The sequence below is a fragment of the Panthera onca genome, chromosome E1 (assembly GCF_046562875.1).
Source record: "Panthera onca isolate mPanOnc1 chromosome E1, mPanOnc1 haplotype 2, whole genome shotgun sequence".
NCBI lineage: Eukaryota > Metazoa > Chordata > Mammalia > Carnivora > Felidae > Panthera > Panthera onca.
Genome location: NC_138352.1, coordinates 31,511,967 through 31,633,862, shown reverse-complemented (window position 1 = coordinate 31,633,862; position 121,896 = coordinate 31,511,967). Strand labels below are relative to the sequence as shown.

Genomic DNA, 121,896 nt, shown 5'->3' with positions numbered 1-121,896 from the left:
GTTTTTACTTTTTATTTTTTTATTTTTTATTTGAGAGAGAGAGAATCTTAAGTAGGCTCTACACTCAGCGCAGAGCCCAATGCAGGGCTCGATCCCATGACCCTGGGATCATGACCTGAGCTCAAATCAAGAGTCAGATGCTCAACCGACTGAGCCACCCAGGCGCTCCACCCCCCCAATTTCTTATTTCTATCATCAATCATTTCTCCATTCAAAGCAATGAAAATATTTCCCCCAATCGCAGGATTCAAACAAGATGGACAGATTTCAATTCTGAATACTGTTACATTAAAAATAAAACAAAGCTCCACTTTGTATGTCAAAAAAACAAAACACACTCAAACCATACATCAGTAAAACTACTACAAAACACTACTTTCAAACAGTTTGGAGGTAGGGTTATGGCTTCATTCTGTTGTATCTCAGTCACATCTGGGAGTTTTGCTTACCTAAGTATTTCTGAAATAAGCAGCATCAAAACAGCTATGAATCAGGAATGTGACGTTTCCAGGAGCCCTCCCAGGTCAGCCCTTCTTCTTGGCATCACTAAGATTTCTCCCCCACCACCTAACACTAGGCCAGTTCCTTCCTCAGGACTGATACAGGGGTCATCAAGCCTATGTACCCAGAGAAGTCTTGCAGGTGACTCCAGAAGTGGGCACAGGGCCTATCTGCCCGCTGTACTGCCTCTATTCAGAGAATGAGAAAGCCACCCCTCCTCAAGAAGCAACTATGGATGACAGAGACAGCATGATGCTCTGTAGTTCTGACCCAGACCAGACTCCAAAAACAATCCTTTTGGCCTCGGCTAAGCTAAGGTGATCAGCTTAAGTCAGGTTTAAATCCCTCCTGAATTTACTGATGGCTTTTTATTGATGCTGGTAACCACAATTTATCCTCATGAATTACCATACTAATGCCCAGTGACTTTAATAAGGGGGATTGGGCAGGGGTTAAAAATAGATTGTTTCTTTTCTTTCTTTCTTTTTTTTTTTTTTTTTTTTTTTTAAGAAAACTGCACATAATGACCAATGGGCCTATGGTGGAATACCTCTTGCCACCCCAAGGCAAGCTACTTTATAGAAACTTCCCAGCTGTGCAAGAATTTAACTAGCAACAAGCCTGAAAATTTGATTACGTATATAGGTACAAAGCTGGTTCATCAAATCCCTATTCTGGCCCTCAACCCAATGCATTTCAACTAAAGCATCATCTACCTCCTTCTTTACATTTATCAAACACTTGAATAGGTAATGTCCAGCCACTCCTTGGAGATGGCTTCCTTTTTCAGACACCGGGCTGCTGAACTGCTCAGATGCCTCTCGGTCCTGGGCCCCATTGCTAGAGCCTTTACAATTTTCTGAAGCCTCCATCCCTCCCTTTTCCTCACTCCTTTCATCCTCCACAGGTTCTGGGTTTTCATCCTGGGAAAGCAGATCCTGGTTTGAGGAATGGCCCTCAAGAGTGGCAGATTCGCCTTCCTGTGCAGCAGGCCCACACAGGGCGCCCTCCCGGGGGCCCTGGGCCAAATCCTGGCTACAGCCAGACTCTCTCGGGGTGGACTTCTTCTCTTCCAAAGCTTGGATGACGTCCTCAGGAGCTCGGGGAACTTCTCTCAACTGTCTCACTCGCTCCCGTTTCTTTCTCCTTAAATGAATCCAGGAGTTTTCTATTGCTGTTAGGAAAAGGCTAACCTCTTCCTTTCCACAGGGGACTCGTTTATGCTGAACCTATTCGGAGGAAAAACAGAATTTTACAGAAAATCACTTTTCTCAAAACTTCAAAAAAAAAGAAAAAAGATTATTGTTAAGGAAGTCATCAATGTGCTTAACAAAGTACCTTCAGATCGGTGAGGATTTTTTCAATCCACGTTGTCACAACTACTATGCCTTCCACTGTCTCAGAGCCCAAAGATGATGCTTTGAGGGATAATTCTTTCATCACAGACTCTAACACCACGAACGTGATGGGTTTCCTTGACTTCTCTAATTTTCTTCGCTTACTGGGTGGTGACTGAAAGAAAAAGAAGGCATGGGGGAAGAAGTTATCCAACTAATGAAATTTCATGTATTATAATGAACTCAGCTAGGGACATTTCCATGACTTCTACTACCAAATGTAGAGCACTAAAAAACGCAAAGACTTTTGCATGCCATACCATGCTGCCTATGGTCAGGCTATCAGCATGTAACAGCCTCCAATTACTGAATGTCCCTCATCTATGTGTTGTGCCCAGCACACACCTGTACGATTATTTATTTCATAGCAACTCAAGGACCCTGGGGACTCTGTGTTCTATTCTATCAAGAACTGCGTGGGGGTGTCTGGCTGGCTCAGTTGGTAGAGCATGTGACTCTTGGTCTCAGGGTTGTGAGTTCAAGCCCCAGGCTGGGCATGAAGCTTACTTAAAAAATTAAAATTAAAAAAATAAGAACTGCATGGTTTAAAATTGCCTACTTGTAATCCAACTTTATACTTGTTGAGGCTTGAAGATCACATGTGAGGAATGACCAGGATCAACTAGGATCACATGGGCAGAGAAGGAGGCCTGCTGCATCTTGGCTAATGTTGGGACCAAGCCAATGGCTAGCTGTGCACTGCTTCTCTGCTGGAAGAAGAGATACCAGTGGTGATGAGAAGAGTGGATTTGAAAGCTAGTTCCACACAATTCAAGACTCTCATCTTTCTATTTCAAGCTTAGAAAGTGAATTGTACTCTACCCACTAGAGGGACTCAAGTTCCATTTTAAAAACTAAATGACATATATTTAAAATTTGTTTCTTTAAACATTTACTAAATTTTTTAAATGATTCTTAGTTCAGGCTAGATATATTATGAACACTTTAAGAGGCAGACTTCCACCTGTTGACAAAATTTATCAAAACTTTAAAAAATTAAGATAATTCTAAGGGTCAGGGTCAAAGTGAGCAGGTGCAGATTATAAGGAGAAAGGCTCATAAAGAGAAAACACTTTAGTCAGGTTGAAAGACCCTTTCCTGCAAAAAGCAGTCGCCGATAGTGGTGCTGCCGTTAACTGCAATTCTGCCTGGCAATGGTGACAGAGCACATGCATATACACACTGTCAGGTCCGCTTCCTGGGTGAGGCCTTGTAAGGAATAATCAGCAATTCCACATCCCACATGCACACAACAAAACAGCCAGTTTATTCCATGCTAGAAAACTTCTAGATCGTATTTCTAAGAAACAATCTATATTTTCCCTTTATACCAAGACATTAAAAAAAAGGGGGGGGGGGGGAACGGAATTAGAGAACACTAGAAAACAAGTTTAGAAGAAAAGGACCAAAAACCAAGGGTACATATATGAGTAAGAACCTGCTCTTGAAAAACAAATCATGGACTCCAAGCTCTAAGTCTGAACTTGTTCAATTAATGTCTCAGACAAGATGAGACAAATTCATATAGATATTAACACAGTAGTATTGCTATTAATCAATCACCCAGCCTAAGAAACATATTTTCTATAGTCTACCGAGAGCCTAACACTTTCCATTAAGGAGTTTAAAACATGACTATTAAGCTGTGGAGGAAGAAAGATAATGGTGTGTAGGGGGGGAATGGGAGAGAAGAACCAGATTCCCCATTCCACTTCCCAGCATCCAAGGCTGTTACTATGGACAGTTCACTGTAACAGGAGCATCCCTGACAGCCCACCCCGCACACTAAAGGTCACCCAGAAATATGGCTAAAAGGACAGTGCCTGCTATCTCTTCTGACAGAGATGGTAATCATTTGTGCTTACAAATTCAAACCAGCAAAGTGAAGATTTTGCCGTTTCTCGATTGATCATGCTGGAGCTGGCCTACAATACTCTTTCTCCAAAAGAAAGAATGGACTCACCATCATTTCTAGAAATTAAAGGAGAGAAATGTGTCCTCACCGAACCTAACAAGACCTCTATCAAGGATCCACTTTCCAAGTTCCGAGGGAATCAGAAATAACAAAATACACAATTTATTACCCTATTACCCCAGGTTGAAAATGAAAACTTCTGCCTCTCAAATATGGTTCCTTTACCTTGCATTTTGGTCCCAGTTTTCCATATGTAATGGCCAACTGATAAATCTGGTATTTCTGAATATTCTTAGTGAATTACTTTAATACACACATACACAGTCCTCCCAAGACTGTTTTAGTTTTACTCCATTATAGAAACTAGGCACTCAAAAGACAGATAATTTATAGTCCAGAAATTCTTAGGGTTTTAAATGATTAAAGTCTAACATAGGCTTGGCTTACAGCAATCATTCCTTTCCCCCTCTTATTTGTACTGAAATTCCTTTTTATCCCACCCTACCTTTTTTTTTTATAAGTTTATTTTTGGGGCGCCTGGGTGGCTCGGTCAGCTAGGCATCCGACTTCGGCTCAGGTCATGATCTCACAGTCTGTGAGTTCGAGCCCCGCGTCAGGCTCTGTGCTGACAGCTCAGAGCCTGGAGCCTGTTTCAGATTCTGTGTCTCCCTCTCTCTCTGCCCCTCCCCTGTTCGTGCTCTGTCTCTCTCTGTCTCAAAAATAAATAAACGTTAAAAAAAAAATTTAAGTTTATTTTTGAGAGAATGAGTGTGAGTGGGGGAGGGGCAGAGGGAGGGGAGCAGAGAAGATCTGGAAACTGGCTTCACACTGACAGCAGAGAGCCCGATGTGGGGCTTGAACCCACAAACTGTGAAAACATTACCTGAGCCAAAGTCGGCTGCTCAACTGACTGAGGCACCCAGGTGCCCTTGAAATTTCTTTTTTTTTTTTTTTAAATGTTTTATTTTTGAGAGAGAGAGAGAGAGAGAGAGAGAGAGAGCGTGTGCAAGCAGAAGAGGGGACAGAGGATCCAAAGTGGGCTGTGAGCTGACAGCAACGAGCCCCATGTGAGGTTTGAACTCGTGAACTATGAGATCATGACCTAAGCCAAAGTCAGACGCTCAACTGAGTAAGCCACCCAGGTGCCCCTGTACTGAAATTTCTTAGCAGGCAGGGCTAAAATACAGGAGCAGGCCTTGAGAAATTAGTAACTAAACTCAACCCCATAGGTCCCCAATAGCAGGTAATCTTATACCCTGCCACAACACTAGAAGCTGTTTTCCCCCAACAGAGATAACTTACTGCAAATATGCTTATAATCTCAAATCACAAGTGTTTTCAACAAAGGGTGCCACACTCAAACTGTCATCATCTAGTTTAAGCGGCAAAGTAACATCAATAATTTAACATTTTAAAATGTAAAACAAAATCACTTATTTATCATGGTTTATTCAGTTTAATGTGAAGAACCAGAAGGTGAATTTACAACTGATTTTGCATTAGAAAATATACTACTATATTCCCCAGCTGAAAGGGCAATGTGAAAGAAGTTTGGTGAGGAACTGTAAACTCCATAGGGGATACTAGTTTTGTATTTTTTGAATTGCAAGGATTTAATGAATAACAATCAACAGGGGGTGGGACCTCGAATGTTATTTTGTTGCAGCATTTAAGAATACATTAGATTGAGGGGAGCCTGGGTGGCTCCGTGGGTTGGGTTGAGCCTCCGACTTCGGCTCAGGTCATGAGCTCACGGTTTGTGAGTTCGAGCTCTGACAGCCTCGAAGGGATTCTGTGTCTCCTTCTCTCTCTCTGCCCCTCCCCCACTTGTGCTCTGTCTCTGTCTCTCAAAAAAAAAAAATAATAAATGTAAAAGAAAAACAATTTTTTTTTTTTTTAAATTTTTTTTAACGTTTATTCATTTTTGAGACAGAGAGAGACAGAGCATGAATGGGGGAAGGTCAGAGAGAGAGGGAGACACAGAACCTGAAACAAGCTCCAGGCTCTGAGCTGTCAGCACAGAGCCCGACGCGGGGCTCGAACTCACGGACCGCGAGATCATGACCTGAGCTGAAGTCAGACGCCCAACCGACTGAGCCACCCAGGCGCCCCAAAAACAATTTTTTAAAAAAAGAATACATTAGATTGAAAATATAAATAGAAAAACAGTTCTTTTTTAATGTTTATTATTTATTTTTGAGAGACAGAGACAGAGCATGAGCGGGTGATGGGCAGAAGGAGAGGGAGACAGAATCTGAAGCAGGCTCCAGGCTCCTAGCTGTCAGCACAGAGCCCGACACAGGGCTCGAGCCCACGAACTGTGATCATGACCTGAGCCAAAGTCGGAACCTTAACTGACTGAGCCACCCAGGCGCCCCGGAACAAAAACAGTTTTAAAAAAAAAAAAATTTTTTAATGTTTATTTATTTTTGAGAGAGAGAGAGAGAGAGAGAGAGAGAGAATGAGTGGGAGAGGGGCAGAGAGAGAGAGAGAGAGGGAACACAGATTCTGAAACAGGCTCCAGCCTCCAAGCTGTCAGCACCGAGCCCGACACGGGGCTCAAACTCACAAACCGTGAGATCATGACCTGAGCCAAAGTCGGAACCTTAACTGACTGAGCCACCCAGGCGCCCCGGAACAAAAACAGTTTTTAAAAAAAAAAATTTTTTTAATGTTTATTTATTTTTGAGAGAGAGAGAGAGAGAGAGAGAGAGAGAGAGAGAATGAGTGGGAGAGGGGCAGAGAGAGAGAGAGAGGGAACACAGATTCTGAAACAGGCTCCAGCCTCCAAGCTGTCAGCACCGAGCCCGACACGGGGCTCAAACTCACAAACCGTGAGATCATGACCTGAGCCGAAGTCGGTGCCCAACCCACTGAGCCACCCAGGTGCCCCTAAAAACAGTTCTTAAATTTTAAAATATGCTTTACCTAACAGGGCTGCAGATAAATTTCTTAAATCCTCACTCTTACTTTCATTTCTACATCTCAGTGGTGCAATCAGTCAAGAGACTTTCAAATGAGGTGTAACGTGACACAAATCCATGTAGCATCTGCTATGCTGCCAAAGCTCTGTTGTTAACTATGGCTAAGGCAAAAACTGTGTCAAAGAAGCCACAGGCTACAGGAAACCATTAAGTTCTCCCCAGTATCTGCAAGAAAAGAAGGGAGTCATTCACTAGAGATCTGAGCAGGTAGCCACAGCCTCCTCGTTTTGACAGAACAAGCTCCAGACTGGTCCTGAGGGGAAAGGAGGGCTCTTCTTGCTCTCGGCCACTGCAGTGAAGGCTTTGCTGTTCTGCTGCGCTCTGAATGGCTGCTGCCCTAAGTCCTCCAGAAACAAGCAGAATGCCTGTGAGCTATTATTCTGCACAGACTATCATTATCTGGAGAAACAGAGCCAAGGGGCCAACACTGACGCCTGACTAGAATACAGACAGGAGGTGTGCTGGGAAGGACAGCCAGATTACCTCACCAACTATGCCTTATTTAAATGTGTATCAGCTCTGCTGCCATGAAGTGGACTGAATATTTTGTTGTCCAAGGGTGCAGCTTTCCTATTAACAGTTCAGTGGGCATTTCTATTGCTATCTTAATCTGACAGGTTACTGTTTAAAATGTCCTGAAATTGGGGTGCCTGGCTGGCTGAGTAGGTAGAACATGTGACTCTTTTTTTTAAAAAATGATTTTATTTTTAAGTAATTTCTACACCCACTGTGGGGCTCAAACTCACGAACCCAAGATCAAGAGTCGCATGCTCTACCAACTGAGCCAACCAGGTATCCCAAGAAGGGGTGGTTTTAATCCTACATCTGTATTTCCTTACTCTAAAAAAACAAACAATGGAAGGATAAATTATAAAACTGTGTAAATAGCGACCCATGCAGCAGTGAGGTTTCAAAGACACAAGACAAGCTAGATTACTAAGTGTGTGTGTGTGTGTGTGTGTGTGTGTGTGTGTGTGTGTGTATGTGTATGAGATTTGATTTTGAAATCATGTATTTTTCACAATTACAAAATTAAATAACACACAAAAAGGAATCCCTAAGAAATGAAATGAATGGGCTTGGTGGCATAAACCCGCAAAGAGGAAACATTCCAAATGACTTCAAAATCTATCATGAGACAGTCCCCAAGGACAAAAGAAATGAAAAAACGACAAAATAGTTATTTTCACAAGTCATTTTGTTGACGATGTTAATTCCGAGACTGTTGTGGTGAATTGTGGGTCAAAACAAATGAATAATTATGTTAGCATGGTTGAGGATTAGGCTGACTTTTTAGAGCCCCCAATTTCCTCATCTAGCAAGTGGGGACAATACTTCACTTGTTAAGTTTAAATAAAATGACATAACATGTGTGATGATTCACATAACAACTCCTCCATGAAGTCAGCTCTGACTAGCTAGCCGGAACTGCTTTCATTTTAGGAACTCCCTAACTCCTGACCATTCATTTCAGCACTTACTCAGACATAATTCTGTAGCAATGCTGTGTGTGCGTTTCCCTCCCATAAAACTAATCACCATAAGGATAGAAAATGGTGTCTTCTTTCTTTGGTGTTATCACAATGAAGATCATACTTAATAAGATAAGTAACTAAGCAAAGGGTCCTTAGCTCTGTTTTTGCTGAAAAGCTCAGTTCCTTAATCGAATCTGTTTTACAGCTTGCTGTATAGCCTGGTACAGTGCTGGTTTTCAAGCCATTTAATAGCAGAATCCCTTCAAGAAATAAAGTCAATAAGTAATATTGATGTAATCAGATCATCTCTGGTTAAAATGACAGCAAAGCCTGAAGTTCCAACCTGACATCTGCCCCAGCTGTCATCTCCCTGTGGCAACCTACACAGAATCCCTAACCTATCTAGAACCAGTCTGCAAACCTATGCAGTAGTAAAGAGAGCACTGTCAGGAGACCCCAGCTGTGACACTAACAAGGTTACCTGATTAATTTGACCCCTTCCCTCCATCTGCTTTCCAAAAGCCTTCTAGCTTTACTTCCTTAGACAGGAAAGAAATGTCTTGAATGCAGGGGGATAATTTTTTTTTTAACCAGAATTCCAGGGCAATGGTCATAACTAAGAGTGCACAACTTGCTGGGGCCACACTATTTGTCCTTCTTGTTTTGACAAGTGTTAAACTTCTGAAAGCAAAGCAAAGCTAAAATAACATCTTGAGCAATTAGAGGAGAAGCTGGGACAAAGAGGCATTCTAAGTGGCTTGTTAAATCCGTAAAGAACAGTCCTCACAATATGCTTCCTTATATACACCATCAGTCAGGAATGATTGTACAAAAATTCTATCAACACTAGGACTCATCCTTTTGTTGCTAAAATAAATCCAGCTAAGAGCAATAGACTTAGTGTAGGCACTTGAATCAGAATTTTTTTTAGCATTCAGCACCAACAGCAACGAGTTAGTGGGCCCGAGATAAGTGAAAATAGAAGTTGCCATAGTAACTTGCACATTTACCCTAAAAAGGCAGGAGTGGGGGTGGGGTGGGGAAGTAGGTCAATATTTCTACTTAACTAGCTCTAGTCCTTGGCTTCCTCTCCTCGTCGAAAGCAGCATCCTCCTACCTACCCACCCCTAACAGGAGCAAGAGGGAGAAAGCCAGGTGAGCATTTCAAAATGCAAGAGGTGGGAAGAGGTCCAGATAGATGAAAGGAGAACCAAGAGGACAGCTCACTGAAAACCTTGCCAGTGCCCTGGGACCACCCCTGGGAAAGCAGTTGCTGATCAAGGGCACCAGTGCTAAGAAACTGTTGCTGGGTTACTGCAAATCAGAAATTGCCATTTTCCCTGTAGTGGTTTAAGTGCACCTAATGGAACACTTGGGAACATGTTATTAACAGCTTTGGGTTGAGGAGAGCGGTGGGGTGGGAGGAGTATTCTGGTATGGGAGAACCTGAGGCCCTTTGCAAAAGGCATTCTTTGATGGTTGAAGCTATGAACAGAGCTCAAGGATGGCCTAAAAGACAGGGAGGGAGAAGGATCCTTTTCAAAATAAGCTGATTTTGCTAACACAGAAACATAGTGCCCTTTGATATTTTCATCTGAGACAGCTACTAATCCAAGAGGGCAAAGGGGACTCTGGGTTCTGAGATGGCATGGAATGTGCCCAGAGCCCATTATAAGCTCTTCCACCTGTAGTGCCAACAAATGTGGGAAGCAGGTTAAAGAGAAATCATCTGGAAACAGATACAGTTCCATCTTCCTGCAACTGTTAATATCTGCACAGGGATAACCCAGTGTCTGTGCAGGGACAATCTAGGGCATTACTAATGATTTTAACCATTTGGTGTGAAAGCCCCAATATTCTAGAAAATGACAGAAAGAATAATCTGTCAGGGAGGTAAAAAAAAAAAACAAAACAAAAACCCAGAGACATCTTTTTAAATAGTGAACATCTTGGGGCGCCTGGGTGGCTCAGTTGGTTAAGCATCTGATTTCAGCTCAGGTCATGATCTTACAGTTTGTGAGTTTGAGCCCCACGTCAAGCTCTGTGCTGACAGCTCAGAGCCTGGGGCCTGCTTCCAATTCTCTGTCTCCCTCTCTCTCTGCCCCTCCTCCATTCATGCGCACATGTGCTCTCTCTCTCAAACATAAACATTAGAAAATAAATAATAATAAACAGTGAACATTTCAGGGGCACCTAGGTGGCTCAGTTAAGCGTCTGACTCTTGATTTCTCTGAGCAGCTCAGAGCCTGCTTGGGATTCTTTCTCCCTCTCTCTCTGCCCCTCCCCAGCTTGTGTGCGCGTGCACACACACACACACACACACACTCTCTCTCTCTCTCTCAAAATAAATAAACTTAAACAAAAACAAAACAGTGAACATTTCAAACACTAACCTCTAGTCTCTCTATATTGCATTGTACAGAGGGAGGCATAGGCTTCCACAGGATAGGCCATTTAAACTTGACTGGGACACTTATTTCAACCCAGCAGCACACCTAGTAGCAGAGTACATGGAGGACAGACTCAGTTTTAAATCTGAGCCCATGTATACAGAAACATCTGCAAATTGTCCCCTGTACTCCTCTGTCCTAGGAGAGAAGGGGAAGAGGCTCACAGATACAGCAACATTTAAGACTTGAAAGACCAAGAGCAATCAAGACTTTGGGAAAGGAGCACCCATAATAAGCCTATTGTATGGATAGGGGATCGCAGACCTGAAAGACCAGGTACTAGGCCTCCATAATTACTATGGGAAGAAGGGGCACAGTGCCCAGCAATGTGTGCATAAACTTAAGACAGGAGACTCCAGGTAACAAGGCTGATCACTCTTGTGAAGGAAATGTGAGAACAGATGCTTTCCTATTACCACCTCTCAGTGCAGCCCAGAAAAATTACTCAGTCTAACCACTTTAGAAGTATTTTTGCTTTACATATAATAGCACAAAGGACAGAGAAATTTGTGGAACAAATCATTTGTTAAAACGTTCTATTCCAGAAAATGTTCAAGCTTAGGCATATGCAAAGTAGAGAGCCTAGGATAATAACCTATACCCAGCTTCAAAACTGATCAATATTCTAGTGGTACTCTTAAAGCTAAGACAGAACCCTTTACTGGAATAATCCCTAAGTGTTACACATCAAAAGCCTGCAACACAAAATGGCAATTTCTGTATTCACCCATAACCCCAAGAGACAGCTACCCTATGAAAGAAAGCGTATCAATAATAAAGAAAAATAAACAGACTTCAATTTCAATTCTAAAGGAATAGCCAACAGAATAATTATACCTGCAAGGTATTTCTACAGGTTATATGATCTAAATTTTTAATTCCCAAAAGACGCATTTCTAATTCATTTATATTTGCTAAACAAGACTCACGGTGCTGCCCAAACCCATAGAGAAAGGCTCCATGGTCACCAGTCAGCCTTATAGGACTGTGCCTTATTTTGTAACACTTCCCATTCTGACATAAGCATCTAGGGCAAACTTGAGGGAAACAAGACAGTACAGATTTATTTATGACCTACTGAAACCCACCATGTGCTGGCATTTGAAAAAGCTATAACAAAGTCTCTACTTACGGGCACTGTAACATCATCATAAAAACTCCAAGCTAAAGCCCATCTCATTGTCCGGCCTTGACAGAATTCAGTGTAGGTGACTTTAGGAACCTGAAACCAAGAAACATGTCATCTCATCAAACTGAAGTCATTCTACCAATATGTTTTTGGCTCCTGCCTCATGTTAATTATGTGTTGGTTTTTCTTTTTATCAGTTAACAAACACTACTATCCCCAGTTACGCACAGTTATCTAACAATCAATGAATAAATTATCTCTCAACAAAGTTGTGGATGTTTTCCTCTCCTAAAACATTATAGAGAATTTACAGTTCTGGCTTGAAGGTCCAAATATACAAAACACCCAAAATAACACAGCTCCTTCAGAAAACCACTGGTAAATGATTCAAATATTTTTGTTGTTGTTGTTGTTATCTTTTCTTTCTTTTTTAAGGAAAGAGAGCCACCAAAGCCTGGCTAGATACAGCTATGTAGTCTCCCTTTTATCTATCGGATTTTATGGGAAAAAAATGAAATTACTTTGCAGCTGTTACAATTTTAACAAAGAAAAGGTGTGATAGGGAAAACAGGATGAGTACAATGTCAGAGAGAAACCAGAAATCAGAACCTTGGTTTCTGCCACTGACCATACATCTGACCCCCTTCTCTGAAAACTCACCTGGCTCATGCTTACTTGTGCCAAAACTTCATAAACTGGGAGAGAAGTCAGGGGGCAGTATTAATTTGCCACCTGCTTTTCAAAACAGAAGCAAGGGTCTGAACTCATGTGGATTGTACCATAAAGGAAACCACACTCGATTGAAGACCATTCTAGTTATAGCTGATCTTTGATAACTAGGCATGTGACCCAGAACAAGCCCCTTAACTTATGTAGACTTCAGTTTCTGTAATTACAAAGGAATCCGATGTGGCGTCGGTGGCAGATGGCACCAGGTTTTTTTCATTTCTGGGAGCTCTCATCCTGTTTTCCCCATCTTTTCTCTGTTATAATTGTCAAAGAAGGCCTTATAAAAATAATTTATAAAAAGCCTCTTTTAGCCCCAGAATTACAAAATTCAAAAATAAACAAACAAAAAAACAAATTTAGAGTTTTAAAGTATAAAAGCAAATTCTACACTCTGCCATCACAAGTAGATACACCAGAACAGCAATGATAAAGCTTTACCCCTTGTATGCGAAGTTCTTCCTTTAGAGGAGCCAAGCTGCATTTTTTCCCCAGCATACAGCTGTACCACCTAGGGGGGAAAAAAAAAGCAGAAGTAAAACACTGTTTCATATGGTTACATTTTTTAATTAAGTATTTCTCAAGCGAACAAAATGAGAACAGTCGTAAAAAATTCTGAGTTAAGTTCTAAGTGACAATAACAAAAATTATACATCATGTATTTAGGAAAAAAACAAACCTAACAAATGAAAACAAGCCCAAAACAAAACAAAAAAAACAACAACAACAACAACAAAAAAACCCACTTAGCCTCTCCAAAACACCACCTATACCATTTTAACAGAAATTATAAAATCTGGCATGAACCTGTATTTTGAGATGGCTTAACCTGCAAATAATTAAAGGATATTATATTAGTGTTTCAAAAGAACATGAAGTCAATTTCTTCTATAGTAAATACAAATCTAGAAGGAGTGGGGAGAAGATGGAGTGAACTGGTTAAAAGGTAAAAGAATAGAATTTAGCCTATGAAGGATTAACTACTATGCCTTCCATCACAAGCAACTAGGAAACTTGACAAAATATATGCAACAATTGTTTTTCAGACATTGGACAACTACAGTGAAGACCTATGATCTCAGAGAGATGAGGTGAGCCCCATAATTGCCAGAGCTTACTGCCTGAAGGAAATTTTCCAAGCAGCAATGCAGGGAAAGGTCATGAAACAGATCCCAATAATCTTGCTGAATTAATGAGGGAGAGATGGATTTCAGAAGCCCACACAGTAAGAATCTGAAGGGCAAAATACAAGAAAGGAAGGAGGTGCATAGAGAATTATGGCCATCTGCAGAAGAGTTCCCTGGAATATTCTGCAGAATAATGATCTGCATGTGTGTGAGGTGGAACTCTGTGAGGCTAGGGAAAGAATTCCCAGAAAGCAGTTAGCTGAACAATTCCTAGAGTCCAGACAGAGCTGGACTAGTTTGTAGTTCTACTGGCCAAAGCAAAAAACCCTTGTTAATAAAAGGGCATCTGGTAGAGTCCTAGAAAGGATGCTGCTTTGTAATGGGGCTAGAGGCCATTCTATCTTTACTCTAATGAAGCTTAAAATTAAAAGCAAGACTCAAAAGGACCAAAGTGATTACAGATAACTTAAGTAAACATCAGAACAAAATCCAACACTCTTTAAAGGAACACAATGAAACGCAGCACCCCAAAACATAAGATTTGCAATATGTAGCATCCAACCAAAAATGACCAGACATTAAAACAGGCAGGAAAAAAAAGGGGGGGGGGGCAGGAAAATGACTTACAACCAGGATAAAAAAAAAATCAATTATTAGAAACAGATCAAGAAATGAGAGATGATGAAGTTAGCAGATGATGACATTAAAACAGCTCTTAGAAATATGCTCCACGACAAAACATGGACATAGTACAGAGTATAAAGGAAGATATCAAAACCAACCAAATAGAACTTCTAGACATGAAAATTATGATACCTAGAATTAAAATTTCACTGGACAGGATTAACAACATATGAGATTCTGCAAAAGAAAAGACCTGTGAACCTGAATACATAGCAATAGAAACTACCCAAAATAAAGCACATGGGGAAAAAAAATACACATAGCACCTATGACCTGTGGGACAGTATCAAGCAATACACATAAGTGGCATTTCAGAAAAGGGAAGAAGAGACAAAAAAATATTTGAAAAAAGGGCCAATTTTTTCCAAAATTGAAAAAAATTATAAGTCTACACACACAAAGTCCAATGAACCCCACAAAGAAGAAACATAAGGAAAATGCTATCAGGGTACCTCACAATTAAATCACTGAAAATCAGGGGAGCCTGGGTGGCTCGGTCTGTTAAGCGACGGACTTTGGCTCAGGTCATGATCTCACGGTTCATGAGTTCAAGCCCTGAGTTGGGCTCTTTGCAGACAGCTCAGAGCCTGGAGCCTGCTTTGGATTCTATGTCTCCCTCTCTCTCTCTGCCCTTTCCCTACTCACACACATACACGCTCTCTCTCCCTCTTTCTCTCAAAAGTAAATAAATATTAAAAAAATATTTAAATTACTGAAAATCAGAGATAAAGAGAAAATCTTAAAAGTACAGAGAGGCTGGAGACACTTTTGTAAAAAAAGATTTTATTTTTAAGTAATCTATCTCTTCATGCAACATGGGGTTCAAACTTACAACCCTGGGATCAAAAGCCACAGCCTTACTGACTGAGCCAGCCAGGACCCACAAGTCTTAGAACACTTTTAAAGGATTAGAATAATACAAAATATGGTCTCAGGCTGTAATAACTAATTAGACTAGAAAACAGTAAGAGAATCACAGTTTTCAGGTCGTGATCTCATGGTTCATGGGATTGAGCACTCCATCAGGCTCTGTGCTGACAGCAGAGCCTGCTTGGGATTCTCTACCCCTCCTCTCCGTCCCTCCCTGGTATATGCTCATGCACCCTCTCTCAAAGTAAATAAATGAAAAAGCTTTTAAAAAGTTTTTTCTTTAAAAAAAAGAGAAAAGAATTCAAATATCCAAAACAATTTTTTTTGGAAAAGAACAAAACTGGAGGGCTTACACCACTTGAATTCAAGACTTAGTATAAAGCTCCGATAATCAAGACAATATGGTAATGGCATAAATATAGACATACAGATCAAGACAATGGAATATAGTCCAGAAACAGACTCACTTATATGATCAGGTGATTTTTAAAAAACTTTTTTTTTTTTTTTTAACAGTTTATTTATTTTTGCGAGACAGAGAGAGAGCAGGGGAGGGGCAGAGAGAGAAGGAGACTCAGAATCCAAAGCAAGATCCAGGCTCCGAGCTGTCAGCACAGAGCCCGATGCAGGGCTCGAACTCACAAACTGCGAGATCATGACCCGAGCTAAAGTTAGATGCTTAACTGACTGAGCCACCCAGGAGTGCCCTATGATCAGGTGATTAAACAAAGGTACCCAAGGCTTGCTCTTCAAAAAACATGGTTATAAAAATAAAAAGGCAGACCACAGACTGGGAGGAAATACTTGCAAAATACATCCTATAAAAGACTTGTATTCAATATATATAAGGAACTCCTACAACTCAGTTAAGATTAATAAACAGATAAAAATACATAGGGAGACTTCTAGTTTCTAGTCCAACATGTTAAGAAGCTGGAAGTTGCCACACTGTTTAAGTAAAAGGCTGAACCAACTAAAAAATTAACTCTTCCTATATCCATCACAGAAGCAACTATTCACAGGGGAAACCACTGACTCTAAAATTAGAGAAACCAACAGGCAAATACAAAGAATCACAACTCACCAGAACAAAAATCCCGGAGCAAAACCTCCATGGGAATCAGTGCTGAGGTAGGGAAACTGAACTGCAGCTGACAAATTGCTGGAGACTCAGCAGGGACAGGTCTGAGAGAGAAAAAACCCAGGAGGACTCTGTCATCAGGACCCCAAAACTTTTATCAATTTTACGTCCAAGAGCTTGACTAGGTTCTCACAGTGAATATGGGAGAAAAATTCTCTGTGCTTCCAGCAGGGAAAAGGAGTAATCCTCTGGAGCATCCTGTTCTTAATGAGGCCTGCCCTCAAGAGAAACTAGTTAACCAGATCCTAACCTGTTAAGGTATTATCAGAGCCTAACTGACATAGAGGAATGGCATCATCCAACTCCAGCCTACTCTAGCCATCCTGTCCCACCAGAGTGGAGGGGAAGAGAGTAAGGAGGGACTGAGAAGCAAGTGTGAAGTTCACAATCCAGAGGGACAGGCTCACGAAAAGACTGATCTATTCACACCATAGAATATCTCCCCTCTCTCCACACCTCACCCACCACATTACTAAAGGTCTACTTACAGCAGTTCCTTTTACGCAGTATATTATGTGTTTCTATTAAGAAAACTAACAAAACATACTAAAAGGCAAAAAACAGTTTGAAGACACAGAGCAAGCATCAGAACCACATATGGCAAGAACGTGGGAGTTATGAGACCAGGAATTGAAAACAACCATGATTAAGATACTAAGGGCTCTAATGGATAAAACAGACAGCATGTAAGAACAGATGGGCAATGTAAGCAGAAATGGAAATTCTAAGAAAATGAAAAAGAAATGCTACAAGTCAAAACCTCTGTAATGGAAAGGAAGAATGCCTTTGATGGGCTCATCAGGAGACTGGACACAGATGAAGAAAGAATCTCTGAGTGTGAGGATAGCTCAGCAAAACTGCTAAAACTGAAAAGTAAAGAGAAAAAGTACTGGGCAGGGAAACAGAATACAATATCCAGGAACTGTGGGACAACTACAAAAGGTGTAAAATATGTATAATTGGAATTCCAAAAACAAAAGACAGAAAGGCACAGAAAAATCATTTGAAACACTAATGACCGGGAATTTCCCCCAAATTAATGCCAGACATCAAACCACAGATTTGGGAAGGTAAGAGATCACTGAACAGGAAACACACACACACACACACACACACACACACACACACACACACACACACACAATTTACAACTAAGGCATGAGATTTCCAAAATATGGAAAACCAAAGATAAAGAAAAAAATTCTAAAAGAAGCCAAAGGGAGGGGCGCCTGGGTGGCGCAGTCGGTTAAGCGTCCGACTTCAGCCAGGTCACGATCTCGCGGTCCGTGAGTTCGAGCCCCGCGTCGGGCTCTGGGCTGACAGCTCGGAGCCTGGAGCCTGTTTCCGATTCTGTGTCTCCCTCTCTCTCTGCCCCTCCCCCGTTCATGCTCTGTCTCTCTCTGTCCCAAAAATAAATAAAAAACGTTGAAAAAAAAAAAAAAAAAAAAAAATAAAAGAAGCCAAAGGGAAAAAGCCACATTATCTATAGAGGAACAAAGAAAGAATTACATCAAACTCATCTTAGGAAACAACGCAGGGGGGCACCTGGGTGGCTCAGTCAGTTAAGCATCTGACTCCTGGTTTCAGCTCAGGTCATGATCTCACAGTTTGTGAGATGGAGCCCAGTGTGGGGCTCTCAGGTTTGTGAGATGGAGCCCTACACTGGGCTCTGCACTGACAGCACGGAGTCTGCTTGGGATTCTATCTTTCCTCTCTCTCTCTGCTTCCCCACACCAGCTCTCTCTCAAAATAAAGAAAGAAACTTAAGAAAAGAAAAAAAAGAAAAAAAAAAAAAAAAAAGGAGCCATGCGAGAGTAGAGTGAAATGTTTAAAATGTTGAGAGGAAAAAACCCACCAACCTAGCTAGAATTCTGTACTCTGCAACATTATCCTTCAAAAGTGAAGGTGAAATAAGACTTTCTCAGACAAACAGAAATTGAGGGAATTTATTGTCAGTTCCTTCTCTAGAGAACTTCTCTTTAACATTTGCAAGGCCTTACAAGAAGGATAATTATATCAGTCAGAAACTCAGATCTATATAAAATGAAGAACAAGGGAGAAAATAAGTGGAAGTTGAAAAAAAAAATCAAAACTTTTAAAATTCTTTTTCTAAAAATTTTTAATGTTTGTTTATTTATTTATTTATTTATTTAGAGCAAGCACACACAAGCATGGGAGGGGCAGAGACAGGGAGGGAGAATCTCAAGCAGGGTCCACACTGTCTGCATAGAACCCGAAGTAGGGCTTGATTCCACAAACTGAGATCATGACTTGAGCCAAAATCAAGAGTTAGACGCTTAACCGACTGAGCCATCCAGATACCCTAAAACTTTTAAAATTCTTAATTAAGCCAACAGGTAACAGTTTGTTAAAAATAACAATACCATGGGCACCTGGGTGGCTTAGTCAATTAAGCATCCAACTCGATTTTGGCTCAGGTCATGATCTCGTGGTTAGTGGGATCCAGCCCCGCACTGGGCTCTGCACTGACAGTGTGGAGCCTGCTTGGGATTCTCTCTCTCCCTCTCTCTCAAAATAAAGAAATAAACATTTAAAAAAATCACCAACAACATATTTAATTATGTATGCTTTGATTATGTATGAATATACATAAGTATAAATGAATGACAACAAAAACAGAAGGGACACGAAGGGAATTTTTACATTTACATCAGCTTTATTGGGATTTAACTTGTATACAGTAAAATTTTCCTATTTTATTTTTTAAATGTTTTTATTTATTTTTGAGAGACAGAGAAGCAGACTGCAAGCAGGGGAGGGGCAGAGAGAGAGGGAGACACAGAATCGGAAGCAGGCTCCAGGCTTTGAGCTGTCAGTACAGAGCCCAGCGCGGGGCTCGAACCCATGGACCAGGAGATCATGACCTGAGCTGAAGTCAGCCACCTAACTGACTGAGCCACCTAGGTGCCCCTATTTTATTTTTTTCTTAAGTAGGTTTCACGCCCAGTGCAGAGCCCAATGTGGGGCTTCAACTCATGACCCTGAGAGCAAGACCTGAGCTGAGATCAAGAGTTGGGACACTTGACTGAGCCACCCAGGCACCCCCCCCCCCTTTTTTCTGTGTGTTAGATTATTTTTTTTATTATTTTTTTTAAATTTACATCCAAATTAGCATATAGTGCAACAATGATTTCAGGAGTAGATTCCTTAGTGCCCCTTACCCATTTAGCCCATCTCCCCTCCCACACCCCCTCCAGTAAGCCTCTGTTTGTTTTCCATATTTAAGAGTCTCTTCTGTTTCATCCCTCTCCCTGTTTTTATATTATTTTTGTTTCCCTTCACTTATGTTCATCTGTTTTTGTCTCTTAAAATCCTCATATGAGAGACGTCATATGATTTTTGTCTTTCTCTAATTTCACTTAGCATAATACCCTCCAATTCCATCCACGTAGTTGCAAATAGCAAGATTTCATTCTTTTTGATTGCCAATACTCCATTGTGTATGTGTATATCTATCTATATATATCTATATAGATATATACACACACACACACACACACCACATCTTTATCCATTCATCCATCGATGGGCATTTGGGCTCTTTCCATACTCTGGCTATTGTTGATAGTGCTGCTATAAACACTGGGGTGCATATGTCCCTTCAAAACAGCACACCTGTATCCCTTGGATAAATACCTAGTAGTGTAATTGCTGAGTCTAGGATAGTTCTATTATTAATTTTTTGAGGAACCTCCAAACTGTTTTCCAGAGTGGCTGCACCAGCTTGCATTCCCACAGGCACGCCTTTTTTTAAATCTAATTTTAAGTATGTAGTTCAGTGAATTTTGACAAATGCGTACAATACCACCATCACAATCAAGATATAGAACATTTAGGGGCACCTGGGTGGCTCAGTCAGTTGAGCGTCTGACTTCAGCTCAGGTCTCGATCTCGCGGTTTGTGAGTTCAAGCCCCGTGTCAGGCTCTGTGCTGACAGCTCAGAGCTTGGAGCCTGCTTCAAATTCTGTGTCTCCTTCTCTCTCCGCCCCACCCCTGCTTGTGCTCTGTCTCTGTCTTTCAAAAATGAATAAACATAAAATTTTTTTTAAAAAAAGATATAGAACATTTACAGCACCCTAAAAAGTTTCCTTGTGCCCCTTCGCAGTCTTTTCCCATCCTACCCCAGCCTCCAGTGACCCCTGGGCATTCTGTCTTAATAATTTTGCCTCTTTAGACTTTGATATAAATGCAGGCACAGAATGTTTTTGTATCCGGCTTTATATCGTAAATACAGTGGCCATTTCATATGGTTCCAACTTAATACATTAAATAATATAAATGAAAATCTTAATGTTTACAGAAGTATGAGAAATACCATTATACTGCTCTAGAAATAGTATGCACTACTATTTTGTTTTCATTGTTTGTGGGCTCAACAACAGGTGACTGCCCCTATTTTGTTTAGTCAATCATTTTCTCCTTTGAAAATACAAAGAAATAATTGTTTTACCTAAACCATTTTAAACAAACCTGGGTAAATTTACTTAGAGCACAATCAATTTCATTTGGTGGTTTTAAAATGTTTAGGACAAAAACAATATGCTCCCTTTAAGAAGACAGTATATAAATGGAGAAATCATTAACCAGGAATTAAAAGCCTTTGGTATTTTAGGAACAAGATACAAAAAAAGAAATCAAGAGCAATTAGTGCTCAAATAGTAACAGTATAAAATAGGTGAAGACCTTTCCTTTAAGATTACCATTCCTGAACAGATTAGATCAGAGTCACCAGAAACCAAGAAACAGTCCAGAACAGAGACAAATCAAAGATATTCTAAATTTCCTCAGGAGATGAAGGGAAGCAAATATTTAGATAAGTAAGGCTTGTTATGGTTAAATATGTCATCGGTAGTTAACATACACTTGGCAGAGTGCATATTTCTTTTAACCCTGCTGTAAACTGAATACTAGACTTGTGAATCTAAGATTTAATCTCATCAGTATACTTAACTGTTTCCTGAAACACTTCTATTTCTTATAGGACAAAGTTATAGCATGTATTAAAAAAAAATTCTGAGCTGACTTCACTTTAAGAAATGCCTACGCATTAGATCCTAGCTACTCTCACAAACATCTTGTGACAACTAATCAAAATGCAAGTAGAAAAAAGATGAACAAAAGGAAGATCTAGCTACCCAGGAGACTTTGAACCCATTATACTATTTTAATGATGCAAGTAACACTGTACTCATTACAACATTTAGTAATTCCTCTGAGATAGCAGCTTCAAGAAAAAGTATTCTGAAATAATTTCAAACATACAGAAGAGTTGCAAAATTAGTACAAATGATTCCAGTATACTCTTCACCCAGATTCATCAATCAACATTTTCTCCATTTGCTTGTTCGGTATGTGTGTTTTGTTTTGTTTTCAATATTTGAGTGTTAGCTACAGTCATCATCATGCCCCTTTAACTCTTAATATTTTGGCATGCACATTTTAAAAACAAGGACCTTCTCCTTCATAACTACAGAACAATTATCAAATTGAGAAAATTTAACACTCATACAATACTATTATCTGGAATACAGCCCATTTTCAAATTTCACCAATTATCCCAATAATGTCCTTCATGGCAATTTTCTCCCCTGATGCAAGATCTAAGATCCTGCATTTCATTTATGTGTCAAGTCTCTTTAGTCTCCTTCAATCTGCAACAGTTCCTCAGCCCTTTTTTTGTTTGTTTTTGTAACTTTCATGACCTTTCTATTTCTGAAGAAATGTTTTACAAAACCCCTCCAATCGGTTTGTCTGGAGTTTCCTCAGAGTTAGGTTCAAGTTATACACGCTGGGCATGAAGAGCACAGGGTGCTGTAGTGTCCTGGGTGCAGCACATCAGAAGGTGATTACCTGCTTAAGGCGGCGTCCCCCAGGCTTCTCTACTGTAATGTTACCGTTATTTCTTTGTGATTGTAAGTCATCTGTGGGGAGATACTCTGAAATTGTTAACATCCTGTCCCTCCTCGAATTTTCCATTGTTGATTTTCCATGAATCAATTATTACAATAATGATGACAAAATGGTGATTTTTCTCACTTTATTGCTCCTTCTGCATGTACTAGTTGGGATACTGTGACAAAGAACTTTTCCTCTATCCCCTTTATGTATTTCATCTGCTTATTTTATTTAATAGGTTAAAATCAATTATTATCATTATTTATTTTGAAATCGTATTGTCTGAGATTTGGCTTGGGCTAGCTCTTGTATGCTTCTGACAGGTCATTTTTTGAACACTTCCTTACTTTTTGATACCATAAAATATTCCAGGCTCTTCTTAAACTTATACTTACCTAGCAGTGGAATCACCCATTTCTCCAAGGCGCCTGGTTCTTTTTATTTATGTTTTTTGTTAAAAACATTTTTTTAATGTTTATTTACTTTTGAGAGAGGGAGAGAGAGAGAGCGAGAGAGCGAGAGCAAGCATGAATGGGGAGGGGCAGAGAGAGAGGGAGACACAGAATCTAAGGCAGGGGCTCCAGGCCCTGAACTGTCAACACACAGCCTGACGCAGGGCTTGAACTCACAAATCATGAGATCATGACCTGAGCTGAAGTCAGATGCTTAACCAACTGAACCACCCAGGTGCCCCTACTGGTTCTTTTTAGTGGGGACTGGTTATTTTAAAACTTTTTAAAACACCAAACCTTAAACTAAAGCGTAATACAGAAAAACAGACACAAGCAGAAGTTTGGCATGTAAAGTGGACATGAGCATAGTCTAAAAATTTCCCTAGTTGTGGAACCTAACATTTCGCTGCCTATATTGAATTACCAGAATAAATGCCCCTCGACATGCAGAACAGCCCTAATGTCCACCTGATCTCAAAATTTATCATTTAAACTACCGCACATTACAAATCTACATGACTAAGAATACTTTTATCTTCCGTTCTTCTTAAAAAGTAGCTTTAATGATTCACATACATTTTTACAAGTACAAGAAATACTGCAATAAGATTCTCCAAGGTAGTGGGACCAAGGCTTTTCATTCTTTGGTATTCCTTTTTATAACTGCCTGATGTACTAAAAATACATGCTTGTTGATTTTAACAACTCTCTACTTCGACTATTGAAAGTAGCACTAACCAGTGACTACCTACTATAGGTAGATATGCTATGAAAGCTGATACAGCTAGCTTGTCACGGCATGAACCACTGGATTCAACCTTTTCTCCCTAAGACCTTAGAGTAGTCACCAATCAATGAGGCTCTGCCCCCTTAAAACTTGAAAGAGAATGTAACAACGCATGTATGCATGATACCTAAACTAAGGTTATGAGAAGCACATAATCTAATTCATTAAAAAAAAGTAGCCCCTTATCTTTCAGGCTGCTTAATTCTCTACCTACCTTAGCAGGAAGTAAAAAATCAAAATACCAGTACCTACTTCCTGTGGAGCTCAAAACTAAGACATACATTTTAGGTTTTTAACTGAGAAAATCGTCTTCTACTGGAGAACAGGCTGGTATATTATCTGATCCCCAATACATCCCTACCTTCTGTATCTGTGTAGTGAGTTGGTACACTGGAGCAAGGGGTACATTTCTTTCTAATGACACCCAAGAAACCCTTTTACTCATCGGCAACCCTATGATGGGTCCCAATCAAAGATGAAATCAGAGGGGCGCCTGGGTGGCTCAGTCGGTTGAGCGTCCGACTTCGGCTCAGGTCATGATCTCGCTATCCGTGAGTTCAAGCCCCATGTCAGGCTCTGTGCTGACAGCTCGGAGCCTGGAACCTGCTTCGGATTCTGTGTCTCCCTCTCTCTCTGACCCTCCCCCATTCATGCTCTGTCTCTCTCTGTCTCAAAAATAAATAAACATTAAAAAAAAAAAAACAAAGATGAAATCAGAGGTCAAAGATAGCCACCCACGTTACAGATTCATTAGCTGTATCTGTGGAGGTTCAGTAACAAATGAGAAGTGGTATGTTCTTTGTAACACTGAAAAAAAGAATATAGTGCCCAATAATAAGGAATTAGTTAATTGTGGACTGTTTTCAAGCTATTTAAAATTACTGCTATGCACATACCATTAGCCACAAAGAAACACAGAATGAAAAAAAAATCAAGAGCAGAAAACAAAATTAGTGGTATTTATGATTATAACCACAGGAATAAAAAAAGGGGGAACTGGTAGGAAATGCACCCAAAATAAGCCAATAGCTGCGTCAAAGTGCTGAGATCAATGTTTTCTCCATTTGCTAATTTTCTGTGTGATTATATTGTTTAAGAGATAAAATCACAAATAATAGGAACATCTAACATTTAGATAGCACTTCAGTCTACATGTATATTCATATGTAATTTCTCTTCATTCTCTGAACAGCTACAGGAGGTATTATCTCCAAAGTTGGGAATCTTTCAGCTGAAGAATTAACTAAAGGCTCAGGGATAAAATCTACAATTGTACCCTGCAATTATTATTTATAGTACCCCATAACTATACTAGCATCTACTTTACCAAAAAAAAAAAAAGAAGAAGGGGGAGGGGCTTTTTTATTAAAATAACGTAACAAAGTTATTTGTAACATTTTCTTTCAACATAGTGGACCAGTATGTAAATCTACTGAACTCCTAGAACAGTCGGTCGAGTTAAAATGATCCTATTTAATATTCTTTATATCAAATATGTGTTCATTTAATTCTATGACCACCCTATGAGATCTAAAGTAGCTATTATTATCCCATTTACCAATAAAAAACCAAGTTTATGTTTGGTGATTAAGAATGTGATTAAAGGGGCACCTGGGTGGCGCAGTCGGTTAAGCGTCCGACTTCAGCCAGGTCACGATCTCGCGGTCTGTGAGTTCGAGCCCCACGTCAGGCTCTGGGCTGATGGCTCGGAGCCTGGAGCCTGTTTCAGATTCTGTGTCTCCCTCTCTCTCTGCCCGTCCCCCGTTCATGCTCTGTCTGTCTCTCTCTGTCCCAAAAATAAATAAAAAACGTTGAAAAAAAAAATAAAAAAAAGAATGTGATTAAAGAATCACATTCAAAAGGCACAGGGGTACCTGGGTGGCTCAAGTGGTTGGGCATCTGACTCTTGATTAGAGCTCAGGTCATGGTCTCACAGTTTCATGGGTTCGGGCACTGCGTCGGACTCTGTGCCGCAGCATGGAGGCTGCTTGAGATTCTCTCCCCCTCTCTCTGCCTGTCCCCACCTCACATTCTTTCTCTCTCAAAACAAATAAATAAACTTAAAAAAAAAAAAAGGCACAGATTATTCAATTTGTTGCCCATCACCAAATATACGGACTATATATACAAACCCAGGAAGTATCCACCATCTGGCAGGGAGTAGGGAACAGAAAGGAAAAAGCATGAAGAGGAAAAGTGGTGAAACCAGTATTAAGTTGGAACTTTGTGAGATACAGATCTCTGATTCCTGAAAAATCATAAAATAATTGCCATAAAAGGAATGAACTACAGACCTAATAAGCAATGAATTACAAGACTGAAATTCAGGTCATAAGGAGTCTGATCAAGTGAAACTGATTATAAATAGATCTGTAAATATATCTACTGATCTATTTAGAAGGTTGGGTGAGTCTCTAAAAAAGACAGTGTTCTTTTTTTAAATTTTCTTTTTAACGTTTCATTTATTTTTGAGAGACAGAACAAGTGGGAGAGGGGTAGAGAAAGAGGGAAACAGAATCCGAAGCAGGCTCCAGGCTCCGAGCTGTCAGCAGAGAGCCCAACGCGGGGCCTAAACTCACGAACCGAGACATCATGGCCTCAGCTGAAGTGGCCACTTAACCAACTGAGCCACCCAGGCACCCCCAAAAGACAACGGTATTAAGTAAGCTTAAGTCACAGGCACAAAAATGAAAGGTAAGGCTGAAAAGCATTTGCAACTTCTTCATCAACAACAAAAAGGCTGTCTACTTAGAAGTCCAACTGTACGCTGGGACTGTATGCTGTATGCTGCAGGCTACTAGACTAGAAATCAGGATATCTGGGTCCCAAGTTTCTAATCTGTAAAACTAAGATACTGGATACCTTTACCTCCCAAAGGCGTCCCAGCTGCAAAATCCTTTAAGATACAAAATAAAACTGCAGGTGCTGCTGTGCATGACTTAGGTGAGGCATGAATCGTAAGAGGGAGGTGAGGGATCTTGAGTGCCATCACGGAGATCAGTGCAACAAATTTAACTCCATAATGTTAAAAACCCTGCTGAGTTCCTACACTTTTTCAGGAATAAGAAAAAAATTCTAGATGGGTAAGAAGCAGATGGTAAGGTTAAAATACTTGTTTTTAATCCCTTATTTTTCAGAGCTTCAAAATACAGGTACACCTCATTTTAGCATGCCTCCCTTTACTGCACTTCATAGATAACTGTGTTTTTTTTACAAATTGAAGTTTGTGGCAATCCTGCATTGAGCAACTCTATTGGCATCATTTTCCCCACCACCATCGCTCATTTTGTGTCTGTCACTTTTTGCGAATTCTCCCAATATTTCAAACTTTTTCATTATTACAGTATTTGCTATGATGATCTGTGTTGGTACGATTGTAAATGTTCTGAGGTGCCACGAGTCGCACCCATGTAAGATGGTGAACTTAACCAGTAACTTGTGTGTGCTCTGACTGCTCCACCAACCACTGTTCCCCCGTCTCTTTCCCTCTCCTTCCTATTCCCTGAGACACTATGATATCGAAATTAGGCTAATTAATAACCCTAACAAGGGTCTCTAAGTGTTCAAGTGAAAGGAGGGTCCACATCTCTCACTGTAAATCAAAAGCTAGAGATGATTAAGCTTAGTGAAGAAAGCCTGTCGAAAGCCAAGACAGGCCAAAAGCTAGGCCTTCTGTGACTGTCAGCCAAGTTGTAAAAACAAGTTCTTGAAGGAAAGCAGAAGTGCTACTCAAGTGAACTCATGAATAATAAGAAAGCAAACAGGGTTACTGCTGACAGAGAGAGAGTTTTAGCGGTCGGGACAGAAGATCACACCAGCCGCAACATTCTCCTAAACCGAAGGCTAATCCAGAACTAATCCAGAATTTCTCTTCAATTCTATGAAGGTTGCGAAAGGTAATGAAGCTGCAGAAGCAAAGCCTGAAGCTAGCAGAGGCTCCTTCACGAGGCTTAAGGAAAGAAGCCATCCCCATAACACACAACTGTAAGGTGAAGCAGCCAAGTGTTGATGCAGAAGCGGCAGCAAGTTATCCTGAAGATCTAGCTAACATAATGAATGAAGGTGGCTACATTAGACAACAGATTTCCATGTAGATGAAACAGCCTTATATTGAAACAAGATATCATCTAGGACTTTCATAGCTAGAGAGCTTTAAAGGACAGGCTGATCCTCTTGTAAGGGGCTAATGCAGCTGGTGATTTAAGTTGAAGCCAATGCTCACTGAACATTCAGAAAATCCTACGGCCCTTAAGAATTATGCTAAATTTACCCTGCTTGAGCTCTATAAATGGAACAAAGCCTGGATGACAGCACAATGTTTATAACATAGTTTACTGACTATTTTAACCCCACTGTTGAGACCTACTGCTCAGAAAAAAAAAGATTCTTTTCAAAATCCTGCTGCTCACTGACAATGCACCTCATCATCCAAGAGCCCTGATGGAGACACACAATGAGATAAATGTTTTCATGCCTACTAACATAACATCCATTCTGGAGCCCATGGACCAAGAAGTATTAAGGACTTTCAAATCTTACATTTAAGAAAATACCTTTCATAAGGCTATAGCTGCCACAGACAGTGATTCCTCTCATGGAGCTGGGCAAAGTATATTGAAAACCTTTTGGGGGAGCCTGGGTGGCTCAGTTGGTTAAGGATCTGACTCTTGGTTTCGGCTCAGGTCATGATCTCGCATTTCATGAGTTCAAGCCCTGCATCAGGCTCTGTGCTGACAGTGCAGAGCCTGCTTGGGTTTCTCTCTCTGTTCCTCCCCCACTCATTTGCTTTGTCTCTCTCGAAATTAATAAACTTAATTTTTTTTTTTTTTTTTTTTTTTTTTTTAAAGAAAGAAAACCTTCTGGAAAGGATTCACCATTCCAGATGCCACTAAGAACATTTGGGATTCACGGGAAGAGGTCACAATATCAACATTAACAGAAGTTTGGAAAGAAGTTGATTCCATCCTGCATGAATGACTTTAAGGAGTTCCAGACTTCAGTGGAGAAAGTAGCCAAAGATGTGGTGGAAACAGCAAAAGAACCAGAATTAGAAGTAGAACTTGAAGATGGGACTCAGTTGCTGCAATCTCATAAGTGAACCTTGAATGGATGAGGAGATGCTTCTTGTGGATGAGTAAAGAAAGTAGTTTCTTGAGATGGAATCTACTTCTGGGGAAGATGCTGTGAAGATTGTTGAAATGACAACAAAGGATTTAGAATATTCCATAAACTTAGTATGTAAGCAGAGGTAGGGTTTGAGAGAATTGACTCCAATTTTAAAAGTCTGCTGTGAGTGGAATGCTTTCAGACAACATCACATGCTACAGAGAAACTGTTTGAAAGAGTCAGTTGATGCAGCAAACTTCATTGTTCTTATTTAAAGAAATTGACACAGCACCCCAGCTTCAGCCACCAACAGTCAGTGGCCATCAACACTGAGATCGCCCCCACCAGCGGAGACATTACAACTCACTGATGTTGAGGGAAAATGCCCACATAGTCAGCATTTTTTAGCAACCAAGTATTTTTTAATTAAGGTATATACATTTTTAAAATATATAATATAATGCTGCTGAACATTTACTGTAGTATAGCTGTACGTGCATGTAACTTTTATATGTACCAGGAAACCAAACAATTCATTTGACTTGCTTAATATCACGATATTCACTTCACTGCGGTGGTCTAGAACTGAACCCACAGTATCTCCAAGGTATATGTGCGTACAGTTTTCAGAGTTGCATAGTGGTTTAAACATTATGTCAACTATAAAAATATGTAGGAGGACATGAACTGGTACTATGTACAAATGAAAAGTCAACATGGAACAATGTGATATTATAAACAAGATTTATGAGCAATACTCTCAAAACACACTGCTTTATTCTCTTTTCAGTAAAAATGAGTTCTTCTCTTCCTAATTATCCCTCTCAATCTGCATGAATCCTAACAGAGTGGACAGGATTGCTGAACCCTATTTTCAAATCAATCATAAATGGGTAATGTTTCCCATCTGTGATACCAAGCTCAAAATGGTCAGCTCTCCAGAAGTATGATGAACTCTTGCAATTTATCCTTCTTAGCAAACGTGTACCTTTCATTCAATCTGGGGGCAGCCACAGAGCCAGGTATAGGCAGATCTGGAACATATTGATCAATTTCTCTTAGAATGGTGTTCCTATAAAACATATTTTTGTAGTTCACGTGGGACTTCAGTAACAGACCTACTGAAAACAACTTTCCTCATTTCCCTGGTTGGCTCCCATCCCCTCAAAAGCTGACAGATTCTGAAATGGCTACATGGCCCTGTGTACCTCTTTTCATGAGTTTCAGTGCTCTGTTACCTTAAGTTTACTTTACTCATTCAGACTCTTCCCAATGCTCAGTGTAACTTAAGTCACTTTCTTCTTTATACCCTAGTCTGTCTTTGAACAAATCAATTTAAAGCAGAAACTTATTAACCTTTGGCTTCAACAAGGTATAAATAAATCCTCTGAGAGGCAGACCACCCAAAAATCCAGTCGCTTTCCACAAATCTATAAACTCACATTTAAAAAATTAGGATATCCATTGGTTTTGGAATTGGCCTTTTACTAAGATAAGCAGCATTAAACACATATAAATCCAAAAGAAGGAGAAAAAAAGTCTTCCTTATTCAGCAATTTCACTCTGGGTTTATACCCAAAAGAATTAAAAGCAGGGTCTTACGAGATACTTGCACACCTGTGTTCATACCATCATTATTCACAATAGATAAAAGAGAGAAACAACCCAAGTGCCCATCACCAGATAAATGAATAAACAATGTGGTATATACTATACAATGGAATATCAATATTATTCAGCCTTAAAAAGGAAGGAAATTGTGACACATGCTATAACATGGATGAACATTGAGGACATTATGCTAAGTGAAAGAAGCCAGTCACAAAAGGACAAATACTATAAAAAGTCCCTACAATAGTCAAATTCATAGAGACAAAGAATGCTGTTTGCCAGAGGCTGGGGTGAAAGGCGGGGAAAGAGGGACTGTTGTTTAGTTTAATGGGTAGGGAGTTTCAGTTTTACAAAAAAGAGTTCTGGAGATTAGCTGCATTACAATATAAATGTACTTAACACTACTAAACTATACACTTTATTTTTTTTTAATGTTTATTTTTGAGAGAGAGAGACAGAGCACAAGTGATGGAGGGGCAGAGAGAGGGGGAAGACAAAAATCCAAAGCAGGTTCCAGAACAGAGCCTGATGTGGAGCTCAAACCCATGAGTTGAGATCATGACCTTAGCCAAGTCGGAGACTCAATCCACTGAGCCACCCAGGTGCCCCTAAACTATACACTTTAAAATGTATAGTTTTATGTTAAAATGTAAGTTTTGGGGGTGTCTGGATGGCTCAGTCAGTTGAGCATCTGAATCTTGATTTCAGCTCAGGTCATGATTGCAGGGTGGTGGGACTGAGCCCCACATTGGGCTCCACACTGAGCGTGGAACCTACTAAGATTCTTTTCCTCCCTCTGCACCTCCCCCACTTGCACAAGCTCTCTTTTGCTCTAAAAAAAAAAAAAAAGAACACAAAAAACAAAACCTATACCTATAAATTGTATGTCATACGTATTTTATCACAATTTAAAAAATCATCTCTACATCCCAAAGCTAAATGCTAGGGTTAAAAGACCTTTTACTTTTGAACTACCACATTATCCATCATTTCAACAACACTTGGCAGAGTGAGAAGTCAAGCGAGACAAATAGCACTTTTCGAGTACCTTATGTTGCTTAATGACAGGCGTGTTGTCCGAAATAATTAGCTTTTAAAAAGGAATAGCTTTAAGTCTCCTCTGGAACTGCTTAGTGATCTCAGTTTCCCTTCATTAAGTTCTTGACAGCTCAATGTCCTCACATCTGTCATTGTTTGGGAGACTGATTCCAAGAACATAAATTGCTTCAAGGACTAGGCAACAAATTTATTCTGGTTCATGGGACAGATCTGAACCCATCTGTTTTCTAATCAAAAGCCATATTTGAATCAGTTTTGTTCCACCACAGTATCGTACCAATGGGAGCAATACAATCATACGATATTTTCCTTTCTATCCATGTAGTGCAGATGATTACAAGAAACACAAATCAATTAAGGCCACGAGAGCATCCTCAGAAACAGGGTCTTTGCAGATTGTAGGATCTGCAACCATTTCCATTTTTATCTATTTATTCTTCAGGCTACTGTGATTACATTTCCTCTAAATGAGGTTGTTTCTTTCAGAATTACATAGGAAAAAAATAGTCCCATGTTGTAATAACTAACTTACCTTAATCTTTTTTTAAGTTGTAAACTGTCATGGATGATCCTTTTAACAAACTCTAATTCACCTCCTTCTGCCATGATTTCTGTGATACCTCCCGTATTTACAGAACTAGGTGGAGGTCTCCGAGGATTTCGAGAGTTTACTCCCTGCACAACAACAACAACAACAACTGGTGAAAAATTTTTACACCATAAGACTAACTCTTTGACTGTAATCTAGTTCTAAATAAGAATGCTTAGATGTAATTTTAGTTTCCAAATCATCACGGTAGATCTAGGATTTAAAAATCATATAGCAATTGTAATATTACATCTTAAACAACTGCATTCACACTAATATTCTTCCCTAAGGTCTTTTACCTTCCATCTTTGTGATTAAACGAACAAAAATTTTACCTTTCTTACATAGCCTAATCTGTCACTTTTTATGTTTTGTCTTGGTACCATGTATAGAAAATATTCCACCCAAAGATTATATAAATATTTACTATGTTTTCTTCTAGTACTCTTAGGGTTTCATTTTTTAAATTTAAATATTTAATCCACTCCTACCACAAACCAAATTGAAAAATTAACTCAAACATATCAAAGATCTAAATATAAAAGGTGTAATTATAAAACTCTTAGAAGAAAACATAGGAGTATATCTTCATGGCCTTGGCCTACACAATGGTTTCTTAGAGAAATTGGACTCCTCAAAATTAAACTTCCGAGCTGCAAAGGATTCCAACAAGAAAGTGAAAAGACATCCCACAAAATAGGAGAAAATGTCTGCAAACAATAAATCTAATAAGGGACTTGTGATTGGAATAAAGAATTCTTACAATAATAATTTTAAAAAATAATCCAATTTTTAAATGGGTAAAGGATCTGAATTGGCATTTCTCCCAAGAAGATATACAAGTTATCAATAAACATGTGAAAAGATGTTCAACATAATTAGCCACCGGGAAAATAAACATCAAAACCAAGATGGGATATCACTTTATAGCACTTCATACCCACTATGATGGCTATAATCAAGAGGACATATGACAAAAGTGTTGACAAGGACGTGGAGAAACTAGAAATTGGAAGCCTCACACACTGGAGCTGGTGGAATGTAAAATGGTGCAGCCACTTTGGAAAACAAGTCTGGCAGTTCCTCAAACAACTAAACACAGCGATCATATGACCCAGTAATTCCACTCCTACACAAACATTTGTACATGCATGCTCACAGTAGCATTATTCATAACAACCAAAAAGCAGAGACAACCCAAATGTCCATCAATAGATAAGGAAAATATGGTATTTCCATACAATGAAATATTATTTGGCAATAAAAAGAAATTAAGTACTGACACATGCCACAATATGGATGAAACTTGAAAATATATTCTGCTTCGTGAGAAGAATCAGTCACATATTATACGATTCCACTTACATGAAATGTCCAAAGCAGGCAAATCCATAAAAACAGGAAGTCCACTGGTGGTTACCTAGGACTGTAGGAGCTGTGGGAAACTGACAGTAACTAATGGAGAGGGGTTTTTCTTAGTGGCAGAGGGAGGAGTTGGGGAGTGAGGAAAATGTTCTAAAATTGACTGCAGTGATAGCTGCAAAACTCTGTGAATATACGAAGAATAATTAAATTCTACCCTTTAAGTGAGTGAATTGTATGGCATGTGAATTATATCAATAAAACTGTTATAAAAAAAAATTTAGTTGTAGTGCTAGTCGTACTCTACACTTGATCTTAGCCAAAAGGCCGAGAAGCGATAGTGCTAGTCGTACTCTATTTCTTCATCTGGATGCTGGTTCCACAGGAGTGTTCACTTTGGAAAATCCAATTTACACTTACGGCATGCATACTTATATATGTTATGTATATGTATAATACGTATATAAACATATATACGTTCATATATACATAAATATACTGATTTCTCAGATATGTAAGCCAATAAACTTCCTTTATTAAGCCAATCTGAATTGACTCTTCAGGTGCTTGATACCAGAAGCATCCTGATACAGCCTCCAAAATAAAAGTTGTTCTTTGCTCTTATCTTTGCAAACATCAACAACTTAGATAAATATTCAATTGTTTTAAAGCAGAAGATACTTTACCTTGGCTTCCAACTGATTTGCAAAAAAGGGTGGGTTGCACATGCAAAAATCGTAGATTATCTCAGATTCTTCTTTAAGAGCATCCATCAGGAGTGTCTTCTGTGGTACTTTTACCACTAGGAGAAAATATAGAACTGTTAACTACTCTTAATGCACTGGCAGTTTTCAAATATGACCACAGACTCTATGACACTAGTTCCTTTAAGAGGTGGAGTTTAATATCCCTCTCCTTGAGTATAGGCTGCACCCAGTGACTCACTTTTATTGAATAAAATGAATGTGATGAAGTGATAAGGTGTCACTCCTGAGGCTATGTCATGAAAGAAAAATGTCTTCCTCCTTGCCCTATTTCTTGAATTACCTGCACTAAGAGAATCCAGCTGATATGCCATAAGGATAGTCAACTGGCCTAGAGGAAAGATCCACATGAACGAACCAAGGCTTCCTATCAATAGCCATGTAAGCGAATGGCTTTTGGAAGCAAATCTCTACTCCCAGTGAATCCTTCAGATGACTACAACCTCATGAAAGACTGAAACAGAACCACCTAACTAGGCCATGCCCAAATTTTCGGCCCATACGAACCATGACATAAATATTTACTGTTTTAAAGTTGCTAGATTTTGGAGTAATGTGTACTACAGGAATGGGTAAATGAAGAACACATTATTAGTATCTCCACTTAGAATAATATGTTTAACACTAGTGAGAAAAGTCTAGTTCTTCCAGGAAGTGACATAAATTCTCTTTAATTAAAAAAAGAAAAAATGAACAGCTCTTTAAATATATAGTAAGCACAAATATTAAAAAGTAACTGGTCACTAAGGGGACTTGATTATTGGTAGCACAGTTCCATATTCTGAAATTTAAAAATGATATACTTTAATCAACAGCAGGGTTTCTCTTCTAAAATCCTGGTGATTAGGTTACTTCATATATAGTTGATACCCAACATTCATGGTAGTTATGGTCTATAAAGTCAACGTGAATACTGAATTGGAACAAATGGCTCCTGAGAGAAATATCTAGGGTTAGGTAACTGTGAACAAGCCTCTGGTCAAACAGTCTCATCAACCACTCAACATACAATGTTGTTTCGTGTTTCTGTTTAAAAACACCTTATTTAATATATACTGCTGATTTATTAACACTGAAATCACGCCCGCAACACTAGAACTCATGTCTGATGAGACTTAATCTAATACACGTATTTCCTGAAAGGTGCATCACAGTCTTCTTGTATTTAAATAACAACTAGATTGCATTTAGCACTATGTTTAAACAGCAAAGTCGCCAAGAAAAAAAACACAATAATGCCAAAAATGTGGCACTACATAGACTATGAAAAGGACACTTGTTTACAGCAGAGAGCTGAAACAAGAAGACAGATCAGCACCCTGTACAACTTCTGCTGGAAACATGTATGTTGGGTGACTCAAAATTTTTGCCACTTTGCACAGATCTGTGAATGACCATAAAAAGTACCAGAGGTATCGATCTGGGGGTTAAATATAACGCCAAGTGTGCAAATTTAGCAAACAGGCAAATTCACAAATATAAAATCCACAAAATTATGAGGATCAACTGTACCATATTTCCTTCTAATTAATACTGATAACAAAGCTGTAAACTCCATTACAATGTACTGTACCATATTTTTAAGAATTACCAGTCTGTATATTAAAAAATATTTTTTTTAACATTTATTAATATTCGAGAGAGAAAGAGAGCATGAGCAGGGGTAGGGGCAGAGAGAGAGAGACAGACAGCAAGACAGACACTGAAACAGGCTCCAGGATCCGAGCTGTCAGCACAGAGCCCGATGTAGGTCTCGAACTCACAAACTGAGCTGAAGTCGGACACTTAACTAACTGAGCCACCCAGGCACCCCAAAGTCTGTATGTTAAAGCAAAAAATTAGATGTATTAAGTTATAAAGACAGGTTAACACAAGTGCTTGAAAGAGGTATTTATTCTGTAGAGCTAACCTTTTATAAGATCAGATAAATTATTCTGTTCCACGTTTTTCTTTGCATAGTTGAAGCACATATCATCCACTTCCGTGGCAAGGAAATACCAGCCATTTAAGGTTGTTCCAAGTAAAGGGTAAATGCAGGATGCCCCTGTACCTAGTAAAATGAAAATTCAAAACACATTGCACACACCAGAGGCAGAGGTGAGAACAACAAGCCAAACACCATTCTTCCCCTTCTTAGAATTCTTATAACCTTAACAGTGTAAATCCTAAGCTGGTACCTGCCTGTACACAAATGGTAGCTGCTGGGGTCTTTAGTCATTTCAGGTGTCAGTCTTACCTCATAATTGGATTCAAATTTCCTAGAGGACAGAAACCTTGCTCTTTTGTGTGTTATATGTAATGAAGTGCACACAACTGGCTGGTGATCAAGGACTACAAAACTTATAAACTAAAAATGGTCAAAATAAGTTCATTTACTTTATACAATTTTTCATTTTAAATCTCACACAAAACTTGATTTTCTTAAAATCAATGCTTAAAAGAAATCAATGTACATCCCACTCCCCAAAAGCAGAAAAAAACACACAGGGTATTCTTATGATTATTTAAATGACCAATGCTCAAATACCTGTAAGCTGTTACTTGAAAGAAATCAGAAGTTAAAAACAAACAAACAACAACAACAAAAAACTAGATCTCTTAGATGCGATGACATGGAAAGACATTTGATCTAGATGTAAAACACCAATCATTGCCTTCCCCTACTACAGTTTCAAGGGAGATATTCAAAGGCAGATGTTCCAGGCAAAGACAACTAGGGTTTGGTCCTCAACTTGTATGTAGATCCCCTAACCATGAACTGAACTATGTATATACTAACCACAAATACTGTTTTATGACCACTGACTAATATGGCCAGTAAGATCCAAAAGCACACGTTCAAGAGAAGAAAAGCCAGTGTTTATCTTGAAGGCCTATAGCAGTCAGCCTCTACCAGGCCACTCCAGGCCTGCTTTCCTCGGACCACATCTAGGTGCCAGTCTAGTCTTCTAAGGATTTGGCCAGAAGAGATGGGGCTAGGGATATCTCTCACCCAGAGGCAACCCAGGGTCTCTTACTGCTTCCTCATTAAGTATTCTAACAGACTGATAAAAGACACGACCATAACTAACAGCCCTTTGACAGTCACCATGATTGCTATACTTTCTATCATGTTTACCTAATAGCATCCTGACCCTGGTGCTACTGGGCAAACACCCCCTTGGGAATGTATGAGGTAGCAAAGGAAGGGGTGGTGAAGGGAACTCATGCTCCTCTCAGAGGCCACAATTACTGAGTCCCTGCTAGCCATTCTGGTAAGTCAGAATCATTCACAGTAAGGAAATTTAAGAAGCTCCGTAGGAAAAAATATCTGGACCAGATACCAGGCCCTTGATTCTCACACAACAGCCTCTCTCTTCACACTTCAATTCATTCAAAAGCAAAGAGCAAAAAGAAGAAAGTACACTTTCCTTCAGCTACCTCCAGGATAATAAACACAGGTAAAGACCTGTTTTTTGCACCCCCCCCCCAAAAAAAATTAAGTTGCTCAATTCTTAAGACTAAAAAACTTGAATTCTAACATCCTAGTCTCCTCAGAAAGCTGAATGACATTTTTTAATGGATAATAACACTTGTAATTATAAATAAAAATGGAAAGTGTATAATCATAAAATTAGAGCAAACTGATGGAGTCTGGGGGAAGAATTTATATAAAACCCTAATTAGAATGAATGTGATTTCAGCTAGAGCGCCCCTTGTGAAGAGCTAAAATCCATTAACCTCCTATATCCCCAAGTGTTATTTTAGACAGTTTGGGGCATAATTAAAATAAATTAGTACCAAGTAGGCTCTTGAGTTTTCTATAACCCATCAACCAGTCTTCTGCCATGAACATAAAAGGGCAGAGCATTAGCTAAACCCCTCATTTTTACATACTGCTTAGCTCATATGGGATGTTCAGAATTTTGAATGTTGAAAGAATGATGTATTTATCTATGAACATTCAACGAATTATTATCAGACATCTACTAGAAAGCTAGAAACTTTGTTAGGCCTTGGGATAGTATAGTAAGCAAAAAAAGTTAACAGGTTCTGCACTTTGCAATCTAGTGGCCAAGAAAGACATTATTCAGACAAGTCAAAGTGTGTTAAAAATTACAACAAATACCCTGAAGGAAGAAACATGGTTTTCTAAAGCTTATAATCAAGGAACTTGTCTCATGCTAGAAGGTCAGAGAAGGCTTTCTTGAGAAAATAAGGCTTGAGCTGACAACTACAGTATAAATGAGATTCTAACAAGGTGACGATGGGGAAGTTCCAGGTAGAGGGAACAACATGTACATTCATGGTGCCTTATTAGAGGACTAAAGACCAAAACTGTAGAAAATAAGGAAGAAAACCACACTGGATGAGACTTAGAGAGGCCCAGAGAAGAGGGTAGGGAACAGACAATGGATGTTTTAACAGCCTAAGTCAGGATATTGGGTATTTATCACAGAAGCAATAAGAAGCCATTAAAGCCATAAAGATGTGACCAAGTATGTATGGATTTATACATACTTTCTGGAGAATGAAATGGAGAGGCAACAGAGTGGATGAGAAGAATAGTTAAAAAGTAATCTGTAGACCAGGGGAGAGAACAGTGACTTGGACTGAGATGGCTGCAGCGGAAATGGAGAAAGTAGATAATTGAAGAAATATTTAAGAAACAAAACCAACAGGAAATGATAGACATTCTCGGTGAGAATGGAGAGACCTATCAAAGAATATCAAGGATGAAAGTGGATTGTGATCAGGAGACTATAGATGCTGGAGAGGATGTGGAGAAACAGGAACCCTCTTGCACTGTTGGTGGGAATGCAAATTGGTGCAGCCACTCTGGAAAACAGTGTGGAGGTTCCTCAAAAAATTAAAAATAGACCTACCCTATGACCCAGCAATAGCACTGCTAGGAATTTACCCAAGGGATACAGGAGTACTGATGCATAGGGGCACTTGTACCCCAATGTTTATAGCAGCACTCTCAACAATAGCCAAATTATGAAAGAACCTAAATGTCCACCAACTGATGAATGGACAAAGAAATTGTGGTTTATATACACAATGGAGTACTACATGGCAATGAGAAAGAATGAAATATGGCCCTTTGTAGCAACGTGGATGGAACTGGAGAGTGTTATGTTAAGTGAAATAAGCCATACAGAGAAAGACAGATACCATGTTTTCACTCTTATGTGGATCCTGAGAAACTTAACAGAAACCCACGGGGGAGGGGAAGGAAAAAACAAAAAAAGAGGTTAGAGTGGGAGAGAGCCAAAGCATAAGAGACTCGTAAAAACTGAGAACAAACTGAGGGTTGATGGGGGGGTGGGAGGGAGGGGAGGGTGGGTGATGGGTATTGAGGAGGGCACCTTTTGGGGTGAGCACTGGGTGTTGTATGGAAACCAATTTGACAATAAATTAAAAAAAAAAAAACAAAAAAAGAAAGTGGATTGTGGTGGATCCACTAAAAATAAGGAATGAAGAAAAAGGACCAAGATGATCAAGAAAAGACAATGAGTCTGTTCTTGGACATGGCAAAGTCTGAGATGTTCTTGAGAAATCCGTATTGCCGACATAAGAGACTACAGCTCAAGATAATCCAAGTTGGCAGAATATATAAATATGTGGGTTATATGATTGGAGGTGGGAACCAGTCACAGATGTGGGTGAAATTGCCCAGAAGTAGGATGCTCAATAGGAAAAGGGCTAAAGATTGAGCTCTAAGGATTCTCAACATCTAATGGCCACACAGAGGAAAGCAAGCCTAAAAGGGGAGAAGAGTGACTAGAAGGGAAAGAGGAAAACCAGAGGAAGCCCATGGAGGAACATGCATAAAGGAGAATGGAGGAGTCAATAAATGACCTAAAAAGGTCATGTATGAGGAGGACTGAAAATGTTCGCTGAAAATGCATACAAAAGTCAAAGTTAAAAAAAAAAGTCAAAGTTAAACATCTACTACTATCTAGAAAGTATGTTTCCTATTAACTATAGTTTGAAATAGGGCCACAGAGCTTTGTTCCCATAAAGGACTAATAAAGGCCAAAGAATTAAAATTTATTCTTTATTTTTCTGGGGGGTGTCTGGGTGGCTCAGTCAGTTAAGTGTCTGACTTTGGCTCAGATCATGATCTCACTGCTCAAACCCCACATCAAGCTCTGTGATGACAGCTTGGAGCCTGTAGCCTGCTTCAGATTCCGTCTCCCTTTCCCTCTCTCAAATATAAAGTAAAACATTAAAAAAAAAATTTTTTTTTCCTTTACTTTTTATCTGGGGAGGGGAGGGGCAGAGGGAGGAGAGAGAGAGAATCTTAAGCAGGCTCCACTCCCAGCAGAGAGCAGAGAGCCTGATGCAGGGCTCGATCTCACAACAATGAGATCTTGACCTGAGCTAAAATCAAAAGGACGCTTAACCAACAGAGCCATCCAGGCACCATGAATTAAAAAATTTTCTTAACCCTATCAAATTAAAACATTGGCTATGATATGGCACCTGGGTACCTCAGCCATTAAGCATCTGACTTTGGCTCAGGTCATGATCTCACAGTTCCCCAGTTTGAGTTCCACAACAGGTGAGCACAAGCCCCACTTCGGGTAAACCACAAGCCCCTCCCTGTTTGTTTGTTTGTTTGTTTCTTTCTTTCTTTCTTTCTCTCTCTCTCTCTGCCCCTTGCTCACTGGTGCCCCCGCCCCCCCATAAAATAAAACATTGGCTATGATAAACATACAATACACTTATAATTGCAAAACATACCCTGGCTTTATTTCCTTCTGTATTTCCACTTAATCTCCCAAATGAACAGATAGTCCTTTCCACTGTTACAAGTTTACAACTAAGAGAACATCTTAATTTAAATCGATGACTTTTTCCCTCTCTTTGATTTTGGATTAAATGTCCTCTATTAATAAAGAGATTCCTGGGGCACCTGGGTGGCTCAGTTCGGTTAAGCCTCCGCCTTTGGCTCAGGTCATGATCTCACGGTTTGTGGGTTCCAGCCCCGCATCGGGCTCTGTGCTGACAGCTCAGAGCCTGAAGCCTGCTTCAGATTCTGTGTCTCCCTCTCTCTCTGCCCCTTCACCGCTCTTGCACTCTCTCTCTCTCTCTCTCAGAAATAAATAAAATATTTAAAAAAAGAGAGAGAGAGATTCCTTAAAGTATTCAGCCCACATGATCTTTTATTAAATGGCTATCACACAGTATCCCAATATGGGGACTACTGCATTAACACCAAATAATTCAGAGTAAAAATAATGCCCCAAAGACACAGACATCAATATGGTAATCTGAAAAGATAAGAAAACAAGAGCCTCACTTGCGTTCTGCACTGTTATACCCCTGCTCCCTGTTTGGTGCTGAAAATCCCTTCTCAAGAGAAATAAATGGCAGAAAAGCCCAAGTGTAGCAAAAAAGAACAGTAATATCTGTAGCCAGCTTCTTTCACACACAAATACCCAGAAGAGAAGTTTACAAAGAAACGGACATTGCAAAATTTATGAAACTTATGTTCAGCTAAAAAAGAATTTAAAACCATATATACATACCTATGTCAATTCCTCTTCGGAGAGTACTTTTGTCAGAGTCCTGATGACCAATCAGATCTTCTACCCAATGAATGTAGTTGAGTCTCAAGGGAACTGTAGGAATCAGTCTTTCCAATGGAATATCAATGGAAAGTCCAAAATCTTCCTTTAGAAGAGTACAAGTCAGAGCTCTGACTGCTTCGGGGTCTTTAAAATTAAGACTGAGGAGTGGAGAAAAAGAAACAAAACTGATCAGTAAGATTTACTATGCTATACAAGTTCTACATCAGCCACACAATACCAAACACCCATTTGAATTTTCTAGATCACACATAAATAACTATGCAGAACATTCACAGTGGCATACATATATGGGTGTTTAATACAATTACAGTTTATGAAAGGCAGTATAAATTTCCACCAAAAGTATTGCATTTTCATACAAGGAGCATAGAGGACAAGAGTGCCTCTGTTCCAATTCCTGCCTGATTATCTCCTTAACTTAGTTAAGTGACTTTGGACAAGTTATCTCACCTCCATGAGACTGTTTCCTCAGCTATGGGGATAACAGCATCTATATCATAGTTTTGCTGTGAGATAAACTGAGAAAAGTAGTTAGCATCATGCCCAGTACATAGTAACTATTTTACAAACCCTAGCCTGTTTTCACTATTATTATTAACATCATTTGACATTAACACTTTTTGAAAATCATGTTTAAAAGCAGAAAGTAATATAAAATGCTTGATAATGAAAACAGGATAAGAGGGGCACCTGGGTGCCTCCGTCAAATAAGCATCCAACTCTTGATTTCAGCTCAGGTCATAATACCAGGGTGGTGGGACTGAGCCCAGCGTCAGGCTTCTTGCTGAGCATGGAGACTGCTTGGGATTCTCCCTCCCTCCCTCCCTCTCTCTCTCTCTCTCTCTCCCCCCGCCTCCTCTCTCTAATAGAAAAATACAAAATCTAAGGGTCGTTCCAGGTAAAATTTTAAGGGTTTATGAAGCATACTATGAATTAAGTACAATAGTACTCAAATATTTGTAGAGCAAATTATAGAGACATGAACAGTCAAGACAATTATTGAAGACACAGAATAACCAAGCAAGAGTAAACATTTCCATTATCTTCCAGTCTGACACCTAACAAATTCTTTATTCTTCTGCTCTGTGATACTAAGCATACAGTAACACTATTGAACACATATTATTGAGGAATATACAATCAGCGGTTAAAGATGACATGATCTACTTTAAAAAAAACTGTTCAGGGGCGCCTGGGTGGCTCAGTCGGTTGAGCATCTGACTTTGGCTCAGGTCATGATCTCACAGTCTGTGAGTTCGAGCCCCGTGTCGGGCTCTGTGCCGACAGCTCAGAGCCTGGAGCCTGCTTCAGATTCTGTGTCTCCCTCTCTCTCTGACCCTCCCCCGTTCATGCTCTCTCTCTGTCTCAAAAAACTAAATAAACATTAAAAAAAAAATTAAAAAAAAAAACTGTTCAGAGAGGCACCTGGGTGGCTCTGTCCGTTAAGCGTCCAACTCTTGATTTCAGCTCAGGTCATGACCCCAGAGCTGTAGAATGGAATCCCAAGCAGGCTCCATGCTGCACAGAGCCCCACTTGGGATTCTGTCTCTCCCTGTCCCTCTGCCCTCCTCTGCTTGCTTGCTCTCACTCTCTCAAAATAAACAAACCAAAAACAAACAAACAACTGTTAAAAAAACACAACTTTAGTTTTTTTTAAAGTTTATTTATTTATTTTGAGAGAGAGAGTGAGCACACAGGGTAGGGGCAGAGAGGAGGAGACTTCCAAGCAGGTTCTGTGCTGACACTGCAGGGCCTGACACAGGACCTGAACTCAAGAACCACAAGATCATGACCTGAGCCGAAATCAAGAGTCAGATGCTTAACCAACTGAGCCACCAGACACCCCAAACACAATTTTAATAGTAAAAGAATTTACAAAGAGTGATGATGGGCAGAATTAGATTTTAGGAATACAGGTCTGTTTGTTATCTATACAAAAACTGCACAATATACTTGAATATAACTATTTCTTATACCTTTAAGAATGCTTTGGGGGGCAGGTGGGGGAAACACCTGGGTGGCTCAATCGGTTAAGTGTCTGACTTCAACTCAGGTCATGATCTCACAGTTCGTAAGTTCGAGCCCCAAGTTGGGCTCTGTGCTGACAGCTCAGAGCCTGGAGCCTGCTTTGGATTCTGTGTCTCCCTCTCTCTCTGTCCCTCCCCTGCTCAAGCTCTGTCTCTCTCTCTCTCTCTCAAAAATAAAGATTAATTTAAAAAAAAAATGTTTTAGCGTACTAGTTTGTAGGGAAAAAATGAGATTAAGAACAAAGCTTTCACTGAGAGTGTAAACTGGTGCAGCCACTATGGAAAACAGTAATGGTGGTGCCTCAAAAGATTAAAAATAGTGCTGAAAGGGAGACACAGAGAGATAAACCAAGAAACAGACTCTTAACTACAGAGAACAAACTGATGGTTACCAGAGGGGAGGGGTGAAATAGGTAACAGGGATTAAGGAATGCACTTGACATGATGTGCTCTGAATAGGTATAGAATTGTTGAATCACTATTATAGTACACCTGAAACTAATATAACATTGTATGTTAACTACACAGGAATTAAAAAAAAATACAACTACCATATGGTCTAGCAATTCTACTTGAGTATTTATTCAAAGAAAATGAAAACATTAACTCAAAGAGATATATGCATCCCTATGTTCACACAGCATTATTTATAATAGTTAAAACATGGAAACAATCTAAGGGTCCATGAATGGATAAATGGCTAAAAAAATGTGAAATCTCACACACACGCACCCAGAAGAATATTACTCAGCCATAAAAATGAAAAAAATCTGGGGCACCTGGGTGGATCAGTCAGTTAAGCATCTGACTTTGGCTCAGGTCATGATCTCACAGTTCACTGGGTTCCAGCCCTGCATCGGGCTATCTGCTGTGAGCACAGAGTCCGCTTCAAATCCTCGGTCTCCCTCTCTCTCTGCCCCTCCTGACTTACGTTGGCTCTTGCTATCTCTCAAAAATAAATAAACATGTTCAACATCACTTATCATCAGGGAAATACAAATCAAAACCACAATGAGATACCACCTTACACCTGTCAGAATGGCTCACATTAACAACTCAAGCAACAATAGACGTTGGCAAGGAAGTGGAGGAAGAGGATCTCTCTGGCACTGCTGGTGGGAATGCAAACTGGGGCAGCCACTTTGGAAAACAGTATGGAGGTTCCTCAAAAAATTAAAAACAGAATTACCCTACGACCCAGCAATTGCACTATTAGGCATTTATCCACAGGATACAGGTGTGCTGTTTTCGAAGGGGCACATGCACTCCAATGTTTATAGCAGCACCATCAACGATAGCCAAAGTATGGAAGGAGCCCAAATGTCCATTGACCGATGAACGGATAAAGAAGACGTGGTATACATATACGATGGAGTATTACTCGGCAATCAAAAATAATGAAATCTTGCCATTTGCAACTACATGGATGGAACTGGAGGTATTATGCTAAGTGAAATTAGTCAGAGAAAGACAAAAATCATATGACTTCACTCATATGAGGATTTTAAGAGATAAAACAGATGAACATAAGGGAAGGGAAACAAAAGTAATATAAAAACAGGGAGGGGGACAAAACAGAAGAGACTCATAAATATGGAGAACAAACTGAGGGTTACAGGAGGGGTTGTGGGAGGAGGGATGGGCTAAATGGGTAAGGGGCACTAAGGAATCTACTCCTGAAATAATTGTTGCACTATTCGCTCATTTGGATGTAAATTTAAAAAAATAAAAAATAAAACAAGTTATAAAAAAAAATTTTTTTAAACATGTTACATTGACTTTGGGACCCGATGGGAAAGAGCAGTACCTGTTTGTGAAAGCTGAAAGAATCAGGAAAGTGGTATCAGAGTCCGGAATAAAGGAAATATTGTTATGTAAAAAAGAATAAATAAATTAATTAATAATAAAAATATTCTTAGAAATAAAAAAAAATTAAAATAAACATTAAAAAAAAAAAAAGAAAATAAAAACCTGCCATTTGTAACAACTGGTGGTAGACCAGGTAGTAGACCCTGAAGGCATTACACTAAGTAGAAAAGATTAGACAGAAAAGGGCAAATACCTTATAATCTTACTTAAATGAATAATCTAAGAAAATAAAAAGCAAAAAACACCTCATAGGGGAACCTGGCTGGTTCAACTGATAGAGCATGCAACTCTTGATCTTGGGGTTGTGAGTCCAAACCCCACGCTGTGGGTAGAGTTTACTTAAAATAAATCAAAACCAAACAAAATCACCTCACAGACAGAGGACAGACTGGTAGCTGCCAGAGAGAGGCAGGGGGTGGGTGAAAATAGGTGAAGGGGGCCAAAATGTATACATTTTCAGTTATAAAATAAGGAAGTTATGGAGATGTAATGTACAGCATGGTAGCTATAGTAAATAATACCATATTGCAAATTTTAAAGTTGCTAAGAGAATCTTAAAAGTTCTTATCACAAGATGGGGGCACCTGGGTGGCTCAGTCAGATAAGCATCCAACTCTGTTTCGGCTCAGGTCATGATCTCATGGCTTGTGAGTTCAAGCCCCACATCGGACTCCGTGCTGACAATGTGGAGCCTGCTGGAGATTCTCTTTCTCCCCCTCTCTCTCTGCCCCTCCTCCTCTCACTCACTCTCTCTGCCTTTCTCTCAAAAATAAGTAAACTTAAAAAAAAATTCTCATCACAAGAAAACAAATGTGACTATATGATGACAGATATTAAGCAGACTTAATGTGTTCATTAAAAAAAATTTAAGTTTATTTATTTGTTTGAAAGAGGAAGGAGGGTAGGGGCAGAGTGTGGGGGGAGAGAGAGAATTCCAAGCAGGCTCCCCACTGTCAGTGCAGAGCCCCACGCGGGGCTCGAACTCATACGCCGTGAGATCATGACATGAGCTGCAACCAAGGGTACAACGTTTAACTGAGCCACCCAGGCACTCCAATGTGTTCATTTTTAACATATACAAATATTGAATCATTAGATTATATACCTAAAACGGGTATATGTCAATTATACCTCAATTTAAAAAAATGGAACTTTAATATAATCTAAAGAAGATGGCTATAGGGGAATCTCAAGAGATATAATCAGAACCTAGAAGCAATGAGCATAACTAGTGTTCCAGATCTTAGTTTCCAAATACCATTCCCACTAAAAGGAATCAGAGTTCCTTAGTAGAATGGCTATTCCAGGTCTGAAGTAGGAGAAAGTATAAGATAAACCTAGAACATTTCGTTGTATCAGAAAATAGGACATACTCAAAGATGAGGAAAGTCACAAGGACGTGGGCCAGTTAAGGGGGCACCCACTGACCAAATCTGGGACAATCTGAATGAAGAATGCCATCAAGGGATTATATCCCCAGAGTAAAAGAAAAATATACATGAGTCTATACTTACATAAATAGATAAATAAATGGGGGAGAAAGGACAGCTTTTATTTACAATAGAATGATAATTACCAAATGTGTAGAAGTAATGAAGGAGTAGAAAATTATACTTGGCAATCACAATGCTAATTTTTCAATTAAGAATCATCAGTGGTTCCCTCTCTCTGCCCCTCCCCCACTCACATTCTGTCTCTCTCAAAAGTAAACAAACATTAAAAAATTTTTTTTGAAGTGGGGAGAGGGGGGCTCAGAGCACTTGGGTGGCTCAGTCGGTTAGACGTCTGACTTCGGCTCAGGTCATGATCTCACCATTTGTGGGTTTGAGCCCTGCATCGGGCTCTGTGCTGACAGCTCAGAACCTGGAGCCTGCTTCAGATTCTGTGACTCCCTCTCTCTCTATGCTCCTCCCCCACCCATGCTCTCTCTCAAAAAAATAACGTTAAAAATTTTTTTAAAAAGCCAGGGGGAGCGCTCAGGTCATGGTCTCACCATTCGTGTGTTCGAGCCCCACATCAGACTCTGTGCTGACAGCTCAGAGCCTAGAGCCTGCTTCAGATTCTGTCTCCCCCTTTCTCTACCGCTCCCCCAGTCAACTCTGCCTCCCTCTCAAAAATAAACATTAAAAAAAATTTTTTTTAAATCATCAATGGATGATGCTAAAAATAGTACAAAGTTCAATGAGAAACAGAATATTTACATGGTCTCAAGGTACTTCCCCACAAATTATCAATTACAAAGGAGAAAACAGTAACTCTGTAATGAAGAAATCTGATGGATACCACCTTAAACAAGTGATCAAAGTTAACACCACTACGGGGCGCCTGGGTGGCGCAGTCGGTTAAGCGTCCGACTTCAGCCAGGTCGCGATCTCGCGGTCCGTGAGTTCGAGCCCCGCGTCGGGCTCTGGGCTGATCGCTCAGAGCCTGGAGCCTGCTTCTGATTCTGTGTCTCCCTCTCTCTCTGACCCTCCCCCGTTCATGCTCTGTCTCTCTCTGTCCCAAAAATAAATAAAAAACGTTGAAAAAAAAATTTAAAAAAAAAAAAAAAAAAAAAAAGTTAACACCACTAATCATGGATGGGACAAATTAACATCATAGGCTTCAGTGATGCATAAGAAGGACAAAACAGGACAAAGAAAACAAGACTTAAAAAAGCACGCAAAAATGAAATGGAATTGAGGAATGAGATTGTGGGGGTGATGACACAATACTGTCCACAACTAAAAACTAAAAACCACTGATTTATACAGTACAGAGGGGGAATTTTACAGTAGTTAACTATATCAGAATAAACAAATGAAATGAACAAGAAGTTAAAAAATTAGAAAAAAAAATACGGGAGAAGCAGATAACAGAGACCCCTCATACACTTAATTGGTCTTCCTGAATAAGAAAACCAGAGGAGGAAAACAAAGAAATTATTCAAAATAATCCCCTGCCCCCACAAGAAGATTCACTGAATCTTCAGTGAATTAGCAATTCAGAATTAGCAATACTGAAAAACCAATTCAGAATTAGCAATACTAACACATGTACCAAAAAAGTTACTAGACTTTAAGGATTAAAAGAAAAAAATCGTTTTTACACCTTGGTAAAAAAAGTTAAACCACCTACTGGGGGAAGAAGGGCAACAGGGTAAAAAGAAAAAAATGGCTTCAGGGAACACCTGGCTGGTACAGTTGGTGACACATGCGACTCTTGATCTCAGATTTCTTAAGTTTGAGCCCACAATGGACATAAAGATTACTAAAAAATAAAATCTTTAGGGGCACCTGGATGGCTCAGTTGGTTAAGAGTCCGACTCTTGGTTTTGGCTCAGGTCATGACCTCACGGTTTGTGAGTTTTGAGTCCTGTGTCAAGCTTTTGTGCTACAGGTGTGGAGCCTGCTTGGGATTCTCTCTCTCCCTCTTTCTATGTATGCCCCTCCCACACTTGCACACATGTGTTCTCTCCCTCTTTCTCTCAAAATAAATAAATGAACTTAAAAAATTAACAAGTAGGGGCACCTGGGTGGCTCAGTCAGTTAAGTGTCCAACTCTTGGTTTCAGGTTGAGTTATGATCTTGTAGTTCATTACATTAAGCCCTGAGTCTGGCTCTGCACTGACACCACAGAGCCTGCTTGGGATTCTCTCTCTCCCTCTCTCCCTCCCACCCCTCTCTCTCTCTCTCTCAAAAATAAATAGGGGCACCTGGGTGGCTCAGTCGCTTAAGCATCCAACTTCAGCTCAGGTCATGATCTCGCAGTTCACGAGTTTGAGCCCTACACTGGTCTCTCTGCTGTCAGTACAGAGCCTGCTTCAGATCCTTTATCTCCCTCTCTCTCTGCCCCTCCCTTGCTTGCACATTTTCTCTCTCTCAAAAATAATAAATATTTAAAAAATAAAATAAAATCTTTTTTAAAAGTTTATTTACTTTGGGAGAATGACGAGAGCACAGAAGGAGCAGAGAGAGAGGGAGACAGAGAATCCCAAGCAGACCCCGATAGGGTCTCGAACTCACAAACCGCAAGATCATGACCTGAGCCAAAACCAAGAGTCAGATGCTTAAGTGACTGAGCCACCCAGATGCCCCAAAATAAAATCTTAAAAAAAAAAAAAAAGACTGACTTCAGACTTCCACACAACAGCACTATTTAATAGCAGAAAACAAAAGGACACAGACTACAAAGCCCTTAGAGGAAAAAAATGTTACCTAACAATTTTATACTCAGCAAAATTGTATTTCAAGTATAATGACAACAGACAAATGTTTTTAAGCATATAAGAACTGAAGGAACATAGGTTTCCATGATCCCTTTGTGAAAAAACAAACAAACAAAAAAAATCCCTAATGGAAAAATTCAACAACCAAGAGACAAACTATAGCAATAGACTAGCAGTGAGCAGTGAAGCTATTTTAACTGGAGAACTAAGATTAAAACACCTGTGAACTGTGGCCACACAACAGGATATAAATGTTTGTAAACCATTAATAGTGTACACACAATTAAAATTAAGGAGGGGAAAAAGAAGAGGTAATTAAGTACATTATTTCCTCAACGTGGGTCAGAGATTTCATCCAAAACTGATAAAGTAGGTAGCAGAGATATAAGGTATACATTTAAGAATATAAACACTAGAAAAATTAAGAGAAACAATATAATTGAATAAAATCAAGTGGTAAAGAAAAGAGAGATGAAAGCCAAATCACACAGAGTAAAGGAAAAAAAAAAGAAGCAACCAAAACAAAGCACAATATAAAATAAATGTAAATGGTCAAATCTATTCTAAAACTCTCAGGTTAGATCACAAAGACAAAACCAAAAAACTATGCTGTAAACAAAGACTATGCCAAAACATAGTGATCCAGGGGCACATGGGTGTCTCAGTCGGTTAAGCCTCTGGCTTCGGCTCGGGTCATGATCTCACAGTTCGTGAGTTCAAGCCATGCATCGGGCTCTGTGCTGCCAGCTCAGAACCTGGAGCCTGTTTAAGATTCTGTGTCTCCCTCTCTCTCTCTGCTCCTCCCCCACTTGCACTGTCTCTCAAAAATAAACAAACATAAAAAAACAAAAACAAAAAAACATAGTGATCCAAAGATTGAAAGTAAAAGTTTAAGTGAAAGTAAAAGAGAAAACAGCAGGTATTACCTTACACTAGATCACCATCAATTTAGAAGAAGGATAAAAAGCACTGAATGAGAAACAGCAGTGACTGTGCAGGAACTGTCAAAAATACAAAATGCCACAGCAAAGTCAGGAGGATGGCTAATTTCTACCTCCTGTCCCCTGCCTTTTTAAAGCAAACTCTACTCCAACTTGGGGCTCAAACTGACAACCCCAAGATCAAAAGTCTGCATGCTTTGCTGACAGCCAGCCAAGCACCCCAAGCGGATAGTAATTTAAAAAATAATTACCCCTTCACATTTAGGTAGGGATTTTTGAGATTTTAGAGACCAGTTTCCACAAAACAGTGGAAGTAGAAGTTTATTGTACAAATATATGCCAGCATTGGGGCGCCTGGGTGGCTCAGTCGGTTAAGCTGCCGACTTCGGCTCAGGTCATGATCTCGTGGTCCGTGAGTTCAAGCCCCGCGTCAGGCTCTGTGCTGACAGCTCGGAGGCTGGAGCCTGTTTCAGATTCTGTGTCTCCCTCTCTCTGACCCTCCCCCGTTCATGCTCTGTCTCTGTCTCAAAAATAAATAAACGTTAAAAAAAAAAAAATTAAAAAAAAAAATAAAGACAAATATATGCGAGCGAAAAAAGTGTCATTAAAATATATTACGTGTATTTAAAGGGGAATTAAGTATTAAGTCTATTCCTAGACATCTAAATAGATATATATTAGTTTTGTAATTTGTGGGGCCGATAAAAGAGAATCTATAAGCAAGCGATGATGAACACATTTCTGCTTCACTCAATCACACAACATTAACACACACACACACACACACACACACACACACACACAATGGGGGTTCTGGGCTGGCTCAGATGGTAGACTCTTGATCTCAAGGTTGTGAGTTCAAGCCCTAAACTGGGTGCAGAGATACAGAGATTACTAAGAAAATAAATTAATTCGTTAAAAAAGAACTTTCATTACCTTTGTATTTCTTCAGATAAAAGCAGTACAATCTCAGGTTCAACAAGATAAATGATGTAGCATAAAAAAGGGGGTATTAAATCTATAAAAACTTTACTTTTAATTCTAAAAAGAATGTTGGATTTTACTCCTGTGAAACCCATCAAGTGTGTGAAAAGATGGGCCAACTCCATTTCCCTCAGTAACAGAGAATGGGAATCGAATTTTTACATGTGGGTGGGGTACCTGCGTGGCTCAGTCAATTAAGCATCTGACTTTGGCTTAGATCATGATCTCACAGTTTGCGGGTTCGAGCCCCATGTCGGGCTCTGTGCTGGCAGCTCAGAGCCTGGAGCTTGCTTTGGATTCTGTGTCTACCTCTCTCTGTCCCTTCCCTGCTCACGCTCTCTCTCTCTCTCTCTCTCAAAATACACATGGGAAGATGTTCACATCTGAGTACCAGACTAAGGCATTCAAATGAATTCATATTCTTTATTCTATAACAGTAGCCCAATCTATCAAGCTTCACTGCTAAACACACAAACAGAATTATATCCCAATATAATATCTATGTGCAAAGCCTAAAAATCTGAAATGTAAAATTTCCAATTTTTCTATCAGAGAAACTTAATAGCCTAGATACCTTATAAATAAACTTGGAACGGGGGCACCTGGGTGGCTCAGTCAGTTAAGTGTCCGACTTTGGCTCAGGTCATGATCTCGTGGTTTGTGAGTTTGAGTCCTGCATCGGGCTCTGTGCTGACAGCTCAAAGCATGGAGCCTGCTTCGGATTCTGTGCCTCCCTCTCTCTGCCCTGCACTCACTCACTCACTCACTCACTCACTCCCTCTCTCTCAAAAGTAAACATTAAAAAAAAACATTAAAAAAAAATAATAAACTTGGAACAGTATTACCTTGAACAGTGTTAACAGAAGTGAAGTACATCCTGACATAGTTACTACCCTACAACTTCTGAGTGTTACTTTGCACTGGCACTTTAAAGAAAATTATGAAAATCAGGGATTGCAAACTCAAATACTTACAAGGTGCTACTCAAAATGCCAGTCCCTAACAAGAAATGGAGTTGTGCATGCCTGTAAATCAGTATACTGAAGAAAGTCATTCAACCAAAGAAATGTCTGCTAAACAGACATGTAGCATAAGGTGCTTATCTCTGTTTGTAGCTTATCTCTGTTTGTGGCAAATAGTTTGTGGCTGAGCAGCTAGTTCAATAACCACACTTTTAGTAGCATTACACCAGATGACACAAAAGGCCAATTCAAAGGGTATGATTACCATGTAGTTCCAGGTAATTAATGTCAAGTTTGTCAGTCCAGTTTTGCCAGATCTCTAAAATTTTCAAAGGAAACCAACAACCCATAATTTTATATGAAATTTTCCTGATTCTTAAAATCTATGTGGGCAAGAAACAACTGCAAGCCTTACAAAATTCACAGGCTGACAGGTTGCACCCCATACTGTAAACGGTGGAATTATAAAAAAAAAAAAAATAGCCGAAATACTTGGTTACCTTATACTTTTAATGTTTTTTGTTTTTTCATTTTTTGTTTTGAGAGAGAGGAAGAGAGTACAGGCGGGAGAAGGACAGAGAATCTGCACTGACAGCAGCAAGCCTGATGTGGGGCATGACCCTATGAACCGCGAGATCATGACCCGAGTTGAAGTCGAATGCTCAACTGACTGAACCATCCAGGCACCCCCACCTTATACTTTTAAAGATGAAGTATAAAAATGTTTCACTCTCTGGGTGGCTAAGTTGGTTGAGTGTCCAGCTCTTGATTTCGGCTCAGGTCATGATCTCGCACTTCATGAGATCAAGCCCCACGCCAGGCTCTGCGCTGATGGTGCAGTGCGGAGCCTGCCTGGGATTCTCTCTGCCCCTCCCCTGCTCGCTCTCTCTCTCTCTCTGTCTCTCAAAATAAATAAACATTAAAAAAAAAGTTTCACTCTCAGGGTGCCTGACTACCCCAGTCAGTGAGGCGTGGGACTCTCAATCTCAGGGATGTGAATTTGACCCACACGTTGGGTTTAAAGATTACTTAAAATCTTCAAAAAAAAAGTTTCACTTTCTTTGAGCACTGCTTTGCTCAGCTAACTTATACGAAATAGGTTAGAATTTTTAAGAAGTTGTGACAGTGGGGATTCATTCCTTTATTCATTCAACAGATGTTTATCATGTATCAACTAGGTAGTAGGCATTGTACAAAATGCCAGAGACTTGCAAATACAGACATGATCTCTCCCTTCATGAAGGTGATAGTGTGGTAAAGGGTACGTATTCATCCAAGAAGCACCCAAACACATGTAAAATTGTCACTGTGACAAATGCTGTAAAAGATAGGTACAAGGGGCGCCTGGGTGGCGCAGTCGGTTAAGCGTCCGACTTCAGCCAGGTCACGATCTCGCGGTCCGTGAGTTCGAGCCCCGCGTCAGGCTCTGGGCTGATGGCTCGGAGCCTGGAGCCTGTTTCCGATTCTGTGTCTCCCTCTCTCTGCCCCTCCCCCGTTCATGCTCTGTCTCTCTCTGTCCCAAAAATAAATAAAAAACGTTGAAAAAAAAAAAAAAAAAAAAGAAAAGAAAAAAAAAAGATAGGTACAAGGTGCTGAGGAACCTGTGTAATTAGTGGAACCTTAGAAAGGTCAGAAAAGTCCACCAGAAAACTTCTAGAACTGATTCATGAATTCAGCAAAGTTGCAGGATATAAAATCAATGCACAGAAATTGGTTGCATTCCTACAAACCAACAATGAAGCAACAGAAAGAGAAGTCAAGGAATCGATCCCATTTACAATTGCACCAAAAACCATAAAATACCTAGGAATAAATCTAACCAAAGAGGTGAAAAATCTATACACTGAAAACCATAGAAAGCTTATGAAAGAAATTGAAGAAGACACAAAAAAATGGAAAAATATTCCAGGCTCCTGGATAGGAAGAACAAATACTGTTGAAATGTCAATACTACCCAAAGCAATCTACATATTCAATGCAATCCCTATCAAAATAACACCAGCATTCTTCACAGAGCTAGAACAAACAATCCTAAAATTTGTATGGAACCAGAAAAGCCCCCGAATAACCAAAGCAATCTTGAAAAAGAAAACCAATGCAGGAGGCATCACAATCCCGGACTTCAAGCTGTATTACAAAGCTGTAATCATCAAGCAGTATGGTACTGGCACAAGAACAGACACTCAGATCAATGGAACAGAACAGAGAACCCAGAAATGGACCCACAAACATATGGCCAACTAATCTTTGACAAAGCAGGAAAGAATATCCAATGGAATAAAGACAAGTCTCTTCAGCAAGCGGTGCTGGGAAAACTGGACAGCAACATGCAAAAGAATGAACCTGGACCACTTCTTACACCATACACAAAAAGAAACTCAAAATGGATGAAAGACCTAAATTTAAGACAGGAAGCCATCAAAATCCTTGAGGAGAAAGCAGGCAAAAACCACTTTGACCTTGGCCGCAGCAACTTCTTACTCAACATGTCTCCAGAGGCGAGGGAAACAAAAGCAAAAATGGACTACTGGGACCTCATCAAAATAAAAAGCTTCTTTCTGAATTCATGGGGCATTCCAGATACTGAGACAGCCACGGTGTCTAGAATGGGGAGGGCAAGGTAAGCATGTATAGTTTCAGATGAGGCTAAAGAGGAAGATAGGAACCAGATTATGCAGGGCCTTATAATTAGGGCAACAATATCATTTTATCATCTAATCTGGGACTCTACTGAAAGCAACACTAAAACCTATTCATCACACCAAGAAAATTATAATCTATGCTAAGGACTTACATCTGGTATGAAACACAAACAGACCAAAGTGGAAGCAGAGACACCAGTTAGAAAGTGATTCCTTTATCTGACTTAAGAGGCTGGATAAAGGTGGCAGTGGCAAAGCTTGGGGAAAGTGAAAAGAATGAAGATATTTTCAAAAGGGGAAACTTAACAAGATTTGGTGACGGACAAGTATTCATAGATGTCCTCTCAGGTTCTGGCTTGTTAACAGGACAGACAGTGCCGTTCTCTAAAACTGTGAACTCTGACAGAGAATGACTTTTAGGAGAAATATCATAAATCTGAGCTGAATCTGAGACATCTAAGCAGAGATAGTGAGTGGGCAGTGATCTCCAGGTACAGAGCCCAGAAAATTGGTCTGAGGAAACAAAAGAATAAGTGAAATGCACACAAACAAGTGCGAGATGAGTAATGAGAATTCTTAAGGGGAAAATACAAAATCAGAAGCAAAGAGAACCCTGCATTAAGCCTTGAAGTCCCCTTTAATTGCTGTAGATATAATCATTACAAAGGAAGCTATGCAAGGATACAGAAAGGGTAGAATAAAGTGTGGTGCCCAGGAAGCCAAGGAAAGAGGGTGTCCATGAAGGACAGCATGGGTGGAGTAACCTGCTTCTCAGAAGTCAACTGAAAACCAAAACTGCATTTAATGACAACAGATCAATGGAGACCTTTTCAAGAGCTGCTTTGGTAGTGGTGGAATCAGAAACCACCATAGAACAAGCTGAAGGTTAAGTACAGTGTGGAAAAAATGAAGACTGTAAAATTGTCAGACAATTGTCAGACAATTGTCACCTTCTTCAAGAAGGTGAGTTGTGCAAAAGACAAGTGAGTTGTGCAAGGGAGAAGTGAGATAGGGCAGTGGAAGTGAGAGGGTTGATGGAGAGATTTTATTAATAATTTTTAAATTAAAGATTTAAACATGTTTAAAAGTCAATGGAAAGTCACAAAGACCACATATTATGATTCCATTTATATGAAATGTCCAAAACATGCAAATATGTAGAGAAAGAAAGGAGATTAGTGGTTGCCAAGGGCTGAAGAGAGAGAGGAGTTGGGAGTGACTGCTGAATAGGTTTATTTCGGGGGTGACAAAAATGTTCTGGAATTAGTGGTGATGCTTGCACAACCCTGCGAATATACTAAGAACAACACAACCATACATTTTAAAATGATTTTATAGTATGTGAATGATATCTCAAATTTCCAAAAAGTTAAAGAGAAGAAGCTAGGTGACAGAGAGAGATTAAGTCATTAGGAAAAGGAAAACCAGACTAAGGTTCCTGGGATGAGAGGAGAGTATGGGATCCAAAGGACAGCTCTGATTAGAATATAGTAATAATAATAGTAATAGAATCATGAATAACAACATTTGTCCAACAAAACCAAAAGCAGACCCATGGTCTTTTGCTGTGTTTTCCACCAATTCACAGTTATCCACAACTGATTTAAATTTTTTATTTTAACATCTCATGGGTCAAATAAGCAATTAGACGGTAACATAAAAAAATAAAGATCCTGAAACGTGGAAATGACCATTACTGACAACCTTAGGCTAACCAAAGAACCCAAATCCTACTTACAAAATGTTAAGAAACTACCCTGATCAAATTGACCTCTCTTTTTTTTTTTTTTTATTAAATGTTTATTCATTTTTGAGAGAGAGCGTGAGTGGGGCAAGGGCAGAGAGCATGGGGGACAAAGGCTCTGAAGCAGGCTCTGTGTGACAGACAGCAGACAGCCTGATGTGGGGCTCAAACTCACAAACTGTGAGATCATGACCTGAGCTGAAGTCAGACACTCACGCTCAAACCACTGAGTCACCCAGGCGCCCCTCATATTGATCTCTTAAATGCAGATCTCTGTGCTAGCCAAGAAGCAGATGACAGGAAAGAAAAGTCCAGTCATCCAAACACCTCTCTGGACTTCCAAGTACCGTTAAAAGTATTGCAATTTTCTAAGCAAACCCCAGTGACTTACCCTAAATTCACTTAAAGAAAGAAAAAAGCTTTTAAAAAATTCAGTAGTAAGGGGCACCTGGGTGGCTCAGTTGGTTCAGCGTCCAACTCTTCGTACCAGCTCAGGTCATGATCTCACAGTTCGCGAGATGGAGCCCTGCATCACGCTCCGTGCTGACAGCATGAAGCCTGTTTGGGATTCTCTCCCTCTCTCTGCCCCTCCTCCACCCTTTCTCTCAAAATAAATAAACTTAAAAAAAGTCAGTAGTAAGAGACCTTTAAATAAATTTGTTTTGTATTACAGAATTTAGGAACAATCTATAAGTAATCATTAAGGAGTTGGATGAATAAACTATAATACCTCCACACAAGAGAATACTCTGTAGTCATTAAAAGAAGAAAGGGCTGTGCTTTTATGAAGAGGGTTCCTTGATATATTTTAAAAAAAAAAAAAGCACAGCTTTGAATAAAATCACATATGTACATTATGACCGCATTCTTGTATAAAAGACAAAAACCAAACAAAAAAGATCCCATATATGTATATGCATAGAAAACTCTGGAAGTGTAAAAGCCACTTCTGGATGTGGAAATGGTGGGTGGGGTGAATAGGGTAGACACACACCTTCATTCTCTTCATTATTTTTCTTTTATCTGAATATGTTTTACATAAAATAACTTTCACAGCAGTGTTTTCTAACTATATGCAAAATGCTTATAATGTCAAGTGGGGGTAAAAAAAAAAGTCCTATTATTGTATCTATCAAAATTACAATCACAAAAAATACCATGTATGTATAAGGACAAAGACTTAGAAAGACACATAAAGTACTTACATCTTCTGGGGGTGTAAAAACTGTGACTTTTTATTTTATGTTTGCAGCATTACCATCATAAATGTAGTTTTATGAAAGATATATTTCTATAATTTTCCATTAAGCGTTCTATAATGTCTGTATAATTAAAAACAAAAACAAAAACCAGGGGTGCCTGGGTAGCTGAGTAGGCTGAGCGTCTGACTTCAGCTCAGGTCTTGATTTCACAGCTCGTGAGTTCCAGCCCTGCATCAGGCTCTGTGCTGACAGCTCAGAGCCTGGAGACTGCTTTGGATTCTGTGTCTCTTGTCTCTCTCTGCCCCTCTGCTGCTCGCTTGCTCACTCTCTCTGTCACACACACAAACATTAAAAAAAATTTTTTTAATAAATAAAAAAATAAAAAACAAAATCCTCTTTTCAAAAAAGGAAAACAGGCCCATGGTTTCAGAATACTTTTCCATGGAAGAGGGACAATTCTGTTGGAAACCAAACTAGGATTATTTCCCACGGTGACAGCAATCACAAAAGACAGTACTACAGCTGAAGCATTAATTACATAGCTTTATAAAACACTCGGAGCAAGGGAAACAGCATTATAATTAATGTTTTCTTAGTGCCTTCAAACAGAGTTGTTATTTATATCAACAATTCTTGTTATTAAAAAATATATATATATTCACCTTGATGGACTAGAGTATATAATTTATTAATAAGAAATTACATCCTAATCACCAAAATGTACAAGATATCAAGCAGAGGTTATTCTAATTAAAGAAACGGAAAAAAACAACAAGGAGCTGATTCTTACACTTTGTTAGCAAGCCAAGTGTTCATTCTCTTACCTCTAAGAAAACACAGACACTACTCTGAGGGTTAGAAATCCTTTTGTAGGACAAAGTCTAGTCATTCAGCTTTACTGGTTAAATATCTAGGTCACTGTAGCACCCTGGGACATTAAAAATTCCTGAACACAGGCAAGATCTTTTTTCATTCTCCTTTCTGAGATCACAAGAACTAAAATTAGCTCTCACGTGGAAATTAGTAATTTATTCCATCAGTCTTTGTTGTTTAACACATCCAGCTTCACAAAATAGCCCATTGTCAACAAGTCCATGTCTGATTTCCCCAGAATAACTCCTGCTCTGCTACTAATGAATACAATATTACCATTATAGATGGAGTTTGGAAGGATACATTCTGTGACCAATGGTTGAAATAACAATCATTCTAACACTGTAGGACTGAACCTCATGTAACAACAACAAAGGCTAAAGCCTCCCAACCTAATTTTCTGACTTGGTTTCTATTCATTAGATCTTCACCAAGAGGTTAAATATGTACTGTTATAAAGTATGACAAAACCCTTCAATGCTGGCTCTTTGGCTTAAAAACAAATCAGTTAAGTGTCACACTCTAACCAAACTCAACTGACAGGGCTCAACTCAGTTGCATATCCCCAAGGGGCTGGTAATTGCAAAGGTCAGACATGATTACAACAAGGCAGTGATGGATGCAGAGAAGAAAAACAGAAAGGGAGATTACACTAGAAATCCTCATCACCTTATCAATTACACCAAGCGTAACAAAAATAAGGGTACCTATCATTTGCTAAGTGTTTATAATCTGTCACTTCACATGCATTATCACTAACCCTTATGACAAATACCAAAATATGTCTTTTTATCCCTGTGTTCTTTAGATGAGGAAATTCAGTCTCAGTGAAGTTAATTATCTAAAACCTCCAGAGCTGCTAAGTGGCACCTCAAGACCAGTCCTTAGAGTGTCTGATTCAGAAATACCCCCTCCTCTCCATACCACACACACCCTGCTTAAGAGGTGAGCAAATATGGGGTGCCTCACTGGCTCAGTCAGTAGTAGACCTTGCAAATTTTGATCTCAGGGTCATGAGTTTCAGCTCTTCGTGGGGTGTAGAGATTACTTGAATATATAAAACTTAAAAAAAAAAAAACATGCATTCATGTTTATAGGTTAAAAATTCAAAACATAAGGGCACTTGGGTGCCTCAGTTGGCTGAGTGTCCGACTTCGGCTCAGGTCATATCTCACAGTTCGTGGAGTTCGAGCCCCACATTGGGCTCACCGCTGTCAGTGCAGAGTCTGCTTTTCTGATCATCTGTCCCTCTCTCTCTACCCCTCCCCCGTTTGTGCTCTCTCAAAAATAAATAAAAATATTTTTTTAAAAGTTCAAAACAGGAGCGCCTGGGTGGCTCAGTCAGTTGAGTGTCCAACTTCAGCTCAGCTCATGATCTCTCAATTTGAGAGTTCAAGCCCCGTGTCGGGCTCTGTACTGACAGCTCAGAGCCTGGAGCCTGCTTCAGATTCTGTATCTCCCCCATTCTCTGCCCCTCCCCTGCTCATGCTCTGTCTCCCTCTGTCTCTCAATAATGAATAAGTGTTAAAAAAATTTTTTTATTAAAAATAATAAAATTATTATTAAATATAATAAATATATTTAAATAATATATATTATATATATTTTATATATATAATAAAATATATAAATAAATAAATATAATAAATATAATAATAAAAATAAAAGATTAAAAAAATTTTATTAAAAAATTTTTTTAAAGTTCGAAACATATAATTAAATCAAATTTATTGAATGTATTGTTTAGACTTCCTATCAGCAGTACTTAATGGTTTTTGGGTCAATGACCCTTTTTAAAAGTGAAGTTCTAAATTACAGGTCAAAGTTTTGAACCCTATCTCCTCAAGAAAAAAAATATACCATTTTTTTTGTTTGTTTTTTAAAGTAAGCTCTACGGCCAGCATGGGACTTCCACTCAAGACCCTAAGATCAATAGCCTAGAGACTGAGCCAGCCAGACGTGCCTCCAACTCAAGTATTTTTATCTAATTGTTTTCAAGGCATTTGTGAATCCTCTGAAAGTCCCTAAGGCTATTTCCCTGTTTACTTTTGTCTACTTGGTTAGAAATACAAGGAAAAGTGTCTCCAAATTATGTCAAACACTTTTTAATTTTTTTAGAGAGCGCTCTCACAGCTCACAAGTAGGGGGGGAGGGAGAGAGAGAAAGGGAGAGAGGGAGGGGGAGAGAGAGAGAATGAATCTCAAGCACAGCATGGAGCTCAATTTGGGGCTCAGTCCCACGACGCTGGGATCATGCCCTGAGCTGAAATGGAGTTGGATGCTCAACTGACAGTCACCCAGGTGCCCCATGTTAAACACTTATTAAAAGATATTTCTGTTATATTTTTCAAAATGCTGAAGCCTTCGTTTATTTTTGAGAAAGACAGACAGAGAGAGAGAGAGAGAGAGAGAGAGAGAGAGAGAGAATGAGTGGGGGAGGAGCAGAGAGAGAGGGAGACACAGAATTCAAAGCAGGCTCCAGGCTCTGAGCTGTCAGTACAGAGCCCAATGTGAAGCTCGAACCCACAAACCATGACATCATGATGTGAGCCAAAGTTGGATGCTTAACCAACTGAGCCACCCAGGTGACCTTCATTTTTTTTAACTTTCAATGAAAATTATTGTTTTTATTAACATAAACTAGTCCTTTTTTTCCAATTTGATGCTTTCTTATCTTTTATTTTACTTTTTCTAATTTGGGGGAACTCTCATTTGCCTAGAAAATTTTTGTTCATCCCTTTAATTTTCCATTAATCCATAATTTAAGTAGGTCACTTGTGAGGTGGACAGGGGGAGGAGGAGGGGGAGGAGGAGGGGTAGGCAATGGGTTAGACAGGTGATGAGTAGGCAGCTCTTTCTGCCCATAGGTCTGTCCCTGTGCTTTAATAAAATCATCTATTTGCACCAAAAACAATAACAAAAAACAGGTGATGGGTATTAAGGAAGGCACTTGTGATGAGCACCAGGTGTATGTAAATGATAACTCACTAAATTCTACAGCTGAAACTAATATTCCACTGTATGTTAACTAGCTGGAATTTAAATATAAACTTAGAGAAAAAGTAAGTTTGCCATTTGTAAATGGCACAGAGTTAGATTTTACAGAGGAATTAACTCTCGTGAATTCAATAAATTTTTTGCATGTCTATTACTTGCCAGGCACCTTTAATACATTCAGATATGCTGTAATAACAAATCTGTCTGGTCTTCTCTGAGCTATTATTTTAAAAAATATAAACCTTAAGCCATCTTAAAAATCCTCCTCTGGTTCCTCTGTGTCTGAGCAACCAAGTTAATTTGCATGTTATGACAGGCTCTTCATGACCTGTTCTTTTTTTCATCTTGTTACTCCCCAACCTGCTATCCTATGTCCACTTCAGCCCCACCTACGTGCAATTCTCCAAACTTTCCACAGCCTTCACAAAATTCTGTTCTCTGTACTTGGAATTCTTTCCTCCACCCCCTTTTTTTTTTTTAATGTTTGTTTATTTTTAAGACAGAGCGAGAATGGGGGAGGGACAAAGAGAGGGAGACACAGAATCCAAAGCAGGCTTTAGGCTCTGAGCTGTCAGCACAGAGCCTGATGCAGGGCTCAAACTCAGACAGCTAACCGAAGTCAAACACTCAACTGACTGAGCCACCCAGGTGCCCCTCCTTCCCCCTTCTATTCAGTCTTCCGGATTCAGTTCAAAGACCCAAGGCCTCTACTAACATCACCCCGTATCACTGCTTTGTCCTGCTCTTCTGACTTCCATTTTCAATTGCCTACTAAATAACCCTACTTGAATATCCCACAGCTTTCTCAGATTGCATATAACCCAAACCAAAAATCTCATCTCCCCCAAAACAAGCTCATTCCCCCTTGATCCCTAACTCAATAAACCAGGTACTACCACCTAGCCTCTTGCTAAATTAGAATCCCAAGCACCACTCCTTAATTTCTGGCTCACACTCCTTAATTTCTACCACGTTCTGCTCATTCTATTCACGAATTTTTCTCAAATTCATCAGTGATTTCTATCCCTCCTGCCTCTACCTAGTTAGGCCACCAATGTCTAATCTGGATTACTGAAACCATTTCCTACTTACCTCCCTATACCTCCAATCTTAATTTCCCCTGCAACCTATCCTCCGCAATGCTCCTAGACTACTTCTGTCTAAACACAATTCTGAACATGTTATTCCTCTACTTTTAAATGTTAGTGGATAAGGATGGGGGTGGGTAGCTCTGAAGATACAAGAACGCTTGATGCATGTCCTTAAAATAAATTCCAAACTCCTAAGTGGGCCTTGTAAAGTACTACAAGCATAATCATCTCCAGACTCATCTGTCCACTGTATCTCAGGCACACTCTGCTTTTCCAGTTCCCCTACTGCTCAGTGCTCTGCACATACTGTTCCCTCTACTTGTACCACTCTTCTATCCAGCTAACTCCTAGTCATTCTTCAGCACAACCATGACACCACTTTTGTTTCAAATCATTCTCTAAGTCCCAAAGTCACAGTTGGGTCTCCCTTCTATGTGATTCTACCATACATCCCACAGATTCTGCCACACCAAATGTGTTTATTTGTCCACTTCCCCTACTAGTGTGTAAACTCCAAATGCGAAGTCACTGTCTTTCTTCTTTATTATGGCTTTTCCAAGAATTTAGCACAAGATGGTTAATCAACATTTTGTTAAGTAATTAAGTACAATGATAGGAACACACAGGAAACCAAGAATAAAAAAACTATATCTGTCCTAAAGCTACATGGACAAATAAAACATCCACATATATAACTATGAAACGAAGATTTAAGCACGATGGTAGAGATGATCTACACAAAGAGAAATACTAACTCAATCTCTCTAGACCATCTCCACAGTAAGATGCCAAAAATAATTCTTTAGAGCATGTAAATACTGGAACTCTTATTTAAATGTTTTTTATTTCTATTTCATATTATGTTGTCTAATGTGCTTAACACAGTAACACAGTGAATTGTACAAGCATTCATATATGGGGTGGTCCTCATATATGGGGTGGTCCTCAACTTTTAACTGAGTGACAAAAAAAGCTTGGAAACCATAGTTCTAGGGTATTTGATCTCAACCTTTGTGTATTGTTGAAGGGGCCTTGATCACTTTCAGAATGATAGAAACTAAAAATTATCTCCCAGAAAAATGAGCATAAATATACATTATTTTTAAACTTTTATAAGATTTCTAGGGTATCTCAGCCTTCAGGTTAAGTCCTGCCCTAGGGCTTCCATTTTTAAAGCCATAAAGAGACTGCTAGTAGAAGAGGTCATCAAAATGTCTCAGGCCCTATTATCCTATTATTCCTTACCTTCCCTTTTCTCCACAATCCTGCTCCTCCTCCTCCCCAGTTGAATCACCACACCTGTCCCCAAGAAGGCTTGGAATTTCTAGTCTATAACTCCCATAGAGTTTAGGAATGCAGTGAAATATTTCCTTCTCAAAGGTATAACATACACATCAGTTATTCCTAAACCATCACCATAATTTTGCTATTTCCCTAAGTACTCATATTATTTCCTTAATTTTTAAAATCAACATTTTTACCAAATTTAACTTTAAATTTGACGACATCCTAAGTATCTGTGAAATCAGTTTTGATGCCTGATGATTTTCCTACTACATCAAAATAAACATACACTTAAAATAAGGACTCTAGACCCTCATCAGCACCAAGTTTTAGAGCACAATCTCAAGGTTTCTGCACTTACTGTGAAATCTCTGTTGGGTAAGCAATAATTCGGAGATCAAGTTTTCTTAAAGCCAGAAAGAAACTTAAAAGTATTTGGTCCAATCCTCTCATTTTACAGTTTAAAAAGATGCAACCCAGACAGGTTAAGTGATTTGTCCAAGATCAGATGAGAAATTTAAGGAAAAGTCTAGGATTAGCATTCAGGTATAGTATTGGCCCAGTATGCTTTCCACTACACTTGTGTCCTTTCAGATTACACTAGAATAATACAGTTATCAAGAATTCTTCATCTGTTACCTACCTCACTCTTCCATTCAGATTTATCTGAACATGCTGCTTAAAATCTGGATATTTGGATGCCAGGTACGCAAAGTCAGGAGGTTTGTCCTTGTATCTATTCCTTGCATGCATTGATTTACTCAGAGCCATCTTTAAAAAGAAAAAAAAAGGAAAAAAGTCAGCATATTTAGTTTAAAAAAAAATTAATGGGAAAAAGCTGTGGTTGCCAAGTCAACAGTTATAGCCAACATATTTCTGCTAATCAACTGAGAAAGTAGAAGTTACATTTTTTAAATGTACACAACAAATAAGCATATGAAAAGATGCTTAACATCACCATGAATCATTAGGGAAATGCAAATCAAAACCACAATATCACTTCATACCCACTAGGATGACTATTATTAAAAAGGGAAAAAAAGAGGGGTGCCTGGGTGGCTCAGTTAGTTAAGCGTTGGACTTCGGCTCAGGTCACGACCTCACGGTTCATGAGTTCAAGCCCCACGTCGGGCTCTGTGCTGACAGCTTGGAGCCTGCTTCAGATTCTCTGTCTCCCTCTCTCTGACCCTCCCCTGCTCGCACTCTCTCTCTAAAATAAATAAACATTTTAAAAAGTTAAAAAGAAAAAGAAAAAAAAAGATAAACGTTGATGAGGATGTTAGGAAACTGGAGCCTTCACGCACTGCAGAGAGGAATGTGTACAACTGCTGTGGAAAGTTTGGCGGTTCTTTAAAAAGTAGAATGGCCACATGATCCAGCAACTCCCCTCCTAAGCATATACCCAAGAAAAGTGAAAGCATGGATTCAAAGAGATATTTGCACATCAGTGTTCACAGCAGCATTATTCATAACAGCCGAAAGGTAGAAACAATCCCAAATGTCCATAAATGGATAAACCAAATGTGGTACATACATACAATGGAATATTATTCAGTCATAAAAAGGAATAAATTTCTGATACACCCTACAACATGGATGAACCTTAAAAACATTATGTAAGGGAAACAAGCCACGTACAAAAAAGACAAACATTGTATTTTCCCACTTATAGTAGCAAGAATAGGCAAATTCATATAGAGAGCAGAATAGAGGTTACCAGGGTTTGGGAGGGAGGTAGGAATGTTGAATTATTACTTAATGGGTACACGGTTTCTGTTTAGGATGAGGAAAAACTTCTAGAAACGGACAGTGGTGATGGTTACACAACACTGAATGCACTTAATGCCACTGAATAGTACTTAAAAATGGTTAAAATGGTTAACTTTTATGTTATGTATATTTTGTCACAGTTTGAAAAATGTATGCAACATATGATTTTTTTTTTTAAACCATGGGAAGAAAACCGGAAACTATTCTTTTGAAAGCATCAAAGGGGTAGAAGGCAGTATAATCTACAGCCAAGAAGTAATAGTCAGAGGTACTTTTTACAGTGTTCTTGTATGGACTGAATATTTGGTAGTACACCATAAAGTCACTAATGTTTCAAAATACACTTTCTATTTTATAAATTTCAGTCTTGTCATTCCTAGGTAGCTAAAAACCAAATGAAAACAAACAATTTTGTCTTCTTCCAGATTACAAAAAGGGAAAAAAAGTTAACGCATTTATATTGCAAGACAAACACTGGAAGAAAAGCCATTGTAGTGGTTTAGTAAATTGTGCAGTTGGTAATTTGAAAAAATAATTTTTTTATGCTTGTTTATTTTTGAAAGACAGAGACAGAGAATGAGTGGCGGAAGGACAGAGAGAGAGGGAGACACAGAATCCAAAGCAGGCTCCAGGCTCTGAGCTGTCAGCACGGAGCCCGACGTGGGGCTCAAACCCACGAACTGAGAGATCATGGCCTGAGCCGAAGTCGGACGCTTAACCAACTGAGCCACCCAGGCGTCCCTAAAAAAATATTTTAGTGTATATCTCAGTGGCAACTGATTTGTATTTTCTTTTTATCACTCTGTATTTTCCATTGTTTTTTATAAGGCGCATTCACCTAAACAAAGTTATGTAAGTCAGAATCTTAGGCATCACTTGCTAGTTCTATACTCCTCTCATATCCCCAAAAATCAACAGTCATGAGGATTTTTACCTGCTAAATACCTCTCAAATCCATCTATTCCTCCCTATCTTCACAGGTATCAGCCCAGTACAAATTAACTTGGATAGCTAGAACAGCCTCCTACTTGGCCACACGAAATCAACTCTTACAATTTCCCTTTTCCACCTTGCAGAGATCATCTCCTAAACACAAATCTCATTATGTCTTCCTTCTCCTATGCCCACCTGTTCAAATCTTTACTCAGAGGATTAAAAACAAAAACCACTAGGGTGCCTGGGTGGCTCAGTTGGTTAAAGTTAAGCCTCTGACTCTTGATATCTTGATTTCAGCTCCAGTCAGGAAGGCTGCTTAAGATTCTCTCTTCCTCTGCCCCTCCCCCATCCCCTCGCACAGGCTTGCTATCTCAAACAAACTCATTACTTTAGCATACATATTAGGCCCAGCACAGCATGGCCTTACCTAGTTTTTCACCGTCAGTTTATGTCACACCTATCCTTGCTCTTCTTTCTGTCCCTCCACTCTGGCAACAGGGTCTTTACACAGTTTATTCCCTTTGTAATGTTCTTTCCTCCTCTTCACCTACTGAATTCCTACTTATCCTTTAAGTTTTATTTATTTATTTTTGAGAGAGAGAGAGCACAGCCAGACTGCAGCCAGCAAGTGGGAGAGGGACAGAGAAAACAAGAATCCTAAGCAGGCTCCACACTGTCAGCACAGAGCCTGATGTGAGGCTGCAATTCTCTAACCCAACTGTGAGATCATGACCTGAACGGATATCAAGAGTCAGATGCTTAATAGATTGAGCCACCCAGGCGCCCCTCCTACTCATTTTTACTCTTAAAGTTCAAACATCTCTTCTTCAGGAAAGTGTTTCTTCCCTAATCTCACTAGTTAAATCATATTCCCTTATTATAGTGTCTCCTGGCAACAAGCACCTTTCCTTTGTAGGCTTATTAGAGATGTAACTTTACATAGTAATGGATCTAACTCTATTTCAGGTTTTTGACAGCTTTCTACACTAAAAAAAAATTTTTTTTAATTTTTTAATTCAAGTATAATTAGCATGTTATATTAGTTTCAGGTGTATGACATAATGGTTCAACAATTATAAATATTCCTCTGGGCTCATCAAAGTAAGTGTACTCTTTTTTTTTTTTTTTTTAATGTTTATTTATTTTTGAGACAGAGAGAGACAGAGCACGAATGGGGGAGGGTCAGACAGAGAGGGGGACACAGAATCTGAAACAGGCTCCAGGCTCTGAGCTGTCAGCACAGAGCCTGACACGGGGCTCGAACTCACGGACCGCGAGACCAGACCTGAGCCAAAGTCAGACGCTTAACCAACTGAGCCACCCAGGCGCCCCAAAGTAAGTGTACTCTTAATCCCCCCCCACCCACCTCCCCACCTCCCCTCTGGCAACCACCAGTTTGTTGTTTGCATTTAAGAGTCTGTTTTTTGGGAGGCACTTGGGTGGTTCAGTCTGTTAAGCGTCCAACTCCTGATTTCAGCTCAGGTCCTGATCTCATAGTCGTGGGATAGAGCCCTAAGCCAGGCTCTGAGCTGAGCTGAACGTGGAGCCTGCTTGGAATTGTCTCTCCCCATCCTCTCCTCTACAGACATGCACGCGCTCTCTCTTTCTCTCTCTCTCTCTCTCAAAAATAAACATCTAAAAGAAAAGAGTCTTTTTTTGCTCATCTACCTTTTTTTTGTTTCTTTAAATTCCACAGGAGTGAAATCATATGGTATTTGTCTTTCTTTGACTTATCTCACTTAGCACTATATCCTCTAGGTCCACCCATGTTGTTGCAAATGGCAAAATTTCATTCTTTTTTAAATTTTTTTAATGTTTTTATTTACTTTTGAGAGACAGAGACCAAGTGCCAGTGGGAGTGTGGGGGAGGGAGGGAGGGAGAGAGGAAGAGGGGGGGGGGGGGGGGAGACACAGAATCCGAAGCAAGCTCCAGGTTCTGAGCTGTCAGTACAAAGCCTGATGTAGGGCTTGAACACGTGAACCACCAAAAGACCATGACCTGAGTGGAAGTTGGATGCTTAACCAACTGAGCCACCCAGGCGCCCCAAGATTTCATTCTTTTTAATAGCTGAGTAATATTCCATCGTGTATATATACACCTTTTTAAAAATATATACCTTTTAAAAAATTTTTTAGTGTTTATTTATTTTTGAGAGAGACATGTGCAAGCCGGGGGAGGGGCAGAGAAAGAGGGAGACACAGAATCCAAAGCAGGATCCAGGCTCTGAGCTGTGAGCACAGAGCCCGACATGGGGCTCAAACCCACAAACCGTGAGATCATGACCTGAGCCGAAGTCAGACACTTAACCAACTGAGCTACCCAGGCACCCCAACTTTCAAAGCATTCTAGGCTTTTCCCTCAAAGTTCTTTAGTTTACATTTGTCTGTCCTATCCCCCACCCCACCTCCCAAGCTGCAACCATGTCCATCTTATTGTTTATTCCATCCAGCAGCAACTGGCATACAATAAATATTTGTTGAGTCAATGAATAATTCAGAATTTAGGGGAATTAATAGTCACCTGAAAGCTTTTCAGCATACTAAACTACCACCTTTTGCCCCTAACGTTATCACAGAAACTCACTACATACAAGTTTTAATTTCCTAACGTTAATATACCCTTACAGACTATCAAGAAAGAGGGGAGCATAAAACTAGGACAAGAACCAGTCCCCATGAAAAAGTTGTATAAGGGGCACCTGGCTGGCTCAGTCAGTACAACATGTGACTCTTGATCTTGGGGTTGTAAGTTCAAGCCCTATGTTGGGTGTAAAGATTACTTAAAAATAAAATTAAAAAAAGATTAAAAAAATTTAAATAAATAAATAATAAAATTAAGGGGCGCCTGGGTGGCTCAGTCGGTTGGGCAACCAACTCCACCCAGGTCATGATCTCACAGATCATGAGTTTGAGCCCCACATCCGGCTCTGTGCTGACAGCTCAGAGCCTGAAGCCTGCTTTGGATTCTGTGTCTCCCTCTCTCTCTGCCCCTCCCCCACTCATGTTCTATCTCTCTCCTTCAAGAGTAAATAAACATCAGGGGCGCCTAGGTGGCTCAGTCGGTTAAGCGTCTAACTTCAGCTCAGGTCATGATCTCGTGGTTCATGAGTTCAAGACCCACATCGGGCTCTGTGCTGACAGCTCAGAGCCTGGAGCTTGCTTCAGGTTCTGTCTCCGTCTCTCTCTGCCCCTTCCCCACTCATGCTCTGTCTCTTTCTCAAATATAAATAAAACATTAAAAAAATTTTTTTAAAAAGAGTAAATAAACATCAAAAAATATTTTTAATAAACAAATTAAATTTAATTTTAAAAAAAAGGAAAATGTTCTCCTTTCTTGTGATTCTGGCAAGCAACAAAAGTACCCTAACAGTAATTTCAAGAGACATTGGTATGTAAGGCTCTGCAACACATTTAAGATTCTAAAGACTGCATACATGACATCAGTGTACACACGACACTCTGAACATATGTGGAACAAATTACAGATACAGCAAATTCAATTCATGTCCTACATTAATCAACCCTTCTGATTAGACTACATACAGAAAAAAATCAATAAAGCCACCCTTTTGCTAACCAATCTCCTAATGCAGGCAATGGGGTCTTAGCTAAATCTTATTCTTCTGAGTATCAACACTTAGCTGGAATAAACATTGTCACTTCCCACTTCTCTCTAACTTAATCTTTCTCTTCCTGGCTCATTCTTATCCAGTCACACTGCTCTCCTTGTTTGTTTGTTTGTTTGTTTTTTAATCAAATCTGGCACACTCCTGACTCAGGGCTTTTGTACTTGGTCTGTATAGACTGCTCTTCCCCCAGAAATACATACATATAAGGTGCCTCACCTTTTTCAGGTCTTTGATAAAACCTCACCTTCTCACTGATGCCTTTCCCACTTTTTAAAAATTATTATTTTTTAAAGTATGCTCCATGCCCAACGTGGGGTCTGAACTAACCACCCCTCTATCAAAAGTAGCATGCTCTATCAACTGAGCCACCCAAGGCGCCCCTGATGCCTTTCCTTAGTGCAGTGAGTTAACACACTCCACTCCCTTAATAGTTTCGGTACTCTACATAGAACTTACCCATCCGATATTCCATACACAGCATTTACTTACTTTTCAAAACTGCCCTGCCAGTAAACTTCATGTGGGAAAATATTTTGTCTATCTTGTTCACTGTGATATCCCCGCGCCTAAATTAGGGCCTGGGAGAGTAGACACTCTTAAATATTTGTTGACTGAACACACGATGAAACTCTTCACTGTCCCAGAACACTAAAACACAGCACTCTCATTCTTTGTAGAACAGCCCTCAACTGGACACTCAAAAAGGATGTCTCTTGTGGGTTACCCAGGTCAGTCCAGAAAGCCAAAGGAGTACACCCTTGAAACTGAGGCTTCTCTTTTCTTTGATCTTTGCCATCTCCATGCTGTTTCCTTGGTTTCTCCTAACCCTCTTAATAACAGTCTTAAACTACCGTTTATCTTAACACAAAAGAATCTAAATTCCGCTTCGAATTCAAATTTCCGCTTCCAACTCGAAATTTCTTCTGCATAAATTTCTCCCAGTTCAACCCCAATCTCCGTTTTCTCACTTTGCCTTCCTTCATTCATAACTCTGACTTTTTCCTCTAGTTCCGCCATTGCCAGTTCTCCATCTCCTCCACTCCTCCCACACATTCATCTTATCCACCCAGTCTTCCCGCCTCAGTTTCGGATCTCTCTAAACCTCCTCAGCCCCTGGGACCTCTCTCACTTCAATCCTAGCCTCCATTCTATACGCCAACTCCTCCCAGCCGCCCCACCACCATTACCCCCCTCCACGTGCGCGCGCGCGCGCACCCACCCACCCAAACCGTTCACTCACCCATGTGGTCTGTCCCCCTAGACCCAAAGTCAGTACCTCACAGGTGCAGAATCCGCGCGCGCGCGCACGCAAACACACACACATACACCCATCGGGTCTGTCTCCCCAGGCCCGAAGTCAGCAACTCACCAGCCCAGGACCCGAGAATAAGGAACTCGGGCCGTACATAGGTTAAATGACCTCTCCTCCCGCCCAAGAAATATTAAATGACTCACATCTGAAGTCAACCTTTCTTCAAGAAGACCAGTCTGGAGTAGGCCTCTTTAACCCTAGAGTCTTAAACCACCCGCAGAGCGAAGCGCCTAGAAACGCAGATGTTACGCTCTAAGTGCGCCGCCATGTTGGGCAGCCATTTAGCCTCGTGATTGGACGAAGCACTCTCGCGCGACTTGTAGCAGAGTCTGAAGAAAGAAAGAACCGTCGCGATATCTGGAGTTTGAGGCTCCTGACACAAGGAAGGGGCGTGGTAACAAGGGGAGTGTTTTTGCGTGAGAGCACCTGGCGTAAAATCGGTTTGAGAACTTGTTTTTCGTTTGTCTGTTTTTTAATGTAGATTTTTAAAAATGTAGCTTTCTGGGTCCCACTTCAGACTTCCTAAATCACTCTCGGGGGTTGGGCAGGAATATGAGAACGGCGGGGGGAGGGGACTTTAGGATTTGATGGCGAGCAGTTAGCGTTTATTGTGCAACAGGTCTCTCTCTTCGTATGTTGCCTCATTTAATCATGACTGATGAACCTGTGATGTGGGAAGGCGTAATCGCATTTACAGCGTCAAAACTGGGGATCAGAAATATTAAGTCGTTTGTTCAAGATCTCACACCGGATGACACTAAGTCCATGTTCTTTGTCTCCTCACCTGCCACTTGAGCTGGAAGCTCCATTAAATGCTTTTCATTTTTCTTTTCAACTCGGTTATACTTTCACCCTCTGGTAAGTAGAGTGAGCATTAGTCTCATTTCATAATGGAGACAAAAAGATAAACCACTTTCAAAAGGTATACAACTTAAGCTAGGACTAAAGTCATCCTCTGGGCCCTCACGTAGTAACTTTTTCCATTAAAGCTTGCCCGAGTCCTAGTAATTAATATGAAAGCTTCTGGCAAAGTGCTGCTGTAAAATTGAGAGATAGAGGCTAAGAAATGGAGACTTCAGCTTTATGCAGAACAAAGTGTATAGGCAGTCACCCAAGGAAAGGTGAGGAGGTGCTCTCATCTATTGTGTAACACACACCACCCTAAAATATATAGCTTAAAACAACAATTTTATTTACTCACTGTTCTTCAGTCTAGGCTGGAATCAGTCCATCTGTTCTTGTTCTGTCCTTGCTGTTTATGGTAGCATCAGCTGGTGGCTGGTTCAGCTGGAGTGACTGGGCCCCCCTCTCCCTGTGACCTTTCCATATAATTTCTCCAGCAGAGTAGCCAGACTTCTTACATATTAGCTCAGAGATCCCAAAAAGGCAAAAGTGTAAGCTTCTGGGCCTTCTTAAGGCTTAGGCCCAGAACCGGTGCTTTCATTATTCACTAAATTCTATTTGTTAAAGCAGATCAAAGGGCCAGCCAGATTCAAGAGGAAGGTATCCTGGAGTTCCAGGTTATACTCTCAATACTGGAAGCTGTGGTTTGCTGATCTACCAATGAACAGAATACCACAGAAAGTTTTCTCTTTAGTTGTAGTGACTTTGGTACTGGTTATTTTTACAGTATTTAGTGCTGGCTTCTGGAAAGGTGAAAGAGAAAATGGTTTGGGAGGTATGACTGGTAGGGTTGTAAGATGCTGGTGAATTTCTCTGTTAGCTCCAAACAGAGATCCGACTCCCCTGTGGGTCAAACCAGAGAGATCCTAGCTTTATGGGGTTTAAATCATGCCCCCGACCACTTACTAACCCCATGATAATGGACAATTTACTTACAATATCCAAGCCTGAGTTTTCTCAATATTGCCAAACAGGATAGTAATCTCATATGGTTGTTGTGAGAATTAAATCAGGTAATGCACATAAAGCAGCATAGTTTCTAGCACATAGTAAGTTATCATTATTACTATTATTATTCCTTATAATTTCTTTGTCAGTTTACATTTTTAAAAAATTATTTCAGGGGCGCCTGGGTGGCTCAGTCGGTTAAGTGTTCAACTTCCGCTCAGGTCATGATCTCACAGTTTGTGGGTTCAAGCCCCGCATCAGGCTCTGTGCTGACAGCTCAGAGCCTGGAGCCTGCTTCGGATTCTGTGTCTCCCTCTCTCTCTGCCCCTCCCCCGCTCATGCTCTGTCTCTCTCTCTCTGTCAAAAATAAATAAAAACATTGAAAAAAATTTTTAAAAATTATTTCATAATGATAAAACATGTTCACTATAGAAAATTTGTAAAAATTTTAAATAATACAGGAAAGTATGAGAAAGAAAGCAAAAAGTATCTAAAAATCTCACCACCTAGAGCCAATTACCAGAAGTTGATAACCTTACTTCCAGACCTCTGTTTTCATGAGGATATATAACTAAACAATTTTTATATATTTTTTTCTCAGATATAAATCTTGGAGGTTCTCCTACCTCAATTAATATACTTCTATATTAATGCGATGGGTCCATAGTATTCCATTTTATGGATGTGCCACAATTTTTTGAAACTATTTTCCCTATAGGTGAACATAGATTGGCCTGCTGTTATGGTACAATGATGACTACATCTCCTTTAAAAAATTTTTTTACGTTAAAATTGTCTAGAGACTCCACAAAATAGATTAATAGATTAATAGATTGACTCCATACTCAACATCAGATTCCTATGGCTTATCTCTCTGACTTACCCTCATATTCCCAGGAATTTAATCTTGTAAGAGAAGTCTGTCCAACTTCAACACAGTATAGGAGTTCAATTAGTCTATTACATTCTTTGCTTTTTGCTGCCTCTTTGTAGTAGGAAATTGGTTCTGCACATTTAGTGGGTAATGCTGCTAATTCTGAAATTTTACATATTTGGTACCAGATCTGCTTTCAGCATCAGCCATCTCCTGGGCTGAAGTCAACCCTTGAGGGCATCATCCTGAATTCCCATTTTACTGAAGTTAATTATTTCCAAGACCTAGTTACTCTACCCTGCCACTCTCCTTTGGCCAGGACTAGACAGTCAACATCCACACATCTCTCTAACTTCATGTCTTAGGGAGTAATGATTGAATGTCAATTCCCAGAAGACCATGGCCTCCTTATGTCAATGTATTTAGCTCCTTCTTAGGGACCAAGTTAATATTTCAAAAATCTAATGGCCACCTTAATTAAGTCGTAAGAACTATGCCCTTATCCCAAAACAATGACTGTTTCTCAGCCTTACATTTACATAACTGAGAGAGCTGCTCAAGTGATGCTTTATATTTAGGACACCATATTTTTCATTTTTATAAATAATGTTGAATTCTTTGAAGACTCGAAAAGTAAATTTCAAAAATTAATAGCTGGAAGAAGAACTGGATCTAAATGTACATTTGACTACTTCCTGTTCCAAGTTGCATAAAACAGAATATATTAATTTAAAAACAATAAATTCCAAATAGGACTGAAAACCAGAAATAACGCCATTGACGGATCAGAAAATTGGGGGATATTCTGAAAAACCAGGACACGGATAGGAATAACAACTAAAATGCCAAGGGGTTTTTTATAGGGAAATGCAGATGATTTTGAAATATATCTGGAAAACAAAATGTGCAACAATAGCTAATAATAGTGTTTTCCACTTGGAAAAAAATATACCACATAAAATGAACCCCATATGGATAATAAAACAATCATAAAAACAAAATTAACTATAGAAGTGTTAGAAGAATGCAGAAAAATGTTTTTATAAAAAGAATAGGGAGGGTCTCCTAAAGACACAAAGCTCAAAAACCATAAAGGTTGCTAAATTTGGTTACATAAAAATTAAAAAATTCAGGGGCGCCTGGGTGGCTCAGTCAGTTGAGCGGCCAACTTCGGCTCAGGTCATGATCTCGCAGTCCGTGAGTTCAAGCCCCGCTTCGGGCTCTGTGCTGACAGCTCAGAGCCTGGAGCCTGTTTCGGATTCTGTGCCTTCCTCTCTCTGACCCTCCCCTGTTCATCCTCTGTCTCTCTCTGTCTCAAAAATAAATAAACATTAAAAAAATTTTTTTTTAATTAAAAAATTCAATATAACAAAAGATACTACAAATAATTGACAATAAACAGAAAATATTTGCGATATATATAACAGAGTTAATATCCAAGATACGTTCTCAAACAACATCAAATCAATAATCCAATGTTAAAATGATCTATACGAAAAAGAAATTCACAAAAGACCATATATAGTTGACCTATGAAAATATATTAAAAGTTCTCAAATGCATAAATAATCATACAAAGGTAGAGTTAAATAACTGTAAGTACCACTTTGAACACATCATATTAATAAAAATAAAAAATATTGATAATGTCCAACCATGGCAAAGGTTAGTGTGTTAGTTAGTTTTTGCTGTGTAACAAGCCATCCTAAAACTTAGTGGCTTAAAACAACAGGCATTAATTATTACTCACAATTCTGTATATCAGCTGAGTAGTTATTGGGGTTCACTGATATCTGCAGTTTTCTAGATGTTAAGCTGAGGCTTGGATGATCTGAGATGACCTTACATGTCTGGCAGTTAGGAGGCTGGTTGGTGTAGGGTCAGGGTCAGGAAACTACTGCCAGTGGGCCAAATCTGGCCACACCGATTTATTTACATACGGTTTACGGAAACAGCAGAGTTGAGTAGTTGCGAGAAAGGCCATATAGCCCACAAAGCTGAAAATATTTATCATGTGGCCCTATACAGAAAAAGGTTGCCAACCCCTGGTTAGGAGGCCTAAGCTGGGAGTGCTTGTCTCTGCTTCACATGGTTTCTCACCCTCCAGTAGCATAGACTGGGTTTACTCACATGGCAGCAACATTCCAAGAATGTTTATCTAATAAGAGATAAAAGAGATTTATTTCTTTTTTTTAAAGAATTTACTTTTTTATTTTTATTTTTTTAATGTTCTATTTATTTTTGAGAGATACAAAAAGAGTGCAAGCTGAGGAGGGTCAGAGAGAGAGGGAGAGAGAGAATCTGAAGCAGGCTCCAGGCTCTGAGCTGTTAGCACAGAGCCCAACATGGGGCTGGAACCCATGAACTCAAGATCATGACCTGAGCCAAAGTACAACACTTAACCAACTGAGCCACCCAGGTGCCCCTGAGATGAAAGAGATTTAGAAGAGGGGCCCCTGGGTGGCTTAGTCGGTTGAGCATCTGACTCTTGATTTCAGCTCAAGTCATGATCCCAGGGTCTTGGGATCTAGCCCCATGTTTGGCTCCACACTGAGGGTGGAGCCTGCTTAAGATTTTGAGATTCTCTCTCTCTCTCTTTCCCTCTGCCCCTCTCCCCTGTTCACATGCATGTGCTCTCTCTCTCTCCCTAAAATAAAAAATAAAGACATTTAGTAGACATATCCAGGGGTGCCTGGGTGGCTCTGTCGGGTAAGCTTTCAACTTCAACTCAGGTCATGATCTCACAGTCTGTGGGTTTGAGCCCTGCATCGGGCTCTGTGCTGACAGCTCAGAGCCTGGAGCCTGTTTCAGATCCTGTGTCTCTGCCCCTCTCCCACTTGTGCTCTGTCTCTCTCTCTCTCTCAAAAAAAAACATTAAAAAATTAAAAAAAAATTAATTAGAAGATATGTCCAGAAGCTCCAACTCTGTTTAGTAGGAGTTCTAGAAGGTGAGAACACAGAAAATGAAAGAATCATGGAAGGGCGGGGGGGGGGGGGGGGGGAGAATAACGGAAGAAAATTTCCTAAAGCTGAGAATGATAGAAGTCTTCAGATTGAAAGAGTTCACTGGTACTAAACTGAATGAATTTTAAATTTTTAAAAAATGTTTATTTATTTTTGAGACAAAGGGAGACAGAGTGTGAGTCGGGGAGGGGCAGAGAGCGAGGGAGACACAGAATTCGAAGCAGGCTCCAGGCTCTGAGCTGTCAGCACAGGGCCTGATGAGGGTCTCGAACTCACGAACTGTGAGATCATGACCTGAGCTGAAGTCGTACGCTCAACGTACTGAGCCACCCAGGTGCCCGTAAACTGAATGAATTTTAAAAGACCCACACCATGTCAAGTTGTTAGTATGGACTCTAGTCCAATGTGACTGATGTCCTTATAAGGAGAGGAGATTAGGTCACAGACAACACAGAGGAGCAACCATATAAGGACACAGCAAAAAGGCAGCCATTTATGAACCAAGGAGAGAGGCCTCAGAAGAAACAAAATCTGCCAACACTTTGATCTTGGACTTCTAGCCTCCAGAATTGTGAGAAAATAAATCTTTGTTGTTAATAGACCACTTAGTCTGTGTTAGTATTTTGTTAGAGCAATCCTAGCTAAGGAATACAGCCTACTTGGTTACATTTATTATTAAGTATTTTATCCTTTTTGTTGCTATTGTAAATGGAATTGTTTTCTTAATTTCCTTTTCAGATTGTTCGTTGTTAGTATACAAAAATGCAACTGATTTTTGTGTGATAAACAGGCATGCCTGTGTGTAAAAGCAGACACTTTTGTCTTGTTAATCTTAAAGGAAAGCATTTGGTCTTTAACCATTAAGTATGACATTAGTTGTGGGCTTTTCATACATAGCCTTTGTTATGTTGAGATAATTTCCTTCTATTTTTAGTTTGTTGAGGGTTTTTGTCAAGAATGGGTGTCAACATTTGTCAAGTGCTTTTCCTGTACCAGTTGAGATGATGTGGGTTTTTTCCCCTTCATTCTGTTGATGTGGTGTATTAATTGATTGACTTTCATGTTAAACCATCCCTGCTTTCCAGGAATAGACCCACTTGGTCATGGTGTATAATCCTTTTCATATGCTATTGAATTCAATTTGCTTGTATTTGGTTGAGGATGTTGGCATTGGTGTTTGTAAAAGACATTGATCTGGGGCACCTAGGTGGCTCAGTTGGTTAAGCATCCGACTTCAGCCCAGGTCATGATCTCACAGTTTGTGAGTTCGAGCTCCGTGTCGGGCTCTGTGCTGACAGCTCAGAGCCTGGAGCCTACTTCCGATTCTGTGTCTCCCCCTCTCTCTGCCCCTCCCCCACTTGTACTCTGTCTCTGTCTCTCTCTTTAAAAAAATTAAAAATTAAAATAAAAGACATTGATCTGTGGGGTTTTTGTTTGTTTTTGTTTTTGTTTTGTAGTATCTTTAATTTGGGTATCAGGTTATTGCTGGCCTCATAGAATGAATTTAGAAGTGTTTCCAAAATAATAAAGTAAGTAGAGTTAGGGAGACTTGGTGGCTCAGTCAGTTAAGTATCTGACTCGATTTTGGCTCAGGTCATGATCTCACACTTTGTGATATCTTGCCCCAAGTAGGGTTCTGTGCTGACAGTGCAGAGCCTGCGTGGGATTCTCTTCCTCCCTTTCTGTCTGCCCTTCCTGCCCCATGCATGGGGTCTCTCTCTCTCAAAATAAATAAATAAACTTTTTTTTTTTAAGTCAAATTTTCCTTAAAAAAATAAAAGTAGCATTAACCTTGACCATGGCTGTGAAACAGATCTGGAACTTTTTCAACTTGCAAAACTAAAACCCTATATCCATTAAACAACAACTCCCCTTTTCCTTCTCTTTCCAGGCCTTGGTAACCACCATTCTACTTTCTGTTTCTATGACTTTGACTATTTTACAAAGTTTATATAAGTGGAATCATATAGTATTTGTCTTTTTGTGACTGGCTTATCTCATCTGAATATCATTTTAATCCATTGATTTGTCCTTTTGGTAATTCATGTAGTCCCCACATATGCTTCAGTTTATTTCTAGACTTGTTTTCTTGGTCTGTCTGCCTATTTCTATACACGTACACATTTGTTTTAATTATTGTAGCTTTCTGTTTTCTAACTTTTCTCACGTTTATGCTTCCAGATAAACTCTAGAACCATTTTGTTAAATTTTCTACAAAAATCCTTTTTTTAATTTTTTTATTTTTTTGGTTTTTATTGTCATTACATTAAATATACAGATCAATTTTGAGAAGATTAGCATTTCCACAATATTGACTCTTCCATTTGTTTTTTTGTTTTGTTCTGTTTTAAGTAGACTGCATGCCCAGTGCGGAGCCCAATGCAGGGCTTGAACTCACGACCCTGAGATCAAGACCTGAGCTGAGATCAAGAGTCAGATGCTTAACTGACTGAGCCTCTCAGGTGCCCCTCTTGCACTTATATTTAAGACTTCATACTAGCATACAAGACCATTTGCAGCAGAGTCCCATCCTTCCTTTCTCAGCCACGTTTAGTCTCCTTCCAGTCAAACTCACTGTGATCGGGTCCCCAAACACATTTAATGCTTCATGTTCTTTTCTGCTTCTCTTTCTTTCTTTTCTGCCTCTCTGCCTGGTCTCTCATCCTGAAATGTCCTCCTCTTCTCCTCCTCATAATTTCTACTGGTCCACATCCTTTTTTTAAATAATTTTTTTAATGTTTATTATTGAGAGAGAGTTAGAGTGTGAGTGGGGGAGGGGCAGAGATCAAGGGAAACACAGAATTGGAAGCAGACTCCAGGCTCTGAGCTGACAGCACAGAGCCCAACTCGGGGCTTGAACTCATAAACTGTGAAATCATGACCTGAGCTGAAGTGGGACGCTTAACCGACTGAGCCACCCAGGCACCCCTGGTCCACATCCTACACATACTTTATGCCCCATCACAAATTGCCATATCACCCTAATACTTCCTGATTCCTTCATCCAGATGTGACTTGAAACTCCATAGGGGTAAAAAAAAAAAAAAAAAAAAAAAAAAAGTGTGTTACTTTATTAAGGTGCCCACCCCAACTTTCTCTCTCTTGTTATTTGTGTTGTTCTCTTATTGGTCCACAATCAACAGTTATGCATTAGAGCAACAGGTTTCAATGAAGAGAGCCCATTAGAATCCAGGGAAAGCTTTTTTAAAGACCACTTGCTTTGATCCCCTTTCAAGAAATTCTGACTCGATAGGCCTGAGGTGGGGCTCTGACATCAATATTTTGCATGTGTATACTTAAAATTCTCCACAGGTATGCTTTGAAACTCTGCAAACCACTGTTTTTAGCTAAACTTCATGAATTCCTGAATATCATATATATGTGGCTATGGTCCTACCAAGTTTTGGTTCCTTGAGACCTGTGTCTCATTTATCATTACATGCCTCCCCAAGTACATAGCCCAGTAAAGATTTGGTAAATATACCTACATTGATCAAACCAGGACTGGTATTAAATGGCAATGTTACTTTCCCTATTTTAATACTCTTACAACCATACAACCTACTATTGGCCATAGTCATCAGCCCAGGACCCTCCCTTTGCACTCTGCAGCCTGGATGCTTCAGTGGGCAAAGGAAAATCAGGAGAAATATCAGCCCTATGGGTATCCATAGCTACAAGCCTGGTACAGGAACTCCAGGAAGCGGGGCCCCAGAAAGCAGGCAAGACTGGATTTTGCATAACATATAGCTGGACTACTCCTCTGAATCTTGGTTTCCTCATCGGTAAAATGAAAATAATAGCATTAGCCACTTCTACTTTCCAAGGATAGTGTGAGGCTCAGGAAAAAAAAAGCAATGAGTGTGCTTTCACATTGTCCATCAACATACCCATACAGGGGATTACACTAGCTGTTAGTACCAGGGATCCTACCACAGCCCTCCACTTCTGCTACTAGAGTCCCATGAGTGAGATCTGTATCTCCAGAAAGGCAGTTTATTTTTTTATTTTATTTTATTTTTTTTTAATGTTTATTTATTTTTGAGACAGAGAGAGACAGAGCACGAACGGGGGAGGGTCAGAGAGAGAGGGAGACACAGAATCTGAAATAGGCTCCAGGCTCTGAGCTGTCAGCACAGAGCCCGACGTGGGGCTCCAACTCACAGACCGTGAGATCATGACCTGAGCCAAAGTCGGACGCTTAACCGACCAAGCCACCCAGGCGCCCCCAGAAAGGCAGTTTAATCACACAGCCATTTCATATGTATCCAACCACCATCTACTGAGAGCCTATCATGTGCCAGGCAGTGGGGATACACAGACAATAGACCAGCCCTGCCTTCAAGGACCCCACAGAGAGGGACACAGTTTGGATCCTTTGTCCACTGTTTCAAACGAAGAAAAAGCAACTTCGCACACAATTTCAGACTAGTGGAGAAGACAAGTGAGTAAACCTAGCACTGGGAACAGATGGGTTAGCGCGGAGCCGAGTGTTGCCCTCTAAACGAAGGGGGCAGGGCGCGGTCAGGGGCTGTTTCCCGGCCCCCTTTGGTTCCTGAGACGCCTACAGCATCCCGGGTTCCCCCAGGTACCCCCGCGCCCTCTGCACCCCCAGGTCTCAGCACCCTTTGGCCTCCACGCCCCCACAGCCCTCGAATCCCCAGATTCCCGCCTCATCCGGCCTCCGTGCCGCCGGCGCCCGGCTCCGGCCTCGGGTCTTGGATCCCGGTATCCCGACCCCTCGCCAGCACCCAAGTCCGTGTAGGTCTTCCCCGCGGGCCGCGCTGCGCAGGGCGAAGCAGGCTTGTGCGCCCCGGCCCCGAGCGCCGGCCCAGCTGAGGCTGCAGGACTAGGGCCGCAGAGCGCAGCAGGCCCTGTCGCCCGGGCGCCAGCTTGCCTCCTTCCCGTCGCTGGGGCGCGGTCGCGGCCGCCCGCAGCTCAGGCCCCGCGGGCACCGCTCCCTGGCAGGAGTCGGCGGGCCGGCCGGGTGCGCTAGGGAGGCGAGCTAATGCGCAGAAAGGCCTTGGAACAGGGTCTGCCGCCGAGTAGGCGCTCAATCCATATTAGATAGTATTGTTTTTTCCTGAAATCCTCTCCTGCCACCTGCTTAATGAAACTGCTCATCCTGGAAGCAGAACGTTCCCCCGAAATAGCTCATCTGAGGGTTTACTATGGGCCTGGCACTGTGCCGGGGCTTTAAAAACGTTATCTTTAATTTTCACAAGCGCCGGATAAGATAGGGACCGTTATCTGCCCATTTTAGTGTTGAGGAAACAAACACTTAGATTAAGAATTAATTCTGGGGGCTCCTGGGTGGCTCAGTCGGTTAGGTATCGGACTGCGGCTCGGGTCACGATCGCACGCTGTGAATTCGAGCCCCGTCTCCCCCCCTCCCCCGGACTGACATTGGGCTCTGAACTGACAGCTCAGAGCCTGGAGCTTGCTTAGGATTCTGTGTCTCCTCTCTCTGTGTCCCTCCACCACTCATGCTCTGTCTCTCTGTCTCTCTCCCTCTCTCAAAAATAAAGATTAAAGAAGAAGAAAAATTAATTTTGCTTAAGGTCTGGCAGCAAGTCAGTGGAGGAACCAGAACTCTAACCCCGACTGCCTGGCTCTCAGGCACCCATTTACCGCTACAATGTACTGTCCTCCCCAGCACCTCTGCAGGTCCTCTGTGCAGGGGTCTTGGGGCCAAGTGGATCTTAGGCCCTGGAAGAGTGAAGGGAAAATAGGTACACTGGGTGGTTGTTGTTGTTGTTGTTGTTGTTGTTGTTTAATATATGAAATTTATTGTCAAATTGGTTTCCATACAACACCCAGTGCTCATCCCAAAAGCTGCCCTCCTCAATACCCATCACCCACCCTCCCCTCCCTCCCACCCCCCATCAACCCTCAGTTTGTTCTCAGTTTTTAATGGGTGGTTGTTTAAACAAACAAAACAAAACAGTTTCAACTCAAAACAAATATTGTTTAAGGCAGCTTGAATTGGGTGTTCTGTTACAACCAAATGTATCTTTACTGAGACAAAATTTACATAAGATAAAATTCGCCATTTGATCATGTTAAAGTGTACAATTCAGCAGTTCTTCATCTATTCACAATGGTGGGCAACCATCAGCAGAACATTTCGTCTCCCCCGCAAAAGAAACTCCATACCCATTGAACAATCACTCCTCTTCTCCCCTCCCACTAGCTCCAGGGAACCACTAATCAATCTCGTTTCTGCTTCTATGGATTTGCCTTTTCTGAACATTTCATATAAATGGAATCATACAATATGTGACCTTTTGTAACTGGCTTCTTTCACTTAGGGTAATGCTTTCAAGGTTCATCTTTGTGGTAGCGTGTATCAGTACTTCCTTTTTTATGACTGAATCATATTCTATATAGATATGTCACATTCTTCTTAGCCATTCATTAGTTTGTGGACATTTACCACTGTTTTGGCTGTTGTGAATAATGCTGAACGAGTCCTGTACAAATTTTTGTTTGAAGGCCTGGTTGCAAATCTCTTGAGTATATTCTCAGGAGTGGAAATGTTAGGTCATGGGGTAACTCTGTGTTTAACTTTTTAAAGGTAATGGCTGCATCCTTTTACATTCAATCAGCAGTGTATGAGTGTTCCAAATGTTATTATGAAAATAATGAGTATGCCTACTTTAAAAAACTGTTGCTAGCAGGCTTATGGCAAAACACAACAGTGTTTACCCAATCCCCTGTCTCATTCCCAAGAGACCAACACTTCCAACTGTTTTAACTGTTCCTTTGCCTCGTTTTTCTCCATATTTTAAAATAATACGCACATGTTACAGTTTCACAGTTTATCAATTTTAAACATTATGGTGACTTACAGTACTCTGTTTTCTTCCTTCTACAACTCTTTGGTTTTCCTGAAATTATCGGTTTCCATGTTTTCATTTGCTTAGTTTTCTATGTGCCTGTCTCTATTTCACAGCTTCTCCCCCAAATGCCCCAAAAAGAGTCTGTCACATGACTGTAAATAATTTTGCTATATACTCAGACACAGTTTGAAGCCTTTGTTGATTTCATTTGCATTTTTGATTCTGGAGGCATCTATCCCTGAGCCCCCTGCTCCTTCCCCAGTTTGGACTACCTGTGCCCACCTAGGGCCTGAACGCACCTTGGCCCTGCTGGACCTACCCTCACCAGCGTCCTGGGTTGGCTCTCCAGCTTCCAGGGTCCATAGCTTTCTCTTTCATGTTGTATATCCTCATTTTGCTAAAATGCATCCTCCAGGAGTATTCTAAGATTGTTTGGGAAGTTAAATATTGGAACCCTCGTATGTCCCAGAAAGTCTTTATTCTACTAGTACACATGCTAAGCAGTTTAGAATAGATACAGAAATCATTTTTCTCCTGATTATTTTGGATTTTCTTTTCTTCTTTTGAAGTCATCTCTATGCCATTGTGGGGCTCTAACTCACAATGCCAAGAGTTGCATCCTCTACCGACTCTGCCAGGGACCACCATTGTTTCCAAAGCAAAGCTTCATGGTCTTCTAATATCCAACGCCTCTGAGGGAGCCCAATGCCACTCTGACTTCTTATCTTTCTTATCTTTGGCCTGTTTTTCCTTTTTTCTCTTTCGAAGCTTTTAGGATCTTCTCTTCATCTTCATTCTGGTGTTCTGAAATAAAAATTAATAATAAAATGATAAAAGTTAACAAAAATTTATCCGTGGTGAGGACAAATACCTGCATCATTAAACAAAGTCATTAAGCAACAGTTTGTTGTGCCTCTTGGTGAACTCTTTCAGTCTAGAATCCCAGGTTTGTCAGCTACGGAAATATTTCGTATAGTATCTCCTTTGATAATTTAAAGAGATTCTTGTTATCAGGGTTTGTGGGATAATCTAAACCAGCTCCTTCATAAATATCCAGCAAAAGAGGGACACCTGGGTGGCTCAGTCTGTTTGAGCATCCGACTTCGGCTCAGGTCAGGATCTCATGGTTTGTGAGATCGAGCCCCACGTCGGGCTCTGTGCTGACAACTCAGAGCCTGGAGCCTGCTTTGGATTCCGTGTCTCCCTCTTTCTGTGTCTCTCTGTCTCTCAAAAATAAATAAATGTTAAAAGAATTTTTTATAAATAATATCCAGCAAATGCTTCTGGATGTTTCTGTGTTTTGTGTTTTGTTGTGCTTTTCTGATTATAAAGATAAATGCACACTTATGTAGAAAACTCAAACAATACTGGAAGCTATAAAATTTAACATACTTTTTAAAGATTTGATGAAAGTGGAACTATAAAAACATAAAGTCACTTAAAAAAATTTTTTTAATGTTTATTGTATTGTGAGAGAGAAAGAGCATGAGTGGGAGAGGGACAGAGAGAGAGGGAGACACAGGATCAGAAGCAAGCTCCAGTCTCTGAAGTGTCACAGCGACTGACTCAGGGCTCGAACTCACAAACTGCGAGATCATGACCTGAGCTGAAGTTGGACACTTAGCTGACTGAGCCACCCAGGCCCCCCTAAAGTCACTTTTTTGTTTTAATTTTTAATGTTTACTTACTTTTTGAAAGAGAGAGAGAGACTGTGTGTGAATGGGGGAGGGGCAGAGGGAGAGGGAGACACAGAATCCGAAGCAGGCTCCAGGCTCTGAGCCGTCGGCCCAGAGCCCGACGTGGGGCTCGAACTCACGAGCTGTGAGATCATGACCTGAGCTGAAGTCAGACGCTCAACCCACTGAGCCACCCAGGCGCCCCTAAAGTCGCTTTTAATAGTTGCTTAGCGTTCCATCAAAAAGCTGTGCCATTATGAATTTGACCAGGCCTCTACCAGCAGGCAGTGATTTTTGGTTTCTCTTAACCGTAAATGATGCTGGGGTGCATGTCTTGTACACGCAGATGCTTCAATTAAAGTGGTCTCCTTACCTCCGCTGCCCTCAGGGACAGTGGAGGTAGGGGAAGGGTCTTGGGAAGATGAGATTCAACTTGGCCCTCAAGGAGAAGCTGTTTGGAGACTGTCTGAACCTGCCCGGAGATGACCTTGGCCTGACCTCCCTAATGGCAGTGCTTAGAGCAGCAGTTCACAAACCTCAGTGTGTACGTGGATCATCTGAGAAACTTGCTTCCCAAGCTACACCTCAGAGAGTCTGATTCAGTCTGAAGAGTTCTGAGAATTTTCATTTTAAACAAGCACCACAGCCGATTCTGATGCAGATGGCCACACTTGGAGAAATATTGACAGAGGGGAAAGTGCGGAGAGGTAAATAGTGTTCACGGAGGAACAGGAGGGGCTGTGGGGGCTGATAGGGAGGATAATTAATTAAGCATCTTTGGTCATCCCAGGAGACCAGGCTCCAGTGTGCTTTGGGTTAGGGCAGAACTAACTTCACCAGCTGGCCTTTGTTCTCCAAAAGGATCCAGTGACTCTGATAGTCATGTAGACAGACCTCAAGTTCCCTAGTCTACCCCTAAACTTTCCTCCCCTCCCTTGTGGTCAATGTTATTCAGTTAAGAATACAGGGATACATAGAAACATCTTAGCATGCCCCCCCTCCCTCCCGCAGCTCTGGCTGGGAAAGGTGGGGGCCACCCCAGGTCATCAGCAGATACCCAAGGTTAGGGATGCTGCTGGAAAGTGGGAGAACAACACCAAGTCTTTTTTTTTTTTTTTCACTTTTATTTTGTAACGTTTATTCATTTTTGAGAGGCAGAGAGAGACAGAGCATGAGCGGGGAAGGGGCAGAGAGAGGGAGACACAGAATCCGAAATAGGCTCCAGGCTCTGAGTTGTCAGCACAGAGCCCGACACGGGGCTCGAACTCACAAACTGCAAGATCCTGACCTGAGCCGAAGTAGGACGCTCAACCGACTGAGCCACCCAGGCGCCCCTTTTCTTTCTTTCTTTCTTTCTTTTTTTCTTTTTTTTTAACGTTTATTCATTTTTTTTTTTTAATTTTTTTTTCAACGTTTTTTATTTATTTTTGGGACAGAGAGAGACAGAGCATGAACGGGGGAGGGGCAGAGAGAGAGGGAGACACAGAATCGGAAACAGGCTCCAGGCTCCGAGCCATCAGCCCAGAGCCTGACGCGGGGCTCAAACTCACGGACCGCGAGATCGTGACCTGGCTGAAGTCGGACGCTTAACCGACTGCGCCACCCAGGCGCCCCACGTTTATTCATTTTTGAGAGACAAAAGAACAACACCAAGTCTTGGCGAGGATGTCGTGCAACAACAACACTCAGAAGTGGAACATAAATTGGTCCAACCACTCTGAAAAACAGTTTGACTCAGTGATTCCACTCCAGGGTATATACCCCAGAGAAACTCTTACACTTGGGCTGCAGGAAACATAAACATCCAGGAGTTTTTAGCAGCATTGTTGAAAACAGCAAAAAACTGGAAAGAATCCAAATGCCCTTGGATAAAAGAATAGCTAAATTCATTGTAGTGTATTCACACAATGGAATACTGTACATAGTACAAATGAACAAACTGTATACACATCAGCATGGATGAATCTCAGAACAATAATATGTGAAAAAGTAATTCATAGAATAAATACATTCCTGTTAAATTTAAAATAAAACTAGGGGCACCTGGGTGGCTCAGTCATTGAGTGACTGACTCTTGATTTCAGCTCAGGTCATGATCTCACAGTTCATGAGTTCAAGCCCCCCACCCGGCTCTGTGCTGACAGTGCGGAGCCTGCTTGGGATTCTCTCTCTTTCCTTCTCTCTCTATCCCTCCCCTGCTTGAGTGTGCATGCTCTCTGTCTCTCAAAATAAATAAGATAAGAGGGGCGCCTGGGTGGCTCAGTCAGTTAAGCGTCCGACTTCGGCTCAGGTCATGATCTCGCAGTCCGCGAGTTCGAGCCCCGCGTCAGGCTCTGTGCTGACAGCTCAGAGCCCGGAGCCTGTTTCAGATTCTGTGTCTCCCTCTCTCTCTGCTCCTCCCCTGTTCATGCTCTGTCTCTCTCTGTCTCAAAAATAAATAAACGTTAAAAAAAAATAAGATAAAATAAAATAAAACAAAAAATAAAAATAAACTTTATATTGCTTGGAGACTTGTGTGTGAAAAAAGAAAAGTAAAATATTGTGGGACAAATTCAGAAGAGTGGTCACCTCTGGGTCAGGCAGGGGATGAAACATTTGAGACTGGTAGTGTTCTAGTTCTTAAGTAGGGGGGTGGGCTCACAGGTGTTTGTTTTATTATTATGCACATGACTGTATATGTATAGAACATTCTTTTGGCTATATCAAATATTTTAAACTATAAAAAATAGAAAGAAATTTGAAATCCCCTGGCCACTACTGTGATCTCTCAAAGTGATTTATCCTTTGTACCCACCCCATTTCTCCTCCAACAGGCACTGTGGACCAGGAAGTAAGATATCAAGCCTGAAGAGGCCAATACAAGCTTGCAAAAATCTACCTCCATCTCACCATTCAGAGACCTATTCACCTCTTCTGCCCCATCTCAGTCTGTTTCTCATAGACTATACCTGTCACTAAGTAAAGGCCTCTTTTCCCAGCCAAATATGCAGCCAAATATGATTGCATATTTAGCTAGTATGGCATTTTTCTGTGACAATAGTACTGTGCTTGGGACATTGTTTTCTGAACAAGCAAGGCATCTTAGCACTTACTTTTTCTTATCTTAATGCATCACTAGCACCCACTCTTTTCCATTCACCAGTCTCACATCTGGCTGGGTCATCCAGCTTCCTTTTGAATCTCCAGTGACGGTCATCTTCCACTCCCTTCCTCATGGCCTCTGAGCTCAGCAGCAGGCCTTGGGGTCTCCTGGGCCTTGACGGTTCTCTCTCTGCCATGTTTCCTAATTCAAAGACCACTGAACCTTTGGAAGAGGGGCAGAGCTCCTGAGGTGAGGTTTTTCCTTGACTAATGCAGTTGACTGGATTAGGAATTCTAAACAGGCAAGTTCCAACCCCCCCCCCCCCCCCCACTTGCCTCCTGATTGTGTGACTTGGGGTGGGCGCCTCATTCCCAGGGAACCTATCGTTTGCCTAAGAGACGGAGAACATTGTCTTTTGGGATGTTGATAATGTGCCAGGACCACTAAGAAGTGGAAAAGAACTTGAAGTTCATCTAGTTTAACCCACTTGTCTTAAAGAAAAACTAAGGGTAGGTTGGGGAAGAGACCTGGATGGGCTAGGAATGATTTAATGGCAGATATTAGAGTAGAAGCCAGGCCTCCTGTCTTTCCATTATCTTCTCTCCCTGTGGCTTGCTGAGGCATAAAGGTGAGGGAGGAGGACATACAGCCACTTAACTTAGTCCTGTCCCAGCTCCATCCAAGGCCAAGACACTCAACTCTTAGAAGATGTTGCTTTTGAAACTGCTAATGAGGCTGACACGATCTGGGGGCGGAAGGAGCCTGCCTCACCTATCAGCTGGTCCATTGCATAATCTGGCAAGCTGAGACCTGAGGCTCTTCCCACGTGAGGCCCAGCTGTAGAGAGGAAAGGTCAGGGTGCAGAGAATAATAAAAAATCGGGCACTACCTGTACCTCTCTCTCAGACGCTACCCGCTCTCCCCACAGGGGCTGGGGTACATTGAGGGTAAGAGAGGCCCAAGGAGAAGCAGGGGTGGGGAAGCAAGCTCTCTGCAAGAGTTGAAGGGGAGCAGGGCTGGTCCTCCTCCTCACCGTCAAAGGGGTCTTCTATTTTGGGAAGAGAATTTATGGACAAGGTAGAAAGGAGGAGGAAGAAGCTTTTGGCTTGCTCCTTCCTTCAGCTCATGGGTTGAGAGTTCGTCTATGACATGGAGAAATGGGAGGTGAGACAGAGGAGCTGAGTTGGCACAGGAGGCTGCCAGTGTAGAATCTAATGGAGGCAGTGGAGACTGACTCAGTGCGAAGATGTCTGGGGTCCCAATTTGGTCCCCTGACCTGTGAGGCAGCAAACGGAGAGGCCGGGACTACACATGACCTCTCACAGCCCTGACACGCACACAGACTGCCACACTTCAGCCCCCATCTGAAACATAGCTGTTATTCAGGAATTCCATCAAAGGCCCCTGAGCAATTAGACTTAAAAAAATTATTTAATGGTCATACACATGACTGTAATACAAAAGGGAGTTTTTTTTTCACTTAATACTGCAGTATATACAGCAAGTCTGGGCTAGATCTTACAATCTGAACACAGGTATTTAAACTTTTCCACGTTGTTTCTGTCTCCAATGGACAGAAGTTCTGTAATTGAGGCCTTGCTTTTCAGTCACTAGAGGAGCCTTTGTAATTGCCACAAACTTCAGCCCTCAAACTCAGTTGTATAAGAAAGAGAGCTTAGTTAGGTGTTTTTTTTGGGGGGGGGGGGTCCCATGAATTATATACTGTTTGGGGAGGATTTTTTGTTGGGGCCTCCATTGGGCTTGCAAGCAGTGGTCCCCACAGGTCACAGCGGTTCTGTCACCTGTTTCCATTCCCAACAGGGCGACATGGGACTCTGTCTCCCGATGCAGGGAGCGGCCACGCCCTCCCAGAGGTATCACAGACTCTCAGCCCTCTGCTTTTTCTTTCTTTCCTTTCATTAGCCTGGGGGGAAACACGGATGTAGGATTATCAAAATATTTTAAAACCAGGCCTCTGACATAATAAGGTATGGATTTTTTTTTAAAGTACATTAAATACCAAGATCTAGTGATGGATATAATAACTTTATACTTTCGAAGCAGTGACAAACATAGACGATATTTGAACATATTGCAGCAACCATAAATAGGATATGAAAATTGTTGATTTCGGCTGATGACAAATGCGCAGGTAACGTTAGCACAACAGTGGTTTGTCGCCTGCATACATAATTGAAGGAAATACTACATTTCAGGTACACATTAGTGAAAATAAAGATGTAATTTTTTTCCCACCCAAGTTCAAGGGCCCCAGGTCATAAGAAACCCTTGTCAGAAGAAATCCATCCCTTCTCAATCCCTATTTCTTCAATAGAAGCCACGAACGATTCCTGAGACCAGTAGCGCAAGACCTATTATCTGCTTGAACGAAGGGGAAGAGTCAGTGCAAGGTTAATATCTCAGGGAAACTTTCCCATTTTACCTTCACTGGGGTTTATTTTCTCCCAGTTTACATACAATCCTATTATGTCTGATAATCTCTTTAATTACCTCACAAAAAAATAGAAGCAGTACATTAGAAAAAGGGATCATAGGGGCGCCTGGGTGGCTCAGTCGGTTGAGCGTCTGACTTCGGTTAAGGGTCACGATCTCAACAATTTGTCAGTTTTGAGCCCTGCATTGGGCTCTGTGCTGACAGCTCAGAGCCTGAAGCCTACTTTGGATTCTGTGTCTCCCTTTTTCTTTCCTTCTCCCATGATCATGCTCTTTCTTTCTCTCTCTCTCTCTCAAAAATAAATACACATTAAAGATATTTAAAAAAGAAAAAGATGGGGCGCCTGGGTGGCTCAGTCAGTTAAGCGGCCGACTTCGGCTCAGGTCATGATCTCGCGGTCCGTGAGTTCGAGCTCCGCGTCGGGCTCTTGTGCTGACAGCCTCGAGCCTGGAGCCTGTTTCGGATTCTGTGTCTCCCTCTCTCTGACCCTCCCCTGTTCATGCTCTGTCTCTCCCTCTCTCAAAAATAAATAAAACGTTAAAAAAAATTAAAAAAAAAAAGAAAAAGAAAAAGAGATTGTAGCTGCTAAGAAAACACACTTATGATACCTAAGTAGCCTGCGAACAGCCTGAAATATAGGGGGATTTTTTTAAGGGAGACAAGAATTCAAAAACTATGGAAAATTGGAAAGATTTAGTTGGTATAGAAGCAAATAACTATATGTACTTTTATTTCCTTAATTGCCTCTTTGAAATTACATAATAACTGATATTCATCTCTATGACCCTATATTCTGAAGAAAAAACTAAATAATGCATGCTTGTTAACCTATGCTTAGGAAGAAGGATGTAGAATATTTAGCATGATTTCCAACAAGATGATTAAAATAGGCAAGATAATTAAAATAAAAATTACTCCCCTGGGAGTAAAGGGCAGGGGAGTGGATTTGGGGACCACTGGAGGAGAACCCATCTCAGTTCAGATAGCAACATCAATAGCAAGTTGTAGAGCGTGGAGAACGGAGTCCAGTTGACTCCCACCCATCTAGTGGTGGTCAGGGAGTCCTAAACCTCAGAATTCTGAAATCTTTTCTCATCAAAGCCAAACATCCTCAACTTCCCTCTTGACCAGGGCCTGCCAGAGGGAGCATCAAGAGAGTGAGTAAGGACTCACACTGGAAGACACTTCTGAGGTTGGCTGGTTCAACACCTGCCTATTACGGACGAGGAAACTAAGGCCCAGGAGATGAAGTTAGTGTAAAATCAGCATTGTTTCTTCCTCAAAAGATGTTGGTAGAATTCAATGATAAAGCCATCTGGGCCTGGAGTGACTTATGGGAATGTTTTTTAAGTCATAAGTGTAGAATTAAAAATTTTCCATTTCTTCTTGTGTCCATTTTGTAAGTCTTATTTTTTTCTCATAATCTGCCCATTTCAACGAAATGTAGAAATTACTGGAATAAAGTTGTTTGTAATATCATTTAAAAAATATTTGTCAACTCTATAGTGATGTGCATTTTTTAAATTCCCGATAATCGTTATTTAAACAGTTTCTCTTCTTGGGGCACCTGGGTGGCTCAGTCGGTTAAGTGTCTGATTCTTGATTTCGGCTCAGGTCACGATCTCACAGTTTGTGGGATCGAGCCCTACGTTGGAGCTTGCTCAGGACTCTCTCTCTCCCTCTCTCTCTGCCCTTCCCTTGCTCACACACACTTTCTCTCTCAAAATAAGTAAGTAAAACTTCAAAACAATAAAATAAATAAACACTTTCTCTTCTCTTTCTTGATCAGTTGTACCAAGGGTTTACCAATTAGTCCTTTCAAAACACTAACATGTGTCTTTATTAATATTCTCTGTTGTATGTTTGCCTTCTGCATTAAGTTCTGCTCTTAATAATTGTTTCTTCTGTTTTCTGTGGGTTTAAATTTTTTTTTAATGTTTATTTATTTTTGAGACAGAGACAGAGTACAAACAGGGGAGGGGCAGAGAGAGAGAGAGGGCAACACAGAATCTGAGACAGGCTCCAGGCTCTGAGCTTTCAGCACAGAGCCGGACATGGGGCTCCAACCCATAAACTGTGAGATCATGACCTGAGTTGAAGTTGGATGCTTAACCAACTGAGCCACCCAGGCGCCCCCCCGTTTTCTGTGGGTTTAATCTGTCATTTAAAAATACTTCTTGGGGCACCTGGGTGGCTCAGTCAGTTGACTCTTGATTTCGGCTCAAGTCATGATCCCAGGGTTGGGGGATCGAGCCCTGTGTCCAGATCTGTGCTGAGCATGGAGCCTGCTTAAGATTCTCTCTCTCTCTGTCTCTCTCTGTCTCTCTCTCTCTCTCCCCCCACCCCTGCTCCTCTCCTTTGTTCACACACTCTCTCTGTAAAATTAAATAAACAAACATATGAATGAATGAATGAATGAATACATAAATAAATAAATAAATAGGAAAAAAGAAAAAAAAGAAAAATACTTTTTGACATGACTGCTTCAAACATTGATTCTTAGTCTTTCTTCCTTTCTAATATATGTACTCAGGCTATACACTTTCTGTTAGCACAGTTACATCCCACAAGCTTTGGTATGTCATATTTATATTATCATTTAATTGAAATTATTTCTCATTTCCATTGAGAGTTCTTCTTTGACCTATAGATTATTTAGAAGTGTATTTAAAAATATTTAAGCATACAGAGATTTCCTCGTTAAACTTCTGTTATTCATTTTGAGTTTAATTACACTGTGGTCAGTGAAAATGCTCTAAATGATTTAAATATTTTAAAATTTGTTGATACAAATATTGTCAATTTATTCAATTTGGTAAATGTTTCATCTGCCTAATATATACTAATTTGTATTCTCCAATTGTTGAGTATTCTACATGTGTTAAAGAAAGCAAGTTTTTAAATTGGTTTTTGAAATCTTTTATAACTTTTATATCTGATTTTCTCATTTGCTTCTTCTTTAGTTACTAAGAGAGGAGTATTAAGACTTCCAATTATGAGTGTAGATTTATCAATTTTCACTTTTTGGTGCATTAATTTTTGTTTGCTGTATTTTGAGACTATGTTATTAAGAGCATGGAAATTTAGAATTGTTACATTGTCCAGATAGTTGAATATTTCATTATTTGAAATGTCCTTATTTATCTCCAGTGATGCTTTTTGCCTTAAAGTCTCCTTTGTCTGATAGTAAGATAGCTACACCAGATTTTATGGTTCTTGTTGACATCTGCATGTTGTATCTTTTTTTTTATTTGAAGTGCACAATTTCACTTTCCTTTTTAAACATTTAAATTCATTATGTGATCCAATTAGCAAGTTAAAAATAGATAACAATTAAAGATATTTTCCATTTTTAATTTTTTTCTCTCTCTCTCTCTCTTTGTAAAATATTTATTTAGGGGCACCTGGGTGGCTCAGTCCCTTAAGCCCCTGACTTGACTCAGGTCACGTGAGTTTGAACCCCATGCCGGGCTCTGTGCTGACGGTGCAGAGCCTGGAGCCTGCTTTGGATTCTGTGTCTCCCTCTCTGTCTGCCCCTCCCCTGCTTGTGCTCTGTATCTCTCTCAAAATAATAAATAAACATTTAAAAAATTTAAAATAAAATAAAATGTTTATTTATTTATTTTGGGAGAGAGAGAGAGCATGAGAGCACAAACAGGGGAGGGACAGAGAGAGAATCCCAAGAGGCTCCTGGCTCATACTCAGCGCAGAGCCCGATGCGGGGCTTGTGTATGGCTTGAGCCTAAATCAAGAGTCTGATGCTTAACCTACTGAGTCACCCAGGCGCCCCTCCCATTTTTAATTTTGGTGGTCTATTTACCTCTTTTCTTTCTTTCTTTCTAAAGATTTTATTTTTAAGTAATTTCCATACTCAACGTGGGGCTCAAACTCAAGATCTCAATATCAAGAGTCACACACTCAGGGGTGCCTGGGTGGCTCATTCGGTTAAGCGTCCGACTTTGGCTCAGGTCATGATTTCGCGGTCTGTGAGTTCGAGCCCCGTGTTGGGCTCTGTGCTGACAGCTCAGAGCCTGGAGCCTGTTTCAGATTCTGTGTCTCCCTCTCTCTGACCCTCCCCCGTTCATGCTCTGTCTCTCTCTGTCTCAAAAATAAATAAACGTTAAAAAAAAATTTTTAAAAAAAAGAGTCACACACCCAGCAGCACATTATTTACTATTTGATTTGAATAAAAATAAATAAATACTATAAAGAAAAAAAGAGGCACACTCCACCAACTGAGCCAGCCAAGTGGTCCTGCTTTTCTTCTTTTAAAAATTTTCTGTTTTGGGGTTCCTGGGTGGGTCAGTCAGTTGAGTGACTCACCATTAATCTTAGGGTCATGGGTTTGATCCCAGCATTGGGCTCCACCCTGGGCATGTAGCCTACTTAAAAAAATAAAATAATTTTTTTTTATTTTTTATTGTAGTAAAATACACATAACACAGATTTTGCCATCTTAACCATTTTTTACCTTTGTTTCATCACCTGTATTTTTTAACTTATATATATATATATATTAATTTTTTTTTCATTTTTTATTTGAGAGAGAGAGAGGGAGAGAGAGAGAGAGAGAGAGAGAGAGAGAGAGTGCTTGAGCAGGGAAGAGGGGCAGAGGGAGAAAGAGAAAATCCCAAGCAGGGTCCATGCTCAGCATGGAGTCCAATGCGGAGCTGGATCCCACAGCCCTGGGATCATGACCTGAGCTGAAATTAAGAGTCAGACACTCAACCAACTGAGCCACCCAGGCGCCTAAGATATATATATATATCTAGTATACATATAAGTTATAGGCTTATATACTATAAGGTATAATATATATTATATTATATTATATTATATTATATTATATCATATCATATATAGTTTATATATATAATATAGTTTATATATATAGCTTATATATAGTATATATATAAGTTATAGGCTTATATACTATAAGGTATAATATATATTATATTAATATAATTAATATAATATATATAATTAATATATATTAATATATAAAATATATTAATATATAGTAATTTATAGTCTTAATATATATATTGTAACTTACAGTCATCTTTTTAAATTTTTTTAAAGTTTCTTTATTTTGAGAAAGAGAGAGAGAGAGAGAGAGAGCATGTGCACAAGTGGGGGAGGGGCAGAGAAAAGGAGGGACAGAATCCCAAGCAGGCTCCATGCCATCAGCACACAGCCTGATGTGCTGGAACTCACGAACCCCAAAATCGTGACCCAAGCCGAGATCAAGAGTCCGACGTTTAACTAACTGCACCACCCGGGTACCCCTATATATATTTTTTAAACTCAAGTATAATTAGCGTACAGTGTTATTTTCATTTCAGGTGTACAATATAATGGTTCAACAATTCTATACATTTCTCAGCGCTCATCAAAATAAGTGTACTCTTAAATCCCATTTACCTATTTCACTCATTCCCACCCCCCCCCCACCTCCCCTCTGGCAACTTGTTTGAAACCAATATGTTTCTCTGTATTTAAGAGTCTGTTTTCTGTCTGTCTCTTTTTTCATTTGTTCATTTGTTTTGTTTCTGAACTTCCACATGTGAGTGAAACCAAACAGTATTTGTCTCTCTCTGATTTGTTTCACTTAGCATTATAGCTAATAATATGTAGCATTATAGCTAAGTGAAATAATTATAAATAATTATATAATTATAGCTCCATCCATGTCATTGCAAATGACAAGATTTCATTCTTTTCTATGGATGAGTAACATTCTGTTGTGTATACATACACACATATTCCTTATTTATCTATCAATGGACACTTGGGTTGCTTTCATATACTGCAATAAACATAGAGTTGCACACATCTTTTTGAATTAGTGTTTCTGTTTTCTTCGAGTAAATACACAGTAGTGGAATTACTGGGTCAGATGGTAATTCTATTTTTAATTTTTTGAGGAACCTCTATACTGTTTTCCACAGTGTCTGCACCAATTTATATTCCCACCAATAGTGCAGGAGAGTTACTTTTTCTCCACATCCTTGCCAACATTTGTTATTTCTAGTGTTTTTTGTTTGTTTGTTTTTATTTTTGTTTTTGTTTTAGCCATTCTGACAGGTGTGAAGTGATAGCTCATTGTGGTTTTGATTTGCATTTCCCTGATGATCAGTGATGCTAAGCATCTTTTCATGTGTCTGTTGACTATCTCTATGTCTTCTTTGGTCTGTTCATGTCTTCTGCCCATTTTTAAAATTGGATTATTTGTTTTTGGTGTTGAGTTGTATAAATTTTTTATGTATTTTGGATATTAACTCCTATTGGATATATCATTTACAAATACCTTCTCTCATTCAGTTGGTTGCCTTTTTGTTTTATTGATGGTTTCCTTTGCTGTGCAAAAGCTTTCTATTTTGGTGTAGTTCCAATAGTTTAATTTTGCTTTTGTTATCCTTACCTTAGGAGACATATTTAGAAAAATGTTTCTGGGTTGCCTGGGTGGTTCAGTTAGTTAAGCATCTGACTCTTGATCTCAACTCAGATCTTGATCTCAGGGTCATGAGCTCAAGCCCCACATTGGGCTCCACGTTGGGCATGGAGCCCACTTAAAAAAAGTTTCTAGGGGTCCTGGGGGGCTCAGTTCATTAAGTGTCTGACTCTTGATTTAGGCTCAGGTCTTGATCTCATGGTTCATGGAATCGAGCCCTGCACTGGGCTCTGCACTGACAGCATGGAACCTACTTGGGATTCTCTCTCACCTCTCTGTCTGCCCCGCCCCCCACTCATGCTCCCTTTCTCTCACTCTCTCAAAATAAATAAATAAACATTTTTTAAAAAGTTTCTATTGCTAACGCCAAAGAAATCACTGCTTATGTTTTTTTCTAGGAATTTTATGGTTTCATGTCTCATATTTAAGTCTTCAAGTCATTTTTAGTTTATCTTTATGTTTGGTGTAGGAAAGTGGTCCAGTTTTATTCTTTTGCATGTAGCTGTCCAGTTTTCCCAACACCATTTGTTGAAGAGATTCTTTTTTCCATTGTACATTCTTGCCTCTTCGTCATTAATTAATTGACCATAAATGCATGGATTCATTTCTGGACTCTCTATTCTGTTCCATTGATCTATGTGTCTATTTTGTGCCAGTACCATACTGTTTTGATTACTACACCTTTTAGTGTATCTTAGAATTTGGGATTGTGATACCTTCAGCATTGTTCTTTTTCAAGATTGCTTTGACTTTTTCGGGTCTTTTATGGTTCTATACAAATTTTGGGTTTGGTGAAAAATGTTGTTGATTTGGTGAAAAATGTTGTTAAATCTGTAGATTGTTTTGGGATGTATCAGTGCTTTAACAGTATTTGTTCTTCCATTCCATGAGGATGGAATATCTTTCCATTTGTTTATGTCTTCTTCAATGTCTTTCTCAATGTTTTATAGTTTTCATCTTAACCGATTTTATTTTTAACAGAGGAAGATTTTTTAATTTTTTTTCTTAAAAAAGCTTCATTTTTAAATTTAGTTTTCAGACTCTGTGCTTATGCTTTCAACACTTTCACAATGATTTTCCGTTTCTCAGTAAGGAAAGCACATTTAATCCTGTCACAAACACACTTAGCACACATGGAACCACCATAGGCCCTGCTGATGTGTGCTTCATTTTAGACAGCCTCATAAGCTCATGTCAGAGCATGAACCCCCCTAAGTCGTGAACTCCACACACCACATGTGGATTTGGTGCTGTCCCACACTTCTTGATATAAAGGTACACGATTCTATTACCAGGGATTCAGGACAGCCTAGCTTTGCTAGAGGCTCTATCGTAGGACAGACTACAATGGTCTATCATATGCTGGACCATATCAATGCCTATGAACACCATTCCCAGAAGAGTCATCTTAACCATTTTTAAGTGTACATTTCAATGACATTAAGTACATTCACATTATTGTGAAACCAATCTTGAGAACTCTTTTTACCCTATAAACTGAAACTCTTTACCCAGTACTGCCCCTTCTTCCTCCCCCCAGCCCCTGACAGCAACCATTCTACTTCTAGCTCTATGAATTTGACTATTCTAGGTATCTCATATAAGAGGAATCATACACCATTTGTATTTTTGTGACTGATTCATTTCACCCAGCATAGTGTCCTCCAGTTTCATTCATGTAGTAGAATATGTCAGAATTTCCTCCCTTTTTAAAAAATGTTATGTTTATTTATTTTGAAAGAGGGAGAAGGGGAGAGGGGCAGAGAGAGAAGGAGACACAGAATCCAAAGCAGACTCCAGGCTCTGAGCTGTCAGCACAGAGCCTAATGCGGGGCTCAAACTCATGAATTGCAAGATCATGACCTGAGCCGACTGAGACACCCAGGCAGCCCAGAATTTCATCCCTTTTTAAGGCTCAGTAATATTCCTGTGTGTGTGTGTGTGTGTGTGTGTGTGTGTGTGTGTGTGTACATACCACATTTTTACCACATTTTGCTTTTCCATTCATCTGTTGATGAACACTTGGGTTGCTTCCACCTTCCAGCTATTTTGAATAACGCTGCTGTGAATATGGGTGTACAAATATCCCTTTGAGGCCCTGCTTTTAATTCTTCAGGATATATATACTCAGAAGTGGAATTGCTGGATCACATGGTAATTCTATTCTTAATATTTTGAGGAACCACCATACTGCTCTCCACCATTTTCTATTCCTACCAATGATACACAAGAATTCCAATTTCTCTACATCCTTGCCAACCCTTGTTTTCTGTTTTGAGTTTTTTTAAGAGTAGCCATTCTAATGGGTGTGAGGTGTTATACCATTGTGGTTTTGATTTGCCTTTCCCTAGTGATTATGACGTTGCATATATTTTTGTTTGCTTTTTGGCCATTTGTATATTTTATCTGGGCAAATGTCTATTCGAGCCTTTGCTTATTTTTAAATTGGATTGTTTGTTTTGTTATTGTTGCTGAGTGCATGGTTTTTGCATTCTTTTATTTCCATCCTTTCTGTACCTTTATATTTAAGGTGTGCCTTTTGTAAGAAGCATAAGCTTTTTAAAAAATCTAGTTTGAGGGGCGCCTGGCTGGCTGAGTTGAAAGAGCAAGTGACTCTTGACCTTGAGATCACGAGTTCAAGCCCCACACTGAGTATAGATATTACTTAAAAATAAATAAAACTTTTTTAGGGGCACCTGGGTGGCTCAGTCGGTTGAGCATCCGACTTTGGCTCAGGTCATGATTTCGAGGTTCATGAGTTTGAGCCACATTGGGTTCGCTGCTGTCAGCCTATCAGCACAGAGCCTGCTTCAGATCCTCTGTCCCCCCTCTCTGCCCCTCATTCACTTGCACTCTCCCCCCCTCAAAAAAAATTGAATAAATAAATAAATAATAAAACTTTTTTAAAAATCTAGTTGGAGAATCTTTTTCTTTTAATTGGAGTATTTAGCCTAATTATAATTACTAATTATTATCTATTGCTGCATTACAAATTACCCCCAAATTTAACGACTTAGACCGCAATAAACATTTCTTGTCCCACACAGTTTCTGTGTGTCAAGAATTCTCATGAGGTTTCAGTCAAGATATCGGTGAAGGCTACAATCACCTGAAGACTTGACTAGAACTGAAGGATCCACTTCTGTGATATCTCAGTCACATGGCTGTTGGCAGGAGGCCTCAGTTCCTTTCCAGGGGACTGTTTGAGTGTCCTCACAACATGGCACTCTGGCACTCTGGCACTCTCCCAGAGTGAATAACCCAAGAGAGAAAGCAAGGAAACATGTGTGTGGGCTTTCATGATCTGCTCTCAGGAGTCACAGACTATCACCTCCAATTATATATGTTAATTAGAAGCAAGTCACTAAGTCACTTAAGACAAAGGAAATTAGGCTCCACCTTTTGAAAGGAGAAGCAGTCAAAAAGAGTGTGGATATATCTGAAAACCACTGCCATCCCTCTGGCCATCAATTATTTATATTTTTCATACATGCAAAATGCATTTACTCTTCTATGGTCCCCCAAAGTCTCAACCTGTTACAGCATCAATTCCAGGTCAAGACTGTCATCATTTAAATTAGATCCAGTGCACATAAAGCTCCTTGGGTCTGGCTTCTCAAGTATAGCTCCTCTCCATTGGAAAGCCTGTGGAGTAAAGAGATAGGTCTCCAAAGATTCAACATACGGCATCAGAGGGTAATTGCTACAGACTCTCCCATTCAAAAAGGGGGAGAAACAGGAGGCACCCAGGAGTCGATGGACCATAGAAATTCTGAAATTCAGCTGGGCACAAGCTGGTAGCTCCTTGATTAGGACTTAAGGTCTCAGAATAATCCTGCATGATTCCTGGCTCCACTAAACTCTTGTTTCTGCCATCTAAGTCATCCTTTTTCATCCACGAAAGATAGATTGTATTTTTTTTTTTTAAATAGTTTTTTTTTTTTTTCAACGTTTTTTATTTATTTTTGGGACAGAGAGAGACAGAGCATGAACGGGGGAGGGGCAGAGAGAGAGGGAGACACAGAATCGGAAACAGGCTCCAGGCTCCGAGCCATCAGCCCAGAGCCTGACGCGGGGCTCGAACTCACGGACCGCGAGATCGTGACCTGGCTGAAGTCGGACGCTTAACCGACTGCGCCACCCAGGCGCCCCGATAGATTGTATTTTTAACGGAATCGTTTTTTCCCCTTTCTTACTGCTAGTAGATTTGGGTGGGGAGGGGTTGCCCACAGGCCTCTTTTCATTTTATGTGGTCTTGGTCCCATTCAGTCCAAACTGGCAGTAGTTCTGCCAATGTAATAATTTAAAATTTTTTGTGGGTCTATTATTGATCTATTATTGGAATTTCACTCCCTTAGACAAAAGCTATATCCACAAGTCTTCTCTAGATAATCTTTACTCTACCTTGGGATTTTGCTGAGACTGTGGAGGATGAACGGTTATTCTATGAGATTGCTACCAAGACTACACATATGCAAACACACACACACACACACACACACACACACACACAGCTGATCCTCACCCTAAACAGTTCCAACATGCATGAATTTCAGTTACCATGGTTTAATTAAATAATACCAGTGCCTCAACAACATAGTTCTAATTTTATTTGCCACAGTTTATTACCAGTGAGTAATTAATTGTATAAAGTACAAACTTCACTGCTAGCGATTTAGTCCATAAATCACCATGTGAATAAGGTGCACATCATGATCAGTGACTAGTCCTGTCACTTCTTTCAAAATCTGTTGGTGACTGGTCATTGTATATCTGTTATTCAATTCACTCACAGCCAGCAAAACCTGTACCTGCGTTTCCTCCTTGTCTCCCAGGGATAAACACGCACGATGTTTTACAAAAATGGAAAATCGAAAGAGAGAATTGGCCAACAAAATGATAGTGAAACAAAGAAACTAGAAATGAAAATGTTAGCAGTGAAACTGGATGTGATTAGATTTGAAGATAGAGACAGCAAAGCAAAGATAGAAAGAGACCTAAACCTATATGAAGCTATACTGCAAATCAGACTGAAAAAATCTTGATGAACATGAAAAAAACAGGTAAAGGCACTTTAACAGCTTTTAGTTTAAACTGCACAAGAAACAGAGGCACCTGGGTGGCTCAGTTGGTTAAGCATCTGACTCTGGCTCAGGTCATGATCTCATGGTTCATGGGTTTGAATCCCGAATCGGGCTCTGTGCTGACAGCTCAGAGCCTGGAACCTGGCTCAGATTCTGTCTCTCTCTCTCTCTCACCCCCTCTCTCCATCCCCCCCTCAAAAATAAACATAAAAAAAACTGATTCTCTCTCTGCCCTTCCCCATGTACACGTGTGTTCTCTCTCCCTCTAAATAAATAAATAAATAGCACAAGAAACAGAAAGCCATTTATTTGCACTTTTTTTTTTGATGTTTATTAATTTTTGAGAGAGAAACAGGTCATGAGTAGGGGAGGGGTAGAGAGAGAGGGAGACACAGAATCCAGAGCAGGCTCCAGGTTCTGAGCTGCCAACACAGAGCCTGACATGGGACTCGAACCCTCCAACTGAGAGATCATGACCTGAGCTGAAGTCGGATGCTTAACTGACTAAGCCACCCAAGTGCCCCTATTTGCACTTTCGATTGAAGAACATAATAATTTTTTCTGAATCAGTTTGGCTAGCGTTCAGGCCAGAGCATTGAAGTTAATAGCCATACTGGAAGAAAACAATCATTGCAAGGAGACTGAAGAAAACCCCTCGACTGCTGGTGATGGCTGGTTCTACCATTTCAGAAATCAGCATGAATTGATTAATATTAAGCTAAACTGGTGAGACTACTAGTTCAGAGAAGGGTGCTGCTGTGAAATTTGCACCCCGATTCCAAGGCAGGTAGTTGTGACAAAAACATGAATGTGTCATCGAGGAAATGATGCTGGCAAAAAAGAGTGAATGTTAAGGGAGCTCTCAGAGAGATTTCATGACACTGAAAGCTCAGAGGATAAAGTGTTGGAAACAGACCCAAACTTAGAAAGGAATCGGACAGTTCAATAAGCCATAGAAAAGACGCTTGCTCTAGAAGTTACATGATTAGAAGGCAAGCACTGTTGTTTTTTACAAAGAAATAAAACATTTAAATTTTTCAATGTTTCTAAACAACTGTGTGCTAAATAAATATTAACTTTTCTTTTTTCATTTTCCTAATACACTTTTAACAGTTTTTAATGTTTTGACCAAAATATTTAAAGGTCATAGAACAATCGTACTTTTTCTCACTGACTATTCAGATGGCTTTGAATGGTTTCAGCTTGCACTGTCTTTTTTACAGTCCTGCATTACCATGCAAAGCAAAGACTGCCTGTACATATTTATTACAGAGATTTGACCTTATTTAATTGTTAGCTGGTTAAGCAGTTTCTGGAAAGCTGTTGTCTTCACATCTGATGCAGCTTGAAATCTAAAGGGCAGGCATTTGGGAATGGACAATGGTTATAAAGTGGAGGAGACCACAGTAAACTGTTACTCGCAAGTGTGAGCTGAGGCCCATGACGACCGGCTGAAGCCCATGTCAGTTCTTGTTGCCTCTAGTGTTGATGGTGTGGGTGTGCTACAGAAGCCAGGGCTCTCTGCACGGAGCTAATCACCCACACCTGGCCCAGGAGTCAGAGAAGGTGAAGGAAGATTCAGGAGAAGGCAAAGCAGTTACATGCATGCCCACTGCCCCATGCTAATGAGATGAGACAGCAGTTAATTGGCAACATGTGTCAGCTACAAAATGGCTGCTGCTTCACTTCCGCCCTCTGAAGCTCCAACAAGAATCGCTCTTGTGGCCCATGCTAATTGGAAACAGACTGGAAGGGGAATTCTGGGAAATGTAATTCAGCCTAGCCAAGCCGTCAAACTTAACTCTATACCTTAAAAAGTTATGAACACATGTCCTGGAAGTCAGATTTCCCAGCTTTGAATCACAGTTCCTTTAACTCAAGCTGTGCATCCAAGAGTAAGTTACTTAGTCTTTTTGTGCCTCAGTTTCCTTGTCTATAACATGAAAACAGGACTTACCTTAGATTTGTGTGAGGTTTAAATGAGATAGTATATGTTAGCCGTTGATACTATATATCAGTATGTTATATATACCCATCAATATTGACCTTATATATTATATATCAATAAATTGTTATATATAATATCAATATATATAATATTGTTGATACATAATATATCTTGTTGATATATTATCAACAAGATTTAGCCCATGGGGAAAGCTCAATAAATATAAATTATTATCAGTTGTGTGATCATGGGAAAAATCCTTTAATCTTTTTTTTTTTTTTTTTTTTAATTTTTTTTTTTCAACGTTTATTTATTTTTGGGACAGAGAGAGACAGAGCATGAACGGGGGAGGGACAGAGAGAGAGGGAGACACAGAATCGGAAACAGGCTCCAGGCTCTGAGCCATCAGCCCAGAGCCTGACGCGGGGCTCGAACTCACGGACCGTGAGATCGTGACCTGGCTGAAGCCGGACGCTTAACCTACTGCGCCACCCAGGCGCCCCAATCCTTTAATCTTTTTGATCCCCAGTTTTGTTTTTTTTTCTTCTTCATCTGTAAAGTGGGGATAACTTCCTTGGCTCATTTCAAAGGCTTCTGCTAAGAATCCCATGAAATGACCCATCTTAAAGTCTTATTCAAATGTGAATATTGGTGATGGTGATGATAAGCTCCTCTCTTAGCTCCTTCCAGCCTCAGGGCTGATACCTGCCCCAAGGTGACCAATCTTATGCGGGCTCTTCAGTGATTATTCATTAGAAAAGTGGTTCTCCAGGGGCACCTGGGTGGCTCAGTGGGTTAAGCGACCGACTTCGGCTCAGGGCATGATCTCTTGGTTTGCGGGTTCGAGCCCCACATCGGGCTCTGTGCTGACAGCTTGCACAGAGCCTGGAGCTTGCCTCTGATTCTGTGTCTCCCCCCTCTCTCTGCCTCTCCAATGCTCATGCTCTCTCAATAATAAATAAACATTAAAACAAAAATTAAAAAAAGAGAAAAGTGGTTCTCCAAATAGATCATATTAATGTAAGATGTTGATAATAGGGGAAACTGGGTGTGTGTGGGGGCGGGGGGGGGGGAACTCTTTGTACTATCTTCACAAGTTTTCTGTAAAACTGAAAGTGCTAAAAAAATATTTTAAAAACCCAATCTTAAAAATAAATTAAAATAAAACTTGGGGCACTTGGGTGGCTCAGTCGGTGAAAGCATCCAACTCTTGATCTAGGCTTGGGTCTCGATCTCAGGGTCGTGGATTCAAGCCCTGCCTACTTAAAAAAATAAAATAAATAAAACGTTAAAAAAGAAAGTGGTTCTCAAACTGTAGCAGGCATCAGAATCCCCTGGAGGCCTTGTTAAAATACACCTCGCTGGGCCCCGCTCCCAGAGTAGTGATTCAGTAGGTCTGGGGTGGGGCCAGAGAGGTTGCATTTCTAATAAGCAATGCTGACTTTGCTGATCTGAGGATCACACTTTGAGAACCACTGACTTCAGATTTCAACTATATGGGCTTTCCTGTGTTTCCCTTGAACAGAGGCTCCCATTCATCTTAACCTGTCATTTCTTGGCTCATTCTGCCCGTGACATCACCCAACACTGACTTACCCGGCAAGAAGAAGAAAAGTGATGACCAACTTAGCCACTCAGCAGTACAGTTAAACAGGGCCCAGAAAATCCCCTTTACCTTCTTCCCCCTTTTCTCCAACCTTTTCAAAGCTCTAGGCCATTGTAATAAAAAAACTACGAATAAATAACAAATAAGTCAACTACACTTCAATTTAAAAAAAGCTCTAGGCCATGGATCAAGCCATGCTTAAACTAATGCACACACATACATATTTAAATATATAAATTTCACTGTAAAGAAAATTGTGCTCATGGAGGAGAATTAAGAAAAAGTAGAAAGAGGAAAAAAAAAAATTTAATTACCCACGGTTTTCCCACCCAAAGATACTCACTTAATATTTTTGTATATTTACTTTTTGAATTTTATTTTAACTGTATGTTTGGAGGTTTTTCTTTTTTCTTTTTTCTTTTTTAAGTGTTTTATTCATTTTGAGGGAGAGAGTGAGAGAGCACGAGCAGGGGAAGGGCAGAGAGAGTGGGAGACACGGAATCCAAAGCAGACTCCAGGCTCTGAGCTGTTAGCACAGAGGCTGACGCCGGGCTCAAACTCATGAACCGGGAGATCATGACCTGAGCAGAAGTCAGACGCCCAACCAACTGAGCCACCAGGCGCCCTGAGGTTTTTCTTTAAAACACTGTTGTTATCAAAAAGGACACACATTTTTGTATACTGCTTTTTCACTTAACATTATATCATAAATATTTTTATATTATTATATAGTATTTGTAAACATTAGGGGAGTCTGGGTGGCAGTGAGTGGAACAGTTAAGTGTTTGACTCTTGATTCTGGTTCAGGTCATGATCTCCCAGGTGGTGGGATACAGCCCTGTGTGGGACTCTGCACTGGGTGTGGAGCCTCCTTGGGATTCTCTCTCTCTCTCTCTCTCTCTCTCTCGCTCTCGCTCTCGCTCTCCCTCTCTCTCCCTCTACCACTCTTCACTTAGGTTCTCTCTCTCTCTCCCTTAAAAAAAAATTAGAAAAAATTAAATGATTGCATAACTCTGCAAAGTTCCCCTCTTAATGTTCCAGTTTTCTTAATTTTTCACTATTGTAAAAGGAGGTCCAAACTTCACAGTTACAAGAAATCAGGTGAGGAAAAACAGAACTTTTTTTTCTTTTTTTTTTTTTTAATTTTTAATGTTTATTTACTTTTGAGAGGGAGGCAGTGGGAGCAGGTGAGGGCAAAGAGAGAGGGAGACACAGAGGGTGAAGCAGGCTCCAGGCTCTGAGCGGTCAGCACAGAGCCGGACGTGGGACTCGAACTTGTGAACCGCTAGATCGTGACCTGAGCTGAAGTCGGACACTTAACCAACGGAGCCACCCAGGTGCCCCTAACTTTATTTTCTTATAACTGAACAAGTTTCCTTCTTTTTAAAAAAAATTTTTTTTAACATTTATTTATTTTTGAGAGACAGAACACGAGTGGGGAGGAGCAGAGAGAGAAGGAGACACAGAATCCAAAGCAGGCTCCAGGCTCTGAGCTGTCAGCACAGAGCCTGATGCAGGGCCCGAACTCACAAACCGCCAAAGTCAGTCGCCCAAACGATTGAGCCACCCAGGCGCCCCCAAACAAATTTCCTTCTTAAGCCCCCAGTCTCTAGAAACAAAAAACGTAGGTAGGTTACTTCCAGGTAAACTCAGTCATACTCAGAATCTTTCTGCTCCTCTCAGCTCTTTACCTCTCAATTACTGAGACACTTAAGGAAATGTCACCAAGAAGTAAATGGGGAGGGGACAACCTCTTGATTTTCATCTGCTTTGTCCCATGGCGGCCTCCTGTTTCAATGGAGCGGGCAAGCCACTCCTGTCCTGCTCGTGGACAGGCCACAGTGGTGGTGGTGTGGCAGTGGGAGTTGGGAAGCATCCCTCCTCTATGCTGACAATCTGCTGATATATAGCCACCTCCTCATCTGTCCATGTGGCATCCTCCTAACCCATCCGGGAACCCCTCCAGCCCTTCCTCCCACGAGGAGGAGAATCTAGGGGAATCTGTTCCTGATCTCAAGCCTTGCCAGGCTGAGCTCTCATTTCAATTCCATGAAATCTGTGCCATAATGCTGGGAGATTTGTAGAGAAGGCTTATTGCCTGACAAGGCCTTGCCCCGGAATCAAGGTCTTTTCAATCCCCAATGAAAGTGGTGTGCCAAACTCCAGATGGGGCCAGGTGCATAGCCCCCATTAGTTTTGCTTCCGCTTCCAACTCTCCACCTGTCTTATTCTGTAATAAGGTCTTATCTTCTCTGGAGTGGAGGTGGGGTTTGGACATGTTTTGACAGGTCTCTTCCTACATCTCTTGGTCTCACATTTAAACACATGGCTTTGAGTTTAAAGGCTGAAATGTTGCTGAATTTCTTCTGGGGTTCTGTTCTGCAAATTCTTTACATAGCGTCAAGCCTTACAAACTAAAAGGGAGGGTGGTGGTATTGGATTAAAAAGAAGTTGGGGAAAGGGAAAGAAAACACCAGTTATCATCAGATCATTATCCTTCCTAATAAACAATGCTGCAAATGGGCACATGTCACCAGCGACCTTTGAAAGAGTGGGGCAGACAACTGTGTATGAACTAAAGCCTCATGTCATCGAGGAAGGTAGGGGAGGTTCTGGAGGCTGAGGTACACAGAGTGGCATAAGCAGGGGGTCCATCCTTTGAACATTGGCGGCACTGTCCTAGGTATGATGAGTAATCCCCTGCCCCTCCTCCCTTTGAGCAAAGACAGAAGGCCCTGACACAAGAATGCCCTTCCCAACGCACAGGGACAGTGAGGATCTTCAAAGCAATTGTCCAAAGCAATTGGTTTACTCACACAGCCCCCGATTCCCAAAATCTATTGTGTACCTACCTATTATTTATCTACCTATCAGCACATACTTTTTATATGTGTGTAGTTTAGACCCTTTCTTTAAATATTTCCCAAGAGTGGAAGTACTGAGTCAAAGGAGAAAGCTTGTATAATTTTTTTTTTTATTTTTTTTTCAACACTTTTTAAATTTATTTTTGGGACAGAGAGAGACAGAGCATGAACGGGGGAGGGGCAGAGAGAGAGGGAGACACAGAATCGGAAACAGGCTCCAGGCTCCGAGCCATCAGCCCAGAGCCCGACGCGGGGCTCGAACTCACAGACCGCGAGATCGTGACCTGGCTGAAGTCGGACGCTTAACCGGCTGCGCCACCCAGGCGCCCCTTTTTCTTTTCTTTTTTTTTTTTTTTAATTTTTTTTTTTCAACACTTTTTTAATTTATTTTTGGGACAGAGAGAGACAGAGCATGAACGGGGGAGGGGCAGAGAGAGAGGGAGACACAGAATCGGAAACAGGCTCCAGGCTCCGAGCCATCAGCCCAGAGCCGAAAGCTTGTATAATTTTGATGTTAAAGGAGAGATGGAGAGCCATGGTATGTGGCTTAATATATGGTCTTAGTACGAAAAATGCCAAAGCTGTTAAATCCCAAAAGGTGATAAAAAAAAAGAAAACAAACAAACAAACAAACAAAACAAAGGGTGCCTGGGTGGCTCAGTTGGTTGGGCGTCTGACTTCGGCTCAGGTCATGATCTCGCAGTCTGTGAGTTCGAGCCCCGCGTCAGGCTCTGTGCTGACAGCTCAGAGCCTGGAGCCTGCTTTGGATTCTGTGTCTCCCTCTCTCTCTGCCCCTCCCCTGCTCGCGCTCTGTCTCTCTCTGTCTCAAAATAATAATAATAATAATAAATTTTAAAAACATTAAAAAAATTAAAAACAAAAACAAAAACAAAACAAAGGGTGATCAAGCATCAGACATTGGTACAGAGATTTAATTGGTACAATCTTTCTGCAGGGAAATTTGTCAATATGTCAATATATACCACTATTTGACCTAGCACCTCCACTTTGGGAAATTTATTGGAAGGAAGGATGTATGTGCTAGGATGTTCAAAGTAGCATGTTTATAATAGTTAAAAAATAGACATTATTCAAATAGCTAATAAAGGGTTGCTGCATAAAAATAGTACATCCACATGAATGAAGAACATGCCATCATTAAAAATGATGATAAGAAAATGGGGTGCCTGGGTGACTCAGTCGATTAAACGTCCAACTTTGGCTCAGGTCATGATCTCATGGCTCGTGAGTCCAAGCCCCACATCGGGCTCTGTGCTGACAGCCCAGAGCCTGGAGCCTGCTTTGGATTCTGTGTCTCCTTCTCTCTCTGCCCCTTCCCTGCTTGTGCTCTCTCTCTCTCTCTCTCAAAAATAGATAAACATTAGGGGCACGTGGGTGGCTCAGTCGGTTAAGCGTCCAACTTCAGCTCAGGTCATCATCTCACAGTTCGTGGGTTCAAGCCCCGCATCGGGCTCTGTGCTGACAGCTCAGAGCCTGGAGCCTTCTTCACATTCTGTGTCTCCCTCTGTCTCTGCCCCTCCCCTGCTAGCACTCTGTCTCTCTTTCTCAAAAATAAATAAACATTAAAAAATTAAAAATAAATAAACATTTAAAAATGATGATAATCAATATTGACTGAGAAGAAAAAATATTCATAATGTAATGCTCAGTGAAAAGAGCAGATTAGAAAAAAGCATGTACAGTATTATCTTTCAAAAAATTATATAGCGTAGGGCCCCTGGGTGGCTCAGTCGGTTAAGCTTCTGACTCTTGGTTTCAGCTCAGGTGATGACCTCACGCTTCATGAGTTCAAGTCCCGTGTGGGGCTCTGTGCTGACAATATGGAGCCTACCTGGGATTCTCTCTCTCCCCCTCCCCATCTTGTGGTCTATCTCTCAAAAATAAACACACTTAAAAAATTATATAGTGTACATATGCATAAAATAAAAAACCAGAAAGAAATATACCAACGTGTTGATGGTGGTTATCAGTAGGTGGTAGGATTATGCTGATTTCTCTTTTCTTATTTACTCTTTTCCATATTTTTTACCTTACATTACTTTTTAAACCTAGAGTGGGGGAGGGGAGGGAACACAGAAAGGTAGCGTATGTAATTAGGCTACTTGGAATATGTTATTTTATACCTTCTAATCTGTTATTCACACAAAATTCTACCTGCACTGAAATAGAGTTCTTGGACTCTATGCCTCTTTTCACTTTATGCAGCTCAAGCCCTGGTCTTCCTTTGAGCTAACTCCAGAGTTCTCTACTCTTGTCCCTTCCTTGCCTCTGCCTCCTTCCACACAGGAGCCCCTATTCTATTCCAGCCAGCCTTCCTTAGTCCACATTCTTTTGGAAAGTGGGCCTTGCCCTCTTGTGACACCACTGTGAAGTGGCTCAGCCTGGGAAATCTCCAAGGATCGTTGCCCTTTACTGACCTTCACTGCAGCCAGACTTGGAAGTCACAAGTCCCCTGCAGTGTGCCTGGCATGGACAAGTCTACCAGCCAAAGTGGCCCTTTTGGGGAGGAGGGGAAATAACCAAAGTCCACTGCCAAGTAGTCACCTGGGCTGGGCCAGTAATGGGTCCTGATAAGCTGGTAGGAAAGTTTGGTCTTCAACCCTTGGACTCCAGCCATGGGAGGACTCAGCAGAACTCAAGGTTCTGCTCATTCAGCTGGCTTTGGGCGTCAGATGTGCCAGCTCCTGCCCTTAAACCCGGAACCTGGGAGTGAGGGCGGGACAACTAGGAGGGACACCTCCTGTGAGTACAGGATGGGATCAAACCTCTCAGATGCAGCCCCTTCACCCACTGAGGGCATTCGCTTTCCCTTCTGATTTACTTCTCCAGAAAAATAGGGCTGACGCCTTCGTGGTGACTTTGGAGCGTAGGCTCATATAGGACCTCAGCACTGGAAAGGCCATCAGACATCATCTTCTCCAAGCCTCTCCCTTTACAGCACAGAGAAGCACGGCGACCTGCCCAGTGATACTCAGTTTATGATGCAGCACGTACAGAGCCCAGATTTCACGTCTCCTAGCTCAGAGCTCTTGCGTTAGTATAATTCCATTTATCTTATTCACAAATGGGGTGTTTCTTTTTTTTAATCTTTAAAAAGTGTTTATTTATTCATTTTGAGGGAGAGAGCACGTGCACGCATGCACAAGTGAGCTGGGGAGAAGCAGAGACACAGAGGGAGAGAGAGAGAGAGAGAGAGAGAGAGAGAGAGAATCCCAGGTAGGCTTCCTCCTGTCAGCGCGGAGCCTGATGCGGGGCTCAAACTCCCGAACTGAGAGATCATGACCTGAGCTGAAATCCAGAGTCAGATGCTTAACCGACTGAGCCACCCAGGCACCCCACAAATGGAGCATTTCTAAAGCAAACTGTCTTATGCTTTGTGTCATCTTACTCTGAAAGATTGGGTCAGCACTGACCCAATATATGACTGTAAGCCATCAAAACTAGAAAATAAATGGATCTAACCTATTTTACAAATGAGAAACTGAGGCCCAGAGAGATTACCCAGAGTCACTTGGCTGTCCAGTTTCAGAGCCACATCTCTGGTTTATCCACAGCTATTTCTATTACTGACTGCCCAGATTCTTAGCCAACAAGGACTGAGAACCATGGAAAGCAGTTCTATGTCTCCAGGTGTACGTAGTCACCAGGAACTCCTTCAGCAGATAACTATTCTCTGCCCCTCTGTTGTCTTTCTTTTAACTGACTGTTCTTGTGTTCAATTCCTGGAAAGATGAGTGACCCAGCATCTGTGGATGTTGGTGTTAAGGAATAGACATCTCACCTATGAACGAGTAACTGAGAGGTAGAGCTAAAGCTAGGGTGTGTTTGTGTGTGTGTGTGTGTGTGTGTGTGTGTGTGTGTGTGTCTGTGTGTCTGTGTGTGTCTGTGTGTGTGTGTTAGGAGGAAAATTTAGGCTGAGTTTGAGGGTGTTATGGTGACCACATTTTCCAAATAAAATATTAAGACTGAGGTCTAATGCTTCATTTTATTAAAGGGCAGAATATTTTGAAATCAGGATTGTCTTCTTTGTAGATAGTTTGCAATTCTGAAAGATACCTGTGAATGATTTGTTTATCTGCATCATCCAGGCCAGACAATTGCCAAATGTCAGAGCAGAAAATGACAATGAATCAATACTCTGTTCCCAGCTTCTAGGCTGGTAAATGTCTTAACAGTCCAAAATAAATGGCTGTCCCCTCCCTATTTGATGTCTCCAGAGAAATGATATCACATCCTGGGGCACCTGGGTGGCTCAGTCAGTTAAGCATGGGACTTCGGCTCAGGTCATGATCTCGGAGTTCAAGCCACGCTGGTCTCTGTGCTGACAGCTCAGAGCCTGGAGCCTGCTTCAGATTCCATGTCTCTCTCTCTCTCTGTCTCTCTTTCTCTCTCTCTCTGCCTCTCCCCCGCTCACACTCTGTCTCTCTCTCTCTCTCAAAAATAAACAAACGTTAAAAGAATTAAAAAGAAAAGCTCCTACGTTTGTTCAAGGGGCTTGCTCTTCTCCAGGATGCTGCAAAATTCTCAATTTTCACCATCATCATTTTTGTGCCTTGCTGAACACCTTCATTCTTTCATTTCACCAAAAACACTGTATGCCAAAAACTCTGTGTGCAGCAGACTTTACTGAAGATTTGAGGTAAGAATCGCAACACTTTACAGTCTGGGTTCCGGCTCAGAATTGAGCATTAGACATCAGTGCCCTAGAGAGCCACCTGCCATTCCCCCAGCTGAAGGCATTTCTTGATGTCCGTGTGTTTGCCATTTTCCCCACGCCTGCCCACTAGCCTACATGGTGACTTCATGCCAATTAGAAAAAGATGCCTCCTCTGAGTGGGGTTGAGGTAACACCGGCCCAAAACGAACGTGTGTGGGCAAGAATGTGTGGGCGACTGAAGAGTTTATACTCCAACTTACCTGGGCAGCTGCTACTCCATTCTGGCCAATTGTAGCACTGTAGAAATGCAAGGTAGCGTTGCCAGGCCTTGCAGAAGAAAAAAAAAAAAGCCAGAAACCTAGGTTTTCATTTCAAACTCCATTTGTTAATAACTAATAGGCAAATCAAACTATTGATTTTTTAAAAAGTATTTATTAAGTACTCACTATATGTCACTAATGCACTTACTTCCTTAAGCACCTTAGAGATATTAATTATTTGGTCTTTATAACACCTATGAGGTGGTTACTATCATTATCTGTACTTTAGAGATAAAAAAAAAAAAAAAACTGAGGCAGAGAGATTAAGTTGCCCAAAGTCATATGGATAATAAGTGGCAGAAGCGAGATTTGAACTTGGGCATCTGGCTCTAGAGACTACCTCTTAAACATCATGCTTTGCCACTATGTACTAAATTTCGCCCATGCTTTGCAAGTTTTGATCTTTGTTAGAGCCCAGTGCAATCCAACAGTCTTCTACGATGATGGAATGTTCTGGTGTGTGCTGTCCAGTATGGTAGCCTCAGCCACATGTGTCTTGTTGAGTACTTGAAATGGGGCTGGTGCAACTGAGGAACTGAATTTTTGATTTCATTAAATTTTAAGAGCCTCAAAAATAAATAAATAAATAAATAAATAAATTTTAAGAGCCTCCTATGGCTAGTGCCTACCATATTGATCAGTGTGGCACTAGACCCTTCTCTCTCAAACTATCAGTTTTTTCAATCCCTTGATTTTTAAATTTAATGTTTCAATGCCTTAATTTCTACCACTTTGTCCTCATTTTCTTTGTTTTGTTTTTTGTTTTTTGTTTTTTTTTTTCAAAAACACTTTCCTTGTCTTCAAACCATGTTCTGCAGGGACAGGGGTGGAGGCAGGCAGAGGAATGGAGTGACATTTAGTATTCATCCTCTCACTCATGGGGCCCAGCAAACCGTTTTCTTCCACGAAAGAATCACCACTCAGACGGGAGTCATGCTACTCTCTCCTAGGGGCAGAAATGTAGCTGTCCCAGCCTTTGTTTTCTGGATCCTATTTTCCTCTCTTTGATGTATATTGCTATGCATGCACAAAGAAGATCAAGAAGATATATAGCAAAGTGTTAACGGTGATGTTTAGGTAGGAGAATTATATATCACCTTTATTTTCTTTCTTACGCCTTTTACATTTTTCCACAATGAGCAAGTCAGACTTGTGCAATCATATAAAATAGTTATAGAACAATTCTCTTCAGAATTTGAGGTCAGCAAAGGAAAGACTCAGGAAAGGAGCTTTGCAAACTGTCCAGGTGGGGGGAGGGGCTGCAAGAGGGGTGCACCGGGAGTGGTGGGGGTGAGCGGAATTGAGGGATTATCCGACAAGTTTGTGCAGAAAATTGGATTGAGAGGGCTTTACGGAGTCCTTGGAGGGTCTGGGAAGACTCACAGATTCAAACAAAGCTGAGCGTGTGACAAAAAGAGAATTAACTCCAGGGAAAACAAAAGAGAAATGTACTTCAGTCTGTCATCGTCGATATTTACCGTTCTAATAGTGAAGCCAGGATGTATGGCTTTAACCGAAATTGTGTTAAAAGACATTGAGAAGGGAGAGGAAGAGGTGGAGAGTTAAATCCTTCAAGTCCTTAACAGGGAGCCCATTCTGCAAATGAAATTTTCAGAAATAAGCTTGTTACTAGAGGTTATGTGTGTAAAGCCAGAAGAAACAGCTAATAAGGAATTAAAAGTGGCTGGATCTGACCCGCTTGACTTGAGGTGGGAGTGAGAGAGCACAAGGCTGCTGTTTTTCCTTTAAGCCTTTTTCGTCTATTTCACTTTTTAGCTTTTTAACTCTCTGTACCCATATTATTTTATAAAAGATAAAAAAATTTTAGCGGAATTAAAAAAAAAAAAAAATCCCTTCCATGACCAGAAAACAGGTGTGGCACTACCTTGGCTTTCTCTTCTGGTGATGTCAAATGGATCCCTGCTTCCTGCTCTAGTCCTGGTTGGGTCACATTTTTGTCAGGGATGGTGACCAGCATGGGACACCTCACCCACGCAGGTTGACTGACTAAGAGGGCGGGAAAGGACTTCCCCACACGCATGCCTTGGGTTCTGAGTCTTGTCTTGCTCAGGCAGCCACTTTGCAGAGGGCATTTCCACAAGACGATCAAATCGCTAGGGCTTATACAGCAGCAGGATTGTCACTCTCGGGAGGAACCCTACGGCTAGAGGACAGTGGCAGGAGTGTAGAGGAAGGAAGAAGCCCGGGTATAGTTCTGTCAGCTAACTCTCCAGGCCCTGCACACCTCACTGGGGCCCAGACAGGGCGACAGACAGGATCTAGTGCGTGTCTGCTCCCCCTGATGAAGAATCCAGAGACCAGGGCAAATTCACCACATCCTCTCTGGATGATCCAGGCCCTTCTCCCCACCCAACCTCACTGGAGGCAGAGTGCCTAAGGAAGACAAGACAAGGTGACTGGACAGATCTTCTCTTCCTGCTTTTTCACTTTCTCCACCCCCGGAAGCCCAGCCTAGGAGTCCTGCCGGAAAACACTTTTTTTTTTTTTTTTTTTTTTTGGTATGTGTGTGTCACAAAGTATGTATAACATACAATGAAGCATCGTAATCATTCTTTTTTAAAATTTTTTTTTTAACGTTTATTTATTTTTTTGAGACAGAGAGAGACAGAGCATGAACAGGGGAGGAGCAGAGAGAGAGGGAGACACAGAATCCGAAACAGGCTCCAGGCTCCAAGCTGTCAGCACAGAGCCCGACGCGGGGCTCGAACCCACGGACCGTGAGATCATGACCTGAGCCGAAGTCGGACGCCTAACGGACCAAGCCACCCAGGCACCCCAAGCATCGTAATCATTCTTAAGTGTGCACGTCTGTGTCATTAGGTGCCTCCATATTGTTGTGCCACCGTCATTAGCATCCTTCTCCAGAACGTGTTCATCCTCTCAAACCGAAACTCTATATCCATTAAACGATAACCGCCCGTTCTCCCCTTCCCCAAACCCCCGGCAAATAGCATTCTGCTTTCTGTTTCTATGAAGTTACTCTAGGAACCTCGTGTAAGTGGAATCCCACTGCCTTTGTCCTTTCGTAGCCGGCTTCTTTCACTCGGCATCATCTCTCCAAGGTTCACCCGTGGTGCAGCGCCTGTCAGAATGTCTTTCCTTTGCAAGACTGGATAACGTCCCATTATGTGCATATACCACATTTTGTTCCATCTTTCCATGGGCAGTTGGCTTACTTCCACTTTTTGGCTCTTGCGAATAATGCTGCTGTTAACACAGGTGTATCTGTTTCCTGTCCTGCTTTCACCCCTTTTGAGTATTTTCCCAGAAATGGAGTTGCTGGATCATATGGTAATGCTGTGTTCAATTTTCGAGGCATTGCCATACTGGTTTTCATGGTGGGTGCATCATTCCGCATTCCCATCAGCCATGAACGAAAGTCCCGATTTCTCCACACCCTTGCCAACACTGGTTTCTGTTTCGGGGGGTTTGGTTTGGTTTTAAAAATAGCCATCCCAGTGGGTGCGAGCGCTGATTTTTTTTTCACTATCCCTTCCTACTTGTTCTAGGAGTGGCTTAGTTATAAAGACTGTGGGTTGAATGAAGCTGCGGTGGTCTGAGGCGGTCTGAGGTGCCCAGCCTGCACTGGGGGGTGCTGGGCTGACCGGGGACGGGTGGGCAGGAGGAGTAGAGGAGGTAGAATTTGCCACTTTGCACCCTAGTCCCGGAAGGGGCTTGAGTGACAGCTGGCAGCTCTGATTTCTGTGCCAGAGCCCGGTTCAAGTCCTCATTCTGCTTTCTCCCAGCCTGTGACCTGGAGCAAGACGTCAGCCTCTTTGCACCGCAGCCTCCTCCTCTAAACAAACGGATAACCTGAAACCTCCCTTCTAGAGCAGTTCTAAGGTTTAGGTGACAATGCCTAGAACACAGCGGGTACTCAGTACATGTCATTTGTTTCTGTTAACTCTGGCCAGGAAGTGCTATAGTTTTTGGGTCCCCCCAAACGGCACCAAGGCCCCTGCTGTGGTCTGAATGTCGGTGTCCCTCCAAAATTCATAGGTTGAATCCTAACCCCAAGGTGACGATATTAAGGGGTGGAGGCTTGGGAAGTGATTAGGTCATGAGGGTCATTAGCCCTCATAAATGAGATTAGTGCCATTATAAAAGATTCCAGAAAGATCCCTCACCCCTTCCACAATGTGAGGCTATGGTATAAAGATGGCCGTCTGTGAACCAGGAAATGAGCTCTCACCAGAAGGTGAATCTGCTGGCAGCTTCCTCTTGGACTTCCCAGCCTCCAGGACTGTGAGAATTAAATGTCTATTAATGTTCTCAGCCTGTGGTATTTTGTCATTGCAGCCTGAGCTAAGACAGCCTCCTTTCCACACTTGGTCCACAAATCCTGGCGGAAAGCACCACGCTAGGCACAGGAGACACAGGAGGCACAGACACATTTTGATGAACAAAATCAGACAAGGGCCAGCTCTCATGGAGTTTCTGATCTAGTGAGAGGGAAGATTTTAGCTGAATGATCACCTTAAATTTGAGAGTATGATTACAAAACAAGATAAAGGCTACTGCAGCAGAGACTCTAGTAGTCCCTCAATACCCACTCTGCCCTTCTTGATGAGTAATAGAACTCTCCATTTCCAGGTGGACGTATAGTTACCTAGAATAAAGACTACATTTACCAGCCCTCTTGCAACTAGGTGTGGTCATGTGGTAAATTCCAATCAATGGGGTGTAGGCAGAAGTGGTGGGTATTACTTCCAGGAAATGTTTTTAAATGCTGGATGCTTGCGTTTTCCCCTCTTTCTTCTTCCTGCTTGTGAGAATGTGGATGTAATGGCTGGAGCTCCAGCTGTTCTCCTGGGTCAGTAGGGGACCTTGGGAATGAAAGTCATGGGTAGTGGAGTAACAAGATAGAAGGGCACTATGGAGCCCAAGATTTCTGAATGCAAGAGAGAAATGAGCTTTGGTTTCGTTTAAGCCATTGTATTTGGAGTTTTTCCGTGATATGCCGCAGTAAGGGACGATAGGTGGTTTTAAGCATGTATAACATGGAATCTGACCCATACTGGAGGGCTTCTCTGAGGAGGTGATGCTTGAGTTGAGTTAGCCCAAAAGAGAGCGGGATGCAAAAGGTTTTCAAGCAAAGAGAAAGTCCCATGCAAAGACCCTGAAGTGGAAAAGAGCTTGGGCGTGTTGGAAGGAAGAGAAGGAAAGCCAGGATGGTTGGGACGAAAAAAGCAAGGAGGGAAGTGGCACAAAATGAGGTCAGAAAAATGACCACATAAGGCCCAATCAGTCTGCTAAGGCTTTTGTCTTTATTCCAAGAGTAATGGGAAGCCACAGAAGGGGTTTCAGCGAGGGGTTGCGGGGTCAGACTTGCTCTCCCTGAGGCTAGTGGTTGCAAACACCAGGAACACAGTTAGCATCCCCCAGCCCCAGAACATCCTTGAGGCCGGGACCAAATATTGTGAATAAATTTGTTTGTTTGCTCTTTCTTTTTGAACTATTTCATTGTCGTGGTAAAATATAGAAGATAACATTTGTCACTGTAGCTATTTTAAGTGTGCAATTCAGTGGCTTTAATAACATCCACCATGTTGTGCAACCATTTCTACAATCTATTTCCTTTTTTTTTTTTTTTTTTTGTGAATGAACTTTTGCACTTAGTAATCATTTACCAACTGTTGTCTTGGCTTGAACCGAATCATTGTAGCCGAGATTGTGTACAAATTCCTAGAAAGTAGACTGTGGGACGTGTGGAGGAGATGACCACGTCAGAGACAGCTGGGGCCAGTCTGAGGAATGTCGCGCCCTGGGTCAGCAGCACTGCCGATCAGTCAGGGTCACCAGACAGGTCATCTGGTATATTTTACTTAATAGGCAGAAAGAATGCATCTCCTGAACGGGAACCAGGGTAGAAACTGAAGTTAACTGATGTTTGGTCTCTTCCAAGGTCTTAGGAAAAACATCGAGCGCTGGTTGATCTACCAGAGAATGCGAGAGACGCGAAGAACGGATTTTGTGCGCGACACCGTCCTCTGGACATTCACAGTGGCGCGACCCGGACACACAAAGCCCCAGGATGGACGTGATGGGAAACAGTTCGCTTGCTTTCATTTTCAAATAAATGTATAGGTATTTGGAGACAGAAAGTATGTTATGAAGTTAGAAGGTAAAATATAGGGGCGCCGGGGTGGCTGAGTCGGTTAAGCATCCGACTTCCACTCAGGTCATAGTTTTACAGGTTGTGGGTTCGAGCCCCGTGTTGGGCTCTGTGCTGACAACTCACAGCTTGGATCCTGCTTCCGGTTCTGTGTCTCCCCCTCTCTCTCTGCTCACACTCTGTCTCTCTCTTTCTGCCTCAAAAATAAACATTAAAAAAAAAGATAAAATATAAAGCTTTTACGAGATTGTACTTGCTGCTTGGGGTCTTACTCTCAGGTTTCCAGGGATATTTGTCCCGTTCCCCTGCTAACAGTGGTATTTGAGCATAACATAGTGATTATAAATAAACCTCTCAAACCAAACAGCCCAGAATCAGACTCTTGCTCTGACATTTCTTAGCTATGTCATCTTGGGCAAATTATATAACCTGGCTGAGTCTCAGTTTCCTCATCTATAAAACAAGAAAAACGATTGTACCTAACTCATAGAGTTAGTTATGTGTTAAATACTTAAAAAAATGCTTAGCACATACAAAGTAGTTCAATAAGAGGTGTTTTTTTTTTTTTAGTTTATTTATTTATTTTGAGAGAGAGAGAGTGAACGTGAGCAAGGGAAGGGCAGAGAGAGAGGGAGGGAGAGAGAATTCTAAGTAGGCTCTGTGCTGTCAGTGCAGAGCCAGATGGGGAGCTCGAACTCCACAAGCCATGAGATCATGAGCTGAAATCCGGGGTCAGGTGCTTAACTGGCGGAGCCACGCAAGTGGCCCTCACTGAGAGTTTTCATTATTGGTAGTAGTGGTAGCATCAGATGGAAATGCTTCAGACCTTTGGCTCTTTTTTCATTTTTATTTAAAAAAAAAAAATTTTTTTTTAACATTTTACTTATTTTTGAGACAGAGAGAGACATAGCATGAACGGGGGAGGGGGAGAGAGAGAGGGAGACACAGAATCGGAAGCAGGCTCC

General features: G+C 40.8%; 1 protein-coding gene, 1 long non-coding RNA gene and 1 pseudogene across 3 annotated transcripts in view; 1 reads left to right on the top strand and 2 right to left on the bottom strand.

Moving 5' to 3' along the window:
• Window positions 1–964: 964 nt before the first annotated feature.
• METTL16 (methyltransferase 16, RNA N6-adenosine) lies at window positions 965–72,397 on the bottom strand. 2 transcript variants are annotated; one of them, XM_078437593.2, is made up of 10 exons: window positions 72,241–72,397; window positions 65,094–65,221; window positions 41,566–41,765; window positions 35,955–36,095; window positions 33,968–34,083; window positions 31,863–32,005; window positions 13,019–13,088; window positions 11,855–11,944; window positions 1,840–2,013; window positions 965–1,730 (listed from the first exon to the last, which is right to left on the bottom strand). In XM_078437593.2, exons 2-10 carry the CDS (start codon window positions 65,219–65,221, stop codon window positions 1,107–1,109), a joined length of 1,686 nt encoding a protein of 561 aa, XP_078293719.1. In that variant the 5' UTR covers window positions 72,241–72,397; the 3' UTR covers window positions 965–1,106. The 2 variants fall into 2 exon arrangements, with proteins under 2 accessions (XP_078293719.1, XP_078293720.1); XM_078437594.2 differs by lacking the exon at window positions 72,241–72,397 and adding an exon at window positions 71,275–71,945.
• On the bottom strand, window positions 33,488–33,620 carry LOC132676433 (U2 spliceosomal RNA; annotated as a pseudogene).
• A 48,093-nt stretch (window positions 72,398–120,490) lies between the features above and the next one.
• LOC132688160 (uncharacterized) overlaps window positions 120,491–121,896 on the top strand; it is a 13,835-nt gene continuing 12,429 nt past the window's right edge. The window contains exon 1 of the long non-coding RNA XR_009614432.2: window positions 120,491–120,903. This is a non-coding gene — a long non-coding RNA (uncharacterized LOC132688160). The remainder of the gene's footprint in view (window positions 120,904–121,896) is intronic.

What these genes read in the sequence shown, in the direction of transcription:
- METTL16 (XM_078437593.2), bottom strand. Translation starts at nt 65,221, where the DNA reads ATGGCTCTGAGTAAATCAATGCATGCAAGGAATAGATACAAGGACAAA. An exon ending in CCGAAGAGGAATTGACATAG is followed by an intron (nt 36,096 to 41,565) that starts GTATGTATATAT and finishes TCATTTTACTAG; the next exon opens with GTACAGGGGCATCCTGCATT. An exon ending in CAACTTAAAAAAAGATTAAG is followed by an intron (nt 13,089 to 31,862) that starts GTAAGTTAGTTA and finishes TTTCCCCCCTAG; the next exon opens with GTGGTACAGCTGTATGCTGG.